Raw genomic sequence first — 144,179 nt, forward strand, 5'->3', positions numbered from 1 at the left:
AGAAGGGCTCAGACTGGAAGCAGAAGGAAGACCCCCTGCCTCAGCGGTGGATGGGGGAGGGCATGGGTGGGGCTTGTCTCTTAAAGGGACAGAACATAGACCATTACAGTCAGTATTGCATGTAAGGCGCTGTCCTGTGCATTTTCCACAAATCATCTCATAGACTGCCCCTGGCATGCTAAGACAGTGAGCAATAGCCTCACTTCTACAATTTTATACGTAATGAAACCAAGTCTTCAAGAAGTTGAGTTCTTGTCCAGACAACCATGCAGCATCATGGGATGGTGATTAATAAAAACTCAGGATCAGAAATTGGGGTTTAACCTGAAGATCCGAAAAGCAAAACAGCCAGTCACGGGCTCTTACCTCAACCTCAGTCTAAAATGGCTATCCTGCCTCTCGGATCTCTGAATGAGACTGTCCCTGAGAACTGTCTTCCCCCATATTATATTCCTCCCTAGGGCTAGGATCAAAGACATGCACCATCTGATTTCTATGGCAACTAGTGTGGCTATTGGGATTACAGGTGCATGTTACCATAACCTGGTCTGTAAGGCTGACCAGTGGGACTGTTTTACTCTCAGATCTTCTGGCAGTCTTTATTTATTAAAATACAATTGAAATGCCACTACAGGATAGACTGTGCCTCCTCTCAGAGTCTGAGCTTTAACCAACACCTTCCTGCTTGTCTGTCTATCTGTCTGTCTGTTTGTCTGTCTTGATCCCTCCATCCCCTCCTCTGTGATAATTACAGTTGGCCATGGGGTAGCACTGTGACTCTGAAGGAGACTTGGTGTGGATTCTGGGGAACAGTGAAGCTTCTGTCCAGCCATGTGGAGTGAAAATGAGGATATTGTGGTTCCGAGGATTCTGTGGCCTCTAGGGATCCTCATTCCATGCAGTCAGCCCTATCCCATTAGTGTAGGGAATGACTAACATTGCCGAAGTTTATGCATGTTATCATATGACTTTATCAGGATCTGCTATAAATGAACAAGGTTTGAGCGTGTGCCCCAAAGAGTCAATTGGTCTCCAATATGGTGATGTTAAGAGATGGTGGAGGGACCGGAGAGAAAGCTCAGTAGTTAAAAGCAAGAGGATTCAGGTTCAAAACCCGGCACCAACATGGCAGCTCACAACTGCCCTTAACTCCGATGCCAGGAGACCTGACACTTCGTCTCAACTCTGCAGGCATCATGCATGCCCATGGCAGACAGAAACATGCAAGAAAAACATCTTGCACACACGCACACACACACATATCCACACCCCTTGGAAATACTAATAAAAAATTGGTGGAACCTGTAAGAGGTGGAGCTCAGTGGAGGCCATTCTAGGTGCTACCCCACCTTGTTACCTTATCCTTTAGCTTCTCTTCTCTTTTAGAACTCTCTCTCTCTCTCTCTCTCTTTCTCTCTCTCTCTCTCTGCTATTTTATTTCACCATATTATTCTAGCTCATATTCTTCCTTCTAGCTAATGCTCCTACTATAATGTCAATTTCTGTAATGACCCAGTCAATGGGGCTCTCACAAGAGGCCAAATCTAAATGGCCATCCAATCTTGGAGTTTCAACTTAATGGCCTGTAAGATAAATAAATCTCTTTGTTTTATAATATATACAGCCTCCAGTACTTTCTTAAAGCAACATAAATCTAATATAAAAGTCCATAGAGAAAATAACCTAAACTCAAGCTCAAAGTGTCATTTCTACTTCTTTCAAATCTGAGCCAGGTCCTGTGTGGCCCCAGCTACGGGTTCTGGTTCTGCAAGGACAGCTAACACTTGTCATTTAAAAGCAATTTAATATATAATGAAGCGCCTACAGGGGTCAATAAGTTATTGTAAAAGCAACGACAACAGTATTGGAAGCCAGGAGGACGATAATAACAACTCATCGCTGGCAGACAATTACCTACATTAGACCACACTTTTACCCACAGCACAATAGGTGTGGCCTACTCAAGTTCTTATTTTGTGAAGAAACTGAAGTTCACCAGGGCTCAGTGATCTGACTGTGATGTCATCTCAAAGCTGCCACTTCTCACACAACTAAACCACCATCAACAAGACACATCCTAGGGCCATCTTCCCCTGTGTCACCTTAACTCTTAACACGTCCTTGCCCTGTGAGTAAGCTAGGGGAAGTCTCCCACTGCTCCAGCCTGAAGTCAGCATCTGGGGTTGCCTGCCACTGGTGACAGGAGTGTGGAAAGATGTGGGGAGCAGGGGACATTACTGTAATTACAGAACATGGTCACCAGGTGACAGCGTCGCCCTTTGCTTTGCTATCGTTCCCAAGGACATTTTGCCCTCAAGTCATTCCACCTGTGAGCCCATTGTGAAAAGATCTGTCTTCTAGAATATTTCCCCCAACAAGGAATTATCCCAAAGAGAGCATAGCAATACAAAACTTCCCCAATTCTGTTTCAATGTTGCTAACAATTTGATCCTTCTAATTACCAAAAAAAAAAAAAAAGAATAAAGTCATGGTAGGAGTTGCCCAAACTTTCTATATTTATCATCGAATATTCATCTCATCTTACATCACGTGCTCATGTCAGCTATGGAAACGCCCTGAGCCGTTAGTACCTTGGCAACCTCAGTTTGCCTTTGCTGAACAGACATGATGTATTCACATCTTTTCTCCCTCTTGGCTTTGTAAAAGCAAAATTCTCAAAAAGCTTTTGCTTTGGATAGGTTCTGTTTTAAAAGTCAATGTATTCTACTGAGAAAAATATGTTTTCTAACCACAGAGAAAGGATGGCTTCATCTATTCACGCCCCATATTTATGCTTTTCTTTCCAGCTAATCCTGATCCTACAATCCTAGGCAGTTAGCAGTGAGGTTTGGGATCTTCTTACTTGCATTATCTTTAATCTGCAGCTGGGAACGCATGGCCTCCAGGCACGCTATGCCCACCTGCTCCTTATTAAGGCTATCAGGGGCTATCCACACACAGTGACCCAGGAGAAACTGAACACAAGATTAATGCTGCATAAAATCTCACACTGTGAAGGTCAGTTCTGGACTGCAGGATTTCAGTAATTGGAGGGGAAATAAAACCTTAAGGATCTTTTCTCTCACTGTAAAACGTTAATCGACAAAGCAGTCAGAATAAAGAGCTTCCAAACAACGGCACAAGAAGTGCTATTAAATGGTAGAAAATTCCACTCCAGCTACACGGGCCTTCGGAAGAATAGATCACTAGGGAAAATATGAATACAATTCATAGGGAAGCTATTTAAAGAACGAACACTCACTTAAAAATACAAAGGAGGCTAAAATGCTATTTCGGATACCACATGACTCCTTTCTCAACCCCAAGCGTGAGCATTTCTCAGAAGAAACCTTTCTTGTGTTCGTTCACAGGTAGGGTCTAGATCATCTTTAAAGTCATGAATGTAGAAGCTGCCTTTGGAGGGAGTGAGGTAGGGGGAGAAGAGAAGAGGAGAGAACGGTGAATTATATGCATGTGTGAAAATGTCACATGAGACCCATTGTTTTGTGTAAGTAACATATGCCAATAGTAAAGAACTCAAAGAAAGATGACTGGGGTTAAGAAGGGTAAAGGGCAAACAAGCACTCAAATCAAGAAGACACCCAGACTCCTTCCATCCTTTTTCTGTTTGAGTTGACCCACAGGCTGTATTTTTGTGATCCCAGTCTGCCCCTGCTTAATTAATTATGACTTTGTGTCCCAAAATAAAGAGAATATAGTTTTTGTGTCATTACCTCATGTCATTACCTCATTGTCTGGCTTTTAAAATAGATACGGTATTGGAGTTTTCTAGAGACACAAAACTGATTAGAGTGGTGTGTGTGTATGTGTGTGTGTGTGTGTGTGTGTATACATGTGACTGAGTGGATCACAGTGGTCCAACTCCAACAATGACTGTCTCCCCATGTTTTCATTTCCAGGAATATGGTAATTATTCAGTCTATAAAGATGAATGACTCAGTTGGTCTTCAGTGTACACCAGAATGCTGAAGAAGTAGGCTCTGATGCCAGTTCAGGAACACAGTTGCCAGCAAGAGTGACAGTAACAATCATACCACAAGGACATGTGCTCAACTATGTTCATAGCAGCATTGTTTGTCATAGCCAGAACCTGGAAACAACCTAACTGCCCCTCAACTGAAGAATAGATAAGGAAAATGTGGTACATTTATGCAATGGAGTACTACACAGCAGAAAAAATAACGACATCTTGAAATTTGCAAACAAATGGATGGAGCTAGAAAACATCATTTTGAGTGAGGTAACCCAGACCCAGAAAGACATTATCACATGTACTCACTCATAAATGGGTTTTAAACATACAGCAAAGAAAACCAGCCCATAAATCACAATCCCAGAGAACCTCGACAACAATGAGGACCCTAAGAGAGACTTACATAGTTCTAATTTACATGAGAAGTAGAAAAAGACAAGATCTCCTGAGTAAATTGGGAGCAAGGGAACCTTGGGAGAAGATTGAAGGGGAGGGGAGAGGTAAGGAGGGGGGCAGAGAAAAATGTAGAAAAAAATCAATAAAATTAATTTTAAAAAAAGAGTAAGGGGCTGGAGAGATGGCTCAGCGGTTAAGAGCATTGCCTGCTCTTCCAAAGGTCCTGAGTTCAATTCCCAGCAACCACAAGGTGGCTCACAACCATCTGTAATGAGATCTGGTGCCCTCTTCTGGCCTGCGGGCATACACAGACAGAATAGTGTATACTTAATAAATAAATAAATATTTTTAAAGAAGAAAGAAAGAAAAGAGTGAGAGCAAGCTTCCTTTCTCAGTGTCTTACATAGGTTGCCAGCAGAAGGTGTGGCCCAGGTTAAAGGTGGATCTTCCCACCTGAGATGATTCGATCAAGAAAAATCCCTTGCAGGTGTACCCAACAGTTTGGGTTCTAGTCAATCCCAGATGTGGTCAAATTGACAACCAAGAATAGCCATCAACAGATACTAATTCTCACTCCCGTGTCTCTCAGTTTTGGAGAAAGGATACCATAAGAAAACCACTTGAAGTCAAGACTGACCAGTGAGATTTCACAAGACAGAACCATCTGAAGTCAGGACTGACCAATGAGATTTCACAAGACAGAAGCTTTGCCAGCCATAATGCTAGAATGTTCATTGATAACGTCTATGGAGTGGGTACATCGGGTTCATAAAACAACTCCTAGAGAATTGCTTACAACACCAACAGAAACATCTAACATAAATTATATTTAATTTACCCTCAGATGAAAGGAGTCAGAGGCCTAAAAATTCCCACCAGGTAGAACCTGCATTCACGCATTCATTCATCGACCTTCCCTGCAGTACTCACTGTCTTAAAGACTTAAAGAGTAGGGAGCAAAGTCGGCATCAAGTGCCCTGATGTTTGCTGTGTGAACCCAGAAGTGAAACTGGGTGTTGCTCTATTTTGATGTGAGATGCCGTCAACAGGTTGCTATGGTTGAGCCTGGACCCCAGCTAGTGGTTTGTTTGGGGATGTTGTAAAAGCATTGAGATGTAGGTCCTAGCTAGCAGATGTATCATTGGGGACAAACTTCTGGGGACAAATTTCCTTGGGTTCTGGTCTAGAACCTCTGTCTGCTTCCTGATCGGCCAAGAGACATTGCTATGTTGTGTTCCAGCCACCATGGTGGATGGAACAGTAATCCAAACCACATATTTCCTTCCTTAAAGTCTTACTGTTTCTGTCATTCATTTTGTCAGAATAGCAAGGGAAAATAACTAATACAGGAAAGTGACTCTGAACAGAAGGGTTGTTGCCATGATAAAGCTGTCTGTGTGGGCCATGGGCCCTTCCAATTGGTTTATGGGAGGAGTGTGGAAGACTTTGGAGTCTCAGGCTTGACTCACCCTACCATGCTGTAAGCAGACCTTACGAAGCAATTCTAACATGAGCCTGAAAGACCAGAACCCCGGTGGAAATGCAGAGTCAAGATTGCTCATAAGGTTCCAAAGAGTCATGACTTTACCAGCAATGGAACAGACCATTCGTGCTAAATTCTGACAAAGAATCTGACTACACTTGGTCAGATTTGAGAGTGAACTCAAAAGTCATGGACCCATGTCTTTGGCAGAGGAAACTTCAGGACAGTGTAACATTCAGAGTGTGGCGTGGCTCCTTGTCACTTTTCACTGAGTTTTAAGGATTCAAAACAAAAAGTGCAGCAGAGAAAACATTAAGGAAATGTTCAACATGTTTAAGAAAATAGCAGGAGTGCATTTAAGTTTATTGACAGAGGAGGTATAGACAGACAAAACAGCTGTCAGAGTTCTAGAGATTACTACTGTTGAAGAGAAGCTTCACGCTTTGCTTAAGGTCAGACAAGTGATTTTGAAGGCAAAGCTCCCGTACCCATAGCTTGGAGTGTGAAAATGCAAACTTCAATTTAAAATGAAAGTTCCTGGAAAGAGCGTCATGAGAGAGCCACTGTTAAGGGTGGCCTGCCTGAGGGACTCCTGGGAGAAGTCATTCTCAGATTTAGCCACACAGCCACTGAGAGGCCAATGCAAATGTGCTTTAAAGAGAAGGCCAGATACATGGCTAACTGACGGCAGAATCTGATTCTGACCATATGCTGCTAGTTTGGCAGCAGCAGAATCCAGTTACAGGGACATCGGGCTGGTGACAGAGTTCCCCATCAGCTGGGCCAGACAATATCTCGTAGGGTTGGGATCTACTAAGAGCAATATTTGAGGCTCTGACAGTGAAGACCAAGTTACAGATGAGACCTCAGAAAGGTGTCGAGGGAATGAGGACATATGCCAAGAAGAGCTGCAGGCACCGAGTGTCTCAGTCCAAGGGAAAGGCAATGTATGGGCCTCCAAAGTCTATTGGAGGACATGTGATCCATCACATGTAATTCTATAACATGTGATTCTATAACATGTCCCAGATGACGGGCATGGAGCTGTAGGAGTCAGTGTGTCCCCAGCCAGATTTTGGTCTTGGTCCACTTTTCCTTGTGAAGAACTTGTGCCTTCCTTTTGGGGTAGATTATTTCTTCTGAGTATATTTGAAATATGAAACCTGTTTTCTGATTTCATATATATATATGTGTGTATGTGTGTATATACATATATACACATACATATATATGTACATTTATACACACAGATATATATATATATATATATATATATATATATATATATCTTTAACTTTAGACTTTTTTGAGTCTCAGAAGAGACTGAGCATTTTTGAACAGTTTGGAGACTGGTAAAACCATATAAACTCTTGAAATTGGATATAATGCTGTTTGTATTACATGGCAGTCATGAGACTGCAGTGCCCTGGGTGGAATGCTAATGAAGTAAATTAGAATTAAATTAAAATAATTTTCCTTCCCTTAAGTTGTTTTGATCAGGTATTTTGTCAGCACAACAAGAAAAATAACTAATACAGACGAGAGAATATTTAGAAATTCTAATTGCTAGGACTTGGTAAGGGCCACGGGGTTAATTAAGAATATATCAAACAAGTTCCTGGTTTACATTTTCCTAACTAAATAGACATGTAGAACAGAGATGAAAACACAGTGATTTCTAAGCTGGAGGAGATCCTGCTGGACCGCTGACCCAGCAGCTGGATCAGAGCTCCTCAATGCTGCGCAAAAGAAATATCTGGTTTTCTGCTTCCCTGGGTCTAGGCAGACTCTCACTGCCTGGCGTCCTATCCACCTCTGCTGAACTGATTATACTGGCTTTAAAAAAGATTCCGGTGTCATCTACACATCAAGAGATCCCAAAACATCTATCAGGAAATGCCTAGCAATGATAAATTCAGCAACATTGCAGGAAACAGAATTAACTTTCACAAATCAATAGGTTTTCTAGATACCAACCACAAACACATAGAGAAGGAAATCATAGACACACTCCCATTCGCAATTGCCTTAAAGAAAATATCCGGCAATAAGTCTAACCAAGAACTGTTGGGCCCTGGAGTCCAATTACCAAGGAGGAGTCACCCCAAGAGACCACTCTCACACCGCAGTTGATGTAAAAGCATGAGGACTTTTATTAATTCTGTCGCAACAGGGTCTTTCAGCATTTGAGAAGCCAGAAAGACCCCGAATAGCTGGTACAGTCTACTTTTAAAGCAGAAAGCCACAGAAACAAGGGAGGAGTCTGGGGGTTGTTTTTTAACTATTATGATTGGCTTATTCAAAGGACTATTACCAATAATTGGTTGAAGAGCAGTGTCAGATCAGGTGAGGTAAGGGGGAACATCTGTGGGTTACTTTGACCCCTTCCCAGGGACTGAGTCAAAACATCTGTGGACATCTGTGGGTTATCTTGTCCTAATTCCAGGAATGGAGCTCTATTTGAAGAACACTCACAAGGACATAGGGAGATGGAAAGTTCCCAACATTTCAGTACTGTGTGGGTAATTGTTAGATTCCTGGTTCCCGGGGGGGGGGGGGGGGGCAGCACTAAGGCTGAGAAGCCTCAGAATTATTTTAGAGTTCTACAGGACCACTACAGTGAACACAAAGCATCCTGTGTTCATGGGTTGGTACAATTAACATTGTGAAAATGGCCATTGTGCCAGGAGCTATTTACAGATTCAAAGCAATCCCAATCCAGTCCAAATCATTCATTTCAGAAATAAATAAACAAAATAAGTTGGATAGTGGTAGCACATACCTTTAATTCCAGCACAGGCAGAGGCAGAGGCAGGCGGATCTCTGTGAGTTCAAGGCAAGCCTAGACTACAGAGCAAGTTCCAGGACGAGATCCAAAGGTACACAGAGAAAACCCGTCTTGAAAAACCAAACCAATCAAAAATAAATGAAATGAAATAAAAACACAACCAATCAACATGTAGAATGTGGAGCCTAGTCTCGGTGTACTCTTCAGAGTTCTCTCACACCTCGGGCTCAGGGAACACAGCAGAAAGTCCAGAGGAAGAAAGATTTAAGAGCCAGAGTCTCACCAACATGCCCCCAAATCTGAGTTAAACAAGAGAACATCAATGAGCATGCTCAACTGGATGGGGAAAGGTCCATGAGGCCTCATCCCTACACAAAAAACTACAGTCAACTGAGGAAAACTGGGAGAGGGGGTCTGTCCCAGGGAAGGGCACACCAATTGGTTGTTCCATGTCAAACAGCAATAAAAATATACATTCAAGTAATATAATATTGACTTGACAGGTTATATTTAGGAATATATACATATACACAAATACCTATACACATGCAACAACTATTAGTGAGAAGGGGCCATGAATTTTAAGAAGAGCAGAGAAGAATACATAGAGGGTTTGGAGGCAAGGCAGGGAAGGGAGGAAAGTTGTAATAAAATAATAATCTCATAAACAAAAAAGCTATTGTTCTTTAAAAAAATACATCCAGTTTTACAAAGTTCAGCCTTAGGCGCTTAACCATGTCTGCCCTGACCCCATCCAAATTCTGTGAAAGACCCTCCATTCCAGAATGCATAGTTCCTTACTCCTTGTTATTAGTTACGGGTCTTTGTTGAACTTGATTTCCTTCTGAGTACCTAGATTCTTATTCTGACAAGTACTAGCCCTTGCCAGACTAGTGCCTAGTGGACTACCAAACACAAACTCACTGCAAATGTGCTCTCTTAGACAGAAGTCCCTTAAAATGGCCCTTTAGCAAAAGAGCTCTTAAAGATCCAGTCTCAACTCAAGCCACTAGCTGTTTCCTCCCACTGGTTCTGATTTTGGGAGTGATAATATCTCCTTGGTATGCCAGGATCTTTGGTTTTGGTTGTGCTTGTGTAAGGTTTTTCTGGTGATTTTTGGCAGGTGCTCCTCACTAGGTATAAGGTATTCTTATTCTGGTGAGACCATCCTTGCTTTCACATTGTGGGAAGAGATGGGAGGTGAACACTGTGGGACACTCCAAAGTCAAGAATAGAGTGACTGGATCTGGAGGGAAAACACTTGAGAAGTGAATCTTGCTGTCTGTGCTCCTTAGAACCCAGTCCCTACTTTGTATATACCTCCTGTGCCAGAATTGTCCAACCACTAAGATGTAAATACCGCTATTGTAGAGGAGGCAAAGACACGAGTGTGCTCTCCCTGTCTGTTCTGCCTACCTGGTGTAGAGACCCCCTCTATTTCAATAAATGGCACCACAAACAACCCACAAAAAAGAAAGCAAAGACAATGCATAAGGCACTTATAAGGCTTACTAACACTAACTCCATGGTTGTATTTTATTGTTTATTATTATTAACTCTGACCTAAAGAATAGCATCCTTATTTTCAGAGAGCCTCTAAGTACTTGTCACTCCAAGGTCACACAACTTGTAAGTGGCAGGGCAGGGAGTCCAATTCAGGGCTCTTCTGTTTCGAAAAATCTAGGCTGAAAGCCAAGGGTTTAGAAAAACCTACAACAAGCAACTCCTGGTTGGCTGTAAAATAAATCCTTATGATTGTGGGTTACAATGAGTATTATATGAGATCCTCCGGGATCTCGTAAAGATGGGACAGATCACTGAAGTCTAATAAACCAGAAGCAAACATTAGTCCAGGAAAAAACTTTAAAAATTAAAAAATTAAATCGCCATGGGGCATAAACACCTTATCAGCTAGCTGAGGCCACAGCCAGAGATAGACCTGTAAGGCTGTGGCAAAGGCTGTTTTTTTTTTAACTCCTCCTTTTACAGCAAGCATTAGGCAATAACAAAAGAATTTTTACAATCTCAAGGTAAAACTCAGATGCAAATTGCCCTTCTTTGCAACTTTTATTTGCAGAGTTTTTCAGTTAAACTAGTGTTTGCATTTAGTCCATTGTTTTTCCCTGGCGTTCCTGGATAGTGTTTACCAAGGCTCTGTACTTCCCTGTCACCACCTGTTTTGCATAGCAGGGAAGGGTATAGAAAAATGTACAACCAAAACGTCCAAAGTCACATACACCCCATTATTTAAAAGTTAACTCAGTTCACATCAATTTCTGGTTCAGTGGCCAGGGGTTATCTAAAAGCTGATCCTCAGTTTGCAGAGGGTCGCTTCAAACAGAGCTATGGGTTGTAAAGCAGAGTAACCCACTGTTAATTGTTAATCCTGAAGCTGCTAACAGCCTGTTCTCATTCTCCTAGGCTTGCAACTTTATACTTCTTTATTTCTGCATTCTTATTTCTGGAATTTACATTTCTATGTTCTTATTCTTGTACTCTTCAATTATATTTCCCTGTGAAAGCATAAACTATGGGCCATATGATATAATGTACATCCCTTTCATCTTCCTTGTTATCCTTATACATACAGAAAAAATATTTCCTGTCAGGAGGTTAATATTTTTCAGAAATACCTAGCTCTCACTAAAGGCAGAAAAAGAAAATTAGTAGAAATGTAGGGAATTAGGTTGGGAAATTTAATTTTAAAACCATGTAGGCCCATGGGACCTCATAACAGAACAATCACACAGGAGAGGAAGAATGAACAGAGCCCATTGGCTTGCCTTCTTGAGGTGCAGGCCAGCCTTGTTAGCTTCCCATTGCTGTGACAGACAGTCTGAGGTAAATTGTGGGAGAGAGGGAAGGCTGGGAGATAGAGCTCACATTTTCAATCCTGCTCCCTCAGCCTTCAGGGAGCTCCTGGGGTGGCAAAGCTGTTCTGGAAACCGGTGAGCCGAAGGAAATAAAGCAAATAATTTCAACCGTGGTCTCAAAGAAGCGTCTAATTAAATGAAAGAAGTGCTTAGACAAGATGGGTCAAGAGAGAGAATAAGACGTCCGGAGAAAACAATAGTGAACTATGGATGAGCAGGTAGCTCCTCATTCGGGGGACCAGGTTCAACAAGTACACTTACCAGGGTAACAGCATGAGGATTAGAAAAATGTTAGGAGGAGCAACAGAGATAAAAAAGAATCACTAAGACATAGGATAGCAATGGGAGAGCAACTCAGCGAACACTAGATGCTGAATTCACCCGCAGCATTTATTGTCTGTACACTTTTATACCCCAATACAAAATACCACAATACAAAAGGGGGAGGAAAAGTCTGTTTTAACATGATACAAAGGACAACTACAACAGTTATTGCTTCAATACTTTGAGCCATTAAGTCATTAATCCATGAGAAAAGCATTCTGTTGTTTAGGCAATGAACCCACCCTAGACCAAGTATCCTGAAGGCAGCCACTCCCTAGGTCAAACCTCTTAATTCAAAAGAAGGAGCAGAAGTATGCTTGAATTTCCTGACCATTGGTCAGTGTTGGATGGATCTACCTGTATGGGCCCTCTTAATGACAGAAACACCACATAACCACACTCTAGGTCAGGATGTGAAGCCCTGGTTGTTGTCAACAACTTTGAGGAATCTTAAACTCTCTGCCCTTCCGTCAAGGTGGAAATAGGCTCATTTTGGGGCTTCCACATCCTCAGACTCCAGGTTCCAAATCAGCAGACATTCAGTGTTTGTTGGGCCTGGAGGCTCCATGCTGAGAAGGGGCTGTAGATGAGAGGTGCCCTTAAGTGATGGGGAGGTGCCCTTAGGCGGCATCTGTTACCAACACAGCCTGCAGCTCCTTCTACAGCCGCTGGTAGGTCTCCTGTGCTCCCATGATGACCTCACATCTGTGCAGGAATAGGCAGCACTAGTTGGACTTTGTGGATAAACAGAAACACAAAAAAAAAGATATGAGGAGTTGATGTTGGGAAATTCAAAGGGAGTTGGCAAGACATGGGAGGTGTACGTGATTGCATTCTGCTGTTTGCATGTATGAAATGATCAAAGAATTGAAAGGGAAGAATAAAAATATGGAGAATTTACTGACTTTAAATAAGAGAGATAAACCTTTATAATGTGGGTGGGTAGGGCCTCAGGCAAACAGTTGGAGGCCTAAGAGCAAGGACTGGTGTCACCTGGAGAAAGATTTGTACCCCAAGTGGTAACTTAGCCTTGCCACACCTCCACCAACTCATCAACCAGCTTTGGAAAGCAGCTTCAGTCTCTCTCTCTCTCTCTCTCTCTCTCTCTCTCTCTCCTTCTCCCTCTCCCTCTTACTCCCCCCCCCTCTCCCTCTTCCCCCATCTATATGTGTGTATGGGGTTGGGGGCAGAGAGAGAGATTTCTACAGGACTCTAACATTGGAATCACTTCTACAGTTTGGAATGGTGCAATTTTGTACAACTAAGCTATTAGGAAGAGGTCCTCTTGGGATGGCTTGAAGCAGGCCAGAAGCGACAGAGTCAGTTGGGTCCTTTCTCTTTTGTAAATTACATTTTGTTTTCCACAACATGTGCATAAAGGTCAGAGGACAGCTTGTGGGAGTTAATTCCTCCATTCCATTATGTGGGTCCCATATATGGAGTTTGTTCGGCTTAGCAGCAGGCATCCTTGCACACACAGGCCTCTCAATGACCCCACTATGTGGGTTTTCTTTACAGCCATGTTTGCCAGAGGTAGTGAGGATGGTCCAGACTCATGCCCACCAGAGTGCCCACTGAAAGATTTGGGCATCATGTGTGGACTTTCAGAACTCCCCACAGGAGCCTTTGTGTACTTGCTTATGTTCATGTGCACCGTAGGTCAATAAAACCATTGTTTCCAGAGCCAGAGCCAAAGGGAACATGTGGAGGGAAGTGGCTACAGCAGAGGCAGGGGAAAACTGAGAACTTGCATACTGCCGCGCACCGCGCCCCCGTGTCTGCGCTCTGTGCACTGGCACCCAGTTCGCGAGCTTTGGGCAAGGGGGCTTGGAGGTTAAAATACACAAACACACACAGAGAGACAGCAACACGGGTCATCCTTGAATTCCCCAATAATGCTCCCTTTATTGTGTTCAGGGGCAGATATATAGAGATAGCCAAATCCACCAGAAACCACTCTCCTGCCATCAGGAACTCCTGAAGGTCTCGTGCTCAGAGCAGCTGTAGGCACTCAGATCAGGGGATTACAAGAAATTCAGGATCTGGGGTCTCACTGCTCCCAACAGCGTACTTCTGTAGGCATCTCATCATTCATGTACTCACTCATGGCTCAAAAACATCCATACCCAATGCAGCTATTTCAGGCATTGTAAGATTAGCCTCAGGGAGACTTTCTGTGCTGCCTGGGATTGATACAGGAGCATCCAGGTATAAATAGCCCTGGGAAACCTGTTCTTTGCATTACAGTTAAGAAGCCTAATACACATTTGCTTTCTTCCACACAAACAGCAGCACAGGGCCTAGAAGGAAGGGTCTCTCTGCTTAAGAGAGACTCAGTCCATCTTTGGGGACTAACCCAGCTCAAATTTCACAAAGCAGAAAGCAGAAAAGATGCGGGTTTGGTGAACCACCTCCCCATCCAAGCAATTAAGAACCATATACCTCACGTTCTCCTCGTCCCCCAGAAAACTCCAGATGAAGGTCACAGAATGTCATTTCACCACATTTCTAATGGACACAGCACATACGTTATTACCCACATCTGCAGTGTACAAGATCTCCTCCTCTTCTTGCTGCACACTTCCTCCGCTTCTCTCATCTCCTCCTCCTCACCTCGCCTCCTAAATTCTCTCCTGCCTGTGAAGAACTACCGGAGCAGAAAATGGCATAGATGGGTGATACATCACTGAGTTAGGAGCCCAAATGCCCAAATTATTTAAAGTTCATTGGCCGGGAATGGGGAAGAGATGATACTGAGCCTACTGCTTCTGGGACATTCTAGCATTAGTCCCACCCTCTGGGAGGACTGTCCAAGACATCATGTGACAGGAAGTTGTTTTCTTGCTGAAATGGCACAAGCATCTGGGAGTTGTTAATCTTGAAGACAAGCGATGTTCTCGACCCTCCAGGAAGAATCATGTCAAGTATTCTGAGTTTCTCGCTGCATCTCTTGCACAGCAGTGTGGCAAATGCTGGGTAAAGCACAATGAGGACCAAGATGCAGGAGTCAAACCACAAATGCACCCTGTCAGGTGCATGATGACAACATGGGACACCAGGAGCAGGGGACAGTGTTGAAGAACTCTACTGGAAAAGTGGGATAGCCCAGAACATGTACAGATCTACCAGTACAGATATCTTTGCCTGAAAGCTCATCAGCATCTTAACCTCCTGTTAGTAATTGAATCTGTGATTGAACTAAGGACCTACTACAAACAACAAAAGACCCCTGACACCTATCCTTACGCTTGTCATCTCCCCAAAGTTTAATGTAAGCATGCGTTGTCTTGTTAATCACACATTAATAGCTTGCTTTTCTGTTAATTAGATTTGCCCTTGGACAATTTTATATTGTATATATGTATATTGTAATGTACACATTACATTCTGTTGACTCGCATACCTGCCCTCTTTGATCTCCCACCCGCCACCTTACAAGTCCCTTTCCCACGCTCATGTTTTTGGTTTGTGATCCAGTGAGTTCAACCACAGCCATGGGAGTAGCCATGGATTTGGACCAAGTCACTGGAGTGTGGTTGGCACCTCAGTGGTACACAGCAGAAGACAAAGATTCCCCTCCTCTCAGAATGTATCCATAGCCGCTAGTTCAGCGGCCAGGCTTTTTTTCAAGTTTTTTTTTACTATTTATTTATTTATTATGTATACAATATTCTGTCTGTGTGTATGCCTGCAAGCCAGAAGAGGGCACCAGACCTCATTACAGATGGTTGTGAGCCACCATGTGGTTGCCGGGAATTGAACTCAGGACCTTTGGAAGAGCAGGCAATGCTCTTAACCACTGAGCCATCTCTCCAGCCCGAGCGGCCAGGCTTTTTAAGGTAAATGCACCTCCTCAGGTTAGAGCAGTCTCCCCTGTAAATGCTGCCCAACCAGGCAGCTGTGTCTTCTTCACTAGACTTCATAGCTTTTGTTGCAATATTTTTCACAAGTGATTCCAGATCATGAGAGGAATGAACCAGGATCTCTCAAAAAGAAAGGACAGACACATAATTGGATTGTAAGTTCAGGCTCCCATTTTATGATTCAGAGTCTGGGTTTCACCAAAATACTTTAAAATATGTATTTTATGCAGTGTCTAAGAGTTTCACTATAATCATTTAAAAAAAATTTTTTCAGTGATGCCAACCCCAGAGCCTATCCAGGAAGAGTCTCAGAAAGCCAAAAAGGATACCTGGGTCTCCACGTGTACAAATTAAATGAGAAAGGAAATCAGACCAAAGTCATTTAAAAAATAGGTTTCCTGTTAATATTTCAAGTCGGCTTCCTAATTCACAGAAGCGAAGGCTGGAAAAGCTTGCAAGGAAAACGATCAATGAAGACGCTTGGAGAGTCGGCAGGCTCAGCTGGCGAAGATCAGAAGAAACAAGGGAGTCAGCTCATGGAAGCCTCACAATTAATTGGAAACTATCACACTAAATGCAGAGGAAGGAAGTCTCATTTTCTCAGAAAGAAAGGCCATAAATCTGCACTAAAAGAGGAAAGTGGGCTCTCTAAAGTGGTGCTCTTGTGAGCGACTGAGCCCAGCTAAGCGAGGAGGAGACGCTGACGGGCCTTGCACAAGAAGCGCCAGCGAGTCTCCAGAATGAATTGGTATTATATATTGGGTCCCTTCATGAGGCTCATTCTTCTAGACCTGGTATTTCTGTTTCGAGGGTGTTATCCTTGAGAAAGAATGAAGGAACAAAATAAAGCTTAACCACAAAGACATTCATTTCCCCTGGATGCTTAGAATTAGTGAGGGTATTGTATCAAAAGAGGCAAGCAGACAGGCTGGAGAATTGGTTTGTTCATCAAAGCCAAACTCCACCTAAGCGTGTATGTGTGTGTGTGCCCATTATCTGATTGTTTTTTTTTTCAGTGCTGGGTATAGAAGCCAGGGGCTTGTGCATGTTAGACAAGCTGTCTACCACTGAGCTATATCCCTAGCCTAAGATCTTCTGATTCAAATGAGAAAGGAAGTCAAGACATTCCTTTTAATTAACCAACAACCCAAGAAATTAGCCCCTTGTAGTAATCAATGAAACTTAACTTCATACATGATCCTTTATTGCCTTCCTGGAGTAGGCTTTTTCTCTCCATATAAAGAAAGGGTTTGCACGATGACCCTTCAGTGAACAGGGATCCCACATTAGAATGGGAATAAAAAACTCTTTCTTTTCACTAGTTCTTGACAATCCAACTATCCTGTTACTGAAGCAATTCACCCATGTGTGTGGACGGTGCTGATGTAAGCAAACCCACTATGTTGCCTCTCAAAGAAGTCATAACTTATAAAATTATTCACCGTGCATAACGTTTGATACTAAGCAGGTATAATGCTGGCTAAGGTATTTACAGTCTTAGTTTAGCGTTGCATTAACACACTCTTCCCACTTATGAAAAGAGTTGACCATGGGTAGGATGCTAAGTCATCTTACATTGGCAGCAGCGGGCAGCGTGAGTTCACTGTGTCTCTTGATCCGACCATTTCCTCTTGAGCTTTTCCTGATTTCACGTTGTTTTTATTTGTCTGAAGAACCAAAGCCTATACCATAGATCTGAAATTACCTGGAGCGAGTGAGAAGGAAACAAGGAACACTCAACAAACCCACTTAGGAGTTTATTATATTAGAGGGGGCGTGTACAGGCCTGGGGAAGTCTGTGTTCAGAGCAGGGGAGGGGGCGCAGTCCAGCTTTTAAAAGCTGCTTAGCGCATGCGCACAGGGGGTTGACGTGACTACATCATACGCAGACCACAGGGCTCACACATGCGCAAGGGCTTAGCTGAGTCATACGTGGATGATGGCATTAGCACTTCTGCCTAAGGGCTTGTCCGCACATGCATGGCCCTAGAACTCGGATGTGTCAGCCTTATTGTGGCTGAAATCATAACAATGTCTACCTATGTGGCATGCAGCTGGACCTTAAAGTCCTGATCTGAGCACGCTCTGTGACCACGACTAACAACACAAGCACACACTGGCGCATGGCACTTTATAACACAGTGATGGTGGCCAGGACAGGTCTGGGTGCGGCCCTACACGCCACTGGCACGTAGGGACCAGGTAAGCGTGTCCCACACTTGATGGCTTATTAGAAAAGTAGAGGGTATTGCGTCTGTTTGTGGACCAAGTTACAACCAAATCAACACTCCTGGGGACTACTTACTGTTCGTGACTTTCAGATAGTGGCTTGAACAGATGATTTGCATGTTCTGTGGGGTTTTCATTTTGGCTTTTGTCTCAGACTAACAGATTAGAGAAAGAAAATAAAAACTAACATTTGGGGTATTTTTCCCCAAGTAGGCAAAAAATAAAATAAAAGGAGGTAGAAATGTACTATTATATTTAACCCAGTCAAAGTGTGTGTCTACCAACTCATGTAATTGGAGAAAACTCACAATGCAGGAAAAATTTAAGTGATCGTCACTGAAAAATCTGAATGTCTCATCTCCCAACCCCTCCCATTTAGTGACCCCCTCCATCCCCTCCCCCCCACCCCAGTTTACCAAAGAGACTTTATCTAATTCTCCTTCCCAGGGTGATTGAGGTGTCTCTCTTAGGGTCTTCCTTGTTGCCTAGCTTCTCTGGAGCTGTGGTTGGAATGGAAAATAAAATTTAAAAGTACGTAAATAAAATTTTTTAAAAGGGAAAAACTGGAGGGCGTCCAGTTCCAAGACTCACCTGGAATTTTCTTCTTAACATCTAGGGCGCCATCTAGTGTCAACTTGGAGAAGTGAGTCACTCTCAGGAGTCCCCTGAACCTTTTCTCTCTGTTCTTCCCTAGTTTCTCTTCCTTCTGGATCAAAACGCTCACTCACAGTGTCCTCCGGTCCCAGATTTATGGCAGAAAGCTCTGAGCACTGCTGAGAAAGTCATCAGACCTGGGAATGTCTGGACAGGGAGAAACTTAATTCCTGTGATTCAGAGAGAGAGTGGCATCCACTTGTAAATCCATATTAGTCTGAGATCCAGAAATACTCTTTAATATAAGATGTATTAAATCATGAGAAAGCCCTTAAGGAAAATTCAGCATGATTTGGATTAGAATGACTATTCACACAGAGGAAATATTTATGATATTCTGCTAACAGTGAGGAAATAAAACAAAAATGCCAGATACACAACATTCCAATAAATGTGTTTGAAATACATAAAAATTCCCCAAATGAACAGGCTTGGTGAGACCTTAGGAACCATAGTATTTCCCTGTAGGCAGTGTGATTAGGGTTTTTTTTTTTTATTACTCTTCTCTTAAACACTCTTTTGGTAATAAAAACAGTACAAAGTTTTTACAAAGGGTTATAATATGAATAAATAAGAGAACTAGGTTATGTTATTCCTTCATAAATGAGATAAATGGAAGCTGAAAATACGGAGCAGAATAATACATACTTGGGTAAGAAGAAAAAAATACATTTGTGAATACCAAGTCATCAGACATGGCACACGTCTCCCTGAGCCATGAGCGCCTTTACTCCAACCTTTCCATTTCCCCCTCCCTCACCCCCCCCCCCCCCCCCCCGCAGCAAATTTTGGTACAATGTTGCCACCTGAATTGTCCTAAGGGTCAAGGATACCGTTAACTGCAGGTAAATCAAGTCACAGACTGTAGTGACGCCTGCGGGAATCCAGACGGATTTACCTCCTCAGAACACATTCAAGCTTATGTCTTACATCTCCCGCTGTTCACGTCCTAATCACTTCTAAATCAAGGCCTCTTTAACGCATTATTATGATTAACCCCTTCTGAACTTGGCATGTCACACCAAACCTTAATTTCACATTGTGACAGTTGAATCAATACTCACTCAAGAGTACCCAGCGGTACAATCTTTCTATTCAAACGTCCTGGGCAGTTAGGGTTAGCAGCTTGCCTGGACACTAGGAAGCTAAGCCAGCAGCAACGCGGGTGAAGGTGCAGAACTTTAGAAACAAGCAAAGCAATGAAAACCCCCGCTCTGCTACCCTTTAATACTACTTCCCTCTTTAAGTCTTAGTGTTCACGTCCGTCTGAAAGCAACAGCTTCCTGAGGCTGTGACGTCAGCTCTGGAGATTCCTGTCGTGTTCTCTGTTGCTCATCCCTGCCTGGAGCTGGTGCTCTAGCTCCTATCCTCGCATCAAGTAGATACCGAACCAATGCTGGTTAAGATCTGGGTCTGTAGATCCGGTTCTCCCACTTCAGGTCTTTACCTTCGCGTTCCTCAGGCTTGCCAGCGTCATTGTTTCACACAGAATGAAATCTTCACACTGGGGGGGCCACTCACAGCTTTTCTGCTATTTATACTGCTATTCCTGTCTTCAATAAGATAGCTTTGATTTTGTTGAGTAATGTCTCAGTTGGGGTTTCTATTGCTGTGCTGTCAAAGGAAGTCAGGACAGGAACTCAAACAGGGCAGGAACCTGGAGGCAGGAGCTGATGCAGAGGCCATAGGGGGTGCTGCATAGTGATTGCTCACATGGCTTGCTCAGCCTACTTTCTTATAGATCCCAGGACCACCAGCCCAGGGATGGAACAACCCACAATGGGCTGGGCCCTCCCCATCAATCTCTCATTAAGAAAATGCCCCACAGGCTTGCACACAGCCCACTCTTAAGGAGGTGTTTTCTCAATTGAGATTCCCTACTCTCTGATACCTCTAGTTTGTGTCAAGTTGACAAGAAACTAGCCAGAACAGCTGACCCATTGTCAATTTAACATAAAAAAAATGCTTTGCTGCTAAACCACAACCTTTTCTTTTTCCTCATCCCAAGGATTGCACATTAATAGAGAAACCACAACATAAAACATTGTACAAACTTAAAAAAGTTCCACAGCCTTACAAATTAAAACACATTAAAAGTTGTCTGCTTAAAAATACCCATCTCAGGATTTATCCCTAGTCCCTGAACTAGCATTTTGGAGCCCATTCTTTTTGGAAGGATACCTTGCTCAGTCTAGATATAAAGAGGAAGCCTCTGTCCTGCCTCAAAGGGTTGAGACAGACTTTGTTGACGCCCCATGGGAAGTCTTACCCTCTCTGAGGAGTGGATGGGGGACTGGGGTAAGAGGGAGGTGGGGGAGTGGGAGGAGAGGAGGAAGTGGGAACTGGGATAGGTGTGTCAAATGAGAGGATTGTTTTTAAAACATGAAATTAATAAGAAACATACCTGGTCTCCAGGACTTATCCCGAGTGCATGAACTAACTTTTTGGAGCCCATTCCCCATGGAGGGAAACCTTGCTCAGCCTCGATGCAGCAGGAAGGGCCCTGGTCCTGCTGCAATGTGATGTGACCGACTTCGTTGGCTCCCCATGGGAGGCCTCACCCCCTCTGAGGGGCAGGTGAGGTGGGCGGAGTGAAGGTGTGGGGAGAGGGAGGAGGGGAAGGAGGGAGAACTGGGGTTGGTATATAAAATTATTTTTAAAAAGACTTTTAAAAAAGAAAATAAAAGTAAAAAGGAAATAATGGCAAAAAAAAATAAATGCAATGATAAATTTAAAAAGAATACCTCGTCTCTTTCAAAATCCAAATTCTCTATAAAACTCAAAAAACTTTTTTTAAATTTTAAGTCTCAACGGTGGCTGCCTATGAAATAGAAAATAAATGAAACACTTTCTTTCTTCAAGGAAGAAGAACCTGGGCACAGTCACTATCTAAACAATGCAAAACCGAACTCCAACAGTCTCATTGGTATGAAAAGCCCTAAGTTATTAAAACATTTAAAATGCCATATTCTATAATCTTTGAAAAATATGAAGAATGCCTATCTAAAATATATCTATGTACATCTAGAAAATCTTAACTAACATGACTACAAGCTTGACTATTATTAATGATTATCCATTAACAACCTATATACATTACATTTTTAAGTGAACTACACAATCACAATACCTTAATCAAGATCAGAAATACATATACATATAACAAAATTGACCTTAAATCTCTATCAATAAAGCAAAATCTATACTAATGCAAATTATTCATATCCATATCATATCCCCCTTTAAACGTAAAAGAACATTTATAAACCATATTTGGGAACATGGGCGCAGTTTTTTCTCTCCAAACTGCTTCCTGCTGAATGGGGGTGTCGTTAATTAGGTCTTTCACGGTATAACCTGTGTGCTAGTTTCATCTCAGTTGTCAATTGAGTGAAGTAATTTTTTGAAGATGTTCACAGCAACCCTTCAGGAGGGCGTGGTCCATCATACCATATCGGAATAGAAGAAATGAACGGAGTCTCATCCTCTGTGAAAACAAAATAAGAAACTCCTTTCCAAAGCATCATGTCCTTAGATCCAAATTTCAAAGTCAAGGCATTTTCAAAATATCTATGTTGGATTAGTTCAGCATCATTTATAAACAAATATCTTTTAGTAGCTGTTGCTCTTTCCTCAGCATTCAAACAATTCAAAGAAAGCATAATAGCATACACTATCAAGATTCTCTGTGTATCTTCCATCTTTGTGCAGCTTTATTTTTAACTTCTATTTTGTTTATTTTTACTTTTATTTTTTGCTTTTTGAGACAGGTTCTCTGTATCTTTGACCTGGAATAACTCTGTAGACCAGGCTGTCCTTGAACTCTCAGAGATCTGCCTGTCTCTGCCTCCCAGGCATTGGGATTAAAGGTGTATGCTACCACACCTTGAACTCACAGAGGTCAATCTCCCTCTGCCTCCCAAGTGTTGGGATTAAAGATGTGTCCTACCAGACCCAACTACTCTCTTTCTTCCTTTTTTTTTGTTTTTTACTTTAAGAACTTTAACTTTTAGCCTGCATTTATTTTTAACACACTGTAAATCATTTAATTTTTTTAATCTCTCTTTACTGTATCTCCCTCTCTTTTTCTGACCACATGAGTCTATAATTTACCAAGCAATCTCAGTAGGACTAAAGCTGTGGCTTTGACGGCTGGATCCAGCCCATTCTTTAGCTTTCAGCCTCATGGCGGAGGTACCAGTGGCTGTAGCCATGTTTATAGCCACAACTCTATGGCATTTCAAGGTCCTTGCCAGCAAGCGAGCTGCAACAGACAACACTCAAGTCCTCTCTCTGTACCCTGCCCTCCTGCCTCAAACAGTCAAAGTTTGCCCTGGCAGGACAGCCCACAAAGCCAGCATTTTAAAATGGCTCAGCCTTTTTCCTGTTATGGCTGAAAACCAAAAAGCATGCGTTCAGCTTTTCATCAATACCGTTTAAGTGTTTCATAACAGGATCTCTTAAGAGCTGCAGGGTTTTGCAGCTAAAGCTGAGGCAGGAAGCCTCTCTTAGATGAGAGCGCTTGCTTGCCTCTGGCAAGCAGAGCAGACCAGAGAAATTGCTGCTACCAAGAAAACATGCTTTACTCTATTCTTTCCCAAGCTTTCTCAGGCTTTCTGTGGACTCAGTTGTCCACACTTTGGGCAGCCATTCTGGTGAGGGAGCTGCGGGCTGTGTTCCTGCCGCCCTAACTCCTGGCCACCTGGCTAGCTTATGCCCCGAAATAACAACACACAAATTGTATTCACTTAAACACTCCTTTCCCCATTATATCTAGCCTCTTCTCGGCTAACTCTTGCACCTGGACTAGCCCATTTCTAATAATGTGTGTAGCACCCCAAGGTGCACTTACCGGGAAGATTCTAGCCTACGTCCATCCTGGGTCTGAGCTTCATGCGTCTGCCCGGGAGAGGAGAGCATGGCCTCTGAGCTCACTTCCTCTTTCCCCCAGCATTCTGTTCTGTTTACTCCTCCCACCTATGTTTTAACCTATGAGGGCCAAGCAGTTTCTTTATTTTTTAACCAATGACCTTCCTCCATCAAAGTCCAGCTGCCAGCACAAGGTACAATGGTGGATGCCTCTAGAACACAGCTTCTCTGCATTCTCAGGAAACACTTCTCAGAAGATTGGACTTCAACAAGGCCCGTCTCTTCTTAATCACTGCCAATAACTCGGCCCCAGCTCCCAGCATCAAATGTTCCAGTCATACAAAGGCTTCACTTCAGTCTTGCCAATCTTTTATTAATCAAGGCTGACCAGAACGGCAGAATCTTAATTCAAAATAGCAAATGGCCCTGATTAAAAATTTTTAAACTTCTCTCTCCAACTTCACAAGCCAGGCCTCCACCATCTGCACTGATCTAAACATTCTTATCTTCTAGGCCCCTACAGAACATCCCACTGAGACCTCAACATTCAATGGTTTTTTCCAGCCCACACTTCTAAAGTTCTTCTACAATCTTCCCCAAAACACGGCCAGGTCTGTCACAGGAATACTCCACTGTCCTTTGTACCAACTTGTCTTAGGTGACAATTGCTATGATGAAACACCAAGACCAAGACAACTGGGGGAGGAAAGGGTTTATTGGCTTATGCTTTCCGCATCACTGTTCATCACTGGAGGAAGTCCCGGCAGGAACACAGCAAGGCAGGAACCTGAAGGCAGGAGCTGATGCAGAGACCTTGAAGAAGAGCTGCTTACTGGCTTGTTAGCCATGACTTGCTCTGTCTGTTTTCTTTAGACCCAAGGACTGCTAGCCCAGGGATGAAACCGCTCACAATGGGCAGGGCCCTCCACCCTCAGTCAGTAATTAAGAAAATGCTCTACAGGCTTGCCTACAGCCTGATCTTATGGAGGCATGTCCTCAGATGCAGCTCTGCCTCTCTGATGACTCTAGCTTGTGTCAAGTTGACATAAAACTATTCAGGATAGGTAGTAAGAATGGAAGTACATTAAACTGATCAAAAATGAATCCAATGTATATGATAACTTTTCAAGACAAAAAAATCTAGAAATGCTGCAGGGTTAAAGTCAAATTGTGGTGTTATAATTTGGGTCTTATGTGTTTGATAATCATACATGTGGTAAATCCTGCATCCCCAGTGTCTTGCTACTGGGAGGTGGGGCCTAATGGGAGGCCTTTATGTCATTAGAGGCGTGCGCTTGCAGGGAGCACTGCACCCCAGACCTTTCGGTCTTTATTTTTCTTTTTTTTTTCCTTTCCTTTTCTTTCTTTCTTTCTTTTTTTTTCTTTCCTTGGTCATAATGAAAAGCAGTTTTGCTTGACAGGCATTCCAGGTCCTGGTCATTCCTAAGTAAGGAACCCAGAATTTATTTGGCTTATACTTTCCCCCCCTGGAAATGCTCATTGGCTCAGGACTCTGCTATACTAGCACAAAGCTAACTAAAGCGATGGGCACATTATAAACACATCTTTAAATTTTTAATGTGTTTTCTAAAGCTTAAAAGGCTAATATAAACACACATATTAAATTAACTTACACATCATAAATGTTGCTATGTATCACCACATTGATCTAAGCATAAAACAATGTTCCACCTTGTTTCTTTTACAACTAAAAATTGCAAGGAGCAAACAAAGGCTAAGAGGACAAATGAACCAAGATATGTAAAGTATAAGAGTATATTTAAAATATTTAAATATCCAAACCAGATTATGTCATGTGGCCTTGGATATGTACTTTTAAACCACTGAATATTTGGAAAGCCAAAACAAATTTTAGGAGTCAAGGAACTGCAGAGTTGTTTAAAGTTAGACTAAGGGATTTGATTAAAAATATCTTAGAAGTATTATAGAGAGGATTTGTGAATGTGTTCATAAAAAGATAATCACCAGCAGTAATCATGTGTTCTCTAAAACTAGGCCATAACAACTGTATACATATTCATATGTGGTAAGATATATCGGGGATCCTGTCAGTTCAACAAAGAGTGATGTGTTGTTATCTCAGGGTGCATGCGCATTGTAAGCACACTGTCAGTTTCCAGGAGTGGACCGCCGTGTGCAGTCTTGCAGCTTTATTGGCTGAAGGATCATTTCCAACCCGACTGAATGCAGCATGTTCTTGAATATTGTAGAATTCTGAGAACATTGTCTAAAAAGGCTCCCGATATTGGTATTTCATGGTTAGAGCAGGTCTACTATAAACCTTTGAAATGAATGTTGAGTAGTTAGAGCACACAGTTTATAAATGGGGTGGGACATTTTCAATCAAAGAAACACAGAAACAGCTTTAAGCTTTCATTACTTCTCAAACTGTGGAATTTATATATTAAATGACCCAAACAAGATTCATTTTCAAACTAATTCTCAAAGCAGTGCTGGCTTCAGTTAAGTGTATTTTCCTATTCGTTGCTATTCTGGGCTTGTAAGATCTGATGGGCAACAATATGCATCAAATTTAATCGTATGCTAACTGACTTACAGAAAGAAGCAGGAAGCGGGCAAGGAACAGTCAGTCAGTGATCCCTCTACAATTCAGTTAGCCAATCTCACATCCTTAATAAGAAAAAGGCCTTTGTCCCATATTTGAATGGAACACTGAGATGTGCCACAGACACAATACGAACAAATGACACAAATAACCAACAGGTGCACCCTTCTAGCCTATAACTAGACCTATCCCCCAAGATGCATTTAAAGGGCAATTGTGTACACAAGAGCTTTTAACGAGACGACTTGAAGCACCGATCAAGAGTTCTTACACCCAGCTGGTATTTATGATGCTTCTGTGTGGATGCATCCTGCAAATACCAACATTTCTGCTTCTCTTTTCCTTCCACAGCTACTCCTCTCAGTACTCCGGACTCTAACCAAGGTGTCTAAGGAAATCCAAAGCTCGGGCCCTACTCGAAAAGAGAACTCCCCTCCTCTTCCTTTCTGCCTCTGCATTTGCAGAGCATTTCAGAAGCACCTCGGCTTTTTCCCCCAGATATCGCTACATTCAGCTTGCTATGAATAAAGTCTGTGGGCTCCACTTGGGCCCCTTCACACTCACGCAGCCCCACCCTGAACCATGGCCACAAGCTACAATTTGCAGCTGCAGTGAGCTTTTCTTCCGCTCTGGTCTTCCTTTCTGCTGAAAGAATGACTTGGAGTCAGTAAGTTGGCCTTTAGTTTGCAAAGGGAGAACTTGAGCGACCTGCGCTGCTCTAGACAGACAACCGGGGACTTGACTGGTTACTATAGAAAAGAAACCAGGGTGTGGTATATAGGAAATGTGAAACATTGAATGAGTCAAAGGTCTATCAGGTACTCAATGTGGGACAAGCAAACGTCTCCAGGTCACGACCTTTGTGGATTTCTTAGCAGCTTTTGTTATAACTGCTGTTACTATTGATGTGATACTACAAAGCTGAAGGAGAGGGAAGACAGAAGGAGAAGATGGAAGGAAGTAGGGCCTCGTGGGAGAAGGAAAGATACCTCTAAGTTAACCAAAGTCTTAGGCCATAACGGCAGTGTTCAGACATATTAAACTCATTCCACTTTTCTAATAATATTTGCCCTGTTTTCCAAAACTTCATCTCTTCAAACTGACCTCCTGAGGGCAGAACCTCTATAATCCCACTTCGGCTTAGCGAGTACTTTAAAACTCAGGTGGGGTGGTGACAGGGCTGCAAGCTCCATCCACAGGCCTGAAACACCCTGCACATCATAAAGAGCCCCAGTCTTGGGTATGTTTTTCGGCCCCCAACAGACCCATTTTCATTCAGCCTCCAGTTGACTTCTGTCTTGATGGACCTTATTACAAATCCCAGTGGGTCCTCTCCAGCCAAACCCTGTTCAGCTTCTGCTTGGCAGCGTTTTTTTTTCCTCTGTAACTTGGCAATGTTTCAGTGCATTGAAGGTGATTTTTACTGACAGCAGAGGCAGTGGGGTAGTCAGGAGCAATACAGGGAAAACCAACATTACCAGAAAGGAAGTAAAACGGAACCCTCAGGTCTGAGAACCCATCTAACTTACAGGCTGCGAAGAAAATGGAGTACGAGCGACTTCAATGCCAAAAATACATTAAAGTGATTGTTTCCTTTATGAGACAAAATTGATACTGAAAGACCTGGAAAATCCAGACTCCTCTAGCAGAAAAAAAATAGAGCCAAAAATCTAAGAGGAAGAGGAGAGCCAAAAATCTAGATTAGCCGGTTCAGTGACTCTGTTTTAGGAACTAGCTGAAGATAAAGTTAGATTATAATCTTGAGAAGAATCTTGAGAAACAGGGAGTTACCCCCTTGTGATTATCACTGGTATTTTCAGAATTTTCCAATGACACCCTCCCTCCCCCCGCCCCTTTGGATTACTGGGTTGTGGTTTCTTTCCTTAAATACCCCTTCTCCCAGCTACTCGGGGTCGAACTCCCTACTCCTGCGTGGGAAATGAGTTTCAGCCCCAGTGCACTGGTTCCTGTCCTGTCAATAAACCTCGTGTGATTGCAGCAAGGACGGTCTCTCGTGAGTTTCTGGGGAATCGTGTTATCCCAAGACTTGAGTGTGAGTCTCCCCGCTCCGGAGGTCTTTCAATACTTTACCTAAAGTTCTTTTAACTATTAACTTGGGGCATGAACTACTGTGAATACTTTTAGCATAAGGATTTCACACCCTAAGACAATACAAACGTTAGTACTCACATACCACTTAAGTGTTGCATTGCAATTGAAAGTCATCAAATTCCACCACTTAAAAGTAAGTAAAGGCTTCCAAAATTTAAAAAAAGAAGAAAAGCCGGGCGGTGGTGATGCACGCCCTTAATCCCAGCACTCGGGAGGCAGAGGCAGGCGGATCTCTGTGAGTTCGAGACCAGCCTGGTCTACAAGAGCTAGTGCCAGGACAGGCTCCAAAACCACAGAGAAACCTTGTCTCGAAAAACCAAAAGAAGAAGAAGAAGAAGAAGAAGAAGAAGAAGAAGAAGAAGAAGAAGAAGGAAAAAGAAAGAGAGAAAGGAAGGAAGGAAGGAAGGAAAACTTGGTGGAAATGAAGTGGGAGAGAACAGGGTGAGGTCACACGCACCGATGTGAAGGCAGGCAGAGATACTGTGAGCATTTTTAGGTCACTTGAGAATAATTTGGGAGGTAGGGCATAGAAGTGACGGAGCCACAGAAGTGGGAGTCTAACATTTACAATGTTGTATGTGAAAAATGTCGTTTTGAAATCTGATAGGAAATCATATCAAAACCGCCGATTTCCTCCGGTTTTCTGACGTCTCCCTTGGTGTCGGTGGAGGCGGAGCCGGTGCGGCCTTTGTAGTTTTGTCCTGCTGTGTCGGTGGAACCACTGGGGTGCTCCTTCTCTGTTTTGCAGCTTGGTAAGCCTGCTGCTTTCTTTTTTATGATCTTTGCGTTTGCACGAGTGTCTTCATCTTCACACGCCTTCAAGGCCAACAGGCACTCTTTCCAGAAGCAGCTTTTGCTCAAAAGCGTTAACACCTCACTCTCGGGTGAGTAAGAATAGGATGAGAGCCCCGCCTTTACTTTGTGTCCGCAAGTCCTCAAAGGTGCAGAGGTCACAATCCTTAACCTTTCTCTTCAGCCGAATTCCAAGAAGACGGAAACTCCCGGGACAGACATCCTCACCTCCAGATGTGGACAGTTTTTCTGAGTGTTGGGTTGCACCTCATTGACAAATTACCAGTTTAACAACTTACCAAAAATGATTGCAGCCCGGATCACACCACTCAGTGTGAGGGGGGCCACACATTGACCAGGAAAGCTAACAGAGCACACCTTCTGTGTTCTGTTTAAACATAAGGTTCATGTCAGTTCACCGAAGTAGCTCTTAGGTTCATCTGTTCCTCTCCCAGTATAGCCACAACCGATACCTCTCTCTTTCTGCTTTCTGTAATTCCTTGTGTCTTTAATAGGTGTGGCGAGAAGTGGGGGTTACCCTATCCTGCTAGGGCTGTTAGTACCTGCCTTCCGCTTTCAAAACTCCAGTAACAAATCGGCCTTGTTTACTCTATGTGGTGCCTTGAACTTTTCTAAGCATGCGGATTTCTGTGAACAAATCCCTCAAAGTAGCATGCATGACACTCTCTTACCCCTAGAGGGAGCTCGACACACTTCCGCCTGCTCTAAAGATGTTTTAATGGACCAAGAGCAAAGGGTAATCTAAATCTAGATCTTTAACCAAAAGATGTGTCTTCTAAAAGACTGTGTTCAGCTTTATGGGGAAAAGTAGAACTGGGCTCGTCTTTCTTCCTTTTGTATGGGGACAGGCTTTTGATGGCTCCCCCTTTCCTGAACCTGGTAGAGGAAGACCTTGCCTAAGATAACACACACTCAGAAGGCAGGCGGGAAAGATGAGAAGTTATGTAAAGAGCACAAATCAAAAGCATAAGCAGCAGAAATGCCTTCTTCTAGTGTGGATAACAGTCTTGCCCTTCCCCAGAGAGGGAAACCAGAGAGTGAACTGGCATTTCTGTCTAGCTAGTATTAAAGGCGATTCATCTACACAGCTCCCCGGTCCTTAGTCCGCGGGAGTCCACGGGGGACCCAATTTAACAATAGCAAAATTCTGACGTCAATACCATACCACACTGATGGACAGCAGATGGAATCGGTGTAATAATTCCCTTTCTCGGAAATAATGAAAACAAAGGCAGTCAACAAATGCTCATTTGCCTGAGGTGACAAATCCAATTAGTGTGTATAAATGTCAACACAGTCATTTATAACAGTTAATGATCACATGAATTCTAATGTTCAACCCTAAATTCAGAAAAAAAAATAGAAATATTTGAGCCAAATCAGGATCTGAAGCTACTCCAGAAAGAAAACCACCTTGTAAAAATAATAGTGTTTCTGTTATGCGGACTTTCTGTTGTTTTTATGTTGGTTTTGTCTTATTTCCTAAAAATAATAATAATAGCAGGACTTGAACTCTATCAAGCATCTCCGGAAAATAATTCTTGGGCTAGGAGGTTTGTTCCATCGTTGAGCTCTTACCTAGTGTGTCCAAGGCCTCTTGGAGGTGAGGGGAAGAGGGAAAAGTTCTCTTTGGAATTCTGGCTGATGGAAATCTGTGTCTAGAGAAAATTACTTTTAATTTTCCTGATACCATAGAGCCCCGTCACTGGGAAGAGATCAAGCTACGATGTCCTTCTATAAATTATTCATATCTTTAGGAACTGTTACAAAATGGGCTTACTTTGTCACTTAGAACCAAGATTTAAATAATTTGCTACTTTCAACCTAAGCCTACGTGTTTGGATTTGGAAGTTGAATGCAAGCACACACGCTTACACACATAAACACACTCCTTTCCGCAATCATCTTAGCCTCTCACCCCGCTTCTTCTTTTCATCTCCTCCCCTCCCCGCCTTTTACTGTTATGCTCTAAATTGTTTGGGGACGATGGTGAGGAAGAAGGTCCGCAGAGGCAGGGAAAAGGTTGTTGAAGAGCAAACATGGAAGGATTTGAAGAGGGAGGGAAACAGATGGAAGATGAGCTGTTGATAATAATTCCGAGTGTCTGTGACTTCAAGCATAACTTTAGCTGACTTTGAACCTATAAAACAGCCTCATGAAGAAAACATCGGTAGAGTACCCCAAATGTCACGGTTCTAAAAGAAATCGAAGTAGAAGTTGTCTCTACACTTGGGTTTTAGGGCAATATCAACACATAGTGCATTCTGAGGATGATGCATCCCAACACTCTTATTGCAGGAACTTCAAAACGGGTAGAAAATTTACAGAAAGCGTGGTTTAAACAAAGCAGATGTGTATGTACGGTAAGACCGAGGTGGGCTGGAAGACAGACCCAGCGTGGCTCCTCCTCAGCGATTGGGGGGGGGGGAGGGGGGGAGGGCGTGTTTTCGAGACAGGGTTTCTCATAGCGATTTCTTACGAAGGAAAGGGAACGGCTGTGTTAGCCCACTCACTCCCGACACGGAACGGAAGTGAAACAAGCAAGGGTTTGAACAGACTGACGAACTCAAGATGACTGAAGCCAAATCGGTTTTCCCGTAAGGACGTCTGCTGAGCTGTGGATGGCAGCGCGCATGTGAACTAGGATCCAGGAACTGCCAAGGGAGAATGGAATTCACCAGAACTTTATGCTGTTTACAAGCAAAATTGGAGTAGGTAGCTAGGCAGACATTAGCAGGGGGCTGGACAGTGCCGTAGACAGTTAGGACACCCTGCCTGAGTATGCAGGGAATGCCACGGGAGGCACTCAGGAAGCCATAGCTCTGTCGTAGGAACTGTGTCTTACAAACTGTACCCCTGGTGATTAAAATGACCCTTTTGGCTTGACATCCTTAAAGCTGCAGCTAGGTTCTTCCACCAAATCAGAAATTAAGGTCCAACGTCCATTCCAAAATGAGCACACAGTCCACCAGCAAACACCCTGATAAGCAGGGAAAGAAACCCTAGAAACATCCTAACTGCGGAGTATGCCCAGTGGAGTGGGCTGAAACAAAGACGATGCCCAAGGGTGGAGTGTCAGCAAAACTGTCACAACATTGAAGGGGACCATTAAAAAAAAACTTAAAATTCCACAACTCAGATCCCATTGGCTATTCTCTCCCCTTGAGTCTTGTCCACACGGAACCTTCTCTGGAACGTGGAGTTTTCTTTGCTAAGTCAACTTGTGCTTAAATTGTTTCTCAGTTAAATTCTTTCATTTAGGAACTGAGGGGGGAAAAAAACTCCATTTGATAATAGTGAAAAATAAAAAAATATATATATCCTGGCGATGCTGAAGCATGCAAGACAATCTGTATATGGCAGTTCTGTTGAACTTGTCCATGTTGGATTTCATGGTCTAAGTTGATGAGGATGACTGACCAGGTCTCTTCCTCAAGAGGGCACCAGATCTCATTACAGAAGGTTTTAAGCCACCATGTGGTTGCTAGGAATTGAACTCAGGACCTTTGGAAGAGCAGGTAGTGCTCTTAACCACAAGGTTATAATAGTGGGAAGATAAATTAGTACTACCACATTGGAAACACCTTCAGCGGGGTGCTAAAAATTAAATGCATACAAGCACTGTGCCCCTGAAATTGGGTCCCTGAAAACCTACCCAAGGGAAATGTCATATACCTGACCAAAGATGTATATAAGAATATTTATAGGGCTAGAGAGATGGTTCAGTGGTTAAGAGCATTGCCTGCTCTTCCAAAGGTCCAGAGTTCAATTCCCAGCAACCACATGGTGGCTCACAACCATCTGTAATGATGTATGGTGCCCTCTTCTGGCCTGCAGTCATACAAGCAGACAGAATACTGTATACATAATAAATAAATAAAAGAATATTTATAAATAGCTATATTTGTGATAATCAAGATTGGGGTACCTCAATATTTCTTGTTAGAGTGGACAAATAAGTAGCCATATATTCATACAATATGGACAACATATTACCACAGTTTCAAAGCCAAGATGAGATCTCTCATTGAGCAGAAAAGAGTAGACACTGCGATTCTAGTCATGTGAATTTCACAATGAGTAAAGCTGTTCTGTAATTACATAAGTCCCACCACTGTTGGAGGAAGCTAAAAAATAATCTTTCTGGGGTAGTGGATATGTAGGTTATACTCACAAAAAAAAAGTATCAAGTTGCAAAACTTGCTAAAGCCTCTGCAAAAAAAAAAAAATGGAACACACAAGATTATTTACCTTTAGACAGAGAAAGCAGCTTAATCTCGGCCAGTTTGGATCCCAGCGTTAACTCCCTTGGCGCTAACCCTTGGCTGTATTCAAATACACTTACACCAGTGCAATGGGAAAGAGAGAATCCTAGTTTGCGTTCTGTTGCTCTGATAAAACAAGCGAACTTGGGAAAGAAAGGCTTCCTTTGGCTTAGGAGCTATTGTTCTTCATCCAGGCAGAAACCAAAGCGGAGACTGCAGAAGACTACCGTTTACTGACATGCTTTCTATGGCTTGCTCAGCTGGTATTCATATACAACCAAGGACCATCTGCCCAACAGTTACACACTCCACAGTGGGATGATCCCTCTCATGTTAGTCACTGGTGAAGAAAACATCCCATAGGCATGACCAAGGACCCCTCTGATGGAATCAGGCCTTCAGCTGCAGTTCCCTCCTCCCATCTGTCTCTAGTTTCTGTCTAGTTAACAAATAACCTAAAAAGAGAGACACTGATCTGTTAACATTGTGAATGTCAATCAGGAGCACAGGATATTGGTAGCAAGTAAGCCTGAAACTGAAGACAGATCCTTGTCTCTCAGAGTCCTGTGCTCTTGAATCTATCCATCCTATCTTTTTTTCCAAACTCTGTAGACTTGAAAAATAAATCTATAGGCCTATAATGGAGAAACTTCTCAACATCTCAAAGGCAACCTAATAAATGAAGGGCTGTCTCTGCCCTAGGATTTTCGTCACAAATATTCCATTTCAGCAAGAAGGACACTGATGGAATTATTGCTCCTAAAATGTGATTTCTTTGCACTGGTATCTTTTATTTAGATTTGTAAATCATGTGACCTGGCACTTGTCCCTTTGCCACCTTTCCTTAGGAAAGCAGCCTCCAATGTCTGTTTATTTGATGTCTGTGTGGTTCCAATGTCTATCAATTAGCCAGCTTAGAAAACAGAGCCAAATCAATTAATCCTGAGATAACAAAGACATCTGTGATAAAATTGAAAGGTACCATACATCAGACCTCTTAACCATGCTGTGAATGACAAGCCACTGCTCTATATTTGACTGGCACTGATTGGCTGTGGAGAAAGGCTCCTCCCATTTCCATGCATGGAGGCACAAACCATAAATAGTTTCAGCTTTCTTTGATGGAAACAAGGGACCCTCAGTGTGGGCTCCTTTGAAGTAGATGGTGAGACAGAATTGGAGTAAATATGGTTGGTTGATTTGACCAAAAGAAAGCAGGAGAGACAAGAGAAGGAGAAATAAAGGTTTATACACATCTGGCCTCCACTAGAAAACAGTTGCTAGAACTGCTGGGAAGCCAGGAGATGACTTCTGAGTTGGTCCACCTGAGGCTAGGAAAGCCAAGGTGTTTATGCCCCAGCTCCCATTCACCAATGCCTGGGGCCTCTCTTGTATTTCCAGCTGGCCCCTTATGTGGGCTGAGAACACAGCTATAGGTAGAAAAACCCGCAGGACAAATCGACAGCCTTTGCAGCAGGACGCCATCTGTGCATAGAGAAAGGGTATGTTTGAGGACATATGGATGGATTTCAAGAGTGTCATCACACAAATAACTCAATTAGTGAATTGTTCATGTGAGCGTATGCAAGGGAACAATTCTTTAATCACAAGACACCAGGAGCATAGCCTACGTTCCATTCAGTTAAATAAAAACTTGGTACGTATTCAGTTAAATAAAAACTCAGCTGGAAAAAAGGCATAGGCCACACTGTTGGACTCTGGCTTCCAAACACCGAGAAGGAGTCGCCCCCAGAGACCATCTCACACACCACAGCCAATGCAAAAGCATGAGGATTTTATTAATTCTGTCACGACAGGGTCCCCCAGCATTCGGGAAGCTGAGGGACCCCGAATAGCTGGTACAGTCTACTTTTAAAGGGGCCACAGAAGCAAGGGGGGTTGTTCTTTGACTATTCTGATTGGCTTATTTGAAAGGGCTATTACCAATAATTGACTGGAGAGCTGTTGCCAGATCAGATGAGGTAAGAGGTCATTTTGACCCCGTTTCCCAGGGGACCGAACCAAAACATACATATATGGGTAATTGTTCAGGAACTGAGTACATGCGAGTGTAGCTGTTAGGTCCTTGGTTCCCAGGGGAGGAGGGGAAGCACTATGGCACAGAGGCTGAGAGGATTCAGAATTATCAAAACTAGCTTTAGGATTGTCTTAAAGTCTTACAACACGAGCAACTGCTTTCAACACTGAAGAATAGTATAAGAATAGAACATTCTTTTCTCTCTCATTACTTAAACTGTGAACAACCTTCGGCCTCATTCTAATCGTCAAAAGAAATATTTTCCTCTGCAAAGGTACCATTGGCCATCATATCCAACAAAATTCATTCTGTTCATCAAAGGATTCTTCTCCTGGCAAAAGGCATGATTAAAGTCCGTTGTAGGAAGCCACTTGTTCATTTCCTGGCCACCCAAACTCCCAAAATAATCACACAGAAACTAAATTAAATCACTGCTTGGCCGATTAGCCCTAGCTTCTTACTGGCTAGCTCTTACATATTAATTTAACCCATCTCTATTATTCTGCGTATCACTACATGACTGTGGTTTACCAGCTAAAGTTGTGGCATCTGTCTTTGGCTGGGCAACATGGCTTCTCTCTGACTCTGCCTTCTTTCTCCCAGCATTCAGTTTAGTTTTTCCCACCTACCTAAGTTCTGCCCTATCAACAGGCCAAGGCAGTTTCTTTATTTACCAGTGCTATTCACAGCATACAGAGGGGAATCCCACATCACCCCCTCCCCTCTTTTCTGCTTAAATGAAAAGAAAGGTTTTAACTTTAACATAGTAAAACTACATATAACAAGACAGGCAAGAATTATAGTTACAGTATTTACATCTACTTTATATCTTATCATAACTAAGGAAAACATAGCTATAAATGCTTCAACTCCATCAAAGATTCCAGAAGGGTATAATATTACCTAAGAAAACAGGAAGTGCATTGTAGGCTACTTCCAGAACTCTAGAATTGACAGAGACTTCTTGCTACCTGGACATTATACTCAATTTCTTCTGAATTTATTGGAAAGGTAAAAAGAGAAGGTGGAAGCCAAAAGAATGACTTTTGCATAACTCTCTCCTGTTCTATTATTTTCTGATGCATTGCTCTACAGCTAAGAAGGAACTAGAAAAACTAGTAAACATTGGAACTCTTTTATTTACGAACTAGATCATTCTAGTTGAAGCCATATAAATCCTTTCTTTAGCAGGTGAAATCATTACCATGACGTCATTTCCCTTACCTGTGTCCTGGGTTTTGTTAGTAATCCTGCCATGCCGATAAGACATGCCAATGTGCATTTTTCCTTTGTGATGGAATGGTCACAACTCTCTTCTGTCCACTTTGTACTGGTAGGAGCACTCACCCTGTCCACACACCCTCTCCATTTGTCCTACTCAGGGTTTCTCCTGCTGTGAAGAGACACCATAACCACAGCAACTTTTAGAAAGGAAGAAAAACATTTCATTGGAGCCGACTTTCAGTCTCAGAGGTTTAGTCCATTATTGCCATGGTGAGACTGCATGCAGGCAGACATGGTGCTGGAAAAGGAGTTGAGAGAAGGAGGATATGTCTCACTCACACTGGGCGGAACTTGAGCATATGAGACTTCAAAGCCTGTCCTCATAGTGACAGACTTCCTCCAACAAGGCTGCATCTACTCCAATCAGGCCATACCTCCTAATAGTGCCACTCTCTATGGGCCAAGTATTCAAACACAGGAGCCTACGGAGGCCATACCTATTCAAACCATCACACCATTCCTTACAGGTTTCTTTTCACTTATCTTTTGTCAGCTCAAATTCAGAGTGAGAAATTTGTTTGCCCAGAGGATCATGAGCACAGGTGACCACTAAGACCTTCCATGCTTGTTTTTATTGTAAAGCGACATCCTTTCTGTGAATGACAGCTGACCCTTATCCTGTCCTTCTTCTTTGATTGCCTTTCACACTTGTGTTGGGGCATTGAACATCATTCTGAAGAAACCTGATTTCAGTATGGAAATTGGTCCTTGAGTGACTTGCTCTCAGCTCACAAGTTTTAAGAATTCTTCTTATACTCTGGTAGTATGGCCATTAATAATTTTGGCATATATTTCCTAGCATATCATGTACTTTAGAAATATGCATATGTCCTTCTCTTTTCTTTCATTTTTTTTTCTTTTTGTTAGATGAGTTTGCCAGTCTTGTCTGAAGGTTGTCTCTCCTGCCTCACATATTTCCTCCCAACAATCTTTTCTGTATTGCACTCTACCAAGAACAAAAGGCAACACCACCCCCAATGTCTTCACATCGGGCTTGGGGCACTGTGTACAAACTGATGTTTTCTAACAAATGGCAGAACAATGGGTGCACTTCCTGTCCTCTGGTATGATTTTACCCTCTACTGTTTCCTGTTTCCGTGTGAATAGTATGGTTCAGCTCAAGAGAGGAGACATTGTTTCTATTGCCGCCTTCTCTTACGGTAGGAATTTGATCACATACCAGTTCTCTCCATCTGTGTAGACACTACAAGTGCTAAAGGAGTTACCCTTTGTTGGGGATTTCGTTTCCTGTAATAACTATTCCAATGGAAAATATGTAGCTCCCTTCATTATTATTTTATTACAGAGGTCATAAAATCACCTTGAAAAACAGCCAGGCGCTTGTTCACTGAATGGCACGAATTCAATGATTTTAAAATATCTCCTTAATTTATTAGTAACCTATAATAAAATCCCATAATGAAAAGGCTAAGCAACTGATGACTTAAAGAAGTGGGGAGGTAATGAAGACTAAAGCCCAGGAAGCCAGCGAGTTGTTCTGTGTCTCTTTGCAATGGTGTTTGTACTGAAGAGAGGGTTACAGAAAAGCAAAGCCACATGGAAGGATCCCTTTCTTTAGTTCTCTCCTGGAGATAGGCAAGCCAGGCATGAACAGCTGAACACACAGAGCTGGGAAACTCACGTGAGCTTTACCTTGCAGTGAATCAAGGTCATAAAAGACATTAAGTAAATGTTCCCCCAATTCTGAAAACAGAGCCGAGTACTGGCTTATGACAGTAACCAAGAAAAAACTCGCAGCAGGTTGTGTGGTGAGAAACTCCGCACCCACTTGTGAATGGTGAGAAACTCCGCACCCACTTGTGAAACCCGATAGCCTTATCACTGGACTGAGGGCGACTCCAAGAGTACAACAGTCACATTGTTCTTATGACGGGATCGCCATAGATTCTTCATGATCCGCATACTCCTAAAGGTGCTGGTCACTCCGCTTCACATCTCAGCACTCGGTGTCACTATTCCTTGCTTCTGACTTTCCACTTCAGGAAAATCGTAATAAACACTTGACAGGCCAGATCTCCTTACCTCTCTCTCTGCTTCTTAGTTCATTTCTTGCATTGTGATGCACACCTTTAATCCCAGCATTCAGGAGGCAGAGGCAGGGGGATGTCTGTGAGTTAGAGGCCAGCCTGGTCTATATAGTTCTAGGACAGCCAGGGCTACACAGTGAAATCCTATCTGAAACAAAATATAATAAGTACGCTCCTTTTCTATAGTCAAAGCTCTCCTTAGTCAAGGTAAAGGGACATTAAACAGTTGGCACTTTGCCTGTGGTCTGGAAGAGTTTGAAGATACATTTCCCTGGAAAGGCTTTATGCAGGTAAGAGTCAAATGTAATATGAGTCAAAAAGAACGTATAGAAAACTGCTTTACATTGATACATGTTTCAAAGCTAGATATAATTTATTTATAAATAGTATTTAGATACAGAAATCAATAATATTTCCCAGATCCCTTGTTTATTAGTACATACACGCCAGAGAAGAAAGGTAACGTATTTATGTTTCTGCCATTTGACAGTAAAGCAAGGTTGGGCAGAGTCGGATGTCTTAGCAGAGACACAGGGTCAGGCCACCTGCAAACTACAGGCACGGGGTGTGTTTCTTATTTGTGGGCACATATGAAAAATTTCTCCAAATACACTTATTCCCGTTGCCCATGCTATGAGACTGCCATAAATTCAGCCATATGATTTTAGGTTGACTTAAGTTCGTTCTTTAATTGCCATGAGTTCTGCTTTTAAAAAAAAATTGATGAATAAACAATATCTAAAATTTAACCCTCTCTTTTTTCCCTCGTGAATTCTCTCCCAGGATGAATTTGTTCCACCTGTGCATCATCAAATATAGTCTAATGTGGTGAAGGTAATTTTTTTTTCATTTATTGTTATCTGTAGTATCCCCGGCCGCACATAGTAGGGCAGATTTGAATTTCGGAGATGTGTCACTAGCAATATGTGGCTTTTAGAGTGAATGCCAGTGTAGACACCGATACTCTGTAGCCTGGAGGGTTTTAACCAAGGTTGTCGTCTTCCTCTGTCCCCAGTAGCACCAACTCAGCAGTTTTCACGAAGCACAGTAAAGGAGGCTCTAAAAGACTCGAGAGAGACACCTGCTGTCCACACGGGAGCAGCAGGAGGTTCTCATGATGAATGGAGGTGGCTGGGTTGGCACACGTGCACACACGTCTCTCCAAATGCCTTCAGCCCGCAGCCATGTTACTCTTCTCATTCCGTTCGCACGCCTCGGAGAATTAAAAAGAAAAAACAAAGTTTCCCATGTCTTCCCAGTTCTTATTCCCAGCCTTATAATTTTGAGAATGTTAAAAGAAAAAAGTCACGCTGATTCTTTTTGTGGGAGAGGGAAATCTATCAGTAAGGGACTAGCGAAGATGCAGAGCTGGGTGATAGCATAGCCGTCACCGGGCTCAGCCTGGCCAAGGAGACTGCCCTCTCCAGCTTCAAGGGTCGGTAAGTCCAGGATGGGGAGCAGCTAGAAGCTCAGAGTGTGTGCTGTTCCCTTTAGACTGCCAAAGAAAACTCATGTGTGCAGGTTCTGCCATCTCTTTTAATCTCGAGTTAAGAAGAAATATCCGTACTGTCCCCACCAGATCTCTGCACAGAAGGTAAATGCCAACAAACAGCTCAGAGAACAGAGAAAAGACTGAGGTCTCACACGGCATAAACACAGTCCTTCCTGGGAGAAATATAAACGTAAGCTCTAGTACAGGACTGGGGCTGGATTCTGCTCTGCGCAGTTTGACCTTGAACCTGAACTCTCAGCAGGAAAGTCACCAAGTGTCTGTTTGAACAGGGCTAAAGCTCCAGTCCCTCATCTTTCTAGTGTGTGTTTTAATATTTATGAAGAACACAGAACCACCCTCAGTGACTCAGAAGGGCAATAAAGACCGCTGGTTGAATTCATGGGAAAAAATGCATAAATAAACAAGACATAGAATCCTTTTTTTTTTTTAAGAAATAGGAAAATAGGTTGTGTAACAAAATGACGTCTGCAGTGTGAGAGCCACATCTGGCTCAGCTGCTCCCAGAGTCTCCCCACAGATATGAAGAGTCCCTAATGCAGGTTTGCAAACCACAGCTCATCACCAAGACTAGCATGAACTCATCCTACTGATGGGCATCCATGACACTTTGGCTTGCTTCTTGGCAACATCTGGTGGCACGTCCTACACTACCAGAAAAGGCAGAAACCAAGATGACAAGAGCCAGACCCAGCACCTATTACTTCTTCTCGTGCTTCTTGATCAGCTCGCACCCTCCCAGCTGGCCCCTGGCCCGGCTGTCACCGGGTCTGCCTTCCCTCCGCAGGCTCTCCTGGGAGACTTGCTGCATGGCTCGCAGGATGGCGTTCTGTACAATCTGCTTGCTGGCATGCTGAAGCTTCACCTCCTCTGGCTCAGTCCCAGGCTTCTCACCTAGGCAAAGGCATGAAAAGGAAGAGAGAAGTCCATTTCAGGAGCTGTGTCTCTGGAGGGGTAGGGGAAGCCCTCATAACAGAAGCTGCTATTGAGCCATTCCATTGATTTGCCCTGCACTGAACCCTAGTTAATGTTCTCGCCATCCTAGAATGTCCAACTGCTAGAGGTGGTCACAGGACAGCCCTGGGTATTGAAGTCCTCTGAGAAGTCTGTTAGGAAGGGACATAGGCACACCTCAAGTGTTCATCCCTAAGGACATGTGCATGAGAACACTAAATGGACTAAGTAGGAGATATACATCATATATATCATACATGCAGCACATGATTCTATATATATTACATATAATCAAAGGCAAAGGGGCCATGAAGTCAAGAGTGAGGGTAGAGGGACATGAGAGGAATGGAAGGGAACGGGAGGAATGAATATGATGTGTAGCATGATTATTAAAAACCTAAGGCAGATATTGGGGCTCAACCTGAAGGTCAGAAAACCGAAACAGTCAGCCACTGGCCCTTACCTTGACCCCAATCCAAAATGGCTATCTACCTCCAGGAATCTCAGAATGAGACTGTAAGAGCTGTCTCCTCCCATTTTATATTCCTCTCTAGAGCTGGGATTAAAGGTGTGTACCATTACCACTCGGTTTCTATGGCAACTAGTGTGGCAACTGGGATTAAATGTGTGTATCACCCCTGCCTGGTCTATAAGGCTGGCCAGGGTAGCTGTTTTGCTTCCTGATCTTCAGGCAAGCTTTATTTATTAAAATACAATGAAGTATCACTACGATGATGTAAATAACACAGTCATATAAGAAATTTTCAAGAAAATAATTAAAAAAGAAGAAAGAGACAACAAGGGACTGCTTGCTACTAAAAGAATGTTATTGTTGTTGCTGTTTCTTTTATTTTATTTATTTATTTATTTATTTATTTGGTTTTTTCGAGACAGGGTTTCTCTGTAGCTTTTGGAGCCTGTCCTGGAACTAGCTCTTGTAGACCAGGCTGGCCTCGAACTCTCAGAGATCTGCCTGCCTCTGCCTCCTGAGTGCTGGGATTAAAGGCGTGTGCCACCACCGCCCGGCTTCTTTTATTTTTTTCTTTTTGAGAGTTTAAGACAGTTACAGCATTTTCCCTTTTCCCATTCTTCCCTCCAAAATCTCCCATATATCCCTCCTTTCTGTTCAAAGTCATGGCCTCTTCATTGAGTGTTGTCATATACATATATGTATATATTCCTAAATATACCCCACTCAGTCTATTTCATGTTACTGATATGTGTGTGTTTCTGGTCTGATAAAAAAAAATCAGAAACTACACCCAGAAAATTTCAGCAACATTGCTGCCTAAACATGGGCTGAATTCAAGGGCAACAGCAATAGACACACTAAGGTGGATGAGAGAAAGCCCCGGAGGCCTCACCCCTACACAAAGCACTCCAGGCAACTAAGGAATGCTGAGTGCAGTAGAAACAGTCTCCCCAGAGAAGAGCACACCAACTGCTATCCAATAGCGAATGGTCAGCCTAGGAAAATTAGGGCCTCATTCCAAACCTCCTACCCCACACAGCCATGCAGTCTTGTGCAAGACCCTTAACCTTTTGACATTCACTTGTACACCCATTACAGAAGATTGCCATGGGGCAAAGTGATGTAACATCTATTCAGAACTCAGCACATCCTGGTACCAGATAAGTATCTAGGGAAAGACTGTCACCGTGTATTAGTGAGGGGGCAGAGTACATTGTGGGAACAGAGAGACGGAAGCATGAGACTGCTCCAAGGACGAGGAGACTTATACTCTTTCCTGTAGCACTGCAGATAAACTCCAGTGTGTCTGGTTTGTGGCTCTGGATTATCTGGGGACTTTTCTTCCTCCTGTGTCATTATCCCGATGTTCGATACAATATGACCTTCACCTGCATGAGGGAAAAAGCACCATCCCAGCTGGAGTTGGAAGGAAACAAAAGATAGTTTCCTTTTGAAGACTTGTTAAAGAAGCCAGGCATAGCGGTGCAAACTAGTAATCCTTCACATGGAGGTAAAGGCAAGAGGGTCAGGAGTTCAAGGTCGTCCTCGGCAGTGAAGTGAATCTTAAATGAGAAAGAGCGCCATCTACGTTGAGCACTGACCTAATATTTAAGCTAAGTTATCCATTCTTCACTCCGCCATTACAAATATAAATGGATTAATAAGTCAAAGTTGGTGTACGCCATAGTCTATGGGGCCCCTCAATAGCCAGGCTGGCGTAGCTGATGCCCTCTGTGAACTAATCTCTCATTGTCCTCATGACCTTTTTGTCTTGGGTCATGAATATTCACTTGCAGAGGAGATGAAGAACAAAGTCACTTGTAAGGAAGGCACAAAGGAAGAGAAGCGACCAAAAGCACTTAAGAGACCACTGAAGAAAAAGAAACGTGCGTACTTATGCATCCAGCATTTGGGTGCAGCCCCTGCCTCTCTCCTAGGCTATAAAGAAAGGGACAGGGCAGTGAATGTAGGGACATGAGTCCCATAGACAACTTCTAGCTCCAGCCATTGCATTATCTGGGTTATCCTTTGCCAAGACAGAGTCAGCTCTCATCCGTGGCTACCAGCCTACAACCTCTCCTGTTCTTCTATGCTCTCCCCAGGTCCATGGTGCTCACTCAAGTCTCTGCTTCTCTGTGACTTGTCTTGTTTCCTGATTTTACAGGCTTCTCAGTGGCATCCTGTATCATGAGTTCTAAGAGGTCTTAATAATGAGCCCAGAGTCAGATATAGGGAAGATGCTGAGAGATTAGAGAGACAGAAGAGCAAAACCACAGCCGCCTTACCTACTCAGCTTCCCAGCCAAAAAGAGAGTGAGTTCCTGTCTCCTCCTACCCTATCACTCCCTCTCTCTGCCCAGCCATATCACTTCCTGTCTATAAAGGTTGTTCTGATTCTTTAAGAGACAAGCCACATCCACTCCCTCCCCCATCTGATGAGACAGGCTGATCTTCAGCTTCCAGCCTGAGTTCTCTCTCTTTTCCAGCTCTCTCTTGGAGAGGCAAATTACATCTCTCCCTTCTTACCTCTCTCTCTCTCTCTCTCTCTCTCTCTCTCTCTTTCTCTCTCTCTTTCTCTCTCCTCTTCTCCCCTTCTCCCCTCCCTTCCATACCACTAAATAAATATCCAAGCTCACTCTGCATGGTGTGCCTATCCGTCTCTCTCTCGCCCGCCAGCCACCATATGGCTCACTGCTGCCGGGGCTGCCGGGGAACAGCTACCTTCAGAGACCTGCCGCGTGGTCTCATGCACCATTCCTGCCTGGGACTGGCGGCTTTCGGGATCCCGCAGCAAGCTACTTGGGGATCCGCAGCATTTTTAATTTTTTTTTAAAGATTTATTTATTTATTTATTATGTATACAACATTCTGCCTCCATGTATGCCCGCACGGGCGCCAGATGTCAGTACAGATGGTTGTGAGCCACCATGTGGTTGCTGGGAATTGAACTCAGGACCTCTGGAAGAGCAGCAGGTGCTCTTAACCACTGAGCCATCTCTCCAGCCCCATTTTTAATTTTTTAATTACACTGTCTGTCTGTATAGACCTCCAGGTCTGCTTCTATGTTTAGCTAGTGGCTAACTGCCCCCTGATCTTCAGGCAACCTTTATTTGTACAAACAAGATATCACCACAGTATCCCAGCTACCTGGCCCTTATATCTTAAGCTGAAATTTTCAGGAGGGAGTGTTAGACCTAGTGCATCACCACCAACCTTAGAAAGGCAGGGTCAATTGTTATAACCGATCCTCTGTCTGTCACTTTTTCTGATCCATTCATCTGTGGTTAGGGAGGTCAAACCTACAGGTAAAGAAACAGCTCCTTGAAAGAAAAAAATTCACTTGGGCCCTTGAAATGTAGGCAGAACATGTGTTCTTTGCCCAACATAGTACTGATGTCTAAGCCAAGAATTCATTTGCAGGAACACAGTGTTGGAGAAAATCCTAGTGGAGATGCAGTTTCTCCCGTGAGTATAGAGTGAAGATGTGTAGTAAAACCCGACAGAAGGCAGAGGCAGCCACAGAAATGCTTGGAGCCTTGCCACTTACTTACAGGCATTTAACTTGCTGCAAGGTAATGTTCACCTACGCATTTTAGGTGGCCCACTGCCTGGTTTTTAATGACGCAAATGTCCTCTAGACTAAGTGGCATTTTAAATACTATTTACCTGTTCCACAAAGATGACGAATTGATTTAATTAGCTCTGAAGTCAAAACGCCCAATGCAAAGTCAAGAATGTGATACAGTTCAATTGGTCTTCAGTGTCTGCCTGTGGAAAATTGTTAGTCCCTCCCCCTGCCTGAGCACCCAGAATGCCTTGCTTTCCAGGGTCCATCAGTCCTAATCTGTGGATGTCCAGCATTTCGGAAGTCAACATGAGCTCTGCTACTTCCTGCTATCCTTGCCAGAGCTTCCTCCTCAGTGCCTGTCTCACCCCCCTGGAGCTCAAATTCTAATTGGTCTTAATAAATAAAACCCGGAGTCAGATATTAGAGGACGAAAGCTGAGGATCAGATAAGCAGAGAGGTCAGCCACTAGAGAGACCTTTTGCCTCTACCGATGCTCAGGGGACTGCGTCTGTCTCTACCAAGCCTCAGACAGCAATGAGCTCTTGCCTCCTCCCGCCTTATAGTCCTCTCTTGCTCAGCCATATCTCTCCTGTCTCCACCTCCCTGGTGCTGGGATTAAAGGAGTGGGATCCCAAGTGCTGGGAGCACCTTTGTCTGAATTCTGTTTCTCTTTTAGATAGATTCAATTTGGTGTGGCCCAGGGTGGCCTTGGACTAACAGAGATTCCTCTGCCTCTGTCTCCTGAGTCCTAGGACTTAAGGTGTATGCCACCACTCCCTGGCCTCTAGTGGCTGAGCTTTGCACTCTGATCTTCAGGCAAACTTTATTTGTTAAAAACATAAACAAAGTATCACTACACCCACCCTGGTGGAAAGTGTCTAAAGAATTTAATTGACACCTGGCTCATTTGGTTGCTGTCTAGATGGGATTGGGAATTTCCCTGAGGCCCTGATGATTGGATACAGGTATTTTACCCCTCACCTAGCCGGGTCATGCACAGTAAGCCAGCTATGGACTGGCACTAGGGCCTGGGGGTTGCCATAGTCCAGGAACAAATTCACCTTACTAAAGGTGAACTTGAGGTATCTTGAATCCCAATCTATCTATCTATCTATCTATCTATCTATCTATCTATCTCTGTGTGTGTGTCTTTCTCTCTATCTCTGTCTCTCTTTCTCTGTGTGTGTGTGTCTTTCTCTCTGTCTCTGTCTGTCTCTGTCTCTCTCTCTGTGTGTGTGTGTCTTTCTCTCTATCTCTGTCTCTCTTTCTCTGTGTGTGTCTTTCTCTCTATCTCTGTCTCTCTCTGTCTCTCTCTCTATCTCTATCTCTCTGAGTGTGTGTGTGTCTTTCTCTCTATCTCTGTCTCTCTTTCTCTCTCTGTGTGTGTCTTTCTCTCTGTCTCTGTCTCTCTCTGTCTCTGTCTCTCTCTCCCTCTCTCTCTCTCACACACACGCTTGAGAGTTATAAAAAAGTTAATAAACTTGTTAACTCTTGCCGCCCTCCAGACCCCAGCCTTTAACTCTTCGTTAGTTCTTTATTTCTCTTTCATCCCAATTCCCCCACCCCAGGACCCTGTCAAGAACCCTTTTTTAGCTGGTCCTGCTCAGCTAATAATTGGTATTAATCTTTATGGATAACTTAAAATTATGCATCTAACAACTATAGGAAGACACAACTCCTTAACTCCTGAAACCTAAATGCTGTTTACCTCTGACAAGTTCACCTTGTTATACTCTCCTGCAGTGGAGGTTGATACGGGGTCTTGTTGCCATTCAGTTTAGAGACAGGATCTGAAGGGTGACTTTACCTGCATCACACAGAGAGTGGCAGAGGCTGTGACATCAATGGTACCTCTAGGCTCTCATCACTGTCTGACGGGTCACCAAATCTGCCAGGGGGTCACCAAATCTGCCAGAAGGTCACCAAATTTGCCAGGGGTCACCAAATCTGCCAGAGGATCACTAAACCTGCCAGGGGTCACCAAATCTGCCAGAGGGTCACCAAATCTGCCAGGGGGTCACCAAATCTGCCAGAGGGTCACCAAATCTGCCAGGGGGTCACCAAATCTGCCAGGGGGTCACCAAATCTGCCAGAGGATCACCAAATCTGCCAGGGGGTCACCAAATCTGCCAGAGGGTCACCAAATCTTCCAGGGGGTCACCAAATCTGCCAGAAGGTCACCAAATCTGCCAGAGGGTCACCAAATTTGCCAGGGGGCACCAAATCTTCCAGGGGTCACCAAATCTGCCAGAAGGTTACTGAATCTGCCAGGGGTCACCAAATCTGCCAGGGGCTCACCAAATCTGCCAGAGGTAAACATTCTCATCAGGACAGCAGAGGGCCCACCACCTATGCCCCAACATGCTCTCAATATATCAAGTTGCCAGTGGCAACCAGCCAGGCATTTGTTATCATCTGACATTATAAGGACAGTGTTGTCATTCGTCAATGACCAGAAGATGAGACACAGAGGAGGAGAATTAATTCTGGTCCCTTTAATAATGGAAAACGCAGTCTTTTCTCGGCTCGGCGCACACAGGAATTTTTCATGAAGGACCAGATGTTAAGTCTCGCCCATCTGTGCCCATGGCTAATGAAGCCCTGCTGCCTGCCCCACTTTGGAACTGAGAATGGTAAAGCTCCAGCCCCTGCTTTTCCAGCTTGATGCTAACCTCCCTAATCCACGCTTTCCCACACACACACACCATAACCACATCAGGGGGACAGTTTAGAGTCTCCAAAAGTAGTTTTGATGACATAGTATCATCAGCAAGTGAAGAACACTTCTGATCATATTTAAGCAGTATCCTGTTATTATAGCTCCCACACCTACCAAATCACGTGTGGGGTAGCAAGAAGGCCCAGTGTCTCTGTCTGCAGTGGCCAGGAATACTATTTCTGTCGGGTCCAGCCCTATGGGTCCTTGTGCTCCAGAGGAGGGGATGTGGATTGAGGAGAGGAATAGACAAGAGACAACAGAGGGAATCTGTAGAGCATCCAGTGAATACTGCATTCAGCCTCAAGTTCACTATTCAAAGTTCTCATATACCCCCGTCACAAGGGGGATGGCAAAGGATTTCTTTACCATGATACAAAGAACAAACAAAACAATTTCCTCCTCACCTCTCCAAACATCAAACCACACACTTGGTCAAAACATACTTTTGCCCAGGCAGAACGTCCTGTAACCACTACTTAGGTCAAGCATCCTGTCCTACAACCTTGAAGGAGCAAGAATAGATCTGAGCTCTCTGACCTTTAGCCAAGGTGGAACAGATTCATTCTGAGGGCTCCAGCATATGTCAGGGCATGGCTACTCTCATAAACTGTATGGAGTTTGTTAAAATTTCCTACAGTGCAAAATAAAAAGAATCACAAAGACTTTTTAATTAATAGTTTCCTCGATGTAATGTAATACGGTCTGGTTACGTTTGTCCACCACCCATTTTTGTCCTCCTCCAACCCACACAAGGCCCTCTCCTCCCACCAAATCTCTACCCTTTCTTCCTGTCATTTTTTTGTGTTTTTTTTTTTTTTTTGCTTTGTTATCAGCTGGGCTTAACCAGTGTCACCAGAGCCCCGTGAGCTGCCAGGAGTGTGGCGCTCTCCTCTAGAGCATGGCTTACACAGAGGTTACAGCACAGAAGACAATGAATTAGCTTTTCTCCCCCAGTAGCCCTGGCCTGCCATCAGTTCCCCTATATGGGAGCCCCTCTCTCATCTATGACTGAATATTTAGACACTCAGCCTGAGAACCACAGAGATAGTTACAGAACACTTCAGTGCAGGGCACCGCTCAGTGGACCAGAGTCCTGTGGGCTGAAGCATTTCTGTTTGTGTATCCACCCAGAAAATAATTACAGGGCATTTTCTGTAGCATGAAAACTAGCTTGGGAGTTCGGAGGTCAAAATATTCAACAGAACAGACATGAACCCTGCCTTTTTTTTTCTTATATAATCTTACAGAAGAGTAGGGTTTAAACTGAGTAACTGAACAGGTTTAGAATTTTTGAGCTGGGGCACACACTGTGACAGAGGAAAAACCACAAAGGTGACTGATCTAGTCCAGGGTAAGAGCAATAGCTTCCCAGACAAGAAGCCTCTGTGTTAACAAGGCACTAATCTGTGAAAGTGCAGCCACGAGAACAAGAAAGCAAGAAGAGGTGAGGCCAGGAGGTCAGAGTGGAAAGCCCCAGGAGCGTGCAAAAGCAACGCTCACTGAGACATGAGGAAACCTGAGTGTCTGGGAGGAGGAGACACGGGGTCCCACAGGAAAGGAGGCCAGCCCAGACGGTTTGGGCTATGGAAGGACTCGAGATGCCTTTGAGAGGCTTTTGTGGCAAAGAAACTTGACTGTCAAATCTATACCACCACACATCATAGCTGGGGAAACCCAAGGAGATCTGAGTCACTGGAAATCCGTAGGATCTGGACAAGGCCTGGAAAGACAGATGGAATTTAGACTGCCAAGGGGAAAACAAACTGAGTCTTTCTTGGCCCCAGATGACAGGGTAGGCACGGGGCTCGCTACTAGCGCCAAGGAAGGCTTTTAGCTTTAGAGCCGCTAAATGATTTCAGCGCATAATTTAATTTCTACAACATCACTGGGTTGCAGTGCCCTAGGGAAGCCATACAGAATAGTGCCAATATAACCTGGAAAGGAAACAGCAGTTTTAATCTAGGAATCGGATTTGATTATTTTGGGCACAAAAGACCGAGGTAATTGGAGAAAAGTCAATGAATGGAAGGATCCAAGTTAGCAGTTACCAACATCAGTTATAAAGCAACCTACTTAGGAAAGTGCGGGAGCGTAGTTTCCAACCGTCTAGAAAAGCATCGTCCAGGAACAACCCAATAAATACGTGCACATTTGATTCCTGAGACACACAGCAATGGGTCTGAGCCACCCAGAACTTTGACTAATTCACACTCTCCATAATTATTTCCAGGTAGATTTGATGTTTATATTAAATATAAATTTGGAGCACAGAGAATGTTTTGCACAGTGAAACTGCTCCTATGTAATAATAGGCACTTGTCATGGTCTACTTGCCCAAACCCACAGGGGCTCATGTGGGGAAAGAGCCTTAAGATGTCACAGACTTTAGATGTGTGACACCCACGGGTCACTGTGTGGAGTGGAGGGTGGTAACTGTGGGAAGTTGTGCATGAGCAGAGATGAAGAGCGCATGGAAAACCCGTGTCTTTTTAATTCTGTTGTGAACCTGAAATCGCTCCAGAATAGTAAATTCTTTATTTTTGTTATTTCTTAATATGTTGATGGGGGACTCGTGTGTGAATGTTGTTTTAGGTGGAAATCAGAGGATAACCGTGGGTATCCGTCCTTTTCTTCCACCGTGTGAGGAAGGATTTTATTGTCCTCCCCTGCATCCCCCAGGCAAGTTGTCTGCCCTACTCCTCTTCCCTTCTAGAAATTTTATTTCTGTCTCCCATGTACACTTGGCGTCTAGGTGGATTCTAAGGGTCAGAACTCCAGTTGTCAAACCTGCGGAGCAAGTACTTAACCCATCCAACCATCTCCCGTGCCCTAAACACCAGTGAATTCTTAGAAGAAAAGGGCACAACAAGCAATGTTTGTTAAGCGAGGGGGGGGGGGGGTCAGACTAGGGAAACACGGAATGGAGTTGAGGGTTTGAAGGGATGGGGAGAGTCAACAAATTCTGCAGTGGTAGAAGTTGGAGCACAGCAAATGTTCATGAAAATCTTATGTTGGTGATGTTTATTTTTTTCTTTTTTTTGGGGGGGGGGTTTGAGACAGGGTTTCTCTGTGGCTTTGGAGCCTGTCCTGGAACTAGCTCTGTAGACCAGGCTGGTCTCAAACTCACAGAGACCTGCCTGCCTCTGCCTCCCAAGTGCTGGGATTAAAGGCATGCATGTTGGTGATGTTTAAATGTTGTATTTTTTCTGAGCACGTGGAGAACAAGAAACTCAAGCAAAAGTGGGTTGAGTCCACAGAGCCCCAATGCTGTGTTCTGTTGAGTACAGGGCAGAATGGAGTTAGCAGAGATTTGGGTTCCTGCCTTTCACACATCCCTTCCAACGCCTACTTTCGGGTGGTCAACAGTTGGAGAATATTCCAGAGAAGGGCGCAGTTAGGAATGGCGAGCCACCAGAATAGGAAATCAAGAATCTGTACAGCAGTGGGGCTTGTGAACTTTGGGCAGAATAAACCTTCCCTCCCTTCTCCTAGGCCAGAGTGCGTGACACTTCCAGGCGCGCCCCCAGGTACGCGTCCTCGCGCAACACAGCCTCAAGCGAGGCCCCGCGGCCTGGCCCCAGGTAGAGCGCGGCCCCATAGGGTGGAAGGGAAAAGCCAGCACCGAGTGGCCTTGCTCTAGTCGGATGGGAACCAGAGGGACAGAGCCTCCGCTCATGGAGCCTCTGCTGCGCCCTGCCGGTCACTCAGTGCTGCCGCAGCTTCGAAGACCCAGAGGTGGTAGGGTTGAGCTGAACGTCCTGACCCCTGGACTCGTGGAGACAGTGGTGTTGCGGTTTTATTTTATCAAGCCACTTAAACTGCCCCAAGGACCGTGTTTGCCAGGCCATTTATTAAAAATGGATTTACAGCTCCTGTTTTGAGATCAGAAGCAATCCAGAGGCTTCTTGCCCTCAGATTTGAAAAAAAAAATTTACTTGACCGCACTGCCAAAGATCTTAAATAGTTAACAAAATACTCTGCTCTCCTAGGTAAAATTAGCCAGATACTGGCCCTCCTCACCTACCGGGATGGTGGGAAGAATCAATATGAGTACAAATAGCACGAATGGTTTTAAATGAACCCTTAAAACCACCGCCTGGCGCTGCCCCTCCCTAGAAAGCGCTGTGGCATAGCCATAGTCACCATCTTTGGCTAAAGAGAGATTCAAGTTCCCGGAAACAGCCACTGGAGAGTACGGTGTTAACCGAATCAGCTCTCACAAGTCACTCGTGGTCGCTGGAAAAAGAAATCACATAGGAAGAAAGATAATAGATGAAGGTGTATACTGAGCTATTTCCTTCTTTCCTGGAACAAAGAGGCTCCAGAACTTTGGAAATAATCCTTTTGTAATGTCAAAGTATCTCGTGTGTTCTCCTTACACACCGATGAAAAGAGGCTATGAATTAGGTCATGTGTCCATGAATCTGGATAGTAATAACTCATATTCATTTTAAATTTTTCAGGTGAGGCCAGGTGGTGGTGGCACACTCCTTTAGTCTTAGGACTCGGGAGGCAGAGGCAGGTGGAACTCTGTGAGTTCGAGGCCAGCCTGGTCTGCAAGATCTAGTTCCAGGACAGTCTCCAAAGCTACAGAGAAACCCTGTCTTGAAAAATCAATACACACACACACACACACACACACACACACATATATATATATATATTCAGGTGAAACTACGTTTCATATATGGACATCCATAGCACAAACATGGAGTGGTGGTTTGAATGAGAATGGCCTCCCCAGGAGTATTTATTAGAAGACTTGGGTCACAATTGGTGGACCGGCTTGGGAAGAATTAGGAGGTGTGGCCTTGCTGGAGGAGGTGTGTCTCTGGGGGTAGACAGGCTTCGAGGTCTCAAAGGTCCACACCACTCCCAGTTACCTCATTTTCTGCCTCCTGCCTGTGAATCAGAGTGTGTAAGTTCTCAGTTGCTACTCTAGCGCCACGCCTGCCTACCACCGTCCTTCCTGTCAGGATGAGGATAGATGAAAATCCTGTGGAACCATGAGCCTGCAGATCAAATGCTTTCTCTCTTAAGTTGTCTTGGTCATGGTGTGTCAGGAGTCGTTTCCTCCTAGGATTATTGCAGGAACCATCGCCCTGGGGAGTCTGCAGAGAACCCCACACCCCTAATTGTGTTAGGAATCGTTTTATTGACAGAGCCTACCCCACAGTCAATTAGCTGTTAATAGAGAGTTATCTGTTAGCAGAACCCACCCCACATTCCAAACTAGCTAGAGAACTAGGTGTGTCAACCTGTGAACTCCTGGCCTACGTGACCTGACCAAACGTAACCTCCAGGCCTACGCGACCAACGTGAACCACGTGACCAACGTGAACCACGTGGCAAGAGTCCAGGCCCCTGTGTCCACCCCCCCAATTCTTTATCCTATATAAGCTGTAACCTGTCTCTAATAAACGGAGGCTCTGACAAACCTAGCATGGCCTCCTTCTTCTCTCTTATCTCATTATCTTCCAGATAGTGCCTCTCCAGGACCCTGGAATAACTGACTGCAGGGTGGGTTACAACCCCTAGACTAAGTAACCCACCCAAAGGCAATTTACAATGGTGTCTCTTCACAACAATAGAAAGTAATTAAGACACACAGCATTCTGTCCCCTAGACAGTGTGTGGGCTGCCTTGTGCCCCACCAATCCTGTCCCCTAAATAGTGCATGGCCTGCCTAGTGCCCAATGGGCTGGCATCTGAAGCAACCTTAAAAAGAAAAAAAAAAGCGAATTAATTCCTAATGGTGAATTTGCAAAACCCTTATGGAGTCGGGGACAGGGTCACGATCATAGGTGTCCACTGACTGGGTATCGTTTCCAGTCCCTCCCGTGCATCTACAGCATGATAACTAAATGCCCAGTTCTTTAATGTTTGTACACAGTAGATACCTTCAGGGGTGGCTAGGACTTCTCTCAATTTTAAAATTAAACTGTATGTATTTGTCTTGGGTTGGGGCATGCTCATGCATGTGTCACGGGACCCATGTCAATATCACATACAACTGGTAGGAGTAATTTTTCTCCTTCCACTGTCTGGGTCTCAGGTCAAACTTGGGTCATCATATTTGGTAGCAAGCACCTCTACCCCAGACCATCTTGCAGGCCCAATTTCTTATGTGTTTTCAGTGTACTATGAACTATGTTTAGCATATGAAAGAACTAATGGATCTAAACATCAATCCCATTTTCAATTTCTTTCCCTTGTCTAGTTGCTCTGTTTAAAACTTTTACTGGTGTTAGTGAGACCACCATGAGTATTTTAAAAGAAATGCTTTCAGGTTTCCCCGTTCCATAAAATATGGACTGTGGTTCGTCATCGGAAGCCTCCATTGTGTTGAGGTGTGATTGTTTCTTTTATTCCTAGTTTGCTTGGTGCTTTTATTTTGAAAGGATGTTGAACTTTATAAAATGCTTTTTACTGAATCTATGGCATTGATCATGTGGTTTTGATCCCTCTTTCTGGTGTGCTATATTATGGTCATTGATTTGTGTGTGTTGAAACACCCTTGCAGCCCACATGGTCATGGTGTGGTGGTTTGAGAAGGTATGGCTTCTGTAGACTCATGTCTTTGAAAGTGTAGCCCATCCAAGGGAGTGGCACTATTAGAACGGGTGACCTTGTTGGAGGAAGTGTGTCACTGTGGGGGTAGGCTTTGATGTCTCCTATGTGTTCAAGCTATGCCCAGTGGGACACAGTCTCCTTCTACTGCCTGCAGATCAAGATACGGTACTCTCAGCTCCTTCTCCAGCACCATGTCTGCCTGCATGCCACCATGTCCTGCCATGAATATAGTGGACTAAATCTCCGAAACTGTAAACCAGCCCCAATCAAATGGTTTCCTTTATAAGAACTGCCATGGTCATGGTGTCTCTTCACAGCAATAAAAGCCTAACTAAGACATGTGGTGACTGACATTTATGATGTGTTATTGAAATTGACTTGCTAGGGTTTTATTAAGAATATCAGCATCTCTGCCCCCATGGGCTTTTTGTTGCATCCTTGTTTGATTTGGGCAAGAAGATGGCACTTGCCTCATAGTGTGAATTTGGCAAGTGTCTTTCCCTTTCAGACTTGTGGAGGAGACGTGCAAGAACTGGCACTGGCTCTTCCTGGAAGTGTCTTTGGGAACTAGAGGCACAGAGTATCAAGTCTGATCCTGACTAAAGTAGTGTGGTGGTGTCCTTTCCCTGTGGCCTTGCCTGGGGCTCTCGAGCTCTGCAATAAGAACTAAGAGCCCGGGGGCTTTCTCCTCTCCACAGGAAACAGACAACACATTGAAGTAGCCTCCCACTCACTTCCTCATAGTCCCTTGTTCCAACTTAAGTGGCCATCTTGTCTTTGAACTTCCCTTAGCTCAGCCAAGAAGGCCATTTGAAATCTCAGCACTCTGGAAGTGGATCTCTGTGAGTTCAAGGCCAGCCTGCTCTACGGAGCAAGCTCCAGGACGGACAGGCTCCAAAACTACAAGGAAACCCTGTCTGGAAAAAAAAAAAGAAAAAGAAAGAAAAGAAAAATGAATCATGTAAATCATACCCTGCTCGGGACTCTCTCACCAAATTTGAAATGCATGCTCAGTATCCTGATAAAGAGTCCTGGCTTTCAGGGCCTGCTTGACGGCCTTGTCCTTACTCCCACCCCAGCTGATGTGGGTCTCTCTGTGATTTTCAAACTATCATACAGGATATCTGGTTCATAGTTTGTGACTGGCATGTGACCACCTACTGTGAGCCCAAGCCAGTTTCTTCCTTCCTATGAAAAGAGAAAACCCTCATCTGGCTGTAATTCATAGTGAATGTGGCTGCTCTCCTTAGCACAGTCAAACCCAAGTGCGACACCTTGGGTTTGTTCCCTTCTTTCCCCAACACCTTACGTTCCCAGGGGACAGTTAGTAAGTGAGCCTTGCTCAGGGGATGACAATACCAGTAACTTTCCATTCTGCTCTAACTCCTCCTCTCTTGGCTCCCATTAATCTTCATTCTTGCCCTCCTTGGCCCTTCTGTTGCTTGGCCACAGTGGACTAAAGAACATGAAGAAAGGAAGGGCCTGAGAGATGATCTTTGAACACCAGTTCCAGCTCTCTGCAGGGAAACTGAAGGACACAAGCAGGAGTCAGGCTGTTAGAAACCTTCAATTTTCAGGCCTCGGCCACAGAGCTGATGTCTAGCTTCGAGATTTTTTTACTAAGTTTCCATCTCGATGTAGCAGCTTCAGAATCCCCCCATCTCTGCCTCCTTTTGCATCTCAGTAAGCCTCTTACAGGGGGGAGGGTTCCTGTTCTCTCCTCATGCAGGGGTGGAGGGTTCCTGTTCTCAGCTCACACAGGGTTGGAGGGTTCCTGTTCTCAGCTCACACAGGGGTGGAGGGTTCCTGTTCTCTCCTCATGCAGAGGTGGAGGGTTCCTGTTCTCAGCTCACACAGGGCTGGAGGGTTCCTGTTCTCAGCTCATACAGGGGTGGAGGGTTCCTGTTCTCAGCTCATACAGGGCTGGAGGGTTCCTGTTCTCAGCTCACACAGGGCTGGAGGGTTCCTATTCTCAGCTCACACAGAGGTGGAGGGTTCCTGTTCTCAACTCATGCAGGGGTGGAGGGTTCCTGTTCTCAGCTCATGCAGGGGTGGAGGGTTCCTGTTCTCAGCTCACACAGAGGTGGAGGGTTCCTGTTCTCAGCTCACACAGAGGTGGAGGGTTCTTGTTCTCAACTCATGCAGGGGTGGAGGGTTCCTGTTCTCAGCTCACACAGAGGTGGAGGGTTCCTGTTCTCAGCTCACACAGGGCTGAAAGGTTCCTGTTCTCAACTCATGCAGGGGTGGAGGGTTCTTATTCTCTGCTCTGTCCACATGGACTTGGGTGCTTTTCAGAATAAGAGCACACTGGCCCCTTTTAGTTGGTTCTAGGGAGCTTCCCAGTTGTTTTTGCTTTTATCGCCTGGCCACTTCCTATGAGCACACACTCAATGAGGTTATGAACTCCCAGAACCCTGAGCGTATTGGTCATGACTACTGAAGAGTCCAAGAATAAGAATATAGAAATGTAGATTTCAGAAATAATAATGTAGAAATAAAGAAATGCAAAGTTGTAAGCCTAAGAGAATGAGAGCAGCCTGTCCGCAGCTTTCTCAGCAGCTTAAGGATTAACTATTAACAGTGGGTTACTTTGCTTCACAGATAGCTTTGTTTGCAAGTCAGAAGCAGCCCTCTGCAAACTGGTGGGTCGGCTTTTAAATACCTACCCTGGCCACTGATGGCCAACAATTGATGTTAGCTGAGTTAACTTTTAAATGATGGGATGTACCTGACGTTTTGGTTGTGCGTTTTCCCATACCCTTCCTCGCTATGTGAAACACTGTATCAGGGGAGATGCAGAGCTTTGGTAAACACCATCAGGGAGCACTAGGGGAAATCAATGGACTAAATCCAAACACTAGTTTAACTGAAAAACTCTGTAAATGGAAATTGTAAAAAAAAAAAAAAACAGGCAATGCGTACCTGAGTTTTATCTCAAGATTGTAAAAATTCCTTTGTTCATACCTAATGCTTGTTGCTTTCTGCTATTGAAAAGGGGGAGTTCAAAAACCGTCCTTTGCCACAGCCTTGCAAGTCCATCCATCTCTGGCTGTGGGCTCAGCTAGCTGATAAGCTTTTTCTACCCCAGGGAGATTTATTTCTTTAATCTTTTATTTTTTTTCCTGGAATAAAGTTTGCTTCTGGTTTAATAAACTTTGGTGGTCTGTCCCTCATCTTTGTGTGACCCCTGTAAACCCAACAATGATCAAGTTTTGCCAACTTCTGAGGCCCTGTAACCATCAGCGTGGCCTGAGAAAACCCTCATCCAAGACCCCATCCATTCAAATCTCACTTCTGCAGCTACCCAGCTTTGACTGAGCACACGTCAACCTTCTCATCCTTTCACAAAACAAAGTGAAAACATCTGACCCATCTTTCAAGCATGGAAGAGAAGACAGGTCACCATTGGTTCATCTAGAAACCGGACAAGGAAATACAAAAGTCCTGCTCTGTTCACGAATTTCCCATGGGTGACACTCTAGTATATGTGGCTTTTTCTTGTACCTTTATTTTTCTCCAAGCATGAGAAGCTTGACTCCTCTTGCTGTGTTGGGGTTAATTAGAAGGATAGAACAGCTGGCCTGAAGTCGAAAGGGAATCGAAGAGCAAGATCAGATGTTCTGTGTCTCCCCCCACCCCTTCAGTGGCATTTCAGAAGGGAAACGAAGTTGAAGAAAAAGAAACTGACTTTATCAGTGCTCGTTAGAGTTTTGCACCACACGCCTCATGCCTCATGTTTCACCCTGTGTTTCTGTGAGTTTTGAGTTGCCAGGAATAAAATACTCCAAGTTAAACACACTGAGCTTTTTGTCTCAGAACTAGATACTTGGGAGGCGGGGAGAGGTACTATCTCAGAGCATGACAATTAGTTACCCCAAAATAACATTGCTCCCTGTATCTAGTTGTAATAGGAGGTAGTGCCCTGAATATTTCTAGCAAACATACAGAAGACAGAAACGAATTACACAAGACACAGTAACCAACGAAGCACTTACGGTGTCAGCACGGTAAGAGCTGTAGTTCCTGCTCTATGGGGGGAAGGTAATCCACCGTGTTCACAATTTTCTCCTCATCTCAATTTTTCATAGAACAGGATGCCTCAACCACAAATCTCCCATCATGCATTACTTGGTTGCTATCTTTAGCCACCATCAACGTAAGAACCAGCCTGCAGTACAAGCTTCCTGAGTGTCCCTACGCAGTTACGTCCTCTCTTCTCACTATGTAAGAAATCACCTGGATTTTCTCACAATTACTTCCTTGCTTTTCTTTAATATTGTTCCAAAGAATTGCACTATTGCTGACAGCCACAGTTTGATTGTCTTTGTTGGCGTGTACTGTCTCAACCACAGATCAGATTCACAGAGCAGATCTACAGCTAGCACAAGTTTTGGGGTGGGGTTGTACACCGTTATTTTGTTAAGATCTGTTTGTATTTATTTATTTATTTATTTACTTGTTTGTTTTTTGGAAAAGGATTTTAATCCAGGCTTGACCCGATACGCCATGGTTAGCCTCCTCAGCAGAAAGCTAACAATATCACAGGCAGTGAATTTGGTTGGAGAAGGAAGACATGGAAAATCCTTGATTTCTTCAGCTTTCTTTAAAACAAATTAAAAGGTAAATATCTAGAATAGATACAGATAAAATATATGGAACTATAACCCTTTAAGGAGAGCCAGATGTGGCAGAAGCTAGGTCTGAAGACCAGTTGGAGAAAGCAGACCAGCGTGAGCCCCTTCCTGCTTGGGAAACCAGAAATGGAAAGGGTAGTGAGACCATTTGGGAATCAGCTTTGCCAATTAGCTGGCAGGCCTCAGTTGGGACCAAGGATAAGTCTGTCCCCAAACCCTGCCCTAGAGCTTGGAGGCTGGGATAGCACCCAGGCTCAAGATCTGTGTAGTTAAAACCTGGCACGGTTCCTACCACCCAGTCAGGCACCATAGCCCCTAGCTTCAGAAGGCAATCGTTTCTCTCCATCCAGGCTCTGAAGATTCAGGACCCTGAGTGTGTACGACAGTGGCCTCCAGTCCCTGGCCCTGCCGTCACCAGGCCGAACCCTCCAAGGCCTGCACCCAGTGAAAGGTGCGGGCCTTGCTCTCTTCCCATGAGAAGAGGGGCTTGTAGCCAAAATGGCGCTGTGACTTGTTGGTACTGACAGTAAAAGTGGTGTTGGCCACGGTCAGAGTGTAGGGATTTGGTGGGGGTGTGTACAGCCCCAGTGGGCGGAGCAGCCACTGAGGCAAGACATTGAGGGTAGCCAGCGGCACCAGCAGCCAGTAGGGCAACAGTGAGTGGGTGCCTATCAGCCGAAGTCCACAGGTACCCTGAAACTCGGTGCTGAAGTCGGTTTATCATAGCAGAAGTACATCTGGCCACCTGTGAGTGCTGCCCGCTGCTCCAGCTCTCGGGCCGCCAGCACATGCATTCAAGCCACGTTACCAATATAGACTCGGCCGTGCTCTACAGAAGCTGGGACGGCCTGTGGGTCGAAGGGTGCATGTCACCAGGGGTAGCCCTCCATTGACCTTCCTTCCATTGGCCTCCAGGACCAGTTGCTCAGCAAGGGCTTTGCTGCAAAGGTAGGGTTGCCTGTGAACTGCCTCATATGTGGTATCTTCATTGCCCCGTAGAAGGGGTGGCCCTTGATATTAGGTCCCACAGTGTCCATGTTGCTTGTGTAGACCAGGAACTGAGTTCCAGTCTGTATACAAGTCTCAGTCACATTCTGTGTGCCCTGCACCTTCACTTTGTGGACGGTCTTTAGACTGGCCTTCTCAAACACATCCACCAGCCCAGCTGCGTGGAAGACCACATGAGATCCAGCCACGGCAGCTGCCACCTCGTGGGCCTGAGTCCAGCCCGGAACTGAGGTGCAGATCAAAGACACACAGCTCTCAGAGCCTGGGTTCCCGCTCCTGCAGCATTCAAACAATATGCTCCCCCAGGAAGCCACAGCCACCTGTGACCAGGTAGACCAGCGTGGGCACCTGTGCAGATTCTGCCATGCCCAGCTATAGCGAGTCCCAGGGAGTCCAGACTGGCCACTGAGAGAGGTTGTGGCCTGGGCTGGTGGGAGAGCTAACTGCACACCGGCTTCCTTCCTTCCACGTGCTCCTCCTGTTTATTTTTATTTTATGTGTAGAGTGCTTTGCTTCCCTGTGTATGCATATCATGCGCATGCTTGGTGCCCACAGATACCAGAAGAGGGTGTCCAATCCTGGAGCTGGAGTTACAGATGGTTGTGAGCTACTGTCTGAGTGCTGGGAACTGAACCAGGGTCCTCTGCCTGTAACATGAGGGCCTGCTTGTTGGGGTTTCTGTCCTCCCACCAGTCCACAGCCATTTAGCCCCAAAGAAAGTCACACGAGATTCTATATTAATGATAAACTGATTGGCCCATTAGCACAGGCTTCTTATTAGCTCTTGTAGCTTATATTATTCTTATTATCATCCATTATTATCCATTATTCTTATTATCCATTATTCTTATCTATGTTAGCCACATGGCTCAGTACCTTTTTCAGCGGGGCAGATCACATCCTGCTTCTTCAGTGGTCTAGGCAGGACTTCGAGAAAGCTTTCTTCTTCCCAGAATACTTCTGTTCTTATTGCCCCGCCTCTACTTCCTGTCTGGTTGACCCACCTATACGTCCTGCCTGGCCAATCAGCGTTTATTTAAAATATAATTGACAGAATATAGAACTGTCCCTCACCATTGGCCAGAGCAGCAGTGCTCTGAAGTGCTGAGTCCTCCTCTCAGTCCCAGTATCCTCTTATTAGATGGTCAGTTTTATACTCACAGAGGATGCCTTGTGTAATTAATGGAGACAACCAAGCAGATGATTCAAGACCCAAAATGCAAGGTTTGCCTTTTGCATCTAAGCAGCTAATTTCCAAATGTACTCTGTACTTTGAGACTCAGTAACCAAAAATTAACCTTTGCAAACGTTTAAACCATTCATTTCAAAACACTGAAGACTCTATCTGCATCTCTCCGGGCCTCAAGCCAGGGTGTCACTTTGAGGTCTGCCTGCTTTAGTTATAGTTTAATTTGTTGAAGCACTTGGTTCATGAACAACATTTTTTTGGAAAGGAACTGTCACTACTTCTCTGATAGTTCTCTGATAGGTTTTTTTTTTTAATCGCTGGCAAAAATAAATCACATGAAAATATTCAAAATGATTTTGTGGCAAAGCCAAAAGCCAGAAATACCACCAGGGATATGCGCCCTCCCCATGCAGGAGACCCTGTCCTTCATTTTCTCAGCCTTTCTTTCCCTGTTAGTATCCTCTGTCCCCTAGCCAGTTTTACTTTTGTGTTATCTATCTATCTATCTATCTATCTATCTATCTATCCATACATACACGTGTGGGTGTGTATACACTCTAAAATCTAGGAGCCACAGATGAGAGAAAAATATGATACTTGTCTTTCTGAAATTGGTTTAACCATTTTCTTACTCCTAAAGAGCCATTTTAATTCATTACTATTATCTCTAATCAAATATTATAAGAAGTTGTTAGACGGCTGCCAACAAGACAATGTCGTTAACCTACAGAGAATTCAGAGCACGGATGTGGAAGAAAGTTTTCAGCAATTAATCGGGGAGTCAAAAGATACTACTGGGAGAAAGGAATCATGAGAAGGGGAAGACAAGGTTATGAGAGGAATAGTCTCACCATACAATACGAATATTAAAGGATAAAAAAGAAAACACATTTTAAAAACCAATTTCACAAAGCCTTACTTTCCCAGGAGAGTAAACCTGTATAAAACAAGCAGAAACCAGAGTTCATTAAATTCTATAAAAGTAGGAAAATGAGAGGACCCGCCTCCCAATACCGTGAATCAGGAACAGGTGACTCAAGACAGAGACTTCCAGAGGAGGAGAAACACATGCTGGCAGACAGCATGATCAATACAAGTGTTCAGAGGCTGAACAATATGACTCAAAGTCTCTGGGATCCATCTGGGAGAGTTATTTGGATCACATAATGTACCGGACAGTTTATTTTTAAAATCCATTAGTACAACAATTATGCCTTTTTAGAAGGCTGAGGAAAGGGTACGATGCCAACATTAGATGAACGAAAAGGCCAGTTCATACGTGAAGACGTGTGATAAGACCAGTACATATGTGAGGATGTGTGATAAGACCAGTACATACGTGAAGACGTGTGATAAGACCAGTACATACGTGAGGACATGTGATAAGACCAGTACATACGTGAGGATGTGTGATAAGACCAGTACATACGTGAGGATGTGTGATAAGACCAGTACATACGTGGGGATGTGTGATAAGACCAGTACATACGTGAGGATGTGTGATAAGACCGGTACATACATGAGGGCATGTGATAAGACCAGTACGTACGTTAGGAGGATGTGTGCTAAGCAAACAAGACGTTGTTTGTGAACTAGACACTCTACCCATGTGCAGAAAATCTAGAGTAAGATGAACAAATCCATGATTTGAAAACTTCCTATCTGAAGACAAAATTACAGAGAAGTGAATTTATGTGCAAGCATGCTCTCTCAGGCTGTAGGTAATTCGGTGTGCGTGAGATGAAAATCCGTGAGAAGCATACTTACGAGGGCCTGTGCTTGTCATGAAGTTCTCTTCCATTAGCAGGCCAGGAGTCAACCAAATAGAAGAGGGAGCATCTGATTTCTCAGGATTTGGGGTACGGTTAACACAATTTCGGGACATGCTTGTGTTATAAATATATGGTAGTTTTGCATTTAAAAGTATCGTTTTCATGCAAAAATCCTTGAAGGAAAACAAGTAGAAGTATGATAATTTATTCATTACATGGAACTCAATTAACTCAGCTGTTTTCTAGAGGGTTCACGACAAGGCCATGCCTATAATTACAATGGAACAGAAGTTCGAGTCCCCTTCAAGGGTACAGATAGCATCTCTCAGTGACTTAAGATATCCTTAGTTTGGCCGGGCGGTGGTGGCGCACGCCTTTAATCCCAGCACTCGGGAGGCAGAGGCAGGCGGATCTCTGTGAGTTCGAGACCAGCCTGGTCTACAAGAGCTAGTTCCAGGACAGGCTCCAAAACCACAGAGAAACCCTGTCTCGAAAAACCAAAAAAAAAAAAAAAAAAGATATCCTTAGTTTAGCCCTCAGTTGTCATGGAGAACCCCTCGTTGAAAGGATTTAGCTTAGCAAATATTTGAAGGTTACGGCACCTGCCTTCTAACCAATCCGTGGTAGGAGACGTAACAGCAGTTGCGCCGCCCAAGTGTAACATAAAAACCAATCAAAGCAGAGCAGACCCCGTGGAGCCCAGGGGAAGATGGCGGGACAGAAACTGCCTCCTGTGGCCAGTGGAGCAGCGTCAACAACAGACCCTGCACGCAGAGTAAAATCCAGCAAGGGACAAACAGAAAGTATTGATAATCCCAGTAGATGGAGGAAAAAAAGGCCTGGACAAAGTTTGCCATCCCTGTATGAGATAAGCTTTAAGAAAAGTAGGAAGAAACTAAACAAATCTCGATATAGCAAAAGCCAGACCAAACAAATCAAGAACTGCATCCGAACTTTGAATGAAGACAAGACGCCCACTCTTCTATCCATGCTCAGTGCAGCTCTGGACTTAACTAGAACTGTAAAACAGGAGAAAGAACAGAAAGGAAGACAAAAAGGAGAAGAAGAAGTCAAAGTATCCGTGTTTGCTGGAAACATGATCTGATATTTCAAAGACCTTCAGGCCTCCACCAGCAAATCTTTGATCTCACATTAAGCAAAGTAGCAGGATACAAAATCAATATGCAAAATATCAGTAGCTTTTCTATAGCTCATGAAAGAACTTTCCAAGAATGAAACCAGGAATTAAAAAAAAAACCTAATGCACAATGGCTTTTAAAAGATAGTAAAATACGACTCCATCATTGTGGTGCACGCCTTTGATCCCAGAACTTGAGAGGCAGAGGCAGGTGGATCTCTGTGAGATCGAGGCCAGCCTGTTGTACAAGGAGAAATCTAGGCCAGATAGAGTTGCATGGTAAAACTCTATCTCCAAAAAAAAATTATAATAATAAATAAGCAAATAAAATGCCTACAAAAAAATCTAACCAAGGGGTAAAGAACTTCTACAATGAAAATATTAAGACAATGAGGAAAACACTCACAGATAGGGCTGCCTACCAACATCATGGATTGGCAAAGCTGATGCTGTAAAAATGTATCACCAAAATAAATCTATAGGTTCAATATAATCTCCCACTGAATTCCAATGGTGCCTTCACAGATCTAGATAAAATAATCCTAAAATTCATAATAAACTAAAAACAAAATCACCTCTAAGCAGAGAGTGTTAACAGTGGAAGTATCACAATACTGGGTCTTAAATTATACTACAGAGTCATAACAGCAAAACCTGCATAGGACGGGCACAAAAGAGATGTGGATCTTAAATTATACTACAGAGTCATAACAACAAAATGTGCATAGGCCTGGCACAAACCAGATGTGGATCTTAAATTATACTACAGAGTCATAACAACAAAATGTGCATAGGCCTGGCACAAACCAGATGTGTGCAACAATGGAACCGAGAACGAGACTGGCCAGGCTACAGTCACCTGAGTTCAGGGGGAAATGTCAAAAACATGGGTGAGAGGAGAAAAGACAGCCTCTTCAACTGATGAGTTCTGCAAAAGCTGTCGACTAAGGAAAGCAGGCCCATAGCTCTCGCCCTGCTCCAAAACCTATTCAAACACCTTAGAAATACCTCCAAAGACCAGAAACTTTGACCCTGCTACAAAAGACATCGGCAAAACACTTCAAATACAGGCACAGAAACGAGTCCAATAGCATGAGCAACAGCCCCAAAAATTGAAACATGAGATTATAAGAAATTTAAAAATTCTTATAATAATGTGATTCTTCATATCAAGGGAAAGCAATCCCCAGAATAAAGACTACCTGCAGGGCAGGAGAAAACGCTCACCGAGTACTCATCTGACCAGAAGGAAATATGCAATATATCTATATCTGGATAGATAGATGATAGATAGATAGATAGATAGATAGATAGATAGATAGATAGATAGATGATAGATAAACATAGATAGATAGATAGATAGATAATAGATAGATAGATAGATAGATAGATGATAGACAGAGATGATAGATAGATATATAGATAATAGATAGATAGATAAAAAGATAGATAGATAATAGATAGATAAACAGATAGATCGATAGATAGATAGATAGATAATAGATAGATAGATGATAGACAGAGATGATAGATAGATAGATAGATAGATAATAGATAGATAAACAGATAGATAGATAAACAGACAGATAGATAGATAATAGGTAAACAGATAGATAGATAGATAGATAGATAATAGATAGATAGATGATAGACAGAGAAGATAGATAGATAAACAGATAGATAGATAATAGATAGATAGATAGATAGATAGATAATCAATAGATAAACAGATAGATAGATAATAGATAGATAAACAGATAGATAGATAGATAATAGATAGATAGATAATAGATAGATAGATAATAGATAGATAGATAAACAGATAGATAGATAGATAAAAGATAGATGATAGACAGAGATGATAGATAGATAGATAGATAGATAATAGATAGATAAACAGATAGATAGATAGATAATAGATAGATAGATAGACAGAGATGATAGATAGATAGATAATAGATAGATGATAGACAGAGATGATAGATAGATAGATAGATAGATAGATAGATAGATAGATAGATAGATAATAGATAGATAAACAGATAGATAGATAGATGATAGACAGAGATGATAGATAGATAGATAGATAGATAGATAGATAGATAATAGATAGATAAACAGACAGATAGATAGATAATAGATAGATAACAGATAGATAGATAATAGATAAATTGATAGATAGATGATAGACAGAGATGATAGATAGATAGATAGATAGATAGATAGATAGATGATAGATAGATAGATAGATAGATAGATAGATAGATAGATATGATAGATAGATAGATAGATAGATAGATAGATAGATAGATAGATAGATACTAGATTTACAAGACTGTAAAAACCAGGAGCCCCCAAATCATCTCATCACTATATACACTGATGGACTGATCAGACAAGTCTAAAGAGAAGGGATAATTCAAACTATCCATAAGTATTTGAAAAAGAGTGACACAGTTAGCTGTCAGGAAAATGGGAGTTACAACTCACTGAACCCTCTCTGCTGGCAGACGGCTTTCATCGAGGAAAGCAACGCCAACAAATGCTGGCGAGAACACAGGAAGAGGAGCACATTTACAACATGGTAGCGGGAATATAAACCGGGGTGTCCATATACAAGCCGGTGTAAAGGTTCCTCAAAAATAAGCCTAGCAGCTGGGCGGTGGTGGCGCACGCCTTTAATCCCAACACTCGGGAGGCAGAGGCAGGCGGATCTCTGTGAGTTCGAGGCCAGCCTGGTCTACAAGAGCTAGTTCCAGGACAGGAACCAAAAAGCTACAGAGAAACCCTGTCTCGGAAAAAAAAAAAAAAAAAAAAAAAAGCCTAGCATATGACTCAGCTAAACCACTCTTGGGCATTTACCCAAGGACTAGCTGGTCTACATACCACAAAAACAGCGCATACCACAAAAACAGCGCATACCACGGAAACAGCGCACACCACGGAAACAGCGCATAGCCTTGTTTACTGCCGCACTCCTCATTAACCAGCCTAAACATCCATAGCAGATAGATAAGTAAAATATGGTACATGCGCAAAAGGATAATTTTGACCATTAGGAAAAATGAAAGTATAACATTTTCAAGACTCTCAAAGCAACTGCAGATTATTGCATCAAATAAGATAAGCCCAACTCAGACAAACAAATATCACACGTTTTCTCTTATGTGCAAAGTTTAAAATAAAATTTCTAGGTTTGTATTTGCACCCATGTACATGAAGGCCATGAAACTAGGAACAGGACTAGAGAGACGAAGTCCTAAGCGGTGAGGGGACGGAATGGAATCCATAGGTCACAAAAGCAGATAGGAGACCTAGTAATACTTGAGAGGAAGAAATGGACCACAGAGAGGAGGCCAGAGTAGATGGTTGAGGACCACGGGGGCGGGTGTGTGTACGAACAAAGTAGAATCATGCCTACGTGTGGAAATGTCGTAGCAAAACCCTGTCATTCAGTTGTCAAAATTGGTATGAAAAATACAGCCTACCTTCATCCAATTAAGTCTAAAGACAACAAAATGGATAAGTAATGTTGCCCTCTGTGGTCTGAGCTCATCTCTGCCTCTCAAATCCAAAGACTGAATAATTTTAAGATGTCATTTCGTTTCCTGTTGGGTATAACTCCTGTGTTTATGCTGCTCTATCATACAGAAAACAGGTCATAGAACATAAAAACTAACTGAGGAAGTATGGACCTATCAAGGGCTTGCAAAAGGAAGTTGCCAGAAGGAACGGCCCCTTCTTCCGCTAAGCATGCCAGGAAGAACTGCCCCTTCCACTTAGCCTGCAAGGCAGACTTCAGATTAGGACTTCAGGCATATACAAAAATTGGAATGCTGCTGGTCCAGCACCAAATTACAACTTTCCTTGGGCTCTCTTTAGCCCCTTAGTAGCCATTCCTTGCTCCTCTCTGCTCTTCTCTTACCTAACGTGCTGGGATTAACAGATAAAAGCCTTTAGAAATGTACTAACTTAACAAAAATCACAGCTCCCACCAACCGAAAGGCTCCTCCCACCATCGGGCAGCATCTATGGCCTCTAGCAGGATTCCCCTGCTCTCTGTAATCCTCCGACGTACTATTTCAGGCTATTTGAAAAGTGACTTTCTTTGTTACATTACTATAAAAAAAATTCATAAAACTGTTACCACATTGAAACATAGACTTTGGGGTAACCTAATCTATGTCCCCAGGGCATGATCTCTTATAGTTGGATCCAGAATAAACTATCTCCTATCCTGTTGAGATAAGAGCTGTTTTTGCACGAACAAGCTGGCTGAAATAGAGGTGAATTGAGAATACCCTATTAAAATGTTTCAGCCTGTATGAGTAGCTTATCCTGGGGATGCCCTGCAAGACCTTTATTGGGAGCTAGTCTAACTGAGAAAAATGGTCCAGCAGCTCAGCCCGATGATTTACTCATAGATGGAGTGTGGTCCAAGCTGTAGCAGCATCTCCCAAAGCTCCCACAGTAGTGGGAGATGATAAAAACAGTATGAGAGGGAGCCGTGCCAGCTTTCAGCTATGCAGCTATACAGCTGTGCAGCATGGCCCCACCTGGTCACACACAGACACACAGACACATACACAAACACACACATGCAGCATGGCCCTACTTGGTCACACACACATACACACACACACACACACACACACACACACACACCTGATAATAACGTTCTTGGGCTATGCCCAATTCTTCAGGAAAGCACAGGTAAGAGTTTTCAAAGATAGGATGCCAAGGAATGTGTCCCACCTCCTTCTTGACCTATGTTCTAATCCACTTGATAGTAAAGCACTTCATCCACAGACCCAAAGCGGCTTACCCAGAATCCTTTGTAGGCTAGCCAAGAGTCTCTGCAAACCCATGTCCTGAAATAGTAGACTAGCAGCACAGGCAGCATGAAATACCAAGGCTCTGCTAAGGAAGGCACTTGACAAAAGGCAGCGTGGCTATGACCTTGAGATCCTTCTACACTGTCCTCCAAATGTCCTTTTTCCTTTAATCCTCACGGAAAGATGTCTGCAGTTATAGGACTGAGCGTGAAGGTCTGGGGACACAGCCACCCTCCCCTTTAAACTACGTGATGTCAACAAGACACTGACCGGGCCCAAGTATTCCTCCCTAGAAAAGGGAATCCCTCTCTCACTCAGAACTCACAGATGTGCTGGACAGTTTCTGTGAGAAGCCATTATTTTCACTACTTGGAACTGATTTCTGAGAAATTCATTAAAATGTAGAGTATGTAGGAAAAAAAACAAGGTGGTGGTGGCGCGTGCCTTTAATCCAACTTGGCAGGGGCAGAGTCGGGTGGATCTCTGAGGTCAAGGCCAGCCTGGACTACAGAGTGAGTTCCAGGACAGCCAGGACTATGTAGAGAAACCCTGTCTCACACGGGCAGGCACAACACACCTGACCAAGACTAGTAATGTGCTAAGCAAACAGGCATTGAAGTGCAAATTACCAAAGAACGACTCCCTTTATCGTGTCTAAAAGAGACTGAGACACGGACGTCATGCAGAAGACCTTGCTACTCATAGTAAAATGTGTCCCGTGTGATTAAAGCAGTATGTTACTAGCACCGGAATGTGCAGATGGCAAACGGAGCAGGTTGAAAAGCCTGACGCTCTCTGTGTGCTAGAGATGAATGCTCACATGAGGAAAGGAACAGAACAAAGTGGACTCGTCTTGTAGCCATTACATCTACGGCTCCAGGCGGGGTAGCGAAGCAGGCAGTGCTTCCTGCCCTGTATCCCAACTGGCAGGTTCTGTCCCACAACTCTGTGGTCACATGACCGGAGCAGAGCCTGTCCCAGGGAATGGGAGTGAAAGCATCAGTACAAGCAAGGAGGATGCTTCTGCCTGAGTCTCACGGGCAGAGGCTGGATACCAGAGAAAAACCCAGAATGAAAACCTTTCCCCTTCAGTGTGAACAAGCAGGGAGCTGCGGCTGGCTCCGCAAGCGTCCGCATCTGCCGCACCAGTGTTGCCAACGTGCAGAAATACCAGGCAGCAGGATCCTGCCGGAAGCTCGAAACAATGAGCTTATAACAGAGACAATGTTTTATGGCACAGATTCTCAACTATCACCAAATGCTGACGACAATAACCAGATAGCCAGATAGGAGTCTTATAGTATTGTCCTACCATGTCTCAAGTATTTTTCTTTTTACTGATCTCTATAGAAACTGCTTGAGTGCAGATGATAGCAGAATAGAACATGTGTATTTTCCCATCTAGCCTGCTTTCCTTGTTGCTGTCGTTGCCTGTCCTTTTCACTTTGGACCTGGACCAATCTTTGCACGAAAATTCCTGAAGTTGCTGCTGGCTTCTACTCTTAGGTAACTAAGCGCTTACAATGATCCCGGCATCACTAAGTGCTTTTCGTGAATGATTCCAGGGCTTCCTCTAAATGACATGAATCAGGGCCATCTTCCCTTCATGCAGGCAGAAAGACAGCCATATGCAGGAGTTGACTGAAAGGAAAACAAACATCATTTTCCTACTGTGTCTCCTAGGTTATATATGAACACACAACTTTTCCTGAGTTCTGGTTACTACCAGAATTTTGTCACTGGCTTATTCCTAAGCCTTTTTGCCAAAAAAAAAAAAAATGTAATAAAAAGTGAAAGGGTGTATTTTTATTTATCAAGAATGAACAGTCCCATAAGCAAAGTAGAGTAGGGTAAAGAGAAAAGGCTCTTGAAGAAGACCTAGAGTGCAGGGCCAGCCTGGGCTACTGCCTGGGCTACGTTTGAAGCTACCCAAGCCTATACAGGAAGGGAAGGGGAGAAACGAGGAGCATAGGAAGGGAGGAGGGTGGAGAGGGTTAACCAGTGGCCGATGCAGTCTTGCTGAAGGAGCCGCCGATGGCTGAGTACTGTGTCTATGCCTGCCAGAAGATGAGAGCTGCGGTCTTTTGTTACAGAGAAAGAAAGCTGCAGCTCATAAAGGTTAGATAACTTGTTGAAGAACGCTCAGCTGGGAAGTTTCAGATTTGGGTTCAAATTCAAGGGGCCAGATCCACAGCTCACGTGCATTCTTCCTCAAAACCACTGGTCCCACTCTGTAGTGCACATTGCTTAGTGGGCAACTTCCTCCCGGAGTCTGTGTCTTGGTCAGGGTTTCTGTTGCTGCAGAGAAACACCATGACCAAAACGCAAGCTGAGGAGGAAAGGGTTTACTTAGTTTACACTTCCGCATTGCTGTTCATCACTGAGGAAGTCAGGACAGGAACTCAAACAGGACAGGACCCCAGAGGCAGGAGCTGATGAAGAGGCCCCGGAGGGGTGCTGCTTACAGGCTTGCTCCCCATGGCTTGCTCAGCCCACCTTCTTTTGGAATCCAGGACCAGCAGCCCAGGGAAGGCACCACCCACCATTGGCTGGACCCTCCCCCACTGATCACTAAATGAGAAAATGCCTTGCAGCTGGATCTCAAGGAGGCATTTCCTCAACTGAGGTTTCTTCCTCTGGTGACTCTAGCTTGTGTCAAGTTGACACAAAACCAGCCAGTACACTATGCTACTCAGTCTTCCTTCTCTCTTAAAAGAGGTAGATTCACCAAAACCAGAGAGATTTCTTGTAAGGACTTAGCCCCTGAGATGTTGGAACTCAGAAGCTAAAGTGTGCAATGAAAGCCAGTGGGGACACAGTAAGAGTTCATGTCTCCATCTTGAACACCAATTCATTAGGGCAGCATCTGGGGAAAGTGATGTAATTTCCATGTCTCCGTCTTGAGAATTACTTCAACTTCAGCAATCCTCCGTTGACCTCAGTCTGACAACTAATTGTATGAGATCCAACCACATCACGGAGGATAGTCTGCTTTACCCAAATGTGATGATTCAAATGTTAGTCATATCTAAAAATTATCTTCCCCTCAACATTTAGACCAGTGGTAGACCAAATCACTGATATCACGGTCTAGACAAGTTACCATATCCAAGTAACCACCACAAGAGGTGTAAGCAAAACTCAACAAAGCATCAAGGACACAAACCAATTTATGGTCAACTCCTCCACCTAAGACCTTGACAGATATTCCTTGTCAGCCCATATCGCCTCCCTCAAGGAGGTGTTCACATCTCAGCTCCAGGAAGCCATTTTCACTGAGGAATAACTTGTCAGTAACCCAAAGATTGTCTATCACATGGATTACCATCACATGGCCACCGTCAACTCGTGGGACATGTCAGTCTTCTCAGGGCCTCTCCGAATATAGCAGTTATGCCAGAAAGTCTCTATAAATTAATTTTATAAATCCAGTTTTACTTAACATATTTCAGAGAGAAATGGCGAAGTTTAACAATAAGTCACATTCATTATTTGCTAGGGAAGAAGTGAACACTAACACAGCAAAGCCATTTGTGTTCCCCACCCTCACCCTAGGCTCTGCTTGCCTGGTCATGGCAGTTCTTCACGTGTGGCCTTTCAGATGTGCACTAGCCTGAAGGTTTATTAACCATAACTATGTGCACGCCTTCTACATCATCAACTCAAATATTTTAATACTCAAAGGTACTCTTATTTAAAAAAATTGTCTATTATATAGTAGTCGTGATCTTTGCAGAAGCTCATGAATTAAACTAATTCACAAAATAAGTGCAAAAAACCTTTATGGACGAACATAATCCACTCCAAAGTGAAGGAAGCCTATTTCTCTAGGCTCGGGGCTATCAGAAGTCGGGATCCACAGCTCATGAGCACTAGGTGCTCTTCACACTCTATTCAGAGATCTCTTCTGTGGCTGCCAACTGGGCAGTTCCGCATCCCATTGTCTGATCTGTGGTGAACTCTCGTAACTTTGGCCTCTTGGCCTCAGTTTCTTCTGGAGGACTGAACAAGTTAACCCTTCGGCTTGGATCTCCTCTACTGAACTGAGAATTTCACAGTCTGAGTCTGCACTAAGCAGAGAGACTCTTTCACAGTAGCCTAACACATTCACACATGCAGTAACAACAGTACGTCCATATTTACCAATTACAATGTATGAACTATATCCTTTCCATATATTGGCTCATTAAATATTTATTAAAGGTATATTAAGTAACGACATATGAGTTTATAGTCTGCAGAAATTTACCACAGCACCACCACATCTCCTCTGTCCCTTATTCTTTAGAACTTTGCCACCTCTCAGGGTAGGGTTGCTACCCTATCTCCTCGAACTTGCCTCAGTTAATACAATAGAGCAGGGCAGGACGTCCAAAGGTGTGTTATGACAAGGTGACAGCTAGTCTTTTCCCCTTGGATGCAGCCATCACGCAAGAGTTCCAAGCCATAAGGCAAGGAGCATAAAGGGGTTGCAATCAGCTATTTTTACCTGACAGGCAATGTCAGTCCCTAGTCATCAAGTAAGTGAGCCTTTGATACAAACCTCTGATGTCAAAGTCTTCCTGGCTAGTGGCTGTCAGAGCAGAGACGAGCTCTCTGGAAAGTCCACTCTCCAAATCAAAGACTGGTGACCAGGGTGAATGGAGCCACACTGCTCGGCCACTGGGCTCCATGGCACACAAGGGTGAATGAAGCCACACTGCTCGGCCACTGGGCTCTATGGCACACCAGGGTGAACGGAGCCACATTGCTCGGCCACTGGGCTCTATGGCACACCAGGGTGAATGAAGCCACACTGCTCGGCCACTGGGCTCTATGGCACACCAGGGTGAACGGAGCCACATTGCTCGGCCACTGGGCTCTATGGCACACCAGGGTGAATGAAGCCACACTGCTCGGCCACTGGGCTCTATGGCACTTTATTTTGCAGAAACAGGTGACCAGTGCAAAGTTACTTGCAGTTCATCCTCATTTTACGCATGGGCCTGAGGTCAAGAATCTACTCATTGGATTCTTATAGACTATTAAGTCTTCTCTTACCAAATACTTATTGAAAGAATTATTAGTCCTTATGAGGTTTCTCAGAATACTTCATCTAACCAATTAATACAAATGCTTTTTTACATAGTTTTTAATGTAGTCACATGTATTTTATCCTCAAGAAATCCTACTGCCAAAGGCTAAGATGGCTGATACCATTATTAGCAAAAGGAAACAGAAACCCAACATCAGAAAAGAAATTGTTGCTCCAACTCTTACGTGTAGACTTACCAAGAAGACAAGAAAGTGGCATTCTACTGCTGGGAGCAGCGATTCCTGGGAATCCTGACTCACTTTTCTGTAAACACATTTATAAGACCCTCTCTGGAGAGCATCCACAGACTGAACGTGGCCATCCTACCAAGAAGTGAAAGAGCGACCACAGAAGAAAATGGTGACATTGTCAAAATTACACAACGGCTGTAACTTCAGATCGATCCCTGAAAGTTTAGTGTGTTCCAGACGTTGCCACTTCAAATGGCGTGTGGGTGGGGGAGGGGGCACTGTAGTTCTTTTAACAGAAAGACAAAGAGGCAACCATGAAAACGATGAGTGAGAAACAAAATCTGCAAAAAAGTAAGATCAGAACATAAAAACAGGAATTCGTTTTTAACAGAAGCAGCATCCCATTGCTCCTGATGGTGCATGCCTGTGCTCTTACCACCTTGAAGGCTGAGTAGGGAGATCGTGGGTTCAAGGTCAGCCTGAGCTACACAGTGAAATCCATAGGAACTAACATTAATGCCTGAGAATTGTATGGGAACTTATTGGTCAATTGTGCAAGTTGAATCTCTGATTGACGTTAATAACCTAAATACAATTATAATTTAATTTTTTTCTACGATGTATGAACCATTAAGCATTCTACATGTCTCTCTTTAAATTGTGATTGAAACTCTGTAAATAACAAAGATTGTTATCAGTTCTATAACTCAGCCACCTGAGGTTCAGAAAGTCTAAGTGATTTCCCTCGAGTCAAATGGTAAGTAAGTAGAAAAAATTGTGTTAAACCAAAATTCCTGATTCAAAGCCTTAGTTCATACACTAACCTTGAGTTATATGTTTAAAGGAATGAAGACACTGTATGATATTTAAGATTATAAGATATTGTAGCTTATATTTTAGAGCACTTATCCCCCCCCCCCCGTGTGTGTGTGTGTGTGTGTGTGTGTGTGTGTGTGTGTGTGTGAATTGCCCTTCCCTTCATAGCATTATAAAACCCTTTGATCCATTCACTTCCTGGATTCTCAAAACAAAGCGAGCTGCCTAACTGTTGTGGGAGTCCCCTCTGTGTACTACTTGAGAAGGATTAGGAGGTGTAGCCTGGTTGGAAGAAATATGTCACTGTGGGTAGGTTTTGAGCTTCAAAAGGCCAAGCCAGGCCCAGTTTCTCTCTCTTCCTGTTGCCTGCAGATCCAGATGTAAAAGTCTCAGCTACTTATCCAGTATCATGTCTGCCTGTCTGATGCAATGCTTCCCACGATGATGATAGTGGAGTAAGAACTGCAACTGTAAACCAGCTCCAATTAAACGCTTCCTTTTATAAAAGTTGCCATGGTCATGGTGCCTCTTCACAGCAATAAAAACCCTAAGACACAGGTTTATCTCCAAGTCTAGGATGCAGCTAGAGAAGGTCATGACCATCCTCCTGCTACTTGATGTGCGATTCTGGTTGTATGAATGTTTTAATAATCACAAGATGGAAATGCCATCATAAGCAGGAGGGACAAGACCATTCCTGGTCTCTAAATATTGGCAATCCTTAGAGCTACCACACAAGAGTTTTTCCTCTAACTGGTACAGGGCCCTAGTACAAGGGTCCCTGTAGGAAGCAAGGATAGAGCCAACATTTAGTTTTTTCTTGAATGGGAAGACAGAAAGATGGTCATTCATTCATGCATCCAATGCTACCTTACAAGAAACAGGATGGTGAAGAGTCGTGAAGCTGTCTCCCCACTGTACTATCCTTTGATACTTCCCTATAGCACCCCCTTTCGCCTGGAAAGTCATTAAAAATGCTCACACATAGGGCACACCTCTGGAATTTTTTGTTTTACAGACCTGTGTTGGAACCCAAGATTCCCAGGGAATTTTAATTTTAATGAGTTCTTAGCACAGAAAACCCTGAGCCACAGCACAAAGGGTGACTGGGTAAGCTGAACATGGACTAAGGTAAATTACCTGTGATAAAAATCAAACTCCTGGCCTTTTCAAAGGTGATGTGTGTGTGTGTGGTGTGTGTGTGTGTGTGTGTGTGTGTGTGTGTGTGGTGTGTGTGTATGTGTGTGGTGTGTGTGGGTATGTTTGTGTGAGTGTGTGAATCCAAAAATGTGTGTGTGAGAGACAGGAGTGTTTGTGAGTGTGTTTGTGTGAATGTGTAAATACAGGCGTGGGTGTATTGTGTTTACAGGTGTGTGTGAGTGTTTGTGGGTAGGCGGAGTCACGCGCCATAGGTGGAGGGGGACAGATTGAGGACAGCCTCTAGCATCTCCTCAGGGACAAGATCCATCCCGTCAGAGCCAGGTTCTCTCACTGACCTTCAGGCCCAGAGCTCCTTCTGTCCCCAGCTCCTCAGTGCTTGTGACACTCTTCCTGACTTTTGACATGAGTCCTAGGGACAGAGCCCAGGTCCTTGTGTGTGTAATGCCACCGTTTTACTGACTGTGCCATCCTCCTACAGAGAGACACCCTTAAGATGTTCTAATGTTATGTTTCTTGTTTTTTCTCCTACTTTTGGTGAAAGTACAGCTTAATTTTATTTAGAGGGATGAAAGGACAGCTACGCCTGCCTGTGCTTGAGGTGCCTCTTGAAAGGCGCATTTGTCCTGTCCTGGTAGTAGCAATTGTCACTGAAGGAAAATTACCTCTGTCAGGGTCAGAATGAGGAGGCAAATCAAATATACCTGCTCCAATTAGAGAACCTCTCCTGTTCTATAAGACTGTGTCTCCTTCTTGAGGATGTCTTCATGGTCATTCAGCGGTGTCAATGACCATTTCTTGGGGCTGGGCTGTGTCTGACTGGCAGAGTGTTTTTCTTGCATGCACAAAACCCTTGGTTCAATCTCTAACATCCCTTATTCAAACATAGTACAATTCTTCATAGGGCGCATTGTGTACCTACACAGACATAAAGGAAAAGGCTCTTTGCCATCATCCCTGTCTTCCCACCCCCCACTCTAGCATCCACAAATGATGCTCAACTGTGCTAAGAGAGGCAACAGAAGAGGTTTTTCTGGATCTTGCACCTCTTTCCATTCCCCCAGAGTTACTCTCTCAAAGGGAATTGGGCCCCAGGCAAAACAGTTGTCACTCAATAGAATTATGCATTCTTTGTCAGGACCCAAAAATGTGAGCCTGTTCCACCTTACGTAAAGGTCAGAGAGTTTGAGTTTATTTTGCCTCCTCAAAGTCGTTAACAAGGGTGGCCGCACACCTTGACACAGGGTGTGGCTATTTGGTGTTTTGTACATTAAGATGGCCCACAGGGGTAGATCCGTTCCACTCTGACCATAGGTCAGGGAACTCAAGCTTATTTCTGCTCCTTCTTTTGAAATAGGAGGTTTGACCTAAGAAGTGGCTGCCTTCAGACTTGGTCTAGGGTGTGTTCACTGCATAAACATCAGAATGCTTAACTCAGGAAACAGTTGCTTGATGTCTTAAGTATTGGGGCAATTAACTCTTCTGTTTGTCCTTTGCATCGTGTTAAAACAGTCTTTTGTCTTTATAAACCCCCCCCATATTGGAGTATAAAAGCGTATAGAAAAATAAACATAAAAAAATAAACTCAGAACTAAAGAATTCGGGCTTCAGTATTTGCTGAGTTGCTCTCCTGTGACTATCCTGCGTCTCTGTGTTTCTTACTTATCTCTCTTCTTCCTACCTGACATTTCTAATTAATCCTCACACCCCTACCCTGGAACATATGAACCCACCACGGTTAGGATTGTGGCAAAAGTCACCCTCAAAAAAGGTGGCTCCTAACAATTCTTCCTTTGATCTCCCTTTACCTTCTTACCTCCAGACACAGAATTCTAACTTGTAATGTCCTTTATATTACCATTCGACTGTCCACTGCCTAGTAGACTGTAGGATTCACAGAAGATGAGCAATTTACTGCATAAATAGTGAAATTATCAAAAGTGCGTGCCGCCATCGACATAAAATACCACACACCACACACAGTTTTGGGTCTCCCTGATAGTCTAGCTGAGTTACCACCACGGCAGCTATTTTCTTCCCTTCAGGATGGGCTCATGTGATTTTTGCTGACAGTTCTGGCCCTTTATAAGGCAGTAAGAACAGAGGTTATAATCCTGTCTTTTTGATCACTTCAGATGCCTGCAACTACCATTGGGCTCCGTGCATGAATGAAACGAATAGCAAAGCGAATGGAGCTTCAAAGTCTGACTTCTTTGATATAAGTCCTTTTTTGGAGTAAAATAACTGCTATCTATTGACTTTTGTAGCACAGCTTCATCATCTGGTAAAATAATATATTCTGAGCTATGGAAAAGGAGTTCGGTCTAAACTCCAGGGTAGGTCATTAAGACCTTGCTGATGACACAGCAGAGAGTTTTATTATTTATGAAAATGTATAGTTCAGACAGAAAGGGCTGGATGTGATGATGCGCATCCCTAAGGGGCTGCCTTTGGATGGATTCCACAGTCAGAATGGTGGATCTCGGAGTTCAAGGTCAGCTTGACCTACATTGCAAGTTCCGGGGCTACTTGATAGGACTTTGTCTAAAAGAGGAGGAAGGAGAGAAAGGCAGAGATTACCGAAGAATGTTAAAAATAAATCCCACGGAAGCAAAAATATCTTCTCTCCTCCAACACGAGATGTGGGTTACAAAGAGGTATCCTTTCTAACTACCAAACAGACCACCGTTTCCTCCCAGGAAGCAATACTGACTGGAATCTGCGTTTATTTCTCGAGAAGCATAAGAACTATTGGTCTAAGTTGCGGGGGGGGGGGGGGGGTACGTTTTAAAGAGAATTGGAGAAATTAGAAATTGTTTCATTTTCATCTACTTATTTCAGCAAACAAATCAGCTGCAACCCCAGTGGATGCAGGCAGTCTGGCAGCCGCAGGTTAAAGGACGGGGTAGTTTGACCTGTCCCTATCTAAGGTTACCCTTGCTTTAAAGAGTCACGCAATGTGTCTGGCACGTGACAGGCTGTCCCACAAATGCAAGCTCCCTGCTTTGTGTTCATTTTCTCTTGTATTCATCTCCACAGTGAAAAGTCTTAACCGAGAAGGAAGAGGCTAAGCCTCTGAGTACGCTACAAATGATCGTTTAGAACAGGAGTGGAGATGAGGACTCAACCATCTAGCGAGTAAATATTTCTAAACTTTGGTCCTCTCCAAACTGCTAGAGGGGAATGTGTGACTGCCTCACCAATAATGTTGTAGCACGACTAATAAATACCCAGAGACAGATATTGGGGTTCAAGCTGAAAGATCAGAGAAGCAAAGCAGTCAACCACTAGAGAGCTCTTACCTCTATGAAATCTTCAGACTGAAAAGAGAACAAGTTCCTGTCTCATCCCATCTTATACTCCTCTCTAGAGCTGGGATTAAAGGCGTGCACCACCACCGCCCAGCCTCTTTGGCTAACTAGTGTGGCTGCTGGGATTGTATGGCTGACTGGTGCAGCTAGCTTTGCACTCTGGTTTTCAGACAAGCTTTATTTGTTAGATCATAAACAAAATATCACTATATACTACTGTGGCTTTTTCTTCCTAAGAGCAGTCACATCATGCCAAAGATGGGGTTCACTGAATAGCACCTAAGAATGTGTGAGCAGCTAGGGCACAAAGCCACAGGATGGGAAACGAGTTCTCTAGCAAATCCTGGACACCAAATAGGGAACGATACCTTGATGTACAAGTCTGCCATAACTTGATGTGAAATATTAGAAACACGGGGTATGGTGTTCACATCAGAACAGCGTCTCCCCTGTGCTGCTCAGTATTCTTAAGGATTCATCCCTGTACCTAAACCCAGTCAGCTTTTAAATTTAGACAAGATCAGAATTATTCAGATCAGCGAGATGGCCATCTGCTTTGCAAGCATGCAGCTGCTAGCCTCTAAACAGCAGCTTTTCGTGATTCATAACTTATTCATCCCAAGATGCACCCAGACATCTGCTTTATCATCAGCTCAGCTTGGTGAAGCATTCTGCTTTCAGGTTTCATAATCTCCACCCAGGTAAGTGAGCTTCCTTCCACAGAAAGAGTCCCCAAGACTGATAAAAATCCAACTCTAAAATAGCAGTGATGACCGCAACAGCTACTACTTGGTCTATTGTCCCTCCGTTTTACTAGCTTGCGTTGTTGGTGATCAGGCTCAACCCACTCCGTCAGTGTGCAGTCCATCTCCTTGTGCATGGAGCTTCTGGGTTCTTTCCCCTCTGTGTCCATAGACTATATAACAGCTTACTGTGGTTTCCAGGCATCTGTGGAATGGCAGCAAGTTCATTCTTTCCATGTCTGTTGTCTTGCCTCCCGTATCTACCACCCTTTCTTCTAAATATTTATTTACTTATTATGTATACAATATTCTGTCTGTGTGTATGTCTGCAGACCAGAAGAGGGCACCAGACCTCATTCCAGATGGTTGTGAGCCACCATGTGGTTGCTGGGAATTGAACTCAGGACCTTTGGAAGAGCAGGCAATGCCTCTTAACCACTGAGCCATCTCTCCAGCCCCCATACCACCCCTTCTTCTAGTGGCTATCTTAACTCAGATCAACATTGTTATGCTTCCAGCTACAACAGAGATATGCAATATTGTCATTTTGTGTCTGGCTCGTTTCACGTTAAATGATGGCCCACTGCAATGACTCGATTTTTTTATTTAGTAGGGAACAAATATCCACTGTGTACAAAGAATGCATTCTCTTCGGCCATCCTTCCACTGATGAGCACCTAGGTTGATCCTATATCATCTTTATTTTTAATAGTTGACACATTCACTTTATTTTTAACTTTGGAAAATACATATTATGGTATTTATTTATGAGAAAATAAGACAAATTAATCTACTCAATGACATTAAGTACAGAGATGGCTGAAGTAGATTGTTGAAAACCAGACACGTCTGTTCTCAAATTCAAACTTCGACAACAAGCAATGCAGTTTTCTATTGCAATTCCCATGGAGCAGCTGAAATGTCCTCATAATATCTGTAATGTCAGCACAATTACACTGTCCTGTGCCATTCATCCTGAGTCTTGGAATGGCCCTGGGTTCATGGGAATGCCCTATGTACATTGATTGAATCGGTTTGCTCTGCTGAAGCTTAGGCAGGCTCAGCCACCCAACTTCTCTTCCTTATTGAGAGCAGCAGCTGGGGAGATGAGGAACCCAGGAAGGATGCAAAGACAGTCTTTTATGAGATCTGAAAGTAGATATTCTGTCTACTCAGAGAGTTCTACTATAGGGAAGACCCCTCTCCAAAGAGAAGCAATTGTGCTGAGTAATGGCCAGGGAGATGACTCAGCAGGGAAAGTGCTTGCCACCAAGCTGATGACGTGAATCTGATCCTCAGAGCCATGGTAGAGGGAGAGAACGGAATACCCTGGTGTGTGCAAGCCTACACACGTGTGCATGCGCACGCACTCAAAATAAATACACGAGTTCAAAAACGTATTCAAACTACTGCTGTATCCTACCTACTCCATAACCACGCTGCAGGAGCAAACCAAGTGGACCCACGTTTGGGTCCTGGTTCTGCAGCCTAAACCTCCGGCTTCTGGGTCTCACATTCGTCATCTGAAGTAAAGGAGAAGACAAAATCTTCAGCTCCATCTTTTAGGAAAGTAAGATGTGGGGAGACAGTTGCAGGGCACTGAATGCTGACGGCAGCACACGGGGCAAACAACCACAGCAAGAAATATTACGTCAGGGCTGTTTTGTTTTAAAAAAAAGAAAGTGTTCGTGAAGACGGAAGCTAGAAATTACATATAAAATGTTAGCATTTGTTTTGTACGATGGTGATGTTTATTTCCTTTGTTTTGGTTAGCTAAACTCATAGCGACTCAAGTTTCCAAATGATGGAATATAATTTAAGTGGTAATGGAGAAGTCGAAAATGGGGTAATTATGGAGGAAAGGCATCTAGGCAGTTAGTCATTGACTTAAATCACCTTGAAGATAGTACATCAGATTAAAACAAAACCAGTAATTCCCTGTGTCCAAGATGGCCACACTGAATATGGAAAAAGCCAGTTTAAAAGCAAAAACGAAGCCAAGCATGGTACTGTGTACCTTTAATCCTGCCACTCAGGTGGGAGAATGAAGCAGGATTTCAAATTTGAGACCCACCTGGGTTGTGTTGAGACTCTGCCCTATCGCCCCCCCCCCCACACACACACACACACAAACAATATGTAAAAGAATGAAAGATTTTAGTCAATTATTATTATTGGCCATGGTCCACCTGTAGAAAGCCTTGCAAACAATGAATTAACAACTCTGTGACCACCACTCTGAAGGGAAACACAGAGTTACATCTTCTGACCCTCTATGACATTTTGTCTACTAATCAACACATAACCTTGATTTGTGCTTTTCCTCAAAGACATAGTATTTGATATGTATGATCTACTTGTTAACACTGAGCCCACACAACAGCCCTGCAGCATAGACATGGAATGGAGCTTCTGAAAATGCATCTATAATCTTGCAGACACCACATTGCATCTAAGCAGAATGTTCAGGGCCATGTAAACACTGATATCACCAGCCAAAAGTCCCACGATGAGGAAAACACTCCACTGTATAGCGGTAGAGTTGAAAAGCTAGGAACTTCAACCTCAGCTGGTAATGGACATGTCAGGTGACCTAGCTCTTTCGCCATTTGTATATACCTAGGCATTAATTTAGGAGTTACAGATAAGTTTTAGTAAGTAGACCAATCTCCATAAATAATGAAAAGCCATAATCTTGTGCAACTACGAAATTAAAGAAACATGGACTCATTTCTTGTCAAAATAGATTGTAGAACGATGTGAGAGTTGGTTTACTTTAGTGGTCCAGCCCCTAGTAGATTGTCTGTGCTCCTGCGAATGGTCTCACACCCAAGTGTATATAAGCAGTGCAAATTGGAGTTGATAGTTTTTTTAATATATGTAATATTAAGGACACAAATTATGTGGGTATGGCTGGGTGGGTGGATCTTGGAGGAGTTGAAGGAGAGGTGGATATGATCAAAATATAATGTATTGTATGCAATTCTCAAAGAACTAACTAAAATACTAAAATTTAAATTCAAGTTTAAAAGGAGAGAGAAGTGGGCCAGAGAGGCTCTGCAGTTACAAGCACTGAAAGTTTTTACAGAGTTCGGGGGAACTGATTCCCAGCACTACACGGCAGTTTGTGTTCTCTGACTGCAGATCCAGGGGATCCAGTGCCCTCTCCTGTCCTCCGTGGGCATACAAATAAGTGGTGTACATATACAAGCCATCAAAACACTCATCCTTATAAAATAAAAGTAAATAAATCTTTTTTAAAAAACAGAAAAACAACTTTTGAGGTGGGAAACCCCACAAGTTTTGTGGCAGGCGCTGCTGTCCTGGTGGTCGGTAGAGCCAGCATCAGCTAGGGCCAGAACAAAGAAGCCCTCACTATATCACATGACGACCATACAACAACCCACCCTCACAGAGCGAAGCTTGCTTACTGTCAAGTGCATGTGAGGTACTCGCTGAGATGAAACACATTGTGTATCGCAAACAAAACTTTCACCACTGAAATAGAAAGGTTTTTCCTAGTTTAATAATAGAATTAAACTAGAAATAAAAAGGAAGAAGAAATTAGAGACTCCCCCAATAACTGGAAATTAAGAAACACACTCCTAAATCAAGATTCGGAAAAAGAAATTGAGGGACCAATTCTACTCAAACTGTCTACAAAATAGAAAGAATACCCATAAACCGAGCCGTAGTGGTGCACGCCTTTAATTCCAGCACATGGGAGGCAAAGGCAGACTCTGTAAGTTTGAGGCCAGCCTGGTTAAAAGAGTGAGTTTCAGGGTTTCAGGGCAGTCAAAGATACATAGAGAAATGCTGTCTCAAAAAACAAGAAGGAGGAGAAGGGGAAGGGGGAGAGGGAGGAGGGGAAGGAGGGGAAAAAGAGGAGGAGGAGGAGGGAGAGGAGGAGAAGGAGGAGGAGGAGGAGGAGGAGGAGGAGGAAAGGAATCATAAACACCAACGGGACACTGGAGAAGACACGAGGGATGGAAAGACACACACATGGGGAATATTAATCAGTCACCAATAAAAGAATGAAATATGTCGTTAGCGGGAAAATTGATGAGATTGGAAGATGCTAACTTTAAGTAAAATGAGACGGACACAGGAAGAAAGCAACATACATCCTCTCTCCGACGCAGAAGCTTAAGGACTCACTGTAAACAGAGAATAAAATTGTGATGACTGAAGGCTGTGAAGGATGAAAGTCTAGATACTGAGAATCACAGCCCAGCTGAAAAGGTGGCCTTGGCTCCAGAGCTCCACAGCGCAGTGGGGCTGGCTGTAGCTCACACGGACCTATTGCGCATCTTTCCAGGAAGAGAGGAACTCATGCTCCAAACCTATGAAAGTCAGAGGGAGGCAGAATTGCCGGCTTCCCTGGAGTGACCAGAGTATTCTGCAGACACAAGCTGAAGTACCATTCTGTGCCCCACAGACACGCTCAGCTACTATATGTTAACCAAAAAGAACAAAATGAGTGAGAGGGTCCAATGCACCCAGGCTGCCCTGGAACTTCCTATGATCTGACAAACTCTAGCCCCTCCGGGGTGCAAAATTATAGGTTTACTGCCACAACTGGATAAACAACTTTAAAAAGTAACTGAAAATAGATCAGAGGCATGAAATTATAAAACTTGTGAGAAAAAAATCTTGAAGACTTTTAATTAGGCAAAAGTTCTTAGATATGCCATAAAATATAGCCTATTAAAATACATGAACCCCTCTAATATTAAAAAATTAGTTTGAAAACAGTGTTGAAAGAATGAAAAACTCAGCTATCATCTATCTATCTGACAACAGCTTATACAAGGACATTCCCAAACCCAACATCAAGAATGCAAACATTCGGTCTGCGAGCTGCCCAACCAGCACGGAGGCCTGATCTTTCGGCGCCAGGAGACCCAGCATTGGGGTGAGTTTCTGGCCCACGGCGCCAGCCTGGGACGGGGAGCTCGGGGGTTTCTTGGCCCCCTGTCCTGCTTGGGCTCTCTGCAGGGCCTCTACTCCCCGGGTGCTGCCTCTTTCTTCCTGGCCCACCCAGCTTCCGTCCAGAGCCCTCCCCACTTCACCCCCACTACCCTCTTTTGGCGCGTGGCATCGCCCAGCGCAGCCTATCTGGGCGCTGGGTCCGAGTACCCGGGGCTCCCGGGCGGGCAGCAGTTCCTTTGTTTCTGTGGCCTGCCTGCACCAAGCGGGGTAGGCGCTTTGTCTGCGAGCTGCCCAACCAGCACGGAGGCCTGATCTTTCGGCGCCAGGAGACCCAGCATTGGGGTGAGTTTCTGGCCCACGGCGCCAGCCTGGGACGGGGAGCTCGGGGGTTTCTTGGCCCCCTGTCCTGCTTGGGCTCTCTGTAGGGCCTCTACTCCCCGGGTGCTGCCTCTTTCTTCCTGGCCCACCCAGCTTCCGTCCAGAGCCCTCCCCACTTAGCCCCCACTACCCTCTTTTGGCGCGTGGCATCGCCCAGCGCAGCCTATCTGGGCGCTGGGTCCGAGTACCCGGGGCTCCCGGGCGGGCAGCAGTTCCTTTGTTTCTGTGGCCTGCCTGCACCAAGCGGGGTAGGCGCTTTGTCTGCGAGCTGCCCAACCAGCACGGAGGCCTGATCTTTCGGCGCCAGGAGACCCAGCATTGGGGTGAGTTTCTGGCCCACGGCGCCAGCCTGGGACGGGGAGCTCGGGGGTTTCTTGGCCCCCTGTCCTGCTTGGGCTCTCTGCAGGGCCTCTACTCCCCGGGTGCTGCCTCTTTCTTCCTGGCCGACCCAGCTTCCGTCCAGAGCCCTCCCCACTTCACCCCCACTACCCTCTTTTGGCGCGTGGCATCGCCCAGCGCAGCCTATCTGGGCGCTGGGTCCGAGTACCCGGGGCTCCCGGGCGGGCAGCAGTTCCTTTGTTTCTGTGGCCTGCCTGCACCAAGCGGGGTAGGCGCTTTGTCTGCGAGCTGCCCAACCAGCACGGAGGCCTGATCTTTCGGCGCCAGGAGACCCAGCATTGGGGTGAGTTTCTGGCCCACGGCGCCAGCCTGGGACGGGGAGCTCGGGGGTTTCTTGGCCCCCTGTCCTGCTTGGGCTCTCTGCAGGGCCTCTACTCCCCGGGTGCTGCCTCTTTCTTCCTGGCCCACCCAGCTTCCGTCCAGAGCCCTCCCCACTTCGCCCCCACTGCCCTCTTTTGGCGCGTGGCATCGCCCAGCCCAGCCTATCTGGGCGCTGAGTCCGAGTACCCGGGGCTCCCGGGGGGGCAGCAGTTCCTTTGTTTCTGTGGCCTGCCTGCACCAAGCGGGGTAGGCGCTTTGTCTGCGAGCTGCCCAACCAGCACGGAGGCCTGATCTTTCGGCGCCAGGAGACCCAGCATTGGGAGAGCCAACATTGGGGAGAGACAGCGTTTGGTAGGCAAGGAGACCTAATCCGGTAAAAGAAGATCCATAGGGAGCATTGGGAAGAAGAGATGGGCCGACGTCAAGGCAAGAATTCGCCCAACAAGCTGAAAAGCAACATGAAGCTACCAGAAACAAGCGACCCCACAACGGGAGGACAAGAACCCCTTAATCAAGAGGAAGGAGAAAAGATTGACTTCATGAAAGTGATTGACACCCTTAAACAGCATGTAAAAAACGCCCTTATAGAAATGGATGAGAAATATAACAGAAAGTTTGAAGAATTGAATAAATCAGTGAATGATACCCTAGAAAACCAAGGAAAAACAATCAAACAGATAATGGAAACAGTTCAAGACCTGAAAACTGAAATGGAGGCAAAGAAGAAAACACAAACAGAGGGCCGTCTGGACATGGAAAATCTAGGTAAACGAATAGAGACTACAGAAACAAGCATAACCAGCAGAATACAAGAGATAGAAGAAAGACTCTCGGATTCTGAAGATACCATAGAGAAAATAAACACACTGATCAAAGAAAACAGCAAGTCCAACAAACTCTCATCACAAAACATTCAGGAAATATGGGACACAATAAAGAGACCAAACCTAAGAATAATAGGAGTAGAAGAAGGAGAAGAAGGGCAGCTCAATGGTCCAGAAAACCTATTTAATAAAATTATAGAAGAAAACTTTCCCAACCTAAGGAAAGATTTTCCTATGAAGGTGCAAGAAGCATACAGAACACCGAATAGGCTGGATCAAAAAAAAACATCCCCTCGCCATATAATTATCAAAACACAAAGCATACAGAATAAGGAAAGAATATTAAGAGCTGCAAAGGAAAAAGGCCAAATTACTTATAAAGGTAAACCTATCAGACTTACACCTGACTTCTCCATGGAAACCATGAAAGCCAGAAGGTCCTGGATAGATGTACTGCAGAAACTGAGAGACCATGGGTGCAAGCCCAGATTACTATACCCAGCCAAGCTTTCATTCACTATAAATGGAGAAAATAAAATTTTCCAGGATAAAAACAAATTTAAACAATACGCAGCCACAAATCCAGCCTTACAGAAAGTAATTGAAGGAAAATCACTAACCAAGGAGTCCAACAATGACCACAATAACTCAGACATCTAGAGACCCTTCACCAACACAAAACAAAGAAGGGAAACACACAAACTCTACGACTAAAAAAAAATGACCGGAGTTAACAACCACTGGTCATTAATATCACTTAATGTCAATGGACTCAACTCACCTATAAAAAGGCACAGGCTAAGAGATTGGATAAGAAAACAGGATCCAACATTCTGCTGTTTACAAGAAACACACCTCAACCACAAAGACAGGCACCTACTCAGAGTAAAGGGCTGGGAAAAGGCCTATGAAGCAAATGGACCTAAGAAACAGGCAGGTGTGGCCATACTAATCTCTAACAAAGTTGACTTTAAACTTAAATCAATCAGAAGAGATGGAGAGGGGCATTTTATACTCATAACAGGAACAGTTCATCAGGATGAAGTCTCAATCCTGAACATCTATGCCCCTAATATAAAAGCACCCACGTACATAAAAGAAACATTGCTAAAATTCAAGGCAGCCATCAAACCACACACACTAATAGTAGGAGACTTCAACACTCCTCTCTCACCAATGGACAGGTCAATCAGACAGGAACCTAACAGAGAAATAAGAGAATTAGTGGAGGTAATGAATCAAATGGACTTAACAGACATCTATAGAACATTCCATCCAAATAGGAAAGAATATACCTTCTTCTCTGCAGCTCATGGAACCTTCTCGAAAATCGACCACATAGTCGGTAACAAAGCAAACATCCACAGTTACAAAAAAATATTAGTAACCACCTGTGTCTTATCAGATCACCATGGATTAAAGTTAGAATTCAACAATAATGCTACCCCCAGAAAGCATACAAAGTCATGGAAACTGAACAGTCAACTATTGAACCATAGCTGGATTAAGGAAGAAATAAAGAAAGAAATTAAAGTCTTCCTGGAATTCAATGAAAATAAAGAAACAACATACTCAAACTTATGGGACACTATGAAAGCAGTCCTAAGAGGAAAGTTCATAGCACTAAGTGCCCACTTAAAGAAAACAGAGAAAGCTCACATTGGAGACTTAACAGCCCACCTGAAAGCTCTAGAAAAAAAAGAAGCAGACTCACCTAGGAGGAGTAGAAGACTGGAAATAATCAAAATGAGGGCTGAAATCAACAAAATAGAAACACAGAAAATAATACAAAAAATCAATGAAACAAAAAGCTGGTTCCTGGAGAAAATCAACAAGATTGACAAACCACTATCCAAGCTAATCAAACGGCAGAGAGAGAATTTGCAAATTAATATGATCAGAAATGAAAAGGGGGACATAACCACAGACACAGAGGAAATTCAGAGAATCATTAGATCTTACTACAAAAGCCTATATGCCACAAAATTGGAAAATGTAAAGGAAATGGATACTTTTTTAGATAAATATCATATACCAAAGTTAAATCAGGACCTGGTGAACAATCTAAATAGACCTGTTAGTCGCGAAGAATTAGAAGAGGTTATCAAAAACCTCCCTACCAAAAAAAGCCCAGGACCAGATGGTTTCAATGCGGAATTCTACCAGATCTTCCAAGAAGATCTAATACCTATACTCCTTAATGTATTCCACAAGATAGAAACAGAAGGGTCATTACCAAACTCCTTTTATGAAGCCACAATTACTCTGATACCAAAACCACTCAAAGACTCAACCAGGAAAGAGAACTACAGGCCAATCTCACTCATGAATATCGACGCAAAAATCCTCAACAAAATACTGGCAAATCGAATCCAAGAACACATCCGAAAAATTATCCATTATGATCAAGTAGGCTTCATTCCTGAGATGCAGGGCTGGTTCAACATACGAAAATCAATCAATGTAATCCAGCATATAAATAAACTGAAAGAAAAAAACCATATGATCATTTCATTAGATGCTGAAAAAGCATTTGACAAAATTCAACATCCATTTATGTTAAAAGTCTTGGAGAGATTAGGGATACAAGGGTCATACCTAAATATAATAAAAGCTATATACAGCAAGCCGACAGCTAACATCAAATTAAACGGAGAGAAACTCAAAGCCATCCCACTTAACTCAGGAACACGACAAGGCTGTCCACTCTCCCCATACCTCTTCAATATAGTGCTTGAAGTTCTAGCAATAGCAATAAGACAACATAATGGAATCAAGGGGATTCGAATTGGAAAGGAAGAAGTTAAACTTTCGTTATTTGCAGATGATATGATAGTGTACATAAGCGACCCCAAAAACTCCACCAAAGAACTCCTACAGCTGATAAACAGCTTTAGTAATGTGGCAGGATACAAGATCAACTCCAAAAAATCAGTCGCCCTCTTATACACAAAGGATATGGAAGCAGAGAGGGAAATCAGAGAAGCTTCACCATTCACAATAGCCAAAAACAGCATAAAATATCTTGGGGTACATCTAACCAAGGAAGTGAAAGATCTATTTGACAAGAACTTTAAGGCATTGAAGAAAGAAATTGAAGAGGATACCAAAAAATGGATGGACCTCCCTTGCTCTTGGATTGGTAGGATCAACATAGTAAAAATGGCAATTCTACCAAAGGCTATTTATAGATTCAATGCAATCCCCATCAAGATCCCATCAAAATTCTTCACAGATCTGGAGAGGACAATAATCAACTTTATATGGAAAAACAAAAAACCCAGGATAGCCAAAACAATCCTATACAATAAAGGATCTTCTGGAGGCATTACCATCCCTGACTTCAAACTCTATTACAGAGCTACAGTAATGAAAACAGTGTGGTACTGGCATAAAAACAGAGAAGTCGACCAATGGAATCGTATAGAAGACCCGGATTTTATCCCACAAACCTATGAACACCTGATTTTCGATAAAGGAGCTAAAAGTATAAAATGGAAGAAAGAAAGCATCTTCAACAAATGGTGCTGGCACAACTGGATGTCATCTTGTAGAAGAATGAAAATAGACCCTTATCTATCACCGTGCACAAAACTCAAGTCCAAATGGATTAAAGACCTCAATATCAGCCCGAACACACTGAACCTGATAGAAGAGAAAGTGGGAAGTACCCTACAGGAGCTGGGCACAGGAGATCGCTTCCTATGTATAACCCCAGAAGCACAGACATTAAGGGCAACATTGAATAATTGGGACCTACTTAAACTGAGAAGCTTCTGTAAAGCAAAGGACATAGTCAATAAGACACAAAGGCAACCTACTGATTGGGAGAAGATCTTCACCAACCCCACAACAGACAAAGGTCTGATCTCCAAAATATATAAGGAACTCAAGAAACTAGACTTTAAAATGCTAATTAACCCAATTAAAAAATGGGGCACTGAACTGAACAGAGAATTCTCAGCAGAGGAAGTTCAAATGGCCAAAAGACACTTAAAGTCGTGCTCAACTTCCTTAGCAATCAGGGAAATGCAAATCAAAACAACTTTGAGATATCATCTTACACCTGTCAGAATGGCTAAAGTCAAAAACACCAAGGATAACCTTTGCTGGAGAGGCTGTGGAGGAACGGGTACCCTCATCCATTGCTGGTGGGAATGCCATCTTGTGCAACCACTGTGGAAGTCAGTGTTTCGGTTTCTCAGGAAATTCGGGATCAACTTACCCCTGGACCCAGCAATACCACTCCTGGGAATATACCCAAGAGATGCTCTATCATATGACAAAAGCATTTGTTCAATTATGTTCATAGCTGTATTATTTGTAATGGCCAGAACCTGGAAACAACCTAGATGCCCTTCAATGGAAGAATGGATGAAGAAAGTATGGAATATATACACGCTAGAGTACTACGCTGCGGTAAAAAACAATGACTTCTCGAATTTTGCAGGCAAATGGATGGAAGTAGAAAACACTATCCTGAGTGAGGTGTCTCAGACCCAAAAAGATGAACATGGGATGTACTCGCTCATAATTGGTTTCTAGCCATAAATTAGCGCCACGGAGTCTACAATAGGTGAACCTAAAGAAGCTAAGTAAGAAGGTGAACCCAAGGAAAAACATATAGTTATCCTCTTGGCTAAGGGAAGTAGACCTAATTGCCGGGGAGAAAATTAGGATCTTGGGGGTGGGGTGGGATGGGGGTAAGGGGAGATGGGGAGAGAAAAGGTAGAAGGGAAGGAGGGGGGATTTGGGGAATCAGGAGAATTGGGATAAAGGAAAGGTGGATAGGGGAGCACGGAACCACAATTCTTAGTTAAGGGAACCACTTTAGGGTGAGCAAGAGATTTGACCCTAGAGGGGCTCCCAAGTGCCCAACATGAGGTTCCCAGTTAGTTCCTTGGGTAGCTGAGGATTGGGAACCTGAAATGACCCTATCCGAGAGCAATACTGACGAATATCTTGCATATCATCATAGAACCTTCATCTGGTGATGGATGGAGACAGAGACAGACCCACACTGGAGCACTGGACTGAGCTCCCAAGGTCCCAATGAGGAGCAGAAGGAGGGAGAACATGAGCAAGGAAGTCGGGACCACGAGGCGTGCACCCACCCACTGAGACAGTGGAGCTGATCTACTGGGAGCTCACCAAGGCCAGCTGGACTGTGACCGAAAAAGCATGGGATAAAACCGGACTCTCTGAACATGGCGAACAATGAGAGCTGATGAGACGCCAAGGACAATGGCACGGGGTTTTGATCCTACTTAATGTGCTGGCTTTGTGGAAGCCTAGCCAGTTTGGATGTTCACCTTCCTAGATATGGACGGAGGGGGGAGGACCTAGGACTTACCACAGGGCAGGGAACCTGGACTGCTCTGTGGACTGGAGAGGGAGGGGGAGAGGAGTGGGGGGAGGGGTAGAAGGGTGGGAGGAGGGGGAGAAGGGTGGGAGGAGGGGGAGATAAATGGGAGGCTGGGAGGAGGTGGAAACTTGTTTTTTGTTTATGTTTTTTTTTCTTCTTTTCTTAATAAAAAAATTATTTAAAAAAAAAAAAAAAGAATGCAAACATTCTCCTGTAAAAATTACAAAATATTTAAACAGATGCATCAAGAAAGTAGATACTTGGCAAATCATCTTGAAAAGATGATTCACGAACAGGGGGCAAAAATGGTTCATCAGGAAAAGATGCTGTTCACAGAGTCCGGCAACCTGAGTTCGAACCCCAGGACCCACATGGTAAAAGGAGAAAACCAATAAAACGTAGTCCTGAAATTTATCTTCTGACTTTCATTTGTGTACATGTGTGCACACACACACATGCACAGGTATACACAAACCTATATACGTACATATATACATACACACATGCATGTGCTCACACTTACATACACACACTATAAAAAATAAATAAAAACAAAAATATTTGAAAGGTCCACAGTCATCAGTCTTCGGGGAGATGCACATTGAATCATCCTGTGCACTATTACACATCTATTAGAATGGTGAGGACGAGGAGAATGGAGATTTCTCATGGATTAATGATGGCCTTGAAATCAAACTAGTTTTCAAGAGAGCAGCTGAGGTTTAACTTCCTATAAGCCCCAGCATTCACAACCTGGTATATTTGCCTCAAACAAATTAAATATAGGACACAAACACATGTGGATATTTAATACAACCTTATTCATTACTCCCTTAAACTGGATATAGCCTAAATGTCTTTCAGTTGGGGAAGCAGAAGCGATATATCCAAATGCCAGGGGTCTCCCATAGATCCTTCATAATGGAACTGGTGTGTAGTTCGTTGTTTTTTACTCTTTACTCTTTGGACGGCCCGCCACACAGCTCCCAAATAAATTACATGGAGGCTTATTTTTTTTTATGAACACCCAGTCTTAGCTTGGTTTGTTTATAACCAGCTTTCTTAACTTTAAATTATGCCATCTACCTTTTGCCTCTGGGCTTTTATCTTTGTCTATATCTTTTCTTTCCTTCGTATTCTAAGTCTGGCTGTATGACTGGGTTGCTGTCCCTTGCAGCCCTCTTCTTCTCCTTTTTCGTTCATTGATCTCCTTTGGCTCTTTTTCTCCTTCTATTGATTCTCTCTGCCAGCCAGCCCCACCTGTCCTTTCTCCTGCCTCACTATTGGCCGTTCAGCTTTTAATTAGACCTATCAGGTGTTTTAGACAGGCAAAGTAACACAGCTTCACAGAGTTAAACAAATGCAACATAAAGGAATACAACACATCTTTGCATCATTAAAACAAATGATCCACCGCATAAACAAATGTAACACATCTTAAAATAATATTCCATAACACTGGTGTCATTCATGAAGGTCATGCTCCGCCTTGTGAAGTCACAGTAAGAAGGTGACTGTCCACAGGAGATCCGCAGACCCCAATCTGCCATACTTTGGTCTTAGACTCCCCAGCCTCTAAATTTGTAGGGAATGAACTTCCATCTTTTATAAGCCATATGGTCTGTAGTTTCTGTTGGTGTGGCATCAATGGCTAATTGGAATCAATTCCAATTATAGGACATTCTGAACAATGCAAATGCTGAGGGATAGAAAACACATCTGTGATAAACTCGGGGAAAAACGGGGACGGCGCTGACTGAAAAGGGAAACAAGAGAATAAAATTTTAGTGTGTTGAAGGTATTCTGTGGCAATTACGTGAGTCTATGCATGTTTTTAAACTCATTCAACCATATGCAAAAAATCAAATGTAGTGTATATTAATTTTAAAGTAACGAATATGTTTCTAAAAGACTATAGTAGGGGCTGGAGAGATGGCTCAGCGGTTAAGAGCACTGACTGCTCTTCCAGAGGACCCGGGTTCAATTCCCAGCACCCACATGGCAGCTCACAACTGTCTGGAGATCCAGTTCCAGGGGATCTGACACCTTCACACCAATGCACATAAAATAAAGTTAAATTTAAAAAATAAAAATAAAAGACTATAGTAACAGAAAAGAATTCATAAGGCTGGCAGATTATAAACCTGACAGTTAAGACAGTGTGCTATATAATTTATTCATCACTTTATTTAAATTGATAGATTTATGTGCGTGTATAAAGGCTATAGCTACCTTGTAATAAATATTTTTTTTAAATATACTTGGCCGCTGGCTGTAGAAATACTGTGCTTGTTAAATGTTCTCCAAACACAGCTTAATGTCAGGGTCTGCCTAACTAAATGCTTGCAATTACACTATTTTATGTCCTTATGAAATCTTCATTATTATACCTTACATCATTTGTGTGCAAGAGAAAAGATATTTTTTGTTAGCACAGGATCCAACTTGAATCAGATCCAAATAAGTGCAGCCTATATGAAGCCCATCCACAAGAGAGGTGAGTTAATTCCTGAAGTGTATGGTACTCGCTGGCAGAAGCAGCGTCGCCCAGAGATGAAGGGAACTCCTCTGCTCACTCCCATCCTCATTTCTACTTCTCATTAGATTACTCTGATTTGGGGATATAGATGAGGTGTGTGTGTGTGTGTGTGTGTGTGTGTGTGTGTGTGTGTGTGTATGTATGTCAAAACAACATGGCAGTGAGGAGACTTGAATTTGTGAGTGTACCTTCTTTTTCCATCCTGGAACAAAGCCAAGAAATACACTCTACTGCCCTTTTGCCAACTTTAACACAATTGGCCAGTGGTCTCTCTTTCTTCTTCCACTTTGCCTTTTTCTATAAATAGACAAGAACACTATGATACCTGCTATGGGATAATCTTTTGTACACTGTGAAGATGTGTCTTTGCCAAGGTGCCTTCTGACTGGCTTAATAAAAAAGAGAAATGGTCATTCGCTAGACAGGGAGGTTTAGGCAGGAGAGTCATACAGAGAGAACTCTTGGAAGAAAAAGGGCATAGTCACCAACCGGGTGGAGAGGAAGCAGCACAGCCTTTACAAAGTAAAGGTAACTGAACCACGTGAAAGAACATAGATGAAAAGATATGAGTTATATGAGCTAGTTAAAAACAAGCCTGGTTGGTTGGTATGTAAAATAAAATTTAAAATTTAATAAAAAAAATGTCAGCTATTGGCCAAGCTTTTATAATTAAGAAGTCTCTGTGTGGTTATTTGGGAGCTGAAAGGTGGGACAGAAAAATCCTCCTACAAGATACCCCTACTCCAAACACCTGAGACACTGCGTGGAAGTCCAGAAATCATACAGTACTTTCCCACTTCCTAAACAGTAGCTATTGCTATGCCCACAGACAGGTGACGTGGGTCAGTTTAGCATCACAAATGGAAAACAAAGTCCCTTTCCATATTGGTGCATCAGTGATGTCTCCCTTCTGGCGTGGTCATTCACACTTGGAAAGTTTCTCACACTGCTATGGAAATATTTTTAACTTCAGTTCTCTGTTACTTCAGAGACGGTAACAGAATGAATGGGGAAAGAAACACAAGGCTTCTTTTACCCATGTGACCCATGGCTCAACCTCTGTTTGAGGGTGTTCTGTCAGTTCCAGCAGAGAAATTGATATGCCTTACTGCTCATTCACTCACTGGCTTTGTGTACCTGCCATACGAGGCACGAGAAATACAACTTAATTAAATCCTCCTAAGTTACAGTGTTTATTAATCATGTAAGAGAAAGGAAATATGTGGAATTTATTTTTCTGTTCTTGTCAAACTGAGGAAAACTACTCAAGGCTCTTGCCCAACCGAAACCTTGTTTCTTCCGATGCATAGATACCAAGACATTAAAATGCACACGTGGTTCACAGCGAATGGCAAGAGCAACTTCTAACTACGGTCACACGGAGCTCCATCCTGGTGCATTGCTAGCCTGAAAGTGGCTTCGCTTTTCCCCTTTGCGTGTGAGGTAGGCAGAGAGAGAGTCAAGCCTGCAGAAACAAGGCCAGAGCTAGAACCCAGGGTGCCTGTTTACTTCTGTGAAAATCCAGTAAGAACACAATACACACTAGACCAATTTTAGGATTGGCTGGTTGCTAATTTTTGAGTAATCATAGTTAATGAGTCTCCTTGGCGTATTAGGTTAGCTTGGAGGAGTGTGATGGGAAACATTCTCCTTAACTCAGAGAGAAAAAAAAATGTGTAGAGTCCCAGTCTACCGTGATTTGGAAGAATAACAAACCAACAGTGAAGTTTTAATGGCGTTCAGAAATCAATCACTCTACTGTTTTCCTTCCAGAATGATGGAACCACAGGGTTCGGAAGCGCATGGGCAGGAAGCTCAATGGCGATAAGATATTCTTAGCTCCCGAATGCTTGTACTTTTCAAGAAAACCTCAAAATTGGGGCAAGGGGGAGACATGAGGAACGTTTTCCACGTTTCTGCACCTGTCCTATTCAGGCCAGTTTCTGAATTTTTTTGGGCAGATATGAATCATCACTATTTCCTCCACAGCAATCAACAGAAACTACAAACTTGAAAGTTAAACGGGAAGGCCAGCTCCTGCTCAAATCGCGAGTTGCTTGAACCCAGACTGCCCCTCCAGAAAGGGTCTGTCATGCATTACCCTGCCCCCACCCCTTCATTTGTAGAGAAAATGTCTAGCTAGCATCCTATCCTATCCGTAGCCATAGCACCAGACACAGCTCTGCCTCCACCTCTGTAGCTGGGGGAGGGGGGGGGGTGACGCCTCAGGAGGAAAGGCTCCAAAGACTTGGTGAAACAGGCAGAGGCTGAAGGCAGACAGCTTCAGCTCAGCCTGGCCAGACTGTCTGGAATCAACCTCCACGGAAGTGGTAAAGCCAGGTGTACTCACTTTGCACGGTGCCTAAAGTCACAATGAGATGCCAGCAAGGAAGCTAAGTGTTTTCTGAGGTTGGAAATGGAAACCCAAGCTTCTTCCCAATTCACTGACCCTGGACTGCCTGTCTGTCCCTCACATACCCAGCCTCCACTGCACTCCCCTTGAGTTACCTGCTTTGGGAAGGAGAAGGACTCTTGGGCATTCCTCTAAAGCAGGGGGTTCTCAACCTTCCTAATGCTGAGACCCTTTTAACAGCTCCTCATGTTGTGGTGACCTCGACCATAAAATTATTCTCGTTACTTCATAGCTGTAATTTTGCTACAGTTATGAATTGTAATGTAAATAACTGATATGCAGGATATCTAATATGTGACCCTTGTGACAGGGTCCTGTGAGCTCCCCCAAGGAGGGTCACGACCCACAGGTTGAGAGCTGCTACTCTCCTACACTACCTGTGGTAACTTGGAGCTAAGATAGACTGGATCCTGCCGGCTGAGCTAGCCTCCTGAGGACATGCGGTGGAGGGTCGTCGACAGATGGACAACTTCCTCTTGTTTTATTTCAGCGATCATTTTTTAAAGCCAAATCAAATTCCTTCCTTTTAGAAATGCTTTATTTTTCTTTTCCAGTGTCCGGTTCCCTGGCCAGGACATATTCAAACCTGTTTCTCAAATTAAAGATACCTAACGAATCTATAGAGAGTCAACCCCTGTGTGTTTCCGGCTGCCTGTTGTCCACTGCCCTTAAATAAAAGTACAGCCTTAAAAATAAAATAAATAAAAAAGAAGGGGAGAAGAGGGCCAGGGGAGAGGGAAAGGAGAGGAAAAGTTAGAAAGGGGAAAGATAAAAATAAAAACACAGGCAGACAGACAGACGAACTTTAGGTCTAAAAATGTCAACTCTGACTATGGTCCACGATTTAGCTTTCCCTTGGATTCCCTCATTCTGCCCCTCGCCTCTCCTGCTCCACGCACACACATCAACCTCAGATAACTCTGACTCCTGGTCAAGTTGTAGCCTTTACAGCAGCAAGAGGACCAAGGTCCTTCGCCACCTGCCCCCCAAAAGGCACTGCAAGAGCCCGCGGCGCCGCAGTAGCCGCCGCCTCCTGCTGCAGTCCGGACAGAGTTTCAGATCGAAACCCTGAGAGCTAGCGCTCCTCTGCCGCTCGCCCTGCTTGCCCTGGCTCCGACCTCTTTCTCGGGAGGCCCGGAGGAAGCGGGTCACTTTGCCACCTCTGAGGCTGGGGTGGAGCAGCAGCGGCAGAGACTCCCACTGCAGGAGCCCGAAGCCGAGTACCCTTTGTCCAACTCCCCGCCCGCACGTCCGCGAGGCAGGTCCGGTGCTTCTGGCGAGAGGGGTCACTTGCCAAGGTGCTGGGTGCTCACTGGGGTGCGGGGATTCAGGTGGGATGGTGAGGAGGAGAGGCTAGGGATTGCCGGGGAATAGTTGGGGCGGGTAGGGAGAGGGGCGACTAGGTGCTCTTCCAACCCTGGCCACCGCAACTCCGATGCGCGTCGTGCCGTCTTAAAGGCCTTTCCTTTCCCTGGGCGCTCGCCTCCCGCCCCGCTCCCCGCCTAGACGTCTGCGGGAAAAGAAGGTGTAAGAGTACCTGGAGCGAATACCATGACTTCCCTCAGCCACTTCGCTGGGTTCAGACAAGTGGGCCAGCCAGAGGGCGGGAGCCGCCCGGGGACAAGGATCCACGCGCGAACCGGAGCAGGCGGGCGCGCGGGCCGCGGGCGGGCGGGACGGTCAGCACCTCGGACAGCTCCCCGCGCGCGGTCCCGGGCTGTGGCTCAGCGCTGGGCGCGCGCTGCCTCCACAATGCACCGCTGCGCCGCTGGCGGGAGGAGGAGACCCAAGCCGGCTCAGCTCATCCTTGGTCCCCGAGCCAGCTCGGCGTTCTGCCGCTGAGGGAGCAGGGCGCTTCTACCGCTTTCATCCGAACAGGAAGGACGGAAGAGGAAGCCAGAGAGAAAGGTAATTGCCCGGTTTCCCGACAGGGGCACGACTAATTGCTTCTAATTACCTGCTGTCACTCACCCCCAGGGATGCCGGGCTGACATTTAAGATGAGTTTGCCCCTTTCTCCACGTCGCACTGGAGTTTACTCCAGAGGCTAACTAAATCTGAGTTCTCGGAGTCTGAGTTCTCTGAACAGAAGGCAGGGACCGCCAAGTTAACCCATCTTTGGTGTTCGCGACTTCTCTGGCTGTCCCAGGCCTCTCCAAATGTCAGCAAGAGAGCCAAAGGAGAAAACCAGGATGACTGCAGAGTGCGTGAGGAGGGTGCCTCTAATGAGCCCTGCTCCCGGGTGACAGCTCGGTCAACTCCCGTAATTGCAGGTTCTCAAGGTCACAGCCTCCGGAGAAAACGGCAAAAGCCAGGGCAAAGGAAAAGTCCAGATTAGACAGGTCTTGTACAAACTCAAACTTCCGCAGAACCAACATATCCCTGAGATGGATTACAAACCCAAACGCTTGCCCAGAACTAGCTCAGTTGGTAGCTACTCCCTTTCTTCACACCTGGCTCCACCCTAAAGATACCAGGACGTACCGGCTGATCTGTGCAGGTTCCTAATCCATTACTCACTAGAAAATATCTGTGCGATGTGGGCAACCCATATTAGATGTCACCAGCTTGCAGCAGGTGCGTGTGGGTTCTGATGCCAGAGTCAAACCACGGAAGGATCCACTTGCCTTGGCTTTTAGCCTCCATGTCTGCCATTGAGTGAGGTTGCCCAAGCGCAAAGGCCGTCAGAGCAGTCTCTGGAGATCTTTGGGCATTCTTTACCTTTCTCTGGAAACAGTCTAGGTATTCTGAACACACCGTATTAACAATTTGGTTGGAGCCATGAGCTCTACTCTGCTTTGGCAAAGGTAAGTGTTCAAATAGCCAGGCTGGCGCTGGGTTTGCTCAAAGCCATAGCAGGTGGAAAATACAAACGGTTTCACAGCTTTTGAACTACAGCGTTTGTAAAGGCAGATGAGCAGCTTCAACACCATACAACAAGAACCGCTCTTAGCGCCTGGTGCCATACAGGCTGAAACAGATGGCGACTGCCTCAAGACAGCTGGTGGGCAGGATAAATGATAGGCACGGAGGGATGGAAACCTCTCATACCCCAAAGTTACACTCACACCCCGGGGCCAAAGATTCTTGACCTCTCTTGTTTCAGCACCACGGTGCCACCTCGGTACCTTCACCATTTACTCACTGTGTGACCTTGGATACATCACCCAATTTCTCGTCTTATCTGTCTATAAGGACAAAGGTAGCTGGAAGGTTTGCTGTGTAAACTCTCTGAAATATGGATTGTGAGTTGAGTTTAAGAAAAAGTAAGGGGGTCCGGTGTGGTGGTGTGTGTTTCTAATCCCAGCACTTGGGAGGCAAGCAGATCTCGCGATTCCAGGACAGCCAGAGCTACACAGTGAGACCCCGTTTAATAAAGAGAGGGGAGGAGGGAGAGAAAAAGAGAGAGAGAGAGAGAGAGAGAGAGAGAGAGAGAGAGAGAAGTATGACCCAATTAAACTCATTCCAAAAATCACTGACACCCTGGGGAAAGAAATTAGTAGATTGGTGCCTCATGGATGCTAATGTGCCCGTGAGTCCCACGGGGATCGCGTTAAACTGCAGGCAGTGAGTCAGTAGGCTACTGTAGATCCCGAGAGTCTTTATTTCTCATTAGTTTCAGGTAATGTCCATTCTGCAGGCCCTTGTGCTATCCTCTAGTAGCCAGGTAGCAGGCATACCAGCATTTAAAAAAAAAAAGTACTTACACCTCCCTCAAACCAAAACTTATCTTTTTAAGCATTAAACAGAAAAGGAACAAAGTCCCACAGAATGCTAGACTAGACAGTAGCCAGAATAGCAGGGGGGTTTAAATCATAATAAATAAATAGAAGCGTGTCTGAAGACGGATCCATGTGTTCTCTTTTTCATGAGCCCAAAGTGGCAATTATATGGAATACGATTGAACAGAAACCAGAACAGCAGATCAATGCTAACCAACGATTCTCAGCCCATCTTCCTCCATAAGAGTTACAGACCCTGTCCTTTCCTGAATCACCTCCTCATTGCCCTCCCCCAACCAAATACCACACTGCTATCCAGCTAGAAGACAGACAGTACTGAAAAGTTGCTTCACCCCAATAAGCGTCTCTACTGAACCAATAATCTGTCCGAATCAGACCAAATAAGGCAGAATTAGAAAAAGCCCAGGTTTAATGAATACAAACGTTCCTGATGGCTTTCCAGCCCCTCAGGCAGGAGACAAGAAAGGAAGACCAGAAGACCACGTTTGTTCTCTGAGGGCAGTTTAAATACCCTGTGGGAGTGGTCCTGCGCATCTGTGGGAGGGGCCATCGTTTGGTGAGCTTTTTTAGGGGCGGAGTCTGTACTGAGGAAGCTCCAGGGAAGGGGGCTAGGGATAGAATTTCCATCCTAACAAACATTCCAGACTTTTTGAACATATGGATGCCAGGGGCTGGAGTAAAGCCTTCAGCCAGACAAGTATGTTTTTAGTCAAAGGGTGTGTGTGTGTGTGTGTGTGTGTGTGTGTGTGCGCGCGCGCACACACAAATTTTACTTCTACTGAGGATCATTCCAGGGCCTCACACATTGCCAGCAGTGGCTGTACTGCCAAAATATAATTGCAGCTCCTGTATATAGTTTAGTCACGACAATTAGTATTGTTCTTTAAAAACCCAAGTTACTTCAGTGATGCTTTGGTTTCTTCCAAAGATTTCAGTTGCAGATCTCACTCAACATTACCTCTAATTTGCACCACACCCACAATAATTCTGCTGATTTAATTTCCTTATTCTGATATAGCTTCTAGATTTTAATATCTTCACATCTTTTTTTTTTTTTTTTTGATTTTCGAGACAGGGTTTCTCCATAGCTTTTTGGTTCCTGTCCTGGAACTAGCTCTTGTAGACCAGGCTGGCCTCGAACAGAGATCCACCTGCCTCTGCCTCCCGTCACATCTTGATATAAATGATATATTTAATAAGTGAATACCCAGTATGATGGTTCTTCCCTTTTAGTCTACCATAATAGGAGCCAGAGTCCTTGACAGATCGTTTGCCCAGACTTACCCGACAGCTGAAGCTTGAGTTCTTGGTGTCTTTTCCCTCTGCCTCTGTTTGAACACCTCCACGCATGGCAGCTCACTCTACTCAGACGGCCGTTCTACCCACGAGGGACTCATTGCTACCATCTACCATACTCTGACTTTCATAGTCATTTCTGCTCAGTAATGGAAGCAGCAATAAAATGTAAGACAGTAAGCAAGCGATAATGGATGCCCAACTTTCAATTCCAGCACTGAGTCCATCACACTGGGCACTCTCCCTTCCAGAGGTGCTTGGCAAGGCTCTGGAAGGGCTAAGAGGTACATGTAGAGGACGATCACCTCACCAAAGCTATTGGGAACTTGGGAGAGTTTTTGGCTTATAATACATATGGAAACTTTTTTTTTTTTTTTTTTTTTTTTTTTTTTTGCTTTTTCAAGACAGGGTTTCTCTGTCGTTTTGGAGCCTGTCCTGGAACTAGCTCTTGTAGACCAGGCTGGTCTCGAACTCACAGAGATCTGCCTGCCTCTGCCTCCCGAGTCCTGGGATTAAAGACATGCACCACCACCACCCGGCTACATGGAAACATTACTAAGTAAGAAGCAGAATACTTGGGATACACAAACGCGAAATAATAGATTCTGGAAAAAATTCACTGCAGGCCACCTGGAGCTGTATCTCTTGGGTTTCTCCAGACCTTCCTTTATCATGCTTCTCTTCTACTCTGCACTAGAGCTTTGACAAGTAGAAAATGTTACAATCCCTTTCCAGAACACACCTAGGCCCCCAATAGTGGGGCAATGTGGTTCCAGACAAACCCTGATTCTTCTCACGCAATACTCATTTTAAATACATTATCCAATCAACTAGACTTTAAAATAATTGTTCACCTCTGGGAACTATTGATGTAGATTGAAAAGAGGCATTTTCATTATGAGAAATTAAGCCATAGTTCTTTCCAAAATGTCTGAGCATACCAGTTTTGAATTATTACAGAAATAAGATGCTGGGAATGAACAACATTCTTCCTCTCCTAAAAGTCACTTGAAGCTGTTGAGTTGGCCCGAAGGAAGGACAGGGGGTGATGGAAAGCACAATGAAAGGGAATGCGTATGTGCTACTGAGACACAGGAATAAGAACTGAAGAAGGCACAGAAAACTGATTGTTATACTTTCTGGTCTGTAAAGACACAAGAAAACTAAAGCAAAACGACACAGCAAAAAGAAAGACATCATCAGAGAGCAATAAGGGGAGGAGAGAAGATGGAATAAAGGAAAATAATGACATTAGGAAATGTTAAGGCATTTTTCAGGCTTGAAGGATGCAGAGTAATGCCTTTGCAGGTTTACATTTATGAGCCAGTTTATGAGCCCTGTGAGACACTTTAAAATGGGAACTCATCATAGCTTCTGAAAGGGAAACAGCGAAACCTTCATATTGGATAAATTATATTGGAAAAGTTAAAGTTTTACATTGTGCTCGCAGAAAATGGATAATTTCCTGGAGAACGTCAACTTCATAGAAAACCCTTTTCCCCTGTCAGTGACCTATCAGCCCATACTCATTTCTGTAGGTAAAATACTCCTGAAAGCAAAACTGTCTATTCCACTAGATAACATGGATGGAAAATGAGACAGTCTAGGAGGCATGGGTGGGAAATGAGACAGCATGGACCAACTTCCTGGAAAGTGAAACCCATTCAAGCCATGGATGAAAAAAAATGAGATAGCAAGGATGGTATGGGTGGAAGATAAAATGAAAGCAATGATAATCAAACCAGCTGGATTAGTGTTATGCCCAGATCACGGAGTCCCTTCAAAAGCAACTAGGAGACGGAGTCCTGTATGTAAAAGGCAAAGAGCCTTTATTCTTATACAAGTTTGCAAGCTTGCACTTTCTGTGTGTCCATCGTATTGGAGTGGTCAGAGAGCCCCGAGCTCACTTAGGGTTGGGTTTTTTAGTAGCAAAGGTGGCGGTGAGGGATTTCTAAGGTTCAGAACTCCTGGTTGGCTGACATTTGTCTAGGGGTGTCCTGGTGAAAAGCGATGGGTGTGTGCTGGCAGGTGATCCTGCCTACAACGGTTGGAACGTTAGGAATTTCCGTTGGGTGGTCTGTTCCTGGGTGGTCTCAGTTTGTGGTCTTTATCAACCAGGTATTGCCTTATGGTAAACCACTGAGACTTGGAACCTCTATTGAGCTTGTCATGGCTGGGTCCTACATTTAGCTCTTTTTTTTTTTTTCGAGACAGGGCTTCTCTATAGCTTTGGTGCCTGTCCGTGAACTTGCTCTGTAGACCAGGCTGGCCTCGAACTCACAGAGATCTGCCTGCTTCTGCCTCCTGAGTGCTGAGACTAAAGGCGTATACCACCACCACCCACCTTGATTAGCTCTCTTCATTAAATCTCTTAATGAAGCATCTAACTGACAACATTCAACTCATCTTCAAAAACTGAGTTGACCTTATAAATTTTTTCACTAAATTCTGAGCATGTGAATCTATTTATAACTAGGTTCTACAATCAGTCATGTTCAAATGGACAGTGGGAACGATAACAAAGAAAAATGGAGGGAGACAAAGAGAAAGAAATAGAACAGCAATGAAGAGGAAAAGATGAAAACAACAAATGCAAAAAATACTTTCCTAAACAAAAGGAGAAATGTGGCAAAGAAAAAATGATAGTCTATTTTCTTGGGCTTTTTGTTTCTTGAGATAGGCTGTCACTATGTAGCTTTGTATAGTATCCGGGAGCTGACTACGTAGACCAGACCAGTTTCAAACTCACAGAGATCCACCTGCCTTTGTCCCCTGAGTGCTGGGATTAAAGGCATGTGCTACCACACCCAGGGCTTTTTTTTTTTTTTTGCCAGCTGCTTAGGTCTTTATTTGTATGATATGTTCTAATACCATTTTTTTCCATTATCTCTGATTTTTTTAATTTATTTATTTATTAAAGATTTCTGTCTCTTCCCCGCCACCGCCCCCATTTCCCTCCCCCTCCCCCAATCAAGTCCCCCTCCCTCCTCAGCCCGAAGAGCAATCAGGGTTCCCTGCCCTGTGGAAAGTCCAAGGAACCCCCACCTCCATCCAGTTCTAGTAAGGTGAGCATCCAAACTGCCTAGGCTCCCACAAAGCCAGTACGTGCAGTAGGATCAGAAACCCATTGCCATTAGAGTACTACTCAGCAGTAAAAAACAAGGGCTTCTTGAATTTTGCATGCAAATGGATGGAAATAGAAAACACTATCCTGAGTGAGGTAAGCCAGACCCAAAAAGAGGAGCATGGGATGTACTCACTCATATTTGGTTTCTAGCCATAAGCAAAGGACATTGAGCCTATAATTAGTGATCCTAGAGAAGCTAAATAAGGAGAACCCAAAGAAAAACATATAGGCATCCTCCTGAATATTAACCTTCATCAGGCGATGAAAGGAGACAGAGACAAAGACCCACATTGGAGCACAGGACTGAATTCTCAAGGTCCAAATCAGGAGCAGAAGGAGAGAGAGCACGAGCAAGGAACTCAGGACCGCGAGGGGTGCACCCACACACCCAGTGCTTTTAAGGGTTTTAGTTCAGTGTTGGCTTCTTGCTGAGACTGAAGCTCACAGGTGCCTTAAACTAAGTATCCCAGGTGGAGCTGGGGGTGGGGTGGGGGTGGAGAACACTGAGACCCAGCTGAGACCAGCAAAGATTTGAGTGGCAAGGTCAAAAGAGAATGCCACTAAATCAAGGAGCCCTTCGTTGAGGAGGAAAGGTGAGGAAGGAATAAAGAAATTAAAAGGCATTCTGCACTATAAGTAATAAGGTCAAAACTCTGGCTCCCTGATGACAAAGAAGAAAGCAAACAGGGCTAGACAGGGATTTTGTGTTTAAAGTTTGATGTTTGGTTTCAGTTAGGATAACAAGACTGCAGAACAGGCAGAGACATGAAAACCCATTAGAGTGAAGCCCTGGGCCGCTGAGTCATCCTGGATGTGGACGCAGAGGAAGGCAGCCTTCCCCGCAGTATCCTCAGCACCAACCCAATCTCAGGTATACAGCCGTCAATCACCCCACACTTTGCCAAATGCTATGCTCATCTCTTTGCCTGGATTTACCTTATTTAACTCTCATGATTGTGTGGTGCGTCTGTTATTGTTTTTATTTGAAAGGCAAGCATACTGAGGCACAGATAGATTAAATACCTTTGCAAAGGTTATACAGGCAGTCCGTGGTAAAGCCAGAATTTAAATACAAGTTGGGGGCAGGGGACAAAGCTGAGTATGACTGATAAAACCACTTGTTCGCCTATATCTTACATGGCATCTCCTCCACAAGTGCAAAGATAGTGGCATGGATCTCTAGCCGTCCACGTGACACTGCAACATCATGTGACATTGGACATAGCTAAGGAAATTACTTTCTGATGGACACTGTTATATGGGAGCAAAACCATTCTCTACATCATCTCTGAAAGCCTAATGTGTCATGGCTATTTGGACCCAATGATGCAAAGGGTTTCCCTGATGACAAATAGAAGTTTCCAGTATTGCCTTATGTGCTGTTTAGGGTGTTTTTTTTTTTTTTTGTCACCTTGATACAAAGCAGGGTCATCTGGGATTAGAAAACCACTATTAAGAAAATGCTTACAGATTAGCCTGTAGGAAATTCAGTGGGGAAAATTTTCTTTTTCTTTTTTCCTTTTTTTTTTTTGGTTTTTCAAGACAGGGTGTTATGATCTGCTGGTCTGGCCTGTCATCTGGTACCCTGTCCGTCAAAGAAACAAGCCCTGCCCACTCCCAACCCTCCCCTACCTTCTGCCTAGTCAAGAGGATCCTCCTGCCTCTTCCAGCTGGTGCCCTCCCTTTTTTCATCTTCCCTCTTCTGAAGAGGTACCCTCTCTCTCTCTCTCTCTCTCTCTCTCTCTCTCTCTCTCTCTCTCCCCCCAACCTCTTTCTCTTCTTCCCCCATCTCCCCTTTCCCCATTCCCTTTCCCCTCTATAACCCACTAAATAAATTCTATACCCATCTCTCCCTCTGCATGGCATATCTGTTTGTCTCTCACCCGCATGCCAAAGGGACCCCCCCACCAAGACCTCAGGAGACCTGCCAAGGCTTAAGGGAAACTCTGAGTCCTTTGGGGACCCTCTGAGGCATCTGTAACCCCCATGGGACCAGCTGCCCCTCATGGGACCGCTGCCCCTTATGGGATCAGTCCCCCACCACCATGTGTTTAAAAAAGAATAACACAGGTATCTCTATGTATCCCTGAATGTTCTGGAACTTACTCTGTAGACCAGACTGGCCTCAAACTCACGGAGATCTGCCTGCCTCTGCCTCCGTGAGTACTAGGATTAAAGGTGTTGTGTCAGGGAAATTTTCTTGATCAATACTTGATATAAGAGGAACCAGCTCACCATGAGTGGTACCATCCCTCATACTTATACTGTGAGGTGGTCCTAGATAGTATAAGAAAGCAGAGTGAGCAAGCCATGAGGAGTACGTCCGTAAGTAGCATTCCTCCATGACCTCTGCCTCAGGTTCTTGCCTGGAATTCCTGCCCTAACCTTTCCTCAGAATGAACTGTAAGCTGTGAGACGAAATAAACCCTTCCCTCCCAGAGTATTTTTAGTTATGGCATTCATCACAGCAATGGAAAACAAGCAAAACACCTTGGGTCCACGTGGAAGAGATTTCATACCATAAGGAAGAGATGAAGCTATATTTGATTCAGGGATCCTGTGGCATCGTCTTAAAACACAAATCATGGGAGTCAATCATTTTTAATCACTATATAGCAGCAACCACACTTGTCTTAATCCAGACCTTTTAATTCTCAAGCCTCATGAGTAAGGGTCATATGAAAGTAGACTCACCATATTCCGAGCTAATACTTTAAAAAAAAATGTTGCCTTCATTTCCATAGTTCTCTGTATTCTTGCAGTGTCCCAGTGAGTAGCAGTCAAAGTCTACAAACGACACCAAATTTGGCAATAGTTTTCTTTTTTTTAAAGGTATTTATTTACTTATTATATATACAATATTCTGTTTGTGTGTATGCCTGCAGGCCAGAAGAGGGCACCAGACCTCATTACAGATGGTTGTGAGCCACCATGTGGTTGCTGGGAATTGAACTCAGAACCTTTGGAAGAACAGGCAATGCTCTTAACCTCTGAGCCATCTCTCCAGCCCCCTGGCAACAGTTTTCTAAGTGTGTCTTAAAGTTACCATCTACTCACCATTCCCGACAACCTTTTCCAAGAAGGCCGACGTTCTCTCTCTATCTTTTTAATGTTATATGTATTGGTGTTTTGCCTGCATATGTATGTCTGTGTGCCAGATTCTCTGGCAGAAAGGGTGGGGACAGAGCTAGACCTGCCAGACATGCCCCTAGGGCTGAGCAGGATGGTGAGTGTTGAGGACCCAGACCTTCCTCTTGGCCACTGGGGAGAAACATACTGAGTTGGGAGCCTGTCGAAGCAGGATCTCATTTAATTGTATTAGGCAGACTCTTATATAGGGTTGTGATGGGAGTGGAGTCTTGCGATGGACTGAGATTGAGTAAGGAATAAGGGCCAAAAATATCCTGCCATGTCAGCAGTGGCTGGGCAGAGGCAGGTTTAGGCCAGGTTGCCACTCATCTGTGGAAGTCATGGCCAAAGACAGGTCTCCAAACTCAGGCTCAGGAAGTTACACTGGGCCTCATGCCCGGGCCTCATGAGGCCCAACAACATCTGTGCACCTAGTGGGTTGGGAGAGAGCACCAAATCCCCTGGAACTGGAGTTGCAGATAGTTATTAGCTACCATGTGGGTGCTGGGAACTGAACCCAGGTCCTCTACAAAAACAAGAATAAGTGCTCTTAACTGATGAGCCATCTCTACAGCCCCCAACATTGGCTCTTACCTGTACTGTGGCAAGGTCTTTTAGACTAATCTTTTAGTCTCATATTTTTAAATGTCTGCTTATTTGTATGCTGTATATGAAACATTTCAGAACTGCTAGCTAGCTGCTTTCAGCATACAGAAGCTACACACACAGTGTAGAAATTAATAGTCATGATGGTGTTCCAATAAAAGTTTGCCTACAGCAGCAAGTGAAGGGTCATATTAATCCCCAATGGAGCCCAAATGACTGCAGTTATCCAGTTATCTGTAGACAACACAACACATAGGCCAGGTAGCTATGTCACTTCTCCTTGAGAAATGTTTGACTTCTGAAAATGCCATACGGCTATGAAATCTATGGGTTCTTGCATAAGAACGCTGTGAACTATGCAAGGGACAGAATGCAGAACATCCACCATACAACATGCCCTTCTAGGAAGAACTGCATGCACTGTGATAGGCAAAAAAATAAACACGAAGGGAATGCCCTGGCATGTTCCCATTATCCCTGCGGGAAAGGCAAAGGCCTGGCAGGAATGTTCTTGGCACTTTTTGTGTGTGTGTGTGTGGTTTTTCAAGACAGGGTTTCTCTGTGGTTTTGGAGCCTGTCCTGTTACTAGCTCTGTAGACCAGGCTGGTCTCGAACTCACAGAGATCCGCCTGCCTCTGCCTCCCGAGTGCTGGGATTAAAGGCGTGCGCCACCACCGCCCGGCGTTCTTGGCCCTTTTTGCATAGCCAAAGATAATAAGAAACAAGACCAGGAACAAGACCAAACAAGACCTTGCTGCATTTGCGTTTGTTTAAGCTGTAAACATCTCACCGATTTTATTTGCTTTAATGACAAAAATGAGACATTTGTTGGCAATACTACTGAGCTCAAATGCCTGGAGTCCTTGGGTTCCCCCTGCAGATTTGTCGTTTCCTTCAATCTGCAGATTACCCTTGCTGACTGGGGCCATTTGACAAAAACCTACTTTTGCAAGTGTCCTACAGGTTTGATCAGTCCCCTGCCTACTGGGTAACTTTATATATCACCAGCGTCGTAATCCCACTCTCTCTGTGTGTCCCTCCTTCTTCTGAAAAGGTAATTACTGCCTCTCCCTCCCCCCTTTTCCCTTTCTCTCCTTTCCTCTCTCTTTCCTCTTTTCTCTATCCCCCTTTCTCCCCTCCCCTCCATAACCCCTTACACTTATACTGTTCCCAATACTCAGCAAATAAACTCTATACTCAAGCTCTCTTGCACGGGTCACAGCGTATCTGTCTCTCACCCGCCCTGGTCTCCCACCCACAAGGGGACCTGCTGAGGCCTCAGGTGACCTGCCTTTGACCCTTGTGGGACTGGCCTCGGGTCACCCGCATTTATAAATGATAACCACTCAGCCGGGCGGTAGTGGCACACGCCTTTAATCCCAGCAGAGGTAGGTGAATCTCTGAGTTCTAGGCCAGCTTGGTCTACAAGAGCTAGTTCCAGGACAACCTCTAAAGCTACAGAGAAACCCTGTCTCGAAAAACAAAAAAAAAAAAAAAAAAAAAAGATAACCACTCCATGCCTGGCACTTCATATGCCTGTAATGCTAATGTTTCTACACAGCCTGGTGGTCCTAGTCTGGCACCTATATCCATGTCTTCATCTTGCTAAGTGTACTCTGTGTGCACACTTTCTCTCCTGGTTGACTCCTGGCCCAACCTCCTTCAAGAAGCTTTTGTGAGCTACATAGGATTAGGTATCCCTCCCCTGTCTCGCAAGAGTCCCTGTTTGCCTTTGATGATGTTTTACCTACACTGGATGGCTGCTTTCTGCTTTCTCCATTACTGATCCCTGAGTCCCTCATGGATGGTTTTGTTTGCTATGCCTTACTCAGTTTTGCAAACCTTAGCAAATATGAAAACGTCTAGATAATTAACAAATAAACAAATGTTTAAACAAATTCACTAAAATAGTTAGTTTATATAAAGGGATCAGTGACTATCCAGCATTGCTTCCCCCCCGTACATATTCTATCTTGTACCCATACATATGTGTGTGCACCTGCACTTCTTGAATTTTAAACTCTATAAATGAAAAAAAATCATTCCCATAAAGTTGGCAGCAACCCTCATCAGATATACCTAGGACCAGAGGTGTTTCATATTTAAGATTTTGTTTTCCAGATTTTGGGGTTTCTCTGTTTACTTAATAAGATATCTTTAGATAGGACCCCAGCCAAAACACAAAATTCCCTTTGCTTCATGTATAATTATACACAGTTTAATGTAATTTTATGCAATTTTCAGTAAGCTTATCTGAACTGATCACTTGCAGTGATGGGTTTTCCATGTGTAACACCAGGCCAATGCCCTGAACAGTTTCGGATTATGGAGTCTGGGAGCAAAGGCTTGCTTTTATAAGCATATTTTGACAACTGAGAACATTCTAAGCCTGCACCCGAGGAGGAGAGCTAGAGGTGGGTTGTGGGCAGGACCAGAGGGCCACACTCAATTCACCCTGGCTTTTCACAGTGGCTTTTCTTCAGCCTCCTGCGTTGAAAGTTATTTCTTCTCCCTCCCAAGCTATGGATCCAAGAACATACTAGACACTATGGATGTTTACTCTTAAATAAACATAATTTATTCCAAAGATAAGATTTTCCTCTGAGCGTTTAAATGTCAAACCTAAGTAATTCATATTACCTTTCTAAATATGTTTCTGTCTCACGGCGTTCCTTATGAGATTTTACATTTAACAAAAGTAATATCTGTCACATGAGCTCTAACTTACCTTTGGTATAATATCATCATTTCCATTTATATATATATATATATATATTGATTTTCGAGACAGGGTTTCTCTATAGCTTTTTTTCTTTTGGTTCCTGTCCTGGAACTAGTTCTTCTAGACCAGGCTGGCCTCGAACTCACAGAGATCGCCTGCCTCTGCCTTCCGAGTGCTGGGATTAAAGGCGTGCGCCACCACCGCCCGGCATCATTTCCATTTATTACACTGTAGACACGCATAGAAAAACTCAAATTTGAATTCCTATTGCACACTAGAGGAGGGCTGCACAGAGAAGGCTGGGAAGCTGGGAGTAACACAGGCCTGGCTTGGATGTTTCACTGGGAAATGCAGGGCTAGAGCTAAGCCTACAGTTCTGAAATACGAAAACGGAGGGGAAAATAACATCGCACGGGTATGGCGGAAAAGTGATAGTAACAAATGAGAGAACACAGGCCTTTTCCATAGACAACTATTACCTTTTGTTCCATATCATTATTGCCATTATCTTCATCCACACCATCATTATTTATCTGTTGTTGCTCAAGTTTGATAATGAGATTTAAGTAAAACAATACTATGTGGTGTTTTCCTCTGAACATAGCTGCACCTTTACCTATAGAAATGATTGAAGACAAATGGGAAGTAACCTTAAAATGGTAGGTATAAGTGACATTTGAGATTATTGTTCATTAAATATTCATTTGAAATTTTTGATTAATAGCTTTAATATGCAAGGCAGAGGGCTAGTTGCTATGTGAGATACAGAAATACCCTAATAGGACCTCTACCATTGAGTGGATTGCACTTTAATAAGGAAGAGAGAGAACTGGGTGTGGCGGGGCACACTTTCAATCCCAGTACTTGGGAGGCAGACCAGTTCAGTCTTTGTGAGTTCAAGGCCAACCTGCTCTACGTGGTGTGTTCCAGGACACCAGAGATACACAGTGAGACTCTGTCTCAAAGGCCAAAAGGAAACAAAGGAAAAGAAAAGCAAGCAAAAATTGACATACAAACAGTTATAGGGCAAATAAGATTAAATGCCATATACAGTGTAAAAATGCAATTTTATAGGGATGATTTTTATGTTTATATAGGTTAAAATTTGAGAATTGCAGACAAAAGCTTGACAGCAGTCAGCTTTATAAACAACTATCTTTAGATATTTGTGCTCTGTAGAAAATCACACATTTGACATTGGTCCCAAGATTTGAGAGTTCAGACAAACAACAACCTAACACACACACACAATCACACACATACACACACACATACACACACTGAAACAGCATCAGTATTGTCATGTGTTTATGGTTTTAGAGTTTGGGGTTTTTTTTGTTGATGTTCTTGTTGTTGTTGCTGTTTGTATTTGTAGGATTTTTGTTGTATTTGGAATTCTATGCTTTTGTTTTTGGAGATAGCGTTTCTCTATGTGGCCCTGGCTATCCTAGAACTAGCTCTGTAAATCAGGTTGACCTTGAACTCACAGAAATCCATCTGTAACTGCTTCCCACGTGCTGGGATTAAATCTGTGAGCCACCACCATGTATTTATGTTTTAATAAGATAATAGTTGCTGAATCCAAATGGAGCACATATAATGTTGGATGGTGCATGTGTTAGATGGTGTGTTCTGTATTATGTCCAAACTGTTACGTGATGTCAGTTGGAAAAGTAATGGCCTGAAATCCCCATGGAGGTCACTGTGACACTCATCTTCACCAAGCCTTTTAGCCCTTTCCAACTCCATATGGGGAACCGAGATGCATGTAGTCTCTATCATACTACACCTCTGCACACTGCTTCTCTGCACACAGCACCTCTGCACACTGCTCCCCTGCACACTGCACCTCTGCACACTGCTCCTCTGCACACTGCTCCTGTGCACACTGCTTCTCTGCACACTGCTTCTCTGCACACTGCTCCTCTGCACACTGCTCCTCTGCACACTGCTTCTCTGCACACTGCTCCTCTGCACACTGCTCCTCTGCACACTGCACCTCTGCACACTGCTCCTCTGCACACTGCTCCTGTGCACACTGTTCCCCTGCACACTGCACCTCTGCACCTCTGCACACCGCTCCTCTGTACACACCTTTGCACACCACACCTCTGCACCTCTGCACACTGCTCCTCTGCACACTGCTCCTATGTACACCGCACCTCTACATACCACACCTCTGCACACCGTACCTCTGCACACCGCACCTCTGCACACCACACCTCTGCACACTGCTCCTCTGCACACTGCACCTTTCTCAATTCCAGGAAATTAAAACATGTGTATTGCCAATTCTTTCATTCCAGAACTCTTTTTTTATTATTATTACTTCATTTTCATCATTTTCACCCCATCCCAACTCCTAGGAGACTAACCCCAGTTCCCTGCCCACCCAATTTTGTGCCCTCACTACCCTCTCACCCCCTTAATCTCCCCCCCTTCATCCATCAAGGTCAACTTCTGCTGCTCATGCATTCTTAGCTGTGAGGCCTCACAACACTATCAGAGCAATACTTTTTAAATTTTTTTTTACATTATTTGTGTAGGTGTTCTGCCTATATATGTGTCTGTGTATCACAGGCCTGCCTGTTGTCATAGAGGCCAGAAGAGGGCATCAGATCCCATAAACTAGAGTTACAGATTGTTGTGAGCTGCCATGTGGGTGGTGGGAATAGAACACGGTCCTCTGCTGAGCCCTCTCTCCATCGACAGAAGCAACTCTTAAAGAAAATTGGCTTTCCCTCTCCCTGAAGCTTTCAAGCTCCAGTATCTCCTTGCCTATAATAGAACTTTGTGTCCCCTTTCTGTCTCCACAGTAGGAGTTTGCACAGGGTCTATGCATGCCGTCTTAACTGCTGGGCGGTCATATGTACAGACATGGCCTGTGGACAATAAACAAAAATACTAAGTGTGTATTTTCACAGAAAGAGAAGTTTGCTACAAAAAAAATAGAGGTGGACAGTAAGGAGCAGAAGGGCATGAGGCTGGAGAACAAAGAGTTCTAGGACGGAGTCTTAAAGCTTTCCAATATTTAGAAATCAGAACAGTAAGTAGCCAGCAAGGGACTCTTACCAGCAGCAGCCAGTGCTTTACTTTGGTTTCCCTCTGCCCTTTCCTTATTTCCCCCGAAGTATGAGTAACCTATTTATCAATAAATTTTGAAGATAACATGATACTAGATGGTCTCATTCCCTCTTCTTTGCCTGTAGGGAGCAGGCTGCCATAAGAAAGTCTGCTCTGCTGGCTGCTATGGAATGTCCCAGAGACAAGATGAGAAAGCCAGCAATGTTCTGCGCTTCTGAGAACTGGTGAGTAATTCTGCCTCGTTCTGGAATTCAGTGCCACATGGCTAATTTATCCACAGTTTTAAGCCATGTTGTCTCACAGCAGATTTATCAATAATAACAGTAATGATCTAGGTGTGTCTGCCTGCCTCCTTTGCCTTTTCCCTAATTGTCCCAAAACTATGGGCAACAAGAAGAGCCTGGTTCGTGGGGTCCCCCCAGAACCCAACATTCTAAGGTCCATTTCAGACATGCATCATTTTTGTTTTTTTGTTTGTTTGTTTGTTTGGTTGGTTGGTTGGTTGGTTTTGGTTTTTTGAGACAGGGTTTCTCTGTGGCTTTGGAGCCACCATCGCCCGGCTCAGACATGCATCATTTTTAAGAGTACAGCCTGGTCTACAAGAGCTAGTTCCAGGACAGGCTCCAAAGCTGCAGAGAAACCCTGTCTCGAAAAACCAAAATAATAATAATAATAATAAAATAGTTTACAACAAATTTTTAAATATCTTGCAAAGGGCATTATCATAAAGCAGGACGATGAGAATGGAGATGCGGCAAGGGCGGAAGTGCACTTCCTTCTCTGCTGAGCACAGGGCTCAGGTCCCAGCCCCTGGGGGCAGTTCACAACAATCAGCAACTCCACTTCCTGGAGAGCCAATGTACCCCTATGACCTCTGCAGCATCAGGCACACAAGTGATATACACACATACATGCAGGAAAACACCCAAATACATAAAATCAAAAGCAAGGTGGTCTCTGTCATATGCAGAGACTAGTAATGTTTTCTTTTCTTAAAGGAAAATATCAAGTGTCAGAGATTGTAAATAAATAAAAAATGGTGTATATTGATTGTCAGAAAATAGTTTGATCATTCTTTTTTTTTTTTGGTTTTTCGAGACAGGGTTTCTCTGTGGCTTTGGAGTCTGTCCTGGAACTCGCTCTGTAGACCAGGCTGGTCTCAAACTCACAGAGATCCGCCTGCCTCTGCCTCCCGAGTGCTGAGATTAAAGGCGTGCGCCACCATCGCCCGGCTAGTTTGATCATTCTTAAAGAATTTAAATTTAAACTTTTCATAAAACCCTTTTCAGTCCCCAAATAATTGAAATGGGTACTAAAATAAGCATATGTCCACACTATTCATGACAGTATTATTTGCTATGTCCAGAAGATGCACAGTTCCATCCCCAGAACCCACATGAAAGCTCACAACTACCTGCAGCTCCAGCTGCAGGGATCTAATGTCTGCTTCTGGCCTCCAAAGTAACTGCACTCACAGGCGCTTGCCCAACACAGATACACACACGGGTGTTGTAATCGGAGCGGCGGGGCTGCGTCCCCAGCACACTGGCCGCCTGGCTAGCTTATACCCCAAAATAATTACACGGACACTGTATTCTTTTAAACACTGGTTGGCCCATTATATCTAGCCTCTTCTCGGTTAACTCTCGCACCTGGACTAGCCCATTTCCAATCATGTGTGTAGCACCCCAAGGTGCGCTTACCAGGAAGATTCTAGCCTACTTCCATCCTGGGTCAGAGCTGAATAGCGTCTGCCCAGGAGAGGGGAGCATGGTGTCTCTCTGAGCTCACTTCCTCTTCCTCCCAGAATTCTGTTCTGTTTACTCCACCCACCTATGTTCTAACCAATAAAATGGGCCAAGGCAGTTTCTTTATTTTTTAACCAATGACCTTCTCCCATTACACGGGTAATTAAAAATCAAATTAGAAATATAAAAGAAGCCTATAGAAGCTTCAGTATTAAAGTTGAAGGTAATATAGCTAAAATTATAAATAACAGTATTACTATATATATAAGGGTAAATTTCAAAGATGAAGTTAAATAAAATATTTTAAAATAATAACCAATATTTAGTGAACATTTATCATTTGCTAGGCACTCTTCTAAGGTTTCAAACATACTGATGCATAGAGTAAGTTAGTCACTTTTAATACAATACTTGTATGCCAAACTATGAAAGTATTCTTCACATGGCTGTTCTGGTATAATAAAAAGAAATTAGCATTTTTTTTCTCATAATGCTAGGAAAAATCCAAATGGCTATTATCAAGAACACAGACACAGAAATGCAGTCTGTTCACAACTTAGCAATGAAATGAACTCATGAAACATGGCACAACGTAGACTCCTAGAAACACAATCACAAATTAGGGAACCTCGTTCAAAACGTAAAGCTCCTTGATATCATGCAATCAACTACGTGTGTATAACTATAAAGTGTACTTTAAAAAGAGGTTCAAGGCTGGAGAGATGGCTCAGTGGTTAAGAGCACCGACTGCTCTTCCAGAGGACCCACATGGCAGCACACACTGTCTGAAGATCCAGTTGCAGGGGATCTGACACTTCACACCAGTGCACATAAAATAAAGTTAAATAAACCATAAAAAAATAAATAAATAAAAAGAGGTTCAGGGCCGATTTGGACTCAAGTTCAGTTCCCAGCACCCACAAAAGGTGGCTCACAGCCCATTTTAACTCCAGCTCCAGTAGGTCCCATGTTGTCTTCTGGCCTCCACGGGCACCTGCACTCACACAAACACACGAGCTATTTTAAAAACAAAACCTTGAATATATAAATAGGTGTAGACCGCCTTGGTGGATCACTCAGTCTAGGGTTGTAACCGCCTGGCAGATCAGTAATTCCAGGGTCCCGGAGAGGCGCTACCTGAAAGACATGGGCGAGAGGAAGAAGGCCATGCTAGGTTTGTCAGAATCTCCGTTTATTAGAGTCATGGCTACAGCTTGTATAGGATGAGGAATTTGGGGGGCAGGGCCTGACCAGAGCAGGAAGGGATCTTGTTGCATGGTCCAAGCCGGTCATGAGGTTGTCAGCCAGGAGGTTACTATCAGTCAGGTCACGATTCCTGGGTCAGGAAGTCACAAGTTGACACACCTAGTTCTCTAGATAGTTTGAAATGTGAGGCCGGTTCCTCTAACAGATAGCTCTCTATTAACAGATAATTGGGTGTGGGGTAGGCTCTGCCAATGAAACAATTCTAAATACTGTTGGTGTGTGAGGCTCTCTGCAAACTCCCCAGGGCAATGGTTCCTGTAATGATTTTGAGGGGAAATGGCTCCTGACAAATAGGAAATCATACCTTTTTATTATTATGTATACAGTATTCTTGGTATTCTGTCTGTGCCAATGCCTGCAGGCCAGAAGAGGGCATCAGATCTCATTACAGATAGTTGTGAGCCACCATGTGGTTGCTGGGAACTGAACTCGGGATCTTCGGGAGGGCAGGCAGTGCTCTTAACCACTGAGCCATCTCTCCAGCCCCGGAAATCATACTTTTTAAAAGTCAGGGATTATAATAATACAATGGCAGGTTGCTGGGTAGCTTCAGGAAGAAGCACTAGGGAGTAACAGTAAATTCAACAGTCTAGATCTTAATATAAGTCACAGACCCCTGAGTGCTTGCCTATTTATTATGCTTTATCACTTCAAAACACATACAATATAGAACGGCTATTCTTTATCTGGCCATGTAGTTAAAAAACAATTACTTTATAATAAATAATATTGCAAAAGAATTTATGAGGACACTACTACCCTAAGTTAGGAGCATAAGTGCTCAGATTTCTATGCTTTTCACAGCCTTTTATTTCATGCTGACAAACTGAAACTCTTGACTCTCAAACGCCAAGTGACATTTTGGTCTGTCACTCCGGGTAAGTTCCATAAATTATACTCAGTGACTGGTTTTCTTTTCTGAAAGAAAAAAAAACTGAACACAAAAACATCGTTCCCCTCAGCAAAGAAAATAGTCTTGAACTATAAAAATATAGACAAACAATAAATGTCCTCCAGATGTTTAAGCTTTGCCCCCAACCTTCCTACGCTCCCTCACCATTCAAATGTTAAATGACTGATGTAGCCGGGTAGTGGTGGCACACACCTTTAACCCAGCACTTGGGAGGCAGAGGCAGGCGAATCTCTGTGAGTTCGAGGCCAGCCTGGTCTACAAGAGCTAGTCCCAGGACAGGTACCAAAGCTACAGAAAAACCCTGTCTCGAAAAACCAAAACCAAAAAAAAAAAAAAAGACTGATGTCATGTAGGTTGCAACTGTGCTTTCAGAACTCTCTTATTCCAATTTATTATGACCCTTGGCTTCATCAGAACATACGCTGTTTATTGATACAAGATAGGTTCTCTAGTAAAATGCCAAGGAAATGAATTAAAATTGGATTTAAATTTTCTGCATCCAGGGTTGTAGAGATGGCTCAGTGGTTAAGAGGACCAAGGTTCAATTCCCAGCACCGACATGGCAGCTCACAAATGTCTGACACCCATGGCAAAACACTTATATACATAAAAATAAAATAAAAATTAAGAACATTTTATACATATATGCAAATGACAAAAACTTCTACTAAAAAGTATCTCAAAAGTCAAAAATATGCTCTGCTGGAGGGATGGAGCGGTTGTAGGGATGGAGTGGTTGGAGGGATGGAGGGGATGGAGGGATGAGGGATGGAGTGGTTGGAGGGATGGAGGGGTTGGAGAAAGGGCTCCGAGGTTAAGAGCTCTGGTTGCTCCAGCACATGGTGAACAGACAAACGTTCAGGCAAAGCACTCAAACATATAAAATAAAAATTTAAAAATGCTCTTCAAAGAAAATTTTAGCAGACACCACTAAAGGTAACACGCTTCTTAATGCTCCTCCGTTAACTTTCTATTCTCTATTTTATCTTGGATACGTAAATCATGTGACAGCCCACGGGGTCAACTTTTTTCTTTTGTAAATTTATTCCTAGACAATTGCACACGTGAATGCTTCCATTTGGATACCATCAAAAGTACTAAAAACCGAAAAGCCTGGGAGGAATTTACACTTCGATAGTAGGAGTCTGTAGATAAGACCCGGTCCAAATGCTGTCCGCGCTTATAGTGGTGAAAGGAACCCGTGCCTTTAGGTCTAATGCAACCGTTTCAGACGTGGGTCGTGAGTGTAAATTTATCTCGAAAGACCCCGCGCGCAGCCTTCTCCCCTTGTTCCACCGACCCTGCAGCTCAGTACGTTTGCATACTCTTTTGAGTCAGATAGCTCCGGAAAACAGGGCCGACATCACCAACAGGGACAGCTAAGACAAGGTGTCTAGAGTTTGGGGGACACTTGGTGAACGATGGGTACTCGGGTGCTGCTGCGCGACCCAGGGACCCTTAGGTCAGCGCTCTCCAGCAGGGCCGTGCATCCGAAGGCACAGCGAGCTTCAGGGCAATGCCTCCCTTATAGCAAGCGGACTTGGATCCAACACGAAAAATCAAGGCTGAAGCACGCAATCCGGAAACATTAAAAATGACAGAGCCCGGGGCACCAGCGGTGAAACCGCAGCCTAGAGACGCCGGGGACTTCAGAAATACAAGCTAGCCCTTTAAGCATCACCGGAAGTGACTGCACGGCCATCACAAATCGAGCTCCTCCTCTCAGCGCGGCCTTCGCACAACGCGTTAAGTTCGCGGTTCCCTGGTTTCCCTGTTCTCGCTGCCATTCTCCATGTTGGCAGGTCGCATTTCAGTCACTAAGTCCCGGAGACCCGGCCTTCCCGCGCTCTAGCCAAGGACAGGCCTGGTTTCCGCGCCGCCCTAGTGACGCACTTCCGGCGGCGACGGGGGGGTCCCTGGGAAATTGTGTCCCGCGGTGTGGCGGCGGCGGAGGATGGGCTGGCGGGGCTGGTGCAGAACCGTGCTCCGTGCGGCGGCGCCTGCTGGCGGGACACCGGCTTGCCGTGGCTTTCCACGACGAGTTTAAGGGCGACCCCGCGCGGCTCCCCGACTTTACGGTCCAAGTGTTCCCCTCCATGACGACCAGAGGGCGGCGTTTGCCGTTAGCCGCCTTTCCGGACCGGCAGCGCCGAGGGTGACCCCCTCCATCGGGGGTGGAGGGAGGGACAGCCGCCCCCTGGCTCCAGTTCTGCACGCACCGTGGCGGGGCCCTTTAGCGGGAATGGACAGAAAGCCGCCTGGCCACGGCTCGGGACCTGTGTGGCCTTGTCGCCTAACTGTCCAGCTTCAGGCTGCTGGGCTCCAACGCTTTGGCCGCCGCTGCCCGCGTTCCGCCGCCCCAGTGTGTTCGCCCCTGCTGCTGGCGCAGGAACCTAAAATTGAGAGGACTTGTCCCAGTTGTCCCAGCCAGCCTAGGAAGGGCCAAATTGTGTCACCTACCCTTGTAGTCTGAAAATTTTAGGTCCTCAGCTTTCCTCCCCAGAATTACTTAGTTTTACACATTTCGCTTCGTATTCCTAACATGCAAGAAGTTCAGGCAAACGTGTTTATTTTCAAATTTTCTTTGTATCTGTCACAATACCTAGTGTGCCTGGGACTAGGTATTGGAAGATAAAGATAAATGTATGTTTTCAACATCTGCAAAATATTTGAGGGGAGTCATAATCTGATGTCTGGTTAAGTAAAGCTTCTGTGTAAAGAATGTTTGGCTTGCCAGGTAGTGTGGGGTGGGGGGCGCTTATTTAATCCCAGCACTTGGGAGGCAGAGGAAGGTGGGTTTTAGGAGACTTCAAGGCCAGCCTGGACTACAGAAGTTCCAGTACAGCCAGGAATGTTACACAGAGAAACTCTGTCTCAAAAAACACAAACAAACAAAAACAAGCAAAAAAAAAATGTTTGGTTCTTTTAGCTATTTTCACTTTTCATCCCTCCACATGATTTGTCGGTTTATTTTGTAAGAATTTATGTAGCTTCAGAAGCTACAAGAGAAACCCAGATTGAGCAATTTTGGTATTTGCTGCTGAAAACGGTGAGTATAAAGTTTCATGGCAAAAGAAAATGATGATTGCAGTTGAGTCCAGTGCCTCCCTGAGGTGTGTCCACTTGACTTTGTTCCCTTAAACTAAGCGGAAGAGAATTAGTTCACTCTCCTTGGACAAGTCACTACAATGAAGTTTTCTTTGTTTTGTTTTGTTTTTTGTTTGTTTGTTTTTGTTTTTCTAGACAGGGTTTCTCTGTAGCTTTGGTGCCTGTCCCGTAACTAGCTCTTGTAGACCAGGCTGGCCTTGAACTCACAGAGATCCACCTGCCTCTGCCTCCCGAGTGCTGGGATTAAAGGCGTGTGCCACCACCGTCCAGCTGAAGTTTTCTTTAAAGGCATTACTTAACCATTAAGATTTGTTCTAGAACTCGGTGACTTTATTTGTGGGTCAAAGAAGGTTAAGAAAGAGGAGGAGTTTGCCTCTTAAATAGAGGTTCTCTTGGTAACCCCCTAGGTGAAATGTGACCACCTTGAAATATTACCGAGTTTATTCTTGGATGGCCAATATCTGCTCACACAATTGTCTTCATAGCAAGTTTAAAGCTGTCTCCGTCATTGACGGCTTACACGTCTGAGAACTATAGTAAGGAAAATGGTTATACATTTTTGCAAAGTATAGTTTAAAGATAGGTTGTACTGACTGTCAGCAGTAAAGAAGTCATCGAGTGTCGCTCTGAGCCCTGCTACATGAAGTCTCACGTGTGTTTGCAACACGGGCACTTTTTTTTGTCAACTATTTTAAGGGTTTGTGGTTTATTAGCCCTCAGAAATTTGCACCATCACACAGCGGAGGTCCCTGCAGAATCTCCGCTCCTTTTGCTTCTTGCCAGAACCAGCACTGGGCTTTGCAGTCTCCATGACCTTCATCCTGGTTTTGTATTCCGGTGCTCTTCCTCTACTCACAAAGGTCATTTCTTCTGAGTCTTTGTCTAAGTTCATTCTTCTTTACTTAATCCAAAGAATCATGAGTCGTGCTGAAGCCATTTGTCTTGCCACCACTAAAATGGCTTCTGAATCCAAATACAAAGATGATATAGCTGATGTGGTTTTGTACATTCTGACTAGTTTCCCCCACATTTCTGTCTTCAGCACTGCTGCCTTCCCTGGGTGAGGAACAACAGTGTATTTGTTTCCCCTGGAGCACAGGTTAGACATAAACACCAGGTTAAGAGCAGTGCGGTGTCACGCATGGGGGCAGCCGTTGAGCTGCCAGAGACTTGAAGAGCTTGCAATGATTTTAAGATTTATTCCATTTTCATGTGTGTTTTGCCTGCATGTATGTGTTTACAGTGTTTGCTTGGCGCCTGAGGAAGTCATTAGAAAGTGACTCCTTGGATCTGGAGTTGCTGGTTTTAGTTAATTATCTTGTGTGGGGAAACTCCATCTTGGATCTGCTTTTTCGCTACCATGTGGGTGTGGGGAACTGAGCCTGGGTGCTATGCAAGAGAAATAAGTTACTCTTAATTGCTGAGCCGTCTTTCCAGTGCTGTACAATGCATGGATTTCAACAAAATTTACTGAACTTGAGTCCTACTTTGATGTGGGAGTGTCATATATCAATCTGTTGATTTCATTGGTTAAGCAATAAAAAAACTGCTTGGCCCTCATAGGTTAAAACATAGGTGGGTGGAGAAAACAGAACAGAATGCTGGGAGAAAGAAACTGAGTCAAGGAGTCGCCATGATTCTCCCACTCCAGGCAGACGCAGGTTAAGATCATTTCTGGTAAGCCAGCTTGTGGGCTACAGCAGATTATTAGAAATGGGCTAGTCCAGGTGCGAGAGCTAGCCTAGAAGAGGCTAGATAGAAATGGGCCAAGCGGTGTTTAAAAGAATACAGTTTCCGTGTAATTATTTCGGGGCATAAGCTAGAGCTAGCTGGCGGCCGGGAGCTGGGGCGGCAGGGAAGCGGCCCGCAGCTCCTCACAACACTACTTGATAATTCAAACAAACAAACATCAGTGCACACACTAGAAAAGAAAAATAACATCTCACAAGAACACATATTTGGCCGGGTGGAGGTGGCGCACGCCTTTAATCCCAGCACTTGGAAGACAGAGGCAAGTGGATTTCTGTGAGTTCTAGGTCAGCCTGGTCTACAAGAGCTAGTTCCAAGACAGGCTCCAGAGCTACAGTGAAACCTTGTCTTGAAAGACAAAAACAAACAAAAAAGAACACATATTGATAGTACAAAGACTCTTTTAAAAAAGAAAAGCATCTGCATGTAGTAAATAAAGCATGAAATAAAACTTAAATATACTTGATTTTCTATGACTTTTCTTGTGATGATTATTATGATCTTCACCAGAAAGTACACGAGGCTTGCCTTCAGTTACGTGGAGAGTTATGTCAGATTTGTGTACACAAATGAGGATGGCAGAGAAGCTTATCAGTAAAGACTCTTCTGGGGTAATTGTCTCATCTCTCCTTTGGGTAATGTCATTTATAGATTGAAGTTTCTACCTTCAATGATAGGCCTGTCATCTTGTTGGTTTTTACTATGTGATCTTCAACACACTTTAGTTGATTATGATCGACCATCAGTCTTGACTCCTGTTTCTCAAATTTCTTCAAAAAGTGAGAGACAAGCCGGGCGGTGGTGGCGCACGCCTTTAATCCCAGCACTCGGGAGGCAGAGGCAGGCGGATCTCTGTGAGTTCGAGACCAGCCTGGTCTACAGAGCTAGTTCCAGGACAGGCTCCAAAGCCACAGAGAAACCCTGTCTCAAATAAATAAATAAATAAAATAAAAATAAATAAATGAATTACATACCTTCTGCAAGAGGGAAGAGAACCAGGGCACCTTATCTGAACCAAGCACAACCCAGCTCCAACAGTATAAGTAACTCCAATTATCTGGGATCCACTCGTGATCTTCTGGGCTTCCCCCACAGGGCTTGAGTCACTTCTCCTGCCCCGCCCTCTGCGGCACACACAGATCGTTTTCTAGGCTCCTGCTGTCTCTACTTCACTGCTGCTGCTGTTCTCAGTGGTCATCCCTCGGTACTGGCATCTCCAAAACACCGGGGTCTTGTGCTGCAACTGGGCTTCACCTACACAAACAGCCTGTTAGAGGCGCTCTTCATGGTGCCATACCTCAGCTTCTTTGCATGAGCCCTTCAGTCCTGCACCTTCAACTGCCTCTGAGGCTGCATCCTCACCAATGGCCTCTCCCAGTGCCAGCCTCAGCTGCTCTCCGTAACCCCTGCATGCCTTCAAAACCAGTACCATCAGGGTGACTCTTACACATTACCAAGTCCAGCTGCCAGCACGAGGTACGACCATGGCCACCCCTAAAACACGGCTTCTCTGTGCTCTCAGGAAACACTTTTCAGAAGATCTCACCTCAGTGATGCTGGTCTCTTCTTAATCACTGCTCATTTCTGAGCTCCAGCTGGCCAGCAGCCATTGGCCCAGTAACGTGAAGGCTTCACTTCAGTAGCTCTAGGATCTTGTTAATCACAGCTGATTCTTCAGCCCCAGCTCACCAGAGCCACAGACCCTTAAAACAGCAAACAGGCCTGGTGGAGTCTTTAATATCTTCTCTGAAACTTCACAAGCCAGGCTTCCATCTTCATTGCTCTCAATAATCTTATCTTCCAAGTTCCCACGGAGCTCAATTGTTCTTCCAGCCCAAAGCTCCAAAGTCCTCACAGTCCTCCCCAACACATGGTCAGGTCTGCACAGCAATACCCCACTATGCTGGTAACAATTTGTCTTAGGGTTTCTATTGCTACTATAAAACATCATGACCGTAAAGCAAGTTGGGAACGAAAGGGTTGTTTTAACTTATAAGTCAACATTGCTGTTCCTCACTGAAGGAAGTCAGGACAGGAACTCAAACAGGGCGGGATCCTGGAAGCAGGAGCTGATGCAGAGGCCATGGAAGGGTACTGCTTACTGGCTTGCTTCTTCTGACTAGCTCAGCCTGCTTTCTCATAGAACCCAGGACCACCAGACCAGGGATGACACCACCCACCATGGGCTGGGCCCTCCCCCATTGATCACTAATTGAGAAAATGCTTTACAGCTGGATCTCATGGAGGCATTTCCTCAGCTCAGGCTCCTTCCTCTGGTGATTCTAGCTTGTGTTAAAGGGGCACACAAAACCAGCCAGTACATCAGACATGGAGAATATAACAGTTACAGCGTTGTGTACACCTCCATCTAGATCTCAGGGGAAGACGAGGGAGGCCAAAGAACATGGCATTAGAGCCAGGATTCTTTTTTTTTTTTTTTTTTTTTTTTTTTGGTTTTTAGAGACAGGGTTTCTCTGTGGTTTTGGAGCCTGTCCTGGAACTAGCTCTTGTAGACCAGGCTGGTCTCGAACTCACAAAGATTCGCCTGCCTCTGCCTCCCGAGTGCTGGGATTAAAGGCGTGTGCCACCACCGCCAGGCTAGAGTCAGGATTCTTGCTGACTTGAGACTGTAAAGGCGAAACCCAAGCTACGTTGGAGACCTCAGCAAGGTTGAGATGCCAAGAATGGATGCTGCAGGGAAGCTGCAGGTGTCAATTGCAGTCAGCTGTAGGGATGCGGCTGTCCAAACCCCAAGCCCACATCATGACATAATGTGGCCAAGATACTGAAGCTGGGTTACAAGATTTAATATTTGCCCTGCTGGTTTGCACTTGCCCTTGGCCCCATTCCTCCATTCCCAGCCTCCATTCCTGCCCATCTGAAAGTGATATGTTTATTCTGCCCCACTTTATCCTGAGAGTCTGTAACTTGCTTTTGGTTTTGCAATGGCTTAAAGCTAAACATTTGCTTTGAGCATCAGAGGAGACTTTGTGCTTGGATTTTGAATAACTGTTAAGATTGTGGAGACACTTGAAGATTGGCTACATACAGATACCTTTTGTATTATGATATGCAATGAGGCTTTTGGGAGTCAGGCATAATAGAATATTATGGCTTGGGTATTGAGTATTGGGTATTGATTACCCCCAATTCTTATTCATAGAAAGTATGTCCTCGGGGGATATATACATTGATCTCTCTCACATGCTCTCTTGCTCTCTCCCTTCCGTGATCCTTCCATGAGGTAGGAATATAATATTGCTACCATGCAACTATCCAGCTGCATGAGGCCAAGCAACCATGGACTGAAATCTGAAAAGGACCAAAATAAATCTTTCTTCTCATGTGTTTGGTCATACATTTTGTTACACTGATAAAAACTGGGTGAACACAGTATCACACTTCCTGTGTTGGTTCCTCTGTGTTTGTGGCTATGCTGTGGGGTGGCACCATGCCTGTGGCCTTCTGACCACGTGTATCTTTCCTTATTTCCAGTCCATTGGTCGTCTTGATTATCATTACTCTTTAAAAATCCCAGAAGAGTTCATTAGATTTTCCTGAACACACTTGGAAATCTACTTTTGAACTCTGATGATGGGTATATTGTTAAAATTCAAATTCCTTCTTCAGTTGCGTGCAACAGTAGCATCATCATCTTGTGATAGGATATCATAAATGTGATATGTCATAGATATCACAGATATGATATCATATCACATGTGGCTCATTACTGTTTCACTGTTGTTCAATGCCAGCTCTTTGCTCAGAGACATAAATATCTGCATGAAAATATACAAACAGAAAATTTCTAATTGTTTAAAAATGAGAAAAGGTAATGATATTTTCCATCTCCAAAAATCTTATTGAAAATGAAAATATTCATTTAAAGTTATGAAAAATGCACTCACTGACCTTTAAAGTTTGGCAAGCCCCAAAAGAGCAAGACAATTAAAGAAGACAGCAAAGACTCCAAGAAATATATGAAGCCTGACTAATAAGCTTGCTTGAGACAAACAGTGCACTTCAACGAGTTATTGATGGCCTTATCATTTCTGAGTTCTGGGAAAAATGTTACAAGGACTGACTCGTGGAAGACCATCCATAGCAACTAAGAGCCCAGACAGCTCATTGCTTATTCGGTAACTACTGTACAGAGAAAGAAAACTAAGCAGATAAACAGGAGGAAGGGTATTAAAAGGGAGCCCATAGTGGGGCTGAAAAGATGGCTCAGTGGTTAAGAGCACTGGCTGCTTTTTCAGAGGTCCTGAGTTCAATTCCTAGCAACCACGGGGTGGCTCACAACCATCTGTAATAAGATCTGGCGCCTTTTCTGGTCTGCAGGCATACATGCAGGCTGAATGAATACTGTATACACAATAAATAAATATATTTTTTTTTAAAAAAGGGAACCCATAGTTAGTTAGTAGTGTCCCTAGATTCATCTTTAAAGGCAAGACGTGGAAATATCTTTGCAGATGCAGTGAGTTAGGATGTGGTGGGCCCTATATCTGATTCTGTTTAAATCCTTATTATAAAAGGAGATGTGGTGGTTTGATTAGGTATAAAGACTCATGTGCTTGAATGCTTGGCCCATAGAGAGTGGCACTATTAGTGGGTGTGGCCTTGTTGGAGTAGGCGTGGCCTTGTTAGAGGAAGTGTGTCATTATAGAGGCAGGCTTTGCGGTCTCAATTGCTCAAGTTATGCCCAGTACTGGGTCTCTTCTGCTGTTACCTGCAGATCAAAATGTAGAACTCTCAGCTCCTTCTCCAGCACCATGTCTGTCTGCACGCTGCCATGTTCCACCATGAAGATATTGGACTAAAACTCTGAAACTGTAAGCCAGCCCCAATTAAATGTTTTCCTTTATAAGAGTAGTTTTGGTCATGGTGTCTCTTCACAGCAACAAAACCCTAAGACAGGAGAGAACACAGAGAAAGAAAGCATAGAGCAAAGAAAGCCTTTTGATAAGAGGAAGAAACTGAGTGATAGAACTTCAAATCCAGGGAGACGAATACTGTTATTAGGCACCAGAAACCGAAATCCATAAGAGCACTGAATGAACTCTGCCCTACTCAGGCGAACCAGCCTCTGGAGTAGTGAAGGAATATATTTATTTTTTTTATAAAACACTAATTTTGGCTTTGTTACTACCATCCTAGGAAACCAATACAGGGTTCGAAAACTGAAATATTTAAATGCTTATTTAGTTTTAGAAAGCAAGCAGTGTCATAAAGCAATGATGCAAATCTTGATTCACCTACTAAATCCAGTATTTACATTTGCCAATATCATCAAGAATGTGGGATTTGCACACTTGGCTTAGAATTACTTGGGGAGTAACAACTAAACTACTAATAGATGAAGTAGCCTGAATACAGACCGGAAATGAAATAGGAAATACATATTAATTATGAATACAGAAGTTAAATTTTGCTTTGAAATTAACCTTTTTTTTGCTTAATATGCAATTCTGTACTTACTTGCTTAATATAACTTCAAAACTCAAACATTTTTTTCTTTTAAAGTATAAGCAGTTAGTGCTCAAAATGGACATTGTTCGTGTCCAAAAAGACAGCTGAGGAAACTTGATTACCAGATACTGAGGAAACTAAACTATTGTCTAATTAAATTTTTATTAAGTAAATTTTATCATTTTTGGTTGCATACTCTTTGTTACTTTAAATATTTCTTTTTAAAATTCCATTTTAAGTAGTCTAATGTGGATCACTGATGAATGTGAAAATATATTTACTCACAGGAAATAATTATAAAATGTTATTAATGTTCCCAGAACTCAAAATAATTGCTTTTAAAGACCCGATGAGCCACGCAGATCTTGGGATCCAGTACTGTTCTCCAATAGAAGGAATCAGGGCCCCTTCTAGAGGGAGACTGACTATTCTAAAGATGAAGCCAGAAACACACTAGCTGAGTCTAGAACATACAGGGTTTCTAAAGGGAAAGAGGCGTGGTGGGAGTTGGGGGACCACGCTGGTCAGGGTGCTCCGCTAAGGAAACCAGAACAAGCTGAGAGACAACTACAGTGCTGGGTCATAGGTCACAGAAGAAAATAAACATCCGCATGTCCATACCCTTGCGAGGAAATGGTTAAAAGAGGAAAAGCGGCATCTCATACCTTCAAGAATTTTCAATAGTTTATGCGGATACTCCATCCTGAGGGAGCAAGTTCCTGAGTGTGGGTGTGCATAGTCACTTCCTTCCAAATGATGCAACGTACAAAAGTGGGCCTGAGTCCAAGCACAATGAAGAAATCCTGCCATCGTCAGTGTAAGTCCTGATGATGACATGTGCCCTCCATACAATGTGATGATCAAAGCATCTCATCTAAACAAATAGAACTTCTCTCCCCAAACCCACAGCCTCAGTGCAACCTCAGGAAAAGTAGCAGACAAACCCAAGATGAGGAAAGTTAAAAAGAGAGACATGATATATGGGAAAAAATAAACAAAGGGAGCCCTCACTTCCCCAGCTCACATCTAGAGATTCAAGAAAGGCAGGCTCTTCCCCAGTTACGACTGTGCAGAAGTCAAGACTTCTGGCAAAAAATCATGAGCAAAAGACCCAAGGATGACCGAGTTTTGCAGATAAGTCCTGGAATTTTCAAAGGGAAGTCTGAGATCAGCTGTGTACTAACACACACGTGGAGAAAAAGCTGGGGATGCCTGAGATCAGCTGCATACCAACACACACATGGAGAAGAAACTGGGGATGTCTGAGATCGGCTGCATACTAACACACATGCAGAGAACCTGCAACTAACACACATGCGGAGAAGAAACTGGAGATGCCTGAGATCGGCTGCATACTAACCCACATGGACAAGAAACTATGGAAGCAAAAGGAAGCCTGCAGAGCAGCCCCAGGTCCCAGAGCGTTGGAAATAGTGTTTTTCTTCAAGGAAAATCCACAAAAGGCTGCTGCCTCGGAAGGACCACATTCACCCTGGAGACAAGGCTGTGCTGCCCCCTCTTAGAAAGTTCTAAACCTTAAAACATCAAACTGCTTTTAAGTAAGTTATTTATATCTTAAAGTTTAATATTGTTTAAGAAATAAAGAAATGCCTTGTCTAATAAAGTAACATTCACAACGTCTTAAACCAAACCAAAGAAACACACAAAAATGCTTCCAGAAATATAAAGAACCATGAGACTGCACCACTCACATAATCCTGGACTTTTAGACATTAAAACTGCCTGCTATTGAACCCTGTTGTCTTTATAATGTATTAAGACTTGAGTACTTTGTTATAGCAGCTATTAGTGGGCTATTTCAGGTGATGCTGACTTTGTGCTCACGTCCTTCCCTGCTGCCTGTGAAGGCTAAGTCCCGGCCTTGTCTTCACCTGGAGTGAGACACCGGTGTTTCTCCCAGGCTTGGGCTCCACTGAACAAGGCAGGGGCAATCTGGCCGTCATCACAGTTGTTTCCACTCCACTAGAAGTTATCTTAGAGATCAGCAGCTTGACAAGTTACTGTCTAAAACAATCCATTGTGTTGCTATGAATACAAAGTCTTGGACTCCACCTCAGGACTTGAGATTCAGAAACCCGGGTGAGGGACTCTTTAAGTCTGACTGTGACATACACAGGTTTTTAAGATAGAGGCATTGAGAGACTGGCAGTTCGTGGGGGAAGGAAGACTGTAATCACAGGTCAGTAAGACAGCTCAGAGAGTAAAGTGCTTGCTGCCAAGCCTGGAGACCTGAGGCTGATCTCTGCAACCTGCATAGTAGGAGAGTTCCGACTCCTGAAAGTTGTCCTCGACCTCCCCAAAAGTACTAGGGCACACACACTCAGGAACACACATACCCTCATTCATTCATTCATTCATCAAACGTAAAATTTTAGATGCATTTATTTGCACACATATACACACATATATATGTAACAATAATAAAGATAAAGCTATGAATTTGAGAAGGAGGGTCCAGGGGGAGGGGACATGAGAGAGATTAAAGGGAGGGGGGGATATTGTAATTGTGATTTTATTGAAAATCCAAGCACTATATTCTGATTGTAGTTTCCAATCCCTCATCTCCTTCCAGATCCTTCCCATCCATCGAACTCCGTGCCATCTTTCTCCCTTTAGAAAACACAACAAAGGAAAAAAGCAAACAAACCAAAATGGAAAAAAAAAGTGAAACAGTACAAGAAACACAGACATGAAGAAACACAACGTAAAACTGTAAACACACAAAACACAGACATGCAGAAACACAACATAAAACTGTAAACACACAAAACACAGACATGCAGAAACACAACATAAAACTGTAAACACACAAAACACAGACATGCAGAAACACAACATAAAACTGTAAAGACACAAAACACAGACATGCAGAAACACAACATAAAACTGTAAAGACACAAAACACAGACATGCAGAAACACAACATAAATTGTAAAGACACAAAACACAGGCATGCAGAAACACAACATAAACTGTAAAGACACAAAACACAGACATGCAGAAACACAACATAAATTGTAAAGACACAAAACACAGGCATGCAGAAACACAACATAAACTGTAAAGACACAAAACACAGGCATGCAGAAACACAACATAAACTGTAAAGACACAAAACACAGACATGCAGAAACACAACATAAAACTGTAAACACACAAAACACAGACATGCAGAAACAACATAAAACCATAAAGACTCAAAACTGGAAAGCATAATATACAAGCAAAAAACCAGTTAGGTTAAAAAATGCCAAACAAAGCAGTGGCACAAAAGACACAAAGCAGCTAAAACAAACATTGAATTAGTTTAGTGCTGGCCAGTTACTGCTGGGCACAGGCCCTGAACTCACCTGTGGTAAAACAAACATTGAATTAGTTTAGTGCTGGCCAGTTACTGCTGGGCACAGGCCCTGAACTCACCTGTGGTCTGTATACCCAGTGGGATTCCATTGTATAATCTTAGTTTTTCCTTTTCTGGTGCGGGAGAATTGTCTGTATTCTGTCAATCATGTTATAAATAAACACTGATTGGCCAGGCAGGAAATATAGGCGGGAAAACCAGACAGGAAATAGAAATGATGTAATGAGAACAAGAGAATTCTGGGAAGGAGGAAGTTGATTCCTCCCACTCTGCCCAGACCACCAAAGCAGCAGGATGTGATCTGCCCCACTGAAAAAAGGTACTGAGCCACATGGCTAACATAGATCAGAAAAATGAGTTAATCAAGATGTGAGAGCCAGTGAGAGGCTAGAGCTAATGGGCCAATCAGCTTTATAACTTATAGAGATTATATAACTTATAGAGATGTGATTTTTCTTTGGGACTAAAGAGTTGTGGGGTACCGGATGGGACAGAAAACACAAACAAGCCAGGCCCGTTCTTGTTACACTTTTCAAGCAGTTATAAATTGGAGATAGCTTCTGGATTCAGGGTTGAGCTCCTCTTCACATCCCTACCTCCCGGCACTGAGACGGAGTCTGATTTGAATCCGTGCAGGGCCTCCGCATGCTTCCACAGTCTCTGTGAGTTTGTGTGTTTCAGTCCTATTGTGTCTGGAAGATACATTTTCCTTGGAGTCATCCATCCCCTCTGACTCTTGCAATCTTTCTGCTTCTTTTTCTGTAACCCTGACTAAGGAAGCCCTGGGGGAGGGGACTTAGAGGAAGACATCACGTTTAGGACTAAGTGTCCCAAAGCTTGTCACTCTCTGCACATTGTCTAGCTGTGAGCCTCTGAATTTGTCTCCCTCTAGTGGAAGATGAAACTTCTATGTTGACAGAGGAAGACACTGATCCATGGGTATAGCAGAATGTATTAAAGGTCATTTACTGCTGTGTTCCTTGAGCAGAATGCAGGTATTTGGTTTTCCTAAGGCCTATGGCCTATGTAGTCTCAGGTTCTTGACCACTCAAGCAGCGTCAGGCATGGGTTCCATCTCGTGGATTGGGCCATATATCTAATCATACAGTGGTTGGTTACTCACGCAATGTCTGTATCACTGTTACACCAGCGTATCAGGTAGATTGGCCATAATTATAGATCTCAGAATTTGTAGCTGAGTTGATGTTTATCTTTCTCCTTTGGTAATACGCAGATACCTTCCAGTACCACGAACACTAGGACACTAGTCAGTAGGTGAAGACTCTAGGTAGGCACCTGTTCAACTTCTTCATGCTCAACGAGAAATGCAAGTGTTGTCTTCAGCAATAGGACCTTCCCATACATTAGTGGAGAGCCATCAACAGCCTTGACAATAGCCTGAGAATAAGATGGCAGCCTTTGAGTATATGCCCAAGAGTGGTATAGTGGGGTCTGGAGGTAGATTTCCAATGCCTTTAAGAGGCATTGATTGCCATGGTGGCTGTATGAGTTTGTACTCCCACTAGCAATGGATGAGTGCTTCCCGTACTCCACATCCTCACCGGCAGGTGCTGTCATTTGTTATATTGATCTTGGCCATTCTGACAGGTGAAATAGCAAAGTGGTTTTGATTTTCATTTCTCTGATGACTACGGCTGTCTAACATTTTTTAAGCGTTTATCAGCCATTTGGTCTTTTGAGAACTATTTAGTTATATACACCTCTTTTTAAAATTGGGTTGTTTTCTTTATGTCCAGTTTTTAAATTTTTATATATTTTAGATATTAACCCTCTATCAGATGTGTAATTAGTACATATCTTTTCTCATTCTGTGTCCTGTTGCTTTGCCCAAATGATGGTGTCCCTTTCATACAGAAGCTTTTCAGTTTCACAAGGTCCCATGTATACATTTTTCTGAGTGCCTGTATTATTGGTGTCCTGTTCAGAAATTATTTTTATGTGCAAATTAGTTTAAGTCTATCTTCCCACTAGGGGTCCTTACTTTGTTTTAGAAATTCAATGGCTTTCCTGTGAGAAATCACCCTGAACTCTGAAGGAAAGACTCTTAAATAGTGCTTTTCTGGCTGGGGCTAATGCCCAAGGAAGAGCTGGCCTCAAATAGAAAATTTTAATAATTTATATAAGCTTTATCTTATGTGTCTTACCTATACTGTCATCTCTAAATCTGTCTTAGATCCTGGCCCCAAGTTACACTTCAGACAATTTAAACAGAGACAGGAGACAAGCAAGTCTGGCCACTTGGACAGCTAAGAGATTTACTCAGCAAAGATGCTGCAATATTTCTTAAGTATAGCTGTGTTGTTCTTTTTGAATAGCCATTACCCAGGGTTGTCTTGCCCATCTGGCAGAATTGTGTCTTTCTCAAGAAGAGAACTGTGGGCTTTATGGAAGCCCAGGACTTAACATTTATTGTGACCGTGCCATCCTCCTGGGCATATCAGAGGCATGTTCTTTGGGGATGGTCCTGATGACTGACTGGTCAGTACAGGTGAACAAGCATTTACATCCTAGCCTTGTTAAACAGACCCGGCTAACACACAGCGCATCTGTGGGGTATTTGAGAGGCAGTGCTCCCTTAGCTAAAGTCTACTTTGTGGGATTTACTGTCTCCTAAGAAAATCGATTAGTAACTCTTTTATAACATCAATTCTATGACTATGAGTTTCTTCTAATTCAATTTGAGCACACTTAGGTCAGTCTCCTGACACTTGACTCTTCTCCTAGGTCCTGCTCACTTCCTTGTAAAGAACCTTACTAAACCAGTTTCTCAAGAATTCCCAATCACAGGATCTAATCTTCAGCTTCACCAACCCCCAGGGGATGTTCATCCTCTCTGTTCTGGCTAGAGCAAAAATCTACTTGGTCAGTTCAAACAAAATTCACTGCTTGTAGCTATATTGAAAAACAAAATAACAACAAAAAATGGGGAACAGAATTTTTTTTAAAAAAAAATTTATTTGTAGTTGAAAAGTTTTTGTGCCCCAATAAACTTTTCTGCCGACACAATAATCCAAATCAGACCAAATCAAACCAAGTTGGAAAAAGCCCAGGTTTAATACTCCTGGGTGACAGTCCAGCCCCCAGGGAGGAGGTGAGAAGGAAGACCGGAAATCACGTGTTTGTTCTGGAGGGGGGGCAGTTTAAATAACTGTGGGGGAGTGGCCTTGAGTATCTCTGAGGAGGGGGGTCATTGTTTGGCGGGCTTTCTTAGGTGTGGAGTTTGGACTGAGGCAATTCCCAGGGTTAGGGGTTTGGGATGAAACTTTCAATCAAACATTTCAGACTCTTTGGATATATGGATGCCAGTGGCTGGTGTGAAGCCTTAACCCAAACATTTCAGACACTTGGGTATATGTATGTCAGCAGCTGGGGTGACACTTCCACCCAAATATCCCAGACTCTTTGGGTATATAGATGCCAGCGCTAGAGTGAAGTCTTAACCCAAGCAGTAGTTTTGACCAGAACTGGGGGAACAGAGAAATTCTCAATCTCTGCCTTGACTGAAAGAAGATAATTTATAATGTATACAAGATATGAAACAAAAGATAGGAAATTTATACCTATAGATTTAGCTGTGACATACATTATTAGAACTTTGAGGCTGATTTTTGTTACGCCCAGTTTGCAGAGTCCCCGCAAACCAACTAGGAGACCGAATACTGTATGTAAAAGCAGAGAGCCTTTATTCTTCATACAATTTTGCAAACTCGGACTCTCCATGTGTCCAACATATTGGAGTGGTCAGACAGTTCCAATTTTATTTGGGGTTGGGTTTTTATAATAGCAAAGGTAGGGGTAAGGGATTTCTAAGGTTCAGGACCCCTGTATGGCTGACATTTGTCTAGGGGTGTCCTGGTGAAAAGCAATGGGTATGTGCTGGCAGGTGACCCTATGGTTGGAACGTTAGGAATTTCCTTTGGGTGGTCTGTTCTGAGTGGTCTCAGTTTGTAATCTTCTTGGAACCAGGTATTGGCTTAGGGTAACCAACTGAGACTCAGGCCTCTATTGAGCTTGTCATGGCTGGGTCCTACTTTTTTTTTTTTTTTTAACTGGGAGACAACTTCTCTGGTGTTTCTTTAGGAGGCCTATCCTCTGTCTGCTTTGCAGTCTCCTGGAGTAACTCATCACCTGGACCGCTGGTATTGGATGAGATGCTTGTTGTTAGTGTGCTATCTTTGGCCTGTTTCCTGATCCTTTGCAGTAACCTCCCACTTCCCCATGCAGCCCCCAAGCCCAGTTGTTTCTGTACTGAGGTCTCTTACCTACTTCTGCAGTAGGTGTAGATAAAAATCTATTTTCACTGCCTTAGCTACTGTTTCAGCTCTGGTTTCCCCTTGGTGTATCAAGGGTTAATCGGTTTTTAATTGTCTGATCTTCTATTTCCTCAAGCTCCTAAATCAGAATGTTCTACAGTGCTCCACACAGAGGCTGGTCTACCTTACTGCCCCCTGCTGGCCAGTCACAAGTGTCTTGATTTATAGTCTCTCGGGGGAGGCGACTGGATCCCATCTGACCCACTCTATTTCTCTGGTCAGCTGACTAGTTTCCGGTCAACCTGTTCTGACACATTGCGGGGCCTGGTCAGACAGCAAAACAGCTGTCAGGTTCCTTCCCGGCAATGGTGAGGAGGGTGAGCTCTCAGTACACGTGCATAACGTTTTTGTGTGGAACAAACATGTGATACTCTAATGAGGATCAATATCTTCTTTACCCACAAATGAACTATGAATGTCCTTTGAAAAATATTTTCTATTTTCAGCCTCTAAGAAATGAATAGCTTTCCTACTTAAAAAAATAAACATAGATCATATATGTGTACACACACACATTTTTCTCTTATGGGACTTATGTGGGCCTAGAAAATTAAAACATTAAAACGTATACTAAAGATGGATGTTGCCGGGCGGTGGTGGCGCACGCCTTTAATCCCAGAACTCGGGAGGCAGAGGCAGGCGGATCTCTGTGAGTTCGAGGCCAGCCTGGTCTACAAGAGCTAGTTCCAGGACAAGCACCAAAGCTACAGAGAAACCCTGTCTCAAAAAACCAAAAAAAAAAAAAAAAAGACGGATGTTGACAGTGTAATGACTGAAAGTTAATTTAACTATCAAATGTTAATTTTAAATATTAAAAGTTAATTTAAATATTAAATTTCCTAAAATTATTAAATATTAAAGCAAAACAGTTTTCGTTCATAGAGAAGGGTGATGGCTATTCTTGTTTGTCAGTTTGGCCACATTTGGGATTAATGGCAGACAGATTAGAGTTTTTGTTGGTTTTGTTTTTCCAGAGAGTCTTTCACTGGTAGTCAGGGCCTGGCCTCAGGCCTGAGGTCTTCCTGACACAGCCTCCTTGGACTTGGGTTAAAGGTCTAGGCTATACACTTCAATCACATAACAAACACTTCAATCACATAACATCAATATCTAACTGAGTCACAACTGAATCCTGAGAACAGACATAGGTTTCTGGAGAAAAATGCCCAACTAGTTCATAATCACAGCTCTAACTGTCAAATATCCCCGCAACCGATTCCATCCTCCACACTGACGCTGTTTCCCCTCAGCCCGGCGCTCCATAGTGCACCTGAAACGACTCATCAGAAGCTACAAATCGCCCTTGCGCCCCCTCCGGGACACCAAGGGTACCTGAACCCTTTAGCATTAACATTCTTTGAAATGCAACTGACTGGCTCTAGGACCCTGCTGCTAAAACGCCCTTTGAAATTCACACACACTAGGAGATGCAGACTCCGCCCCTTCAGAGCTCTAGCCCGTCAGCTACCATTCCAAAACTATTTTTTTGTTTGTTTTCTTCACGTAATACCACTAAAACTGTTCACGAAGCCTCATTGTGGGAAGGCATGGGGTTATTCACATCCAGCCAGACTTTATTTTCTTCGTTTAGAAGTCAGTTGGCATCAGTTAGGCGTGAAGGTTCAAGTGGACTGGCAATCGTGTTCCAGCCTACAAGGCGCTCCTGTTGGAGGTCGGGTTCTGTCCAAACGAAGGAGGAAGACTAGGAACAAAGAATGGCGTTCTGGAACAGCACAGAACGGAAGCCCCAAGTGAGATCAGTATTCACGATGATGGAGATGTGGGTCTTCAAAAGCTGTAGAAAATAATTAATGGTGCATGCCTATAGCCTAGTGTCAGATGAGACACCTGTCACAGAGTTCGGGCATACCCCAAAATGCTGGCAATGGTATGCTAAACATCTCAGTTGAAGTAACATTTATATAAGAGCAGTGAACGCGAATTCCCATTGAACAAAATCACAATATACAGGTGTCCCTGTGAAAATACAGCTCTGGGCCGGGCGATGGTGGCGCACGCCTTTAATCCCAGCACTCGGGAGGCAGAGGCAGGCGGATCTCTGTGAGTTCGAGACCAGCCTGGTCTACAGAGCTAGTTCCAGGACAGGCTCCAAAGCCACAGAGAAACCCTGTCTCGAAAAACCAAAAAAAAAAAAAAAAAAAAAAAAAAAAAAAAAAAAAAAAAAAAAAGGAAAATACAGCTCTGGTCTAAAGGACTGTTAGTTAATTCTGGAGTCAAAATCGAGTGATCAGATCTTGAGGACATAGATTTAGTGTCCGCAAGCAAGAGGGATGAGGGAGGTAAAAAGCTCTCTACAGGAAGAAGACACTGAATACTCTGCTACAGCTCTGTAACAATTCCCTGGAGTTTCTAGAGTTAACAGACTAAATGAGAGTTACAAATCAAGGTACTCTGCAAACGCATTGGTGAAAACGTCCCCGGTTCTGACGGCTGCCGGACAGCAGGAAACCCTCTACTGGGGGCTTCGGATACGATCTGATTACAGTCCCAGCCTAGAGCTGGGGGAAGCTGGTGGTCCTGGGCACATCCCAAAGGTTACCTGTGAAGGGCACCGAGAGGTTAGGTCAGACAAGCAGGCGGGCCACAAATGGCAACCGAGTGGCTAAAGACACTCCGCGATCATTTGGCTGCAATCACGGGTTTTAATCAACTGATGAGCCTTGTGGAATCTTTAACTGGTGTGTCCCACAACCCTGAAGTCTGGTTGCCACACGAGAAGTGGGAGTGTCCGCAAGCAAGAGGGATGAGGGAGGTAAAAAGCTCTCTACAGGAAGAAGACAACTGACATATTCGTCATGAGAAGTGATCATAGGCTGTGCAAACCCGTTCTTAGAGGGACCGAGATGAACACCAAAGTTAGCAGCCCAAACAGCCGAAATCCAAGAAGCCTTAGGAGGCTTCCATGTCTGGTAACGAGTTTCCTCTGGGAAGCAACATAATCCTTCCATTTAGTGTGTGTTTCTCCACAGCTCCACAGGCAGGGGGAGAGCAAAGGAAAACTGGGCCGCTTTATTTTATTTTGACCTAACAAGATTTGTCCTACTATTCTGTAAAGCACCCCCCTTTTCTTTTGGTAGAATAGTGGTTGAGAGGACAGTAGCCCATAATAGGGCCATCCACTATGTCGTATGTATTTACGAAGTCTGTGTGACTGTTTTAAAAAAACTAGGGCCTTGCCGGGCGGTGGTGGCGCACGCCTTTAATCCCAGCACTCGGGAGGCAGAGGCAGGCGGATCTCCGTGAGTTCGAGACCAGCCTGGTCTACAAGAGCTAGTTCCAGGACAGGCTCCAAAACCACAGAGAAACCCTGTCTCGAAAAACCAAAAAAAAAAAAAAAAAAAAAAAAAAAAAAAAAAACCAAACTAGGGCCTTAATAGTCCCGGTGGGGAAGGGGGCAGATGATGAATTCAATTAACAGATACAGTTGCTGTTTGAGCAAAACGATAATAGGGAAACAAGACGAAGAAAGTGAAAGGGAAAAGAATGCCTGGGGACCAAAAACTATGGCTCTATACATCAGGCCCCAAATGGAAAAGGCGAGAAGCAAGTGCATGAAGCAAGAGCCACGGAAAAGTCACACATGTTCCCATGCTGCCCTCCTGACCTCCTGGACGGCGGTCTGGAAGAGTCTCTAACCCACCTGCTGAACGAACGGCCCAAAGGCTCGGCCAAGCGCGCTCCAGGCACGTGCAGGAGAGCCTGGGTTAAGACACTGGACTGCACCTTGGCGAGTTTTGAGTCATTTTGCTAGGAGTTGTGACAGTCTGCGGGATTATCATGCTGTTCTCATTCCAGAGTACGAGGGACAACTGCCTGCTTCCAACACGCCCCCCCCCCCCCCCCCCCCCCCCCCGCCCTGGCACCCAGATCTTATGATCACTTCTAGCATGGTTTGGAGTTAGAAGACAAGAAATTTTCAAGTACTTTCATTAAAATGTTCCCGAAGGATAAACAAAATAACTGCCAAAGCATAGATTTGTAGTGGAAACAATTGGACTAACCATAAAGACCCACGTCATCATCTGCTCCTTCAGGACAAAGGGAGTGAGACGGGGAAGGAGGCTGCCACTCCCAGTCTGTGTGGCAAGGGACAGAGCAGCAGATGAAGGTCTGGGCCCTCCACACCTCTGGTCGACTGAAAGAAGAGAATAGTAAAATTACAATCCCTGTCGTGTATAGGATCTGTTTTCTGTTGCCAATAATACCACCAAACGAAAGAACTCTTAAGAAAAACTGGTTTATTTCGGCTCATGATTCTGGATGTCTAAAGCCTGGGTTACGTGAAACCCTATCGAAAGCAAAGTGAGCAAAGGGTTGTGAATGGTATGATGACCTAGAGGGGGGAAAAAAACCCAAAACTAAATGAGAATAGTAGTAGCTAGCTCACAGTGTGGACAAACAGGCTATAAGCCAGCCACGGACACCAGCTATAGCGATTAGCATACAGCCTACCTACCACCAAAGTTTAAATTGAGTTCTGCTGACCCGTCGCATGAGATTCATCAATACTGCACTAATCTATTGTGTGCATGTGTGTGCGCATGCCATAGCAACACGGTGGTGTCCAAGGACAACTTGTAGGAGTAATTCCTCTTTCCATGTGAAACCTGGGGATCAAACTCAGGTCCTCAGGCTCCGTGGCATGTGCCCTTTACCTGCTAAGACATCTTGCTAGTTGATTTTGATCCCCTCAGCTTCATGACAATAGAACAAAAGCCTTTTAGTGACCTTTAAAAGTATGTTCTATGAACTGGACTAATATACGCACAAATTGAAAAATGTTTTGCACCTGCGTGACGACTACACTAAAGTCTGTAGAATTCTGTGCCATATGGAAAGGTAAGGCTTTTGTTTCTGGACAGTAGGAACGGGGTCAGTCCTGCTCACGGCGGCAGTCCCAGCACCTAGTCCAATGCCTGACACTGCAATACCAGACATTCAACCAGTGTGAACAGACACTAACCTACTCCACAGACTCTTGTTGAGAGAAATGAAAACATCCTCTAAAGGAAAGCAAGCAGAAAACTCTAGAACTAAAATAAAAATTCTAGGGTGGTAGTCCTAATCCCTTCAGCAAGAAGAAGAGATATTCTTGGAATTTATGCAAACCAGGAAGGGCAACACTGAACAAGTCCACTTTGGAAAAGCTCCACACAGAAATATTTGCTAAGCGGATGATTTCACATATGGCTCTCAACATTGTGATTCTGGCTTGTCGTCATGGTCCCGAAGTAGGTCTGCAAGTCAACCAAGCCAGGGTGTACGCCTGTCAACAGGCCAATGACCTACTTAAGAACGGCAAATGGTGGGCGATTATGAAACCAAAGAAAATTCGAGGATGAATATGTTTGAGAGAATAGAGCGGTGAATGGGCAGTCTACAAATGTCAAGATTGAACACAGCTTCTGCAGATCGTTTCAGTTATGAATGAACTCTTTAAATGCGGCTATCAGTCTACAACCCAGAGCTGGCAATCACAGAATTGACAGGCTTGTGCTTGTGTGCGCACACATATGTTGGTGTCCACTGAGAACTTGCTCGATGTAGCAGGATTTATAGGCATATGCCCAAAGTCCCAACACTGAGGATGCAGAAGCCGGCAGATCTCTTGCGTTTGAGACCAGTCAAGCTACAGGGACAGCATGTCTAGAACAAACCCACACAACAAAAGCCCAGGAAATATTTTTGGTGCACCTACATAGCTGGGTACTGGGTCGAGTATTGCATCATTTTCATGGAAAATGATGAGGTGGAAACCCACACCACTGCCTGAAAAGTGAAGAAACCCAGGCTCAGGGTGTTAAACACGTGTCTGAATCTGAGACCTATCGTCCCCCACCCCCCAGTATAACCCTCAGTGATACTGAAGTCCATGCATGATGGATAGGTGAGCACTGCATCTGTGCCAGATCCCTGTGTCTCCCACTTGCTCAGAGTGCTCCTGAGCAACTCTTTAGCCATGCAGGCAGGTTTCGGATTGGTGTCTTGCCTCAGCCTCCTGAGTAGCTGGCATGACAGGCCTATGCCACCAACGGCCAACTCTCTTGGCTGTTTTTACAGTAACAGAAAGCTGACCGACACTACGCCAAGCTTACAGCTCCTAATAGTCATTATCTAAACCAATCCTAACATAATGAGTCAACACAATGCCTGCGGACATAACTTTGTACAGAAAGAGATGGTATTGACGGAAAGCTAGCAATGCCAATGTTTAGGGTTCCCCGTCCCCTCTGGCTGCAGATTCAGGGCTGCACACCTCAAAAGGAGCTCCCTAAGCCTCTGGAGGGTCCCTTGAGAGATCTAACACCATGTTTACTACCCATAGGATGACTAGAGCTAGCTGGATGAGCAAAGACGAGTGTTATTGCTCAGGGCCAAGAAAAGTAATTTTAAGACCCTACAGTCACCACACACTCCAACAGGAACCCAGCACCCATGGGAGAAGCTGGAGTGCAAATCCATGTCTTGTATGAAGCAGTTCAAATGCTAAACGCATAATAGAAAGTACTGAAAGTTCCGCTTTGTGTCTCCAGGCTTTCTATAGGGACTAATTTCATATGCTAAGTCGGTACCTCTATAAAACCAAGAGAAGGTAGTATGGATCTGGACGTGCACATGAAGAAAACAAGCAAGAACGAGACAAGTGTATTATTTTCTTTATATACAAAAACAAAGGCCCAAAATATGGTTTGTTGAAGTAGCTATCAACAGGATGTCAGCTGACTTCACGTTTGCTTTGGTCAGCACGGCCTGGGAACAGCAGTCGGTCCCCTCCCTAACAGCACAGAAACACACTGACAGGACTGCCTTCAATACAGAACAAAGAGCTTTCAGGGAAAATTAAGTTAATTTTAAACCAAAACATTTTACCAATAAATAAGAAATTCTGAAAGGTAACATCCCCACCTGACACTCTTGGGCGTAACACGCACACCAATTTTGAAAATAAAAATGTTCTCACAATAGTCATAACAGGTGATCATATAGCAAGCCATGTAATGAAATTATTTTAATGTATTTTTTAA

The 144,179-nt window shown here is 44.0% G+C and overlaps 2 protein-coding genes and 1 pseudogene across 4 annotated transcripts in view; all 3 read right to left on the reverse strand.

Moving 5' to 3' along the window:
• Positions 1–40,830: 40,830 nt before the first annotated feature.
• LOC121459131 (A-kinase anchor protein inhibitor 1-like) lies at positions 40,831–99,141 on the reverse strand. Its single transcript, XM_041668659.1, has 2 exons — positions 98,993–99,141; positions 40,831–41,024 (listed from the first exon to the last, which is right to left on the reverse strand). The coding sequence occupies exons 1-2, from the start codon at positions 99,006–99,008 to the stop codon at positions 40,831–40,833; spliced, it is 210 nt and encodes a 69-aa protein (XP_041524593.1). The 5' UTR covers positions 99,009–99,141.
• Positions 59,461–60,423, reverse strand: LOC121459130 (annotated as a pseudogene).
• A 44,632-nt stretch (positions 99,142–143,773) lies between the features above and the next one.
• LOC121459149 (zinc finger and BTB domain-containing protein 14) overlaps positions 143,774–144,179 on the reverse strand; it is a 7,794-nt gene continuing 7,388 nt past the window's right edge. For all 3 annotated transcript variants that reach the window (XM_041668692.1, XM_041668693.1, XM_041668694.1), the window contains exon 3: positions 143,774–144,179. This exon is cut by the window's right edge and continues 2,805 nt beyond it. The gene's annotated coding sequence lies outside the window, so the exon portion shown is untranslated.

Source organism: Microtus oregoni, unplaced genomic scaffold (genome assembly GCF_018167655.1).
Source record: "Microtus oregoni isolate MIOR12 unplaced genomic scaffold, Mior012 000018F_ref0000195, whole genome shotgun sequence".
Lineage (NCBI taxonomy): Eukaryota > Metazoa > Chordata > Mammalia > Rodentia > Cricetidae > Microtus > Microtus oregoni.